The sequence below is a fragment of the Neoarius graeffei genome, chromosome 13 (assembly GCF_027579695.1).
Source record: "Neoarius graeffei isolate fNeoGra1 chromosome 13, fNeoGra1.pri, whole genome shotgun sequence".
In the NCBI taxonomy this organism is placed as follows: domain Eukaryota; kingdom Metazoa; phylum Chordata; class Actinopteri; order Siluriformes; family Ariidae; genus Neoarius; species Neoarius graeffei.
Genome location: NC_083581.1, coordinates 55,680,221 through 55,785,361, shown reverse-complemented (window position 1 = coordinate 55,785,361; position 105,141 = coordinate 55,680,221). Strand labels below are relative to the sequence as shown.

The window sequence follows — 105,141 nt, the reverse complement described above, 5'->3', positions numbered from 1 at the left end:
TTGAAGGTTTAAAGGTGTTATATTGTGTTTTTTCCCCATTTCCATATGGTACAGTATTTCCTGTAAAAAGAGAGAGAATTCATTTACAGTGTTAACCTAAAGAAGAAGAAGTATATTTAACTTAAGTGGTTTCCTGGAAAAGGAGGAACATTTTGTTTTGGAGATTTAGAAGAATATTCATATTTTTATTTAATTTTCTTATTGCATTAATCGTTTTTATTAAGTAAATAGTTGAAGTATTTTTCTAAAAACCTTGTGTTGTGTACTTTATTACTTGCCTGCAACTTATCTGAAAAGAGGAAATAATTTAATTCTGAAAGACACCTAGCCACATGGGTTAAAAATATTTATTAAAAATATAACTTAAAGGTGAATTCATAGGTGATTTAAAAACCGTCCATGTGTGTAGCGTACTTTAAAAACAAAATCCAAAATAATATTTAAAACTGAGTTAATCAGGGGGCAGCACGGTGGTGTAGTGGTTAGCACTGTCGCCTCACAGCAAGAAGGTCTGGGTTCGAGCCCCGTGGCCAGCGAGGGCCTTTCTGTGTGGAGTTTGCATGTTCTCCCCGTGTACGCGTGGGTTTCCTCTGGGTGCTCCGGTTTCCTCCACAGTCCAAAGACATGCAGGTTAGGTTAACTGGTGACTCTAAATTGACCGTAGGTGTGAGTGTGAATGGTTGTCTGTGTCTATGTGTCAGCCCTGTGATGACCTGGCGACTTGTCCAGGGTGTACCCCGCCTTTCGCCCGTAGTCAGCTGGGATAGGCTCCAGCTTGCCTGCGACCCTGTAGAACAGGATAAAGCGGCTAGAGATGATGAGATGAGATGAGTTAATCAGGGTTAAGACATTTGATAAGTTTTGGGGTTTTTTTTAAAAAAGAACCCAAAAGCCCTGCCCCCATCCATATAACTACTGAGGGGAGTGCTTCACCTGGAAGAAGAACCCCAAGAAACCCTTTCTTGCACAATGGATGGAGGTATGTTAAGATGGAGGTATGTTCAAGTATTAAAAAGCAAGCTGACCTCATTGCCCATTCTTGCCTATGCCAATTTTAAGAAGGCTTTTACCTTGGAAATTGATGAGTCATTATGGACTTGGTGCAGTTTTGTCACAAGAGCATGATTGTGTTAGGACTAGGACTGTTTTGGCCTCTAGAGGCCGCTGTTATTTCCTTTTCTTGTCGTGTTTATTTTGGCCTCTAGAGGCCGCCACTGTTCCTGTGTTTTGTGTTTGTGTTAATTGCCTAATTATCTTCACCTGTGTCCTTAATTAGTTTGTCTATTTATACCCCTGAGTTCAGTCCTCTTGTCACGGAGTCTTTGTGCTGTTATGTTTATCTCCAGTTTCCTTTGTACTGTGTTTTTTGATCTTCTTAGCTTTTGAATTTTTGCACTTTGCTTTTCTTTTGGATTATACTCTTTGGTTTTTTTTTGTCTTTTGTTTTGCCCTGTATATAGTGTATATAGTTTAAATAAACCTTTTGATTCTTTTTCTACTTCCGCCTCACGCCTCTGCATTTGAGTCATCCCCCTGGTGGCCTAGTGGGGGTTTGCTGGATTATCACACCAACGAACCAGGTTCGAATCCCAGCAAAACCCTAACAGAAAGACTCCGTCATGACCGACTCAGCAGAGGCTGCTTCAACTGTCTACCCGGCCAACCTTCAGGGAATTATGGCAGCTTTGACACGCTTCGGAGTGACCATGGACGCTCATGGACGTACGCTCACCAGCCAACGTGAGGCCCTCGCTCGCCACGAGGAACTGCTTCAGCAAATTGGGAAAACCCTGGCACAGCTGACATCTCTGCCTGCATCTCCTGCTCCTGATCCAGTTCCTGCTCCTGATCCAGCTCCCACTCCTGCTCCAGTGCCTCCTGCAATGCTGCCTTCTTCACCTCGCGAACCCAGCCTTCCTGCACCACAGAGGTATGACGGCAAGCACAGTGAGTGCCGAGAGTTCCTTACCCAGTGTCAACTCACCTTTGAGCTTCAGCCTACCACCTACACTACGGATCGCCGCAAGATTGCCTTTGTGATCACCTTATTAGCTGGTAAGGCGCGAGCCTGGGCTACTGCTATCTGGCAAAGACAGGGACCTGAGTGCTTTGATTTCCAGCTGTTTTCTGAAGAGATGCTTCGGGTCTTCGATCAGGCAGACATCAGTACCGACGCAGCCCGAAAGCTCATGTCCATCCGGCAAGGAGGAAGCGTCGCAGATTACGCCATCTCGTTCCGAACACTCGCAGCAGTAAGTGGATGGAACGAGACTGCCCTGGTGTCAGCCTTCCACCATGGTCTGTCTGACCCCATCAAGGACGGTCTGGCCTCTATTGGATGCCCAAGTGACCTCGAAACCCTCATCTCACATGCTATTCGTCTGGACAACAGGATGAGAGAACGCCACCAAGCCTTGAGCCCCCCCAGCCTCCCTACCTCTACCTGGAGACCGTCTACCTCCTTCAGTGACTGTCCAGAACCCATGCAAGTGGGTCGTACTCGCCTCTCCGCATCTGAGAGGGAGCGCAGAAGGAGGGACAAGTGCTGCATCTACTGTGGCAAGCCTGGTCACTTCCGAGCATCATGTCCCGAACTCTTGGGAAAAGGACCACCCCGTCCAGCCGAGGGAGGGTTGTGACGGGGCCTACCCTCTCTCCCGGACTCCCTGGCCAAGGAATCTACATCCCGGTCTCCATCTCCTGGGGTGAGTCTGTCCACTCTTGTCAAGCTTTGATAGACTCAGGGGCGGCTGGGAACTTTATGGATATTCACTTCGCCCAAAGCATCAATATTCCGACTGCACCTCTTGAAGTCCCACTGTCTGTGTCTGCCCTCGATGGCCAAGCGTTAGGTGATGGAAGAGTCACCCAAGTTACTTCTCCAGTTTTCCTCCAGTCTCAAGGTCACAAGGAAGAAATATCCCTGCACCTGATTCCTTCACCTGAGTTCCCAGTTATTCTAGGCCTTCCTTGGCTTACTCGCCACAACCCTCGCATAGACTGGGTAACAAGCCAGGTTGTGGAATGGGGCCCTGCATGCCATGCCTCTTGTCTGCTCTCTAGCTCTCCTGTGTCTCCTGCCGAGCCCCCTGATCTCACCGAGTTATCTCAAGTTCCCACAGAGTACTGGGATCTCAAGGAGGTATTCAGCAAGAGCAGGGCCGCCGTTCTTCCTCCGCACCGGGCCTACGACTGTGCCATCGACTTGCTCCCTGGGACTACCCCTCCTCGTGGCAGACTGTTTTCACTCTCTCAGCCAGAACGCAAGGCCATGGAGGAATACCTCAAAGATGCCCTGGTCTCTGGGTTTATTCGACCCTCCACTTCACCTGCTGGAGCCGGCTTCTTCTTTGTCGGCAAGAAGGATGGGGGGCTCCGACCATGTATTGATTACAGGGGCCTGAATAAGATCACTGTGCGCAACCGATATCCCCTTCCGCTGATGTCCACAGCTTTCGACCTGCTCCAAGGCGCCACCGTCTTCACCAAGTTGGACCTACGGAACGCATACCACCTCATCCGTATCCGACAGGGAGACGAGTGGAAGACTGCCTTTAACACCCCGTCTGGGCACTACGAATACCAGGTGATGCCCTTCGGACTCACCAACGCACCAGCTGTTTTTCAGGCCCTAATCAACGACGTCTTAAGGGACATGATTAACCTATACGTTTTTGTCTACCTCGACGACATCCTTATCTTTTCCAAGACCGTGCAGGAGCACCGCCACCATGTCCGCCAGGTTCTCCAGAGGCTGCTACAGAACAATCTGTTCGCCAAGGCCCAGAAATGCGAATTTCATGTTCCCGAGGTCTCCTTTCTGGGATTTATTGTACGGACAGGCCAACTCCAAATGGACCCTGCCAAGACCCTGGCCGTCCGGGACTGGCCTACTCCCAAGTCCGTTAAGGAGGTTCAGCGGTTCTTAGGATTCGCTAACTTCTACCGCAAGTTCATCAGGAACTTCAGTTCTGTGGCAGCACCCATGTCAGACCTCACCAAAGGGACAGGTGGATCTTATGGCTGGTCTCCTCAGGCAGAAAAGGCGTTCAAAGACCTCAAGGACCGCTTCTGCACGGCACCCATTCTGGTTCTCCCGGACACCTCCCAACCATTCATCGTGGAGGTGGACGCCTCGGACAGTGGTGTCGGCGCGGTGCTCTCTCAACGTTCGGAAGGAAAGCTGCACCCCTGCGCTTACTTCTCCCACCGCCTGAGTCCTGCTGAGTCCCGGTACGATGTGGGGGATCGAGAACTGCTAGCGGTCAAACTGGCCCTTGAGGAGTGGAGGCACTGGCTGGAGGGAGCACAACATCCATTCCTGGTTTGGACTGACCACAAGAACCTGGAGTACCTCCAGCAAGCCAAGAGACTGAACCCTCGACAGGCTAGGTGGGCCCTGTTTTTCAGTCGGTTTGACTTCACCCTCTCATACCGCCCCGGCTCCAAGAACACCAAACCTGACGCACTGTCCAGACTGTTCTCTGCCACTAACAGGGAGAATGAAGTCGGGCCTATTATCCCTGTGTCCCGGATTGTGGCCCCTGTCCGCTGGGGTATTGAGGAGGCTGTCCGACGAGCCCAACGCCAGGACCCCGGTCCTGGGACGGGGCCACCAGGCCTCTTGTACGTCCCACATCAAGCCCGGGCCAAGGTTCTCCAGTGGGGTCACTCTTCCCCTCTCACCCCCCACCCAGGAGCTCGGAGGACCCTGGACTTCCTGAAAAGACGCTTCTGGTGGCCTAACATGGAGAAGGAAGTAAGGTCATTTGTCCTGTCCTGTGAGGTTTGCACCAGAACCAAGAACCCACGACAGCGTCCCCAGGGTCTCCTGCATCCTCTGACCATTTCCCGGCGTCCCTGGTCCCACGTGGCAGTCGACTTTATCACGGGTCTCCCTGAGTCACAAGGTAACACGGTCATTTTGGTCTTAGTTGACAGATTCTCCAAGGCCTGCCGCTTCATACCACTGTGCAAACTCCCCTCTGCTCTTGAAACTGCGAAACTTTTGTTTAATCATGTCTTCCGAGTCTTTGGTCTTCCACAGGACATCGTCTCAGACCGAGGGCCCCAGTTCTCCTCCCGAGTGTGGCACGGGTTCTGCAAGGTCATCGGAGCCACTGCCAGCCTCTCCTCTGGGTTTCACCCACAGTCCAATGGTCAGACGGAGAGGCTCAACCAGGACCTGGAAACCACCCTGCGAGGCCTGGCTATGGATAACCCGACATCGTGGAGCACCTGGCTGCCATGGGCGGAGTACGCCCACAACACCCTGCAGTCATCGGCCACCAAGCTGTCGCCATTCCAGTGCCAATTCGGGTTCCAGCCACCTCTGTTCCCGGACCAGGAGGAGGTCGCGGGGGTGCCCTCGGTCAACCAATATGTGAGACAGTGTCGCAAGACCTGGAGCAAGGTCAGGAAGACCCTCATACAGACCTCCAGAACCAACCAGACTCAGGCCAACCGCCATAGAAGACCTGCACACGCTTTCCGCCCTGGGCAGCGTGTTTGGCTGTCCACTAAGGACCTTCCACTGCGGGTGGAGAACCGCAAGCTTGCTCCTCGCTACATTGGCCCCTTCAAGGTGGTGCGCAGGGTGAACCCTGTCTCCTACCGGCTCCAGTTGCCCCGGACTCTGAGGATCAACCCCACTTTCCATGTTTCCCTGTTACGGCCCGTACTGACATCTACGTATGCCCCTGCCCCTAGGAACCCCCCACCCCCCCGCATCTTCCAGGGGCAGACTGTGTTCACTGTGAATCGCCTGCTTGACTCCCGCCGGGTCTGCGGCGGGTTGCAATATCTGGTGGACTGGGAGGGCTATGGTCCTGAGGAGCGCTGCTGGGTTCCTGCTCGGGATGTCCTTGATAAAGAACTATGTCGGGACTTCCATTCGGCCCATCCGGATCGCCCTGGGAACGTCAGGAGACGCTCCTAGAGGGGGGGGTCCTGTTAGGACTAGGACTGTTTTGGCCTCTAGAGGCCGCTGTTATTTCCTTTTCTTGTCGTGTTTATTTTGGCCTCTAGAGGCCGCCACTGTTCCTGTGTTTTGTGTTTGTGTTAATTGCCTAATTATCTTCACCTGTGTCCTTAATTAGTTTGTCTATTTATACCCCTGAGTTCAGTCCTCTTGTCACGGAGTCTTTGTGCTGTTATGTTTATCTCCAGTTTCCTTTGTACTGTGTTTTTTGATCTTCTTAGCTTTTGAATTTTTGCACTTTGCTTTTCTTTTGGATTATACTCTTTGGTTTTTTTTTTTGTCTTTTGTTTTGCCCTGTATATAGTGTATATAGTTTAAATAAACCTTTTGATTCTTTTTCTACTTCCGCCTCACGCCTCTGCATTTGAGTCATCCCCCTGGTGGCCTAGTGGGGGTTTGCTGGATTATCACACCAACGAACCAGGTTCGAATCCCAGCAAAACCCTAACAGATTGTAAACTCAGATCAATTGCTTTTGCCATTTGGGTCCTAGAAAATCAAAACGCAACATACAACCCCAATTCCAAAAAAGTTGGGACAAAGTACAAATTGTAAATAAAAATGGAATGCAATAATATACAAATCTCAAAAACTGATATTGTATTCACAATAGAACATAGACAACATATCAAATGTCGAAAGTGAGACATTTTGAAATTTCATGCCAAATATTGGCTCATTTGAAATTTCATGACAGCAACACATCTCAAAAAAGTTGGGACAGGGGCAATAAGAGTCTGGAAAAGTTAAAGGTACAAAAAAGGAACAGCTGGAGGACCAAATTGCAACTCATTAGGTCAATTGGCAATAGGTCATTAACATGACTGGGTATAAAAAGAGCATCTTGGAGTGGCAGCGGCTCTCAGAAGTAAAGATGGGAAGAGGATCACCAATCCCCCAATTCTGTGCTGACAAATAGTGGAGCAATATCAGAAAGGAGTTCGACAGTGTAAAATTGCAAAGAGTTTGAACATATCATCATCTGCAGTGCATAATATCATCAAAAGATTCAGAGAATCTGGAAGAATCTCTGTGTGTAAGGGTCAAGGCCGGAAAACCATACTGGGTGCCCGTGATCTTCGGGCCCTTAGACGGCACTGCATCACATACAGGCATGCTTCTGTATTGGAAATCACAAAATGGGCTCAGGAATATTTCCAGAGAACATTATCTGTGAACACAATTCACCGTGCCATCCGCCGTTGCCAGCTAAAACTCTATAGTTCAAAGAAGAAGCCATATCTAAACATGATCCAGAAGCACAGACGTCTTCTCTGGGCCAAGGCTCATTTAAAATGGACTGTGGCAAAGTGGAAAACTGTTCTGTGGTCAGACGAATCAAAATTTGAAGTTCTTTATGGAAATCAGGGACGCCATGTCATTCGGACTAAAGAGGAGAAGGACGACCCAAGTTATTATCAGCGCTCAGTTCAGAAGCCTGCATCTCTGATGGTAAGGGGTTGCATTACTGTGTGTGGCATGGGCAGCTTACACATCTGGAAAGACACCATCAATGCTGAAAGGTATATCCAGGTTCTAGAGCAACATATGCTCCTATCCAGACGACGTCTCTTTCAGGGAAGACCTTGCAATTTCCAACATGACAATGCCAAACCACATACTGCATCAATTACAGCATCATGGCTGCGTAGAAGAAGGGTCCGGGTACTGAACTGGCCAGCCTGCAGTCCAGATCTTTCACCCATAGAAAACATTTGGCGCATCATAAAACGGAAGATACGACAAAAAAGACCTAAGACAGTTGAGCAACTAGAATCCTACATTAGACAAGAATGGGTTAACATTCCTATCCCTAAACTTGAGCAACTTGTCTCCTCAGTCCCCAAACGTTTACAGACTGTTGTAAAGAGAAAAGGGGATGTCTCACAGTGGTAAACATGGCCTTGTCCCAACTTTTTTGAGATGTGTTGTTGTCATGAAATTTAAAATCACCTAATTTGTCTCTTTAAATGATACATTTTCTCAGTTTAAACATTTGATATGTCATCTATGTTCTATTCTGAATAAAATATGGAATTTTGAAACTTCCACATCATTGCATTCCGTTTTTATTTACAATTTGTACTTTGTCCCAACTTTTTTGGAATTGGGGTTGTAGAAAAGTATAGTTCCATGAAGTTGGAATTATTGGCCTTGAAATGTGCAGTGGCTGACAAGTTGAGGGAATATCTGCTGGGCCATAGTTGTGTTGTTTTCACAGATAACAATCCATTGCCCAATTCTGCCATCTGTTAATGGTTCAAAGATTAATAAACTACCAAAGTTGGCATATAATATTAATCAGAGACACTATTATGTGCCTTCAGTGCAATGGTCAAACACTGAACTTTAATGGCTGCTACCTATTGAGGTTTCTGACACAATTTACACTGTATGATATAAATGACTACTATAAATGGCAAGAAAAACATGTCAATGTATGCAAGAAAAAGCAAAACTATGAATTATTCTTAACTCTCAAATGAGGTCTGAAACATGGTAAAGTGTAGTCATGTGATCCTGTTTAGGGTTGACTGACCTGAAATTGTACACCACTGCACATTTCCCTTATGAAAGTGTAACCCTGGCGGCACGGTGGTGTAGTGGTTAGCGCTGTCGCCTCACAGCAAGAAGGTCCAGGTTCGAGCCCCGTGGCCGGCGAGGGCCTTTCTGTGTGGAGTTTGCATGTTCTCCCCGTGTCCGCGTGGGTTTCCTCCGGGTGCTCCGGTTTCCCCCACAGTTCAAAGACATGCAGGTTAGGTTAACTGGTGACTCTAAATTGACCATAGGTGTGAATGTGAGTGTGAATGGTTGTCTGTGTCTATGTGTCAGCCCTGTGATGACCTGGCGACTTGTCCAGGGTGTATCCCGCCTTTCGCCCGTAGTCAGCTGGGATAGGCTCCAGCTTGCCTGTGACCCTGAAGAACAGGATAAAGCGGCTAGAGATAATGAGATGAGATGAAGTGTAACCCTCATGAAATTAGGGCTACTAACCTCAGGAGTAGTAAAAGTTATTGCCTAAAGAGGGCACACTATGCGTTCCGTTCAAGGGAACTCCCCCCGAATAAGAAATTTTTTTCTTCCCCCCAAGATTTTCCCATGAAACGTGTTGAGATAGAAGCTCCCAGATTCTGGTATGAAATAACATAAAACACTAAATATTATTATAGTTACATGCAATTATACTAATAAAGTTATTTTCCAACTAGATGTTCAACTTGGGCAGCACGGTGGTGTAGTGGTTAGCGCTGTTGCCTCACAGCAAGAAGGTCCTGGGTTTGAGCCCCGGGCCCGGCGAGGGCCTTTCTGTGTGGAGTTTGCATGTTCTCCCCGTGTCCGCGTGGGTTTCCTCCGGGTGCTCCGGTTTCCCCCACAGTCCAAAGACATGCAGGTTAGGTTACCTGGTGACTCTAAATTGACCATAGGTGTGAATGTGAGTGTGAATGGTTGTCTGTGTCTATGTGTCAGCCCTGTGATGACCTGGCGACTTGTCCAGGGTGTACCCCGCCTTTCGCCCGTAGTCAGCTGGGATAGGCTCCAGCTTGCCTGCGACCCTGTAGAAGGATAAAGCGGCTAGAGATAATGAGATGAGATGAGATGTTCAACTTGAGAGTTCAACTGAAGTCATTTCCATCAAATAATCCGATACTAGAAACTCCGTTGAGTGAACACGTTTTGGCTAGTCAATACTAGAATTATGCTAGCGAATTTAAGAAAGAACTAATACTGCTTTTAAGTTGCTGTTTGAAAGATTACCTCTTTAAAACCAATCGGAGTAATAACATAGCAATTCTCACTGTTCCAACAAACTTTAGTAACCTGTTATCATAGTTAATACCATGTTTAATGTCAGACAGAAAGAGTAAATGTTAACCCCACGCTGGTGATTATCGTTGAGGTGACGTTGAGAGACAGCTAACGTCTTGACTGACTGGCGCAGCCTGCAAGTTGAGTCAGCGTTGCGAGTTGGAATGTTATAAGATGCGTGGCACTATGTTGTTTACGGTTCAGCCACGCAGCTTACGTTAGTAGCAATGGTTTACTATGCACACGCATTGCGGATGCATAGAATCCGAATAGCCAATGCATATCTTGAATAAAGTTAAAGTGTAAACACTAGATTATTTTTATGTTCAAGTAAAGTACATTGACTTGATATAGTAAGGAGTTGTCACATAACATATTACTGAAAAAGATATGTGGAAACATATGAGTACGGAGTGCAGAATTATTAGGCAAGTTGTATTTTTGAGGATTAGTTTTATTATTGAACAACAACTATGTTCTCAATCAAACAAAAAGACTCATAAATATCAAAGCTGAATATGTATGGAAGTTAGAGTGGGGTGTTTTTAGTTTTGTCCATTTTAGGAGAATATGTATGTGTTCAGGTAACTTTCACTGTGCAGAATTATTAGGCAACTTAATAAAAACCAAATGTGTAGCCATTTCACTTATTTATTTTCACCAGGTACACTGATATGACAACTTCAGATTTGCAAATAAACATATCTGACATTCAAACACAAAACAAAAACAAAATCAGTGACCAATATAGCCACCCTTCTTCATGAGGACACTCAAAAGCCTTCCATCCATAGATTCTGTCAATTTCTTTATCTGTTCACGACCAACATTGTGTGCAGCAGCAACCACGGCCTCCCAGACGCTGTTCAGAGAGGTGTACTGTTTTCCCTCTTTGTAGACCTCACGTTTTATAATGGACCACAGGTTCTCTATGGGGTTTAGGTCAGGTGAACAAGGGGGCCATGTCATTATTTTTTTCACCTTTCAGACCTTTACTGGCTAGCCACGCGGTGGAGTATTTGGACGCATGAGATGGAGCGTTATCCTGCATGAAAATCATGTTCTTCTTGAAAGATGCTGACTTTTTCCTATACCACTGCTTGAAGGTTTCTTCCAGGAACTGGCAGTAGGTCTGGGAGTTGAGTTTGAGTCCATCCTCAACTCGAAAAGGTCCAACAAGCTCGTCTTTGATGATACCAGCCCATAGCAGTACTCCACCTCCACCTTGGTGGCGTCCGAGTCGGAGTGGAGCCCTGTGCCCATTACTGATCCAGCCACAGGCCCATTCATCTGGCCCATCAAGAGTCACTCTCATCTCATCAGACCACAGCACCTTAGAAAAATCAGTCTTAAGATATTTCTTGGCCCAGTCTTGACATTTTATCTTGTGTGCCTTACTCAGTGGTGGTCGTTTTTCAGCCTTCCTTACCTTGGCCATGTCCCTCAGTATTGCACACCTTGTACTCTTTGACACTCCAGGAATGTTGCAACTCTGGAATATGGCAGAACTGGATGCTAATGGCTGCTTGTTAGCTTCACGCTTGATTTTCCGCAGATCATGTGCAGTTATTTTGCGCCTTTTTTTTCCCCACACGCTTCTTTCGACCCTGTTGACTATTTGCAATGAAACGCTTGATTGTTCGGTGATCACGTTTCAACATCTTCGCAATTTCAAGAGTGCTGCATCCGTCTGCAAGACATCTCACAATTTTATACTTTTCAAAGTCTGTCAGATCTCTCTTCTGACCCATTTTGCCAGAGGAAAAGAGGTTGCCTAATAATTATGCACACCTGATATAGGGTGTTGATGTCATTAGACCACACCCCCTCTCATTACACAGATGCACAGCACCTGATATACTTAATTGGTAGTAGGCTTTCAAGCCTAAACAGCTTGGAGTGGGACAACATGCATTAAAAGGATGTTGTGGTCAAAATACTCACTTGCCTAATAATTCTGCACTCAGTGTACTTTGCTTAGTAATGTGAAATACTTTATTTTTATTTGTACATTATTATTTTGTGAAGCACCTTGAAAATACAGGCTTCTAAGCAAGTGAAGTTCTAATGTTATACTAGTGATTACGGTGATGTTGTTCTATTGCCTCAATGTAATCTGAGTGCATCCAGGTAATGGTTACACATATAGAAAAGAAGTTGATGAGATCTCATGTAAGAAGTAGAATTAGGAAACAGACACTGATTATTCTGCACTTTGTGTATATTGGTTTTTATGCATATAGAAGAATCTGAATCCTGTGAATCTGAATGCTGAGATGGCGAACCAAACCCAGGTTGTGGATGTGGTGTGGCTAACCGTATGATCCAGACTGAACCTGATTCATTTATCAAGAAAACATCAGATCCAGGTCCTGTCTGTCAGATAGACAGGTAGTAAGGTAGTTAGAGGTATAGTACACATAAAGATCCGGACCAGAACGGAACTCGTGGAACCTGCACGCACACACTGTGCATGGACTGAACGAACTATATCCTGGGAACTGTACACATATATACACACACACACACAGAAAGGACTGAGTTCTTTAACAAGGATTTGACAATTGCCAAACAATCTAATTTTTTTATTTTATACTGTTTCGTATTGTAGTTGTTGCATGACCGATTGTGAAACAATAAACTGGTCATTTGTTCAACTTGTTCTTTTTCCTTAGGCCTACCTCTCCTTCGAATCTAGTAGATGTTTAGTGCTTTTTCCTAGTACTGGCCCCAGATTAGCACTACAAAAGCCTGAGGTGTAGTACTTCTTGGCAAAGAGCCAGTGACAATAACTGACAATCATTTATTTCATGTTCAGCTGAAGAACAGAAGAAGCATTACAATTGATACCACCTCATTGTAATATTGCACAGATGTAAACAAAGCAAAGTTTATTGGTTCTTCAAATCCATGCCTTTTGTTCAGTCATGCCCAGCGCTGCTGTAGCTGCCAGGCTTTTTCACTAATCCAGTCCCGAGTTTTCCAGAATGTGGTGCGTTCTTCACACAGTACACTGCAAAGCAGTTTCAGTTTAAGCTCATTTCTCTTTAGATATTGCTGAGTGTCCACCTGAAGTTGCTTCAGAGCACCAGGCCTGCTTTCATCCAGTGAGACCTCAGCACTCAACATTGGGTTAAAGCGAAAATACACATTTGGCTCCAGGAGATCCGCCAGCAGCGTGTGCACACCTGAAATAGGACATTTCATTTAGTAGAATATTAATAAGGACACCTTCATGATATCTGATATTTGACTGATACTGATTGATTACCTTCTAATGTAAAGTAGTTTTGGATTAAATTTATAATTTTTATTAATACAAACACTCTAATGTTTTGTCATTTCTATAGTAACAGCTAATCCATAAGGACTATGGTGCCAGCACTTTGTAATGGTCAGTAAGTTTTCTGCTATGGGAATGTCTTCAGGACAGAGGAATTTGCACTTTCTGGTTTCTCAGTAACATGAAAAGCTGCTTTTGATCTTAGAAAAAGCAGAGGCTGGTGAATGAATAACTGTTTCTAGCTTATGTTATAATGTAAGTAATAAAGGACACTAACTCTCAATTATAAAATGGCTAAAAAAGAATTACATTTGTCATTAATAAAATTTTAAATTGTTGGCAAATTGCTGTGGGATAAGAGGGATAAAACATTTTATGACATGAATATAGGAAAATAATTACATTGCATTGACTTTGCATCACACCACCCTATCACCGATTATCATCCCATAACAGCAAAAACTTGTCTTATTACTTTCATATTATATATGCATATGCATTGATTAATCAAAGCAGCCATTTTGCAAAATTAATTATTTGCAAGCTGACCCTCAGTGTCTGTGGCACTGCTAATCAAGTTGCTGATTTTGGCTCTGAGACTAGTGGATGTGGCAGGGCCCCTTATGGCATTGTCATAACGACCAGTTCCAAGAGACAGCACACACTGGAAGGGCTGATTAGGCCAGAGAAGCCGGCTTTCGTGGACAGCAAGAGCACAAGGATTGTTCAGAATGATACCTCCATCCTAGACCAGAGGAGAAAACACTACTGAGAATAGTTAAAAGAGCACAGTACACGTTAACTGTATGTAAAACTATACAGTGTTAACTGTATGTGTTCCAATGTGCCTGTTTAACCAGTCTGACCTGATGTATGTCATTATATAGGGGAAACTCCTGGAAATATCCTGGAGCAGCAGAAGAAGCTCGAACTGCCTGCCAAAGCTGGTACCCAGATCCACCTGCGTAACGACTCAGGCGTCCTGGAGGATGATTGTAGTTTCTAAAGATGAAGGGTTTGGGACTGGTACCCCAATTCACTACTACACTCACTGCAGACACCTGCAGTGTTTAACAGAGTTATTAAGGCAGTGGTTATTGGCATCTCTGGACAACATAACTGCTTCAGAATCTCTCAGTCAGTATAGAACACAATCTTAGGATTTACCTTAGGACTTTGCTCATCTCTGGCTGTTCTAACAAGGAGCTGGTCACCTATTTTCTCCCTTGGAGGCAGATAAGTGTTTAAGTGAAGTGTTCAATGCCAAAGATTCAATGCCTACTTGTGTTAGAAAAACAAGAACTTGTTTCTACTAAAAATAATTTACTTCAGGATCGTCTCCCATGTCTCTGTGTTGTAGTATGAGTGAGTCCAGCCCATTTTCACAGTGCCTACCAGAGGATTCTGTCTGAAAACATCTGACCCAAGACATCTGTACATTTCCTCACACTCCTCTATCGAGAAATGAGCCAAAGTCAACATGAAGGCCAATACGGCTCCTGATGAAATGACCAGGAACACAGAGACAGAGACTTCCATTTACAAAATCATTGTAGAGTTAACTGTCAAGGTATCTGAAAGGACAGGTCAAAGGAATTCTCTTTGTGTCACAATGTTTACAGAAACCAAGTTCAATTCATATGAAGAACAGTTTAGCCTGATGTACAGTAGGTTACCTGTGCTCACTCCACACACATAGTCAAAGAGCTGATAAACCCGTTTTCCTGTCTGAGCCTCCAGCTGTTTTAGTACCTGCAGTGGAACTACCCCTCTGTAGAAGAATCAATCGCAAGATCAGAAACAGTTTCTGCCCATTATTCTTACCATTAGCCATACGTGTTCAAGATTTTCTAAGGACTTTTCAGTAATGCAGTGTTTCCCCCGACCATTATATTGGGGGACACTGCCCCCACAAAAGTCCCCCCCCCCACACACACACACACATTTTAAGGTCCGAAAAAAAACAGGAGTGCAGTTCTACTGTAAAAATTGTTCAAATTATTGTTCTAAATTAAATGTGAAGACTTAAATATGACTCCTTTAACTGTTTGTTCAGGTCCAAATACTCCGTAAGAGAGCCGTGGAGAGAGGTCCTGCAGGTGACCATCTTCATCCAACCCCCCACCCACCACCACCACCAGTAAACTTAGGGGAAACACTGTAATGTAAATATAAACAACTTAAAACTGTTGCATTAATCACAAAAATCTACATCACAGTTCCCACTGTTTTTGAGGATTGTCTGTACCTGGTGCCACCACCATCGATGGACAGCACTCGTATTCCCCAACCTTTGAGTGGATCTACATAGCCAATCAGGGCTAGAGTTTCTCTAATGGCAGCTTGAAGTCTCTTATCCCTCCAAAATAGCCGTCGATGCTTCAGTATATGCATTGCTGATTTTTCCTAAAGACAGTCAAATTCCAGTAACCAACCTCTATCAATGAAGGAATCAGGGAAGTAACTACTGCAGAAACTCGTGTCAAATACAGGGGCTTGAAAAGCTCAGAAAATTAAGTGAAGATTTGTACCTGCCACACAACACTCTTGCATGCTGGGTTGAGAATTAGGTGAGTGTTCAACTCCTCTATACAGGAGCTAATAGATGAACATCCCCTTGCTTTCTCCAGCTTGCCCAGTAAAATCAGAGTCTTGTCCTCTGCCAACTGTCTTCTTCTTGCCTATAGAGCAGTTTTACTGTCACAAATCTATCTGTATTTTCATTTAAATTATAGAACACTCCATTAACTGCAAAGTGAAGGCAGGTGTTTATTGAAGACACTGTCAGTATAGAGGATGTGCAGTCACGTGACCCGTGCGTGTTTACTCCACCATATTGGACGGCTTCAGGATTGTTTACCTTGCGCAAGCGTAATGGATCCGGGGAGTAATCCCCAAGAAAATTCGGAAAATACCCCATCTACATCGTGCGATAACTTGTCTAAGTTTGTTCAGCATCTTGAAGGTGATGTGAGGCAGCGTTACGTGGAAAAGTGTTCCAGGTTGGGGATTGCAGATCCATACAACTTGCCGCAATCCTTGTTCAGGGAAATTCGGAGCTGCGGTGCCGGCGATTTTCCTGATCTGGCCTACCACGACATTTACAATTTTCTTGTTAATCGTGAATCGTGTTACACTGGCAAAGCCCTCAAAGCTTACAAGAGCCTGGAAGCTTATAAATATTTTGTTGTGGGATGGGTATCCCAACTATACCTCTGGAAGGTTCCGAAGAAGAATGTCTACTTGATAACCTCAAGGGTAAGTGGCATTAAGCCGTTTATCATAAAGAGACTATGCAGGACGTTTTATCGTAAGAATGTTCGAAATCTAAACTCAGTTCCAGATAATGACAGGGTTGTAAATATGTATGTTTTTGTCTGAAAAAAAAATCACAAATCACCGCTATCTTTATCTGTGCAGAATTATTATTCAATATCAGATATAAATGTATTAGAAGATTACACCTATCTGATATGAAGTGTTCACTACAAATTCGGCTGGTAGAACTGGGGTACCAGTTTTCTCTTCGCACAGCGGACACCCATTTTGCGCGTCTCTCCTCGTCTGTGGGGAATCTATAAAATGACAGGCCCTCCTTTTGGCCCTGTCTATTGGTACAACCAAATGCTGAACAAGATATAACCATTCTCGAAAGATCTACTCCCACACACTTGATAATTAGAACGGGTTCGTCTAAGTTCTATGCGCAGCCATGCCGTCCAAGATGGCAGATAAACAAATATCATGTGACCTCGTGACGTCACGTGCACGCTCTCTATAGCCACCAGTGGCATGGTACATTACTGCCATTCAATACACAAGCAAATTAATTAAATTATTTAGAAATTGCTAATTATGCATGCATGATATGGGAGCAATTGCTGGAGCATGACTTACCACTCTGTCCAGGGCAGGGTCTACAGTAGTAGAACTGGTAGAATCCCTTCTCAGATAGCTCCCCAAAAGGCTTTGAATGCCGAAGGGGTTTAAAAGACCCTCGAAAAAGGATGCATGTTTCTCCAAAGTACTTCCAGATTGTCCACTGTATGGATCTCTCTCCATTTCCTCATCTGCAGAGCTTTTGAAATAGCGATTGATATGAGTAGCCATATAGGCATAGTTTTCCCCAAAGCGTGTGGTGAAGTTGCTCATATGGAAAAGGGATTTAGGACGGAGGGGAAGAATGTCCTGTGATGCTGCGCAACTTTTCTGATGGTCCACAGAGTATGTAAGCCCTGAGGCCTTGTCTTGCTGATGTGGTGATTCCTTAACAGTATCTGTCACTTTTGCACCAAAATATCGGTTGATATGACAAGCAAAATGAAGATACCCTTCCTCCAAGGAGCTACAAACATCAGTGTTGTTACCATCTACTGTGGCTGCATTAAAGTGAGCAGAACCAGTTTCTGGAGACACACTTTCTTTGATACTGGTACTCTGATTTTTGTCAACTCTTCTAGATTTTGTCCTGGTTATTCCAAGCATGTCTTCGCATGACGGCGGCTCCATACAGGCTTGTTTCGAGAACACAGAGTTTATGTGATTGGCTACATAGCTATAGCTCTCCCCAAATCTGGTCACCAGAGAACTCACATGAAACAGTTGTAGTCCTGGATATCCTGAGGTCAAAGATGATTCCTCAGACTGGTTAATAGATGGATACTGCACCTGTTTAAGCTCTCTAGCCTGCTCACCCTCAAAGGCATTTTGGGCCTGTGCTTGTTTCTGCACTCCAATAATAGGCTTCTGCACTACAGGCTCAAATTCAGCCTGATGAGAACCACAAGATGAAATAATCTTTTTCTGCTTAAAATACATATTGTGTTGAGACAAGTGTTTGAAAAAGTCTCTGAATCTTATTTGCATCTGAAAATTAGTCTTTCTGTCAGTGTAAACCCTAACTTGGTTCTCTGGTTTAAAGGCCTCCCTTTTGGAAGTGGAATACATGAAAGAAGCTTGGGTATTGCACAGTTTAGCTTCATGTTTCAGACCTGTATATGTGGTTCTCAGCGGTCTCTCCTTTGACCTCCTGAGGGAAATTCTCCAGGCAAAATTACAGTGGCAATTCAAGTATGACCTATGGGGCCTAATGGGACAAGGAGTCCCAGCAAGGTGAGACAAAGCTCTGATACTAGTGAGCAGGTTCCTTATCCTACATAGTAACTGCAACCTCTGTGGCCCAAAGTTTATGCCCAGATTTGTGCTGATGTACCGCCCCATCAGTCACATACACACAGTGAGAAAGAAAATGGATCCCTGAAGTGAAAAATGTAAGCTTGGGTCAAAGATTCTGAAGTTCTCAGGTCCTAAAAAATAACAGAGAAGACCAAAGCTATTTCTGTATTTAGTGAAATATGTATCCCTAGTTATTCTGTCCAAACTCAAATGACATTTCCATACATTTTATTCTATTTATTTATTCAGTTTTCCAATTATGAAAACATTAAGTGACACTAAAACATGACTTGTGTTGAAACAGCAAGTATTGTGCTAGGGTGTCCCCTCCTGGTTAATTTTGTATTAGCATCAGCTCTTACTTCTGTGGGGTTTTAGATCACCATTTACTAGAATTTTTAACTGTACTTTTCAGATGTTTGATATTAAACCAATTCTGTAATTTCAGGCTCACCTTTGCCATATATTTTTCTTTCAGTACACAACTGAGTTGCATGTACTGTCTACACATGCCATTTATAAATAAAAAGCAGCAACCATGAGCATACTTCCCTCAGTATATCAAAGCCCAGAAGGTCAAGAAACTTCCCTTTAAAAGACTTTTCATTTTAAGGCATATTTATAGAAGCCTGTTATACCAGGCCACATGGCAAATACGGGGCCTTCCTCTGACCTTGTTTATTGGAAATGCTGGCTTGTTGCCCTTGACATTGTGTACAAACTGTTCACTCATGTGGAAACAAATCAATCTTCTATAAATGCCCAGAGACCGTTAACAAAGGAACATAACCACCAGTCCAAAACATTTTTCCTGTTACAATTCAAATACATAAGACAGGTTTGCTGCTGCTAAAGTACTGTGACCCAAATAAACACAGAATAAGCAGAATGACACACAAATCAAGTAACTTTTGATGGAACTACAGGCAAAAATTCACAATAGGATGTTTAGCTATTCTTTATAACCATATTTAAATGAAAAAGAGAAAAACTACAAATTTCAATTAACCTAAAATGCACCGTTTTAAGCCACAATGTTCCCTAAACAACCAACATACTGTATAAAATCCTTCAGGTTATTTGAGGATCTTAAAATTTTTTTGTAAGATGTAACAAAGAAAAATGCAAAAAGAAAAAAAATACAGAAATGTGCAATTCAGTTAATTACATAGCACACTGTAAATAAAATACAAGTTATATTATTGAGATTACTTTCCTTTAACCTTGATGGCCATGCTATAATGTTGATAAACAGAGCTTTATTTTACCTGTCTTTACTCCTCCCCAGTCAGAGTTAACAATTTCCACCACCATATGTTGTACAGTACTCTACATGAAGTCTCAAGATTCTTTTTGCTGGATTTACATTGAGCACTGTTATAGCCAAGTCAAAACTGTAAATCACACTGTAGCAATACCAGCTGAATCCTGTTGGTGGGTTGGCTGGTGGAGTAAGTCTCATGAACCTCCCTTGGACAAATCCTCTTTCTTCCTTTTGAAATTAACATGACCCTAGCTCTTCATGCTTATGAAGTTTCTATATTTAGGAATGCCCCCCAGTATAAACACCTAACAGGTTCTTACAGCATATGGAGCAAAACTGCAATAAAGCAAATTACCTGGACAAGTTTGAATGAAGGACATTGAATCAAGGAATTAGCCAGAAATGCTACTTGCACTACAAAGAAAACATGAATTGTGCTGGCACTTCCAACCATTGTTGATAGCAAATAATTCATCACTGTGCCGGTCAGTGAAGTGACCTAAAAAAAACATTTGAAAGTGTTTTCACTGAAAAAAATATCATAGAAGTCGCTTGCATGTAAACAATTAGAATTTTTTTTTAGGTAGGCATTTAAGCAGATGTTCTTACCCACAGCAACATGAGTACACGCACGTACCCAGTGCCTGGGGAACAATAGGAGGTTAGGTGTTTTGCTGAAGGCCACTTCAGCCATGGATTTTTCCTATTGGTCCAGGGAATTGAACCAATGACCTTTTTGGGCCCGAGGCCACTTTTCTAACCTTTAAGCCATGGAACCTCAATTACTTTTTTTTGTTGTTGTTACGGAAAAACCACACTTCCTCAACTTCATGTAAAGATGCATTATTCAACGGTTAATTATCATCCACTAATTTGGCTGGCCAAGTTATTCCAAGAATGAATAACAGCAGTGGTATATTTAACTATCAACCCTGCTTATGTGTTTGCTATGGCAATGGTCGGTATGGCAATATGCAACACTGTCCACCTGTGGCATAATCATGTGGAACTATTTCTGTTGACTGACAAAAATAAAATATTTGGTCATTTTGCTTCTGAAATGTCAGTTAATTGATTTCAACTGTTGAATAGAATTATCATATAAACACTATCACATTTACAATCATGCCCTTGTAACTGGGCAATTCTCCAGCAGAGATGCCACAATTATGAAAATTGCCTTAACTTCTCAGCTCCGTGATATTGCTAAAGAATGGAATCCAAGGTAAAATGTCTAAAAGCCATATTAAAAAAAAAAAAAAAAAAAAAATCACCCCAATTATACGTCACTTCAGAGAAATCTTGGTTTGACTTTTAAGAAATGAAAGTTGTTTTCTCTGACATAATTCCATTACTGACTTTTCTTTCCTTATAAAAAAGGTTTTGTGTTCAGAATTAAACAGCCAATTTTTCTATGCTTTTTTTTTTAGGGTCAAAAGATACCCCATACAGTCTGAAATTTTGATTTAATATCTTGAGTACTGGATCTAAAAGTTACTACATTTTGCTGTGAATGTAATTCTGTTACTGAAGAACTACCCAAGTATCAGCCTGGCTGTGATTACCCATGGCTGAATTACAGCCATGCCATTATTTAGTACAATAGCAGTCTTGGTTGTGTGATCTTACATTTAGTTCTAGTTCAGTTAACTGTTCAGTTGAACCACCTACTTTGAAGACAACCTGGGTAGGGCAGCACTTGATCAGTTGATGGAAGTTCTTGGCAACCTTTGTTTTTTTTATTGATAAATAAAATGCTATTTTATTCCATTAAAAAAAAAACCCAAACCTTATTCAATACTGTTCACACAAAGTTAACTAATGTTATTCCTAAACATTAGTTTAGAATTTTTAACTAATGTTTAGAAATAAACATTTAGTTAGAAATAACTAAGGTGGGGTTTACATTAGACCGTATCAGCGGATCATCAGATTAACGTTTTTAAAACGATTAGCGTGCACACAGCAACGCCAATACACAGATACGCTCGGCTCCGCAGGCATCCTGCGCTCCAAATCACTCCGCCCTGAACAGCGAGTGCCCTCTGGAGGGTGCGCACTCCGGCCCTGCGCAGCTCACAGAGCGCGCGAGTGAAGCACACGAGCAGTGATTCGGGACTGAGCCGCTGTGTGTGTGATCCCAGTGCATATCGGGCATGCGCGTCACTTACCACTTGCAAGTGGAAGGATGGCAAGCCTAAAGACAATCATAACTACACAATGGGCAGTATTTGCATCAGTATTTGCAGTATTTTCATACTTTTATACTCTTTAATGAAAGGTGATACAAGGCGGAAGTCCGCGCCGTTTTTCAGCAGTCACGTCACATGACCAACGCCAGCGAATCAGGAAGGTGGATGTCACAGTGACGTTGTCCAATGACGACGCCAGCTAGAGCTCAGCACAGCATATCCGCGTATTCTCAATGTTTACACAGCACCGGACCAGACACGATCTGGATTGAATACGTGGACCCTGGCGGATTCCCGTTTCCCGGCGTTTTAATGTAAACGGACAGTGCATCCGTGAAGAAAACGAGAAAGATACGATCTAATGTAAACTTGGCCTAAGCATCCCTTTTTTTTTTTTTTTTTTTAAATTGTGTGTTTAACTGTACTGCTCTTTGTGCCTTTAAATTGCCCCTAGGGGACAAACAGTGTTTTGAATTGAATTTCTAATAAGTGCCTCGTGGTCCCATTATCAAAATATAATAATAAACCAGACAATAGCCATCAAGCCACAACTTTATTTCTCTTGGGTATAAATTGTACAAATAGTGTAGATTAATTCAGCAACATTCCATTCTGCCCTGTTCTGATATCCACCTACATCGTCAATTCCTGTGAGGAAAGAGAAGATGGGGAATAGGTTTATTAAACCATGTGTATGAAGCATATAGAAGCAAACAGAACTAAGAAAAGTTGACACAAAACTCTTCTCAGAACAGATATTTGGCTTCAGCAGACTCAGAAGAACGAAAGTCATACTGTTGAATCATCACAGAAGTATTTCTGTACACTGGAGATGATTTAATTGTCTAAACTCACCATAATGGCATTGACAATGTCGTTATTATTATTCTTCAGTGCGCGAACAGCCTTTGCTCGTGATACATTGGCTTGAGACATAACCAGCTCGATGTCCTTAACCTCTACTCCAGTCTCATCAACCTTGAAATAAAACAGATTTGACTTAATGTGTATCCTACAGAACAAAAAACAGGCACCCTTTAAATAACAAATATTGGTATTTTAATTAGACTGAGTACATCTATGAAATGAAAATATCCTGACCTCTTCCTCTTCGCTTTCCTCGTGTACTGTAGGCGTCTGTGTGCTTTCTTGGATGTTTGATGCTGCTTCCCCCTGGACCTTGAACTTCTCTGCAGCAGCCAGCTGAGCTTGCTGGGATAAGTCCTCGATCTAAGAAGCACAATAATAGTATAAATCAAATCTTGCAAAATTTTTTTGCTTTTAATTCCAATGCAGAAAAACACTGAAAATCTCTTTTCAGAACAGAAAGTTTGGCTTCATCAGTCTCAGAAGAACGAAAGTCAAACTGTTTAAATCATCACAAAGAGGAGAGAAATAGACGGAAAAGCTTCAGCTTCTACCGTGATGTACAAACATCTGAGTATTATGCATTACATAAACAATCCTAGACGTACGTACTTTAGCCTCTCCGAAGACAATGTAGGTGTCTGAAGCAGGGCTTTTGTAGACGTCTGGTTTGGTGATGACAAACAGAATGTTCTTAGACTTGCGAATGGTTACCCTGGTAACTCCCGTCACTTGTCTGAGACCCAGTTTGGACATTGCCTGGAAAAATAAGTAATATGAAAAGCTTAGCTTTGGATAACAAAACCAAAGCACAACTATGAGAAAATGCATCATTCCCACCTTTCTTGCTTTCTTTTCACTCCTGCTTTGTTTGGCTTTACTAACAGGCTCCTCATCAATTTCAGCAGCAGCAGCAAGCTGTGAAAGAGATAAAAACAGCTTTCACTACAATTATCTTTGTCAGAATTCTTGATTTCCCCCTTCCCATAAGATATTTCTCTCTCTCACACAAAAAAAACACACATATACACAAAAATATGAACACCACCACTACATTCCCTATTTTATGGAAGTGTTACACATGTATAGGTGTGATCCTACCTGTGCCTGCTGTGTCTGTGTCTGTGCAGAATCCTGCTCCTCCAGTTCAGGAACAGACTCATCACTGTCTGATTCAGTGCCGGACCCTTTAAGATAAAACCCAACAGCGACTTAAAGATTTATAATTTAAATAAATAAATAAATAAATAAATAAATAAAATATTCTACTTGTAAACGATTAATGGGAAGTACATGTACAAAGGCCAGTTAAGGCAACAGACTGTATTGCTAAAGTAACACTATGTCTGCTTCACTAATAATCTAAAGCACACACACAAGGTTAAACTAAAGCTTAGACTAAAATTCGGATTTGTTTCAAAGGAGGAGTGGAGTGTAACTTTATACTTCCTTGGTGAGGAAATTATTACATAATAGTATCATAATTTTACATCATCTCAATCATCTGTATATGGCCCAACATACCTAGCTATTGTTAAGAAACACAAACAGGAGTGGGTTTCTCAAAAGCCTCTTAACACTAAGAGCATCTTAACTAGGAGAGAAGGTGTTCATTGTGCTGCTCGCTCTACCATTTAACAATGATCTTTGTGCTACGACACTTTTGGGACACTCAGGCCCAGACCAGTAGCTAACAAAGGATGTTAGGTTTTTGCAAAATTACATCAAACTTTGCAGGGAGAAAAAAAAAAAAAAGTGGACAAAAAAAAAATTTAATATGCTGAATACTTGGACTAAATGAGATGTAAAAGTGATGTGCTTTGTGTCTGTGATGTAGAACCAGAACACTTTTTCCAAGCATCAGCAATAATGTCAATATTAATCTGCCAAAGTAAACAAAATTACTATTGAGCAAAAAAAAAAAAAAAAAAAGTGCACATGCCTTATTTTTTCCCTGCGAACACAGGCCAAAATCCAACTTACTACTTATGTGCATTACCTAAGGTATAACACTGGTATATTCTACACCCTGCATAATGCACCATGAGACTGAACCACAGAGGGGAGAAGAAAAAAAAAAAAAAAAAAAAAAAACGGCAGAAGTATGTTTCTCATTTACATTTGTCATATTTGCATCGATGACCTTACATCATACTTTTTTTCAACTGAATAGCTAATAGGCTGTTTGCTTGTATGTAGGCACATCTTTAAAGCCACTCAGTTTGTTGCAGCTCTCCACAATGTGTTCACTGGGAAAATTTACTGTTTGTGAATCATGCAGCCATCATGACCACACTGAAAAAGTAGTAATTCAAACCCACAGTCTAGGACAAAAGGTATAGAGACAGATGGACAGAGAGAAATACCCTTGTCATTCTTGATCACTGGTTCCGGTTTAGATGGGGCTTTAACTGGTACAGGGTCAGGCTGAGATTTAGCAGGTGTTACACTGGCTTTGGGACCAGCTGGTGGCACAAGACCTTTAACTACAGGCTCTACTTTAGGTGGCGCTTCAGCCACAGATTGGAAAACAGGCATTGTGGCTGGCTTCTCTGGTGGAATAAGTGGAGGGAGGTCATCCTCCTCCTCCAGAGGTGAAATGGAAGATTGAGGAGTTGGTGCCAGGACAGGAGCAACATTTGGCTTCTTTTTGGGGGCCTCTGCATTTCCTTTAGAAGGAACAGCTGGAGCTGACTTTTCTTTTTGCACTGGAGATAAGGCAGGTACAGGCTGAGCCTTTGGAGATTCAGCAGCAGCAGGAGCTTTGGGCATTTCAGCACTCTTAGGGGTTTCTGGAACAACTGCAGTAGTCTTGAGGACTTCTGACACCTTAGATGCTACTGGGGCCTCATGAACCACCTTTGGAATTTCTGGTACTTTGGGTGGGCTACATGCCACAGCCTCAGAGTATGATTTGGGTGTGTGGGTAGCTGACTTTGAAACTACTTTAAAAGGCTCAGGAGCTTTAGGAGATACTGGAGTAAGTGCTACACCCTCTAATGGTTTTGCCTCCACTGGAGCTGGGACAACATCTTTAGCCGGGACTGGTGCAGGGCCCTTCACCTGCATCACATCAACTGGAGATGGGACTGGAGCAGCTGCTTCACCCTTCACCAATTTTGCCTCCACTGGAGCAACATCTTTAGCCGGGACTGGTGCAGGACCCTTCACCTGCATCACATCAACTGGAGATGGGACTGGAGCAGCTGCTTCACCCTTCACCAATTTTGCCTCCACTGGAGCAACATCTTTAGCCGGGACTGGTGCAGGACCCTTCACCTGCATCACATCAACTGGAGATGGGACTGGAGCAGCTGCTTCACCCTTCACCAATTTTGCCTCCACTGGAGCTGGAACAACATCTTTAGCCGGGACTGGTGCAGGTACAGCACCCTTCACCTGCTTCACATCCACTCGAGTTGGGGCTAATGCTGCACCCGTCACTGGTTTTGCCTCCACTGGAGCGAGGACATCATCTTTAGCCGGGACTGGTGCAGGTACAGCACCCTTCACATCCACTCGAGTTGGGGCTAATGCTGCACCTGTCACTGGTTTTGCCTCCACTGGAGCTAGGACATCTTTAGCCGAGACTGGTGCAGGTACAGCACCCTTCACATCCACTCGAGTTGGGGCTAATGCTGCACCCGTTACTGGTTTTGCCTCCACTGGAGCTAGGACAACATCTTTAGCCGGGACTGGTGCAGGTATAGCACCCTTCACATCCACTCGAGTTGGGGCTAATGCTGCACCCGTCACTGGTTTTGCCTCCACTGGAGCTAGGACAACATCTTTTGCACAGGCTGGTTCTTCAGCTTTCACTGGAGAAGCTGCAGCACCCTTCTCCTGTTTTGCCTTCCCTGATGCAGCAACAATACCTTCAGGAGAGGCTGTTGTAGGGCCTGCACCTTTTGTTGGTTTTACCTCCACTGAAGCTGAGGTAGTTGCTTCAACTTTCTCTGGTTTTGTCACCACTGGAGCTGGGACATCTTCAATAGGAGTGGAAACAAGTGCTTCAGCTTTCATTGGAGCAGCTGCTGCACCCTTCTTTTTTGCCTTCACTGGATTAGCAGTGGTACACTGAGGAGATGCAGCTTCAGGACCTGGACCTTTTACTATTTCTGCCGCTACTGGAGTTACGCCAGCAGCTTTAGGGCACACAGAGGCAGTAGTTGCACCCTCTACTGGTGGGGTGGCCACCTTGGGAGATGTTGGGGAAGACCCCAGTGTTGTTTTAGCCTCTGAGGGTACAGCAGAAGGTAGAGTTACCTGCTGAGGTTCAGCAAGTTTAAAATCTGCTTTCTTGGGTTTTGCCTGTTTACTAGCCTTAACAACCTTAGGAACAGTTGTCTCAGGTTTCCCTGCACCTGGGGAATGAGCTGAAGGAGATGCTAGTGGAGAGCAAGGTGGGGTGGCTCGAGGGCCAGAGGCTGATTTGGGTGATGTGGGAGAAGAAGAAGAAGCAGAAAGCGAGGAGCGCTTCCGGCGACCCAAAGGAACAGCCTTGGGGGCAGAGGTGTGTGGAGATGAGCTAGCCTTAGTCCCTTTAGTCTTTGGCTGAGAGCCAGCAGGAACTGAAGCAGCAGCAGCAGCTGAGGAGAAAATGGGCTCAAGTTGACTTCAGAAATGCCACAAGCGCATGGACAGAAATCCATATCCATGCGGGTTAGGGGAAGAGAGACCTCTTCACACACCTCACTCAGTGTTAAAACATGCACAGGATTTCAAACTGATTTAATCAACCCAAAGGCCATTAAGACAGCTCAGACATCACACCGCTTGTTAGGATCTGTGGCAGCTTAACACTTACGGTGTTGCAGTGCTGTAGGACTACCACTTGTGTCACACACTCAAAGCAACTAGTAATTTATAAAATCTTATAGATTCTTAGGCAAAAAGATGATCACCAGCTTTATTCCGTCTCCTTCACTGCAGTGCCACTTAAAATGTCTGCTGTGGCAATGGCACCTATACTGCTCTTCTAATGTATTAGTACAGCTGGGTGAGTTATACATCAAACCCTATGAACCCCAAGCTATTTTCACAATAATTTCACTACCTTTACTTTTAAGCTCTTAGCTTGATCATATTAAGGGCTAGCCATACATACTCCCAGAACAGTCTTCCACAGATCTTCCATCATTTGATAATACTTACTTTTTTTTTAAATATATTAACCTTTAGATCAAGGGGGGGGGAAAAAAAAATTGTGGTTATGAAATTATGGTTTTTGCATGTATCTCGCTGTAAAATGCTGCCAGTAGTAGTGGTGTTCATAATTGTGCATGTCTGGAATCTGGCAATCTCCCAATCTCAAACCACGATGGTGGAAGTAATTTGCAGAGATATGTGCTAAATGCCTAACAAAAATAAAGGTCAGTCATTTTGGTGTGAATTCAAAACCTGATAAATCTTTGTTACACAGAACAATTAGTATTGTTGGAAAGGGTAATTTCTGCTGTTAATTTCTGCTGAGCTCAGATATCAATGCGCTGCCGAAGCGCGCAGAAGGTGTTAGTACGCCTGTCATTATAGTGCGGACTTTCCATAGCATAGAAAATCGCTACGTTTCAATTTGTGTAACTGAACTTGTTTCATATCACTGGTCATATAAACCTATGTAAACAGGAAAAATGCGGAAGAGTTTGGTCGCATCTAACTACAGCCCCAAAAAATACCGTTGGCCATACTGAGCCTAGCTACATTGCTAACAGGAGTGACAGCGCGTCTGACTGACTGGGAGGTCGCACAAAGCTCGGATAGGTACGGAGCAGCTCGTCTCAATTCAGATAGGAGCATATTTCATTATGGAAATACGGTGGACTGTTCCTTTAAAGTAATGATTGACTGCCATTTCTGTTTACTTAGTTGAGCAGTTCTTGACATAGTATAGATTACTACAGTTGTGGAATAGCACCAGTTACTGTATTTTTATTACTTACTATTTACTGTTTGTCTCAAACACATTAAGAAAGCAAGAAATTGCACTAATTAACTTTTGGCGAGGCAACCTGTTAATTGAAAACCATTCCAGGTTACTACCTCATGAAGGTAGTTAAGATAAAGCCAATAGTGTGCAAACTTGTTTAGGTAAACAGTGGCTACTTTGAAGTAGTAATTAATAATTCATGAATAATTCAAAGAAGAGTAATGGGTGTGGAGATGGATGCAGAGCTGTATGTAGATTGTGTCTATGATTAAATTGGATGGAAATTCATTTTGAATTTCACCCCAACACCGTCATAGACAAGCAACTAGCATTGTTGGAAAAGTTGTGGAGTTTTATGCGAGATGTGATCCACCTTACTGCAAGGGATACTTTGTGAGCAATTCAACTGAGAAGGGATGTGAATATGGGCACAATGTATGTCATGTCAGTTGGGCTCGAAGGGTTAAAGCATTAAGAGGATAGTAAAAAAGTATTAAAAAAAAAAAAGCTTCAAACAGAATTGGTCCTAAAGCCCCACATACAATCCTCCTGTTACAACCATTGCTGCACACATCAGTTTTCATCATGCAGTACAGCCATACATAACTAGTGAACAAGCTTTTGCGCACAAACAGTGTTACCTGGAGCAGCATACTCAGGTTCACTGGCTAAAAATGTGAATGGTGGCTCAGCTCAATCAGGACAAGTAAGGACCGAGTATATATGGACTAGGGATGCAATGGTACATGGTATGTTATCAAACTATTCGGTATGTCCCATATGGTTCAATATGCACCCGTGAACCACAGTATTACAAATATGCCCGTCAGTCATTTTCCTAACCTTGCATGTTGTGCATTCAGATCCATAGACAATCTCTGGAGCTTATCAGCACCCTGTATTCAAATAAAAGCTGGAGGAACTCATCAGCGCTCTGTATGCTGGAGAAGGGAGGGGAACGCATTTGCCTGGACCCCATCAGTACTCTGTATGCAAATATAAGTTAGAGAAGCCCATCAGTGCTCTACCAAATACAAGTTGGAAAAGAAAGGGGAAGCAATATAAAATTAGGTACTACCTAATAGTGGAGCTTCCATTCAAATGAAAAACAAACGTGCAACAGATCATGTACTTTGACGTGTTTCAATTTCATCATGAGAAGATAAATTTCTCCAAACTCACATGTATATTATTCTTTTTATTACTATAAACTACAGTGTGCTTTAGGGATTTATAGCAAAATGTTTTGAAAACAAAAAGATACACGATTCATGAAAACACTGACTGGATTCAGGTCAACTTGTCAGATCCCGAAGAATTTGGTAGTGATTTCAAAATCAACATCACTATTTAGGATTAAATTCCTACAACTCATCATTTCTATTAATTCATTTTTTATACGTTTTCTCTCTCTTTCAGCTTGTCGCGTTTCCTGTGAAAGATTTATTCACCTTTCTCTAGCTCTTTCACGGCTTCTTTCCTTTTCTTCTTGTCAAAACTCTCTCTTCCCGGTTTTGACTTCATCTTTCTCTCCTTGGTTAACTTGTTCTGACATCTTTTTAAAGTTTGTAAAAATGATTATTTTGTTGCGCTGTTTGAGTTGTTCTCGGTGGAAAAACCCGATAAATATGAAATTATCTGTAGACAAAAATAAGTTATGTAGGCACGCTCGCGCTTCTAGTTCCTGCCAAAATCAAACAGCCAATCAGAATTGCGAGGGGCACGGACGGACGGACATACATGGCTGGGATCTGTGTGTCCATGCAAAATCAACTCGATGAGTTACCATATTTTCATAAGTATGGAGCTCTGCTCACACTGGCCAAAGGCCCGTGCGAAAGCTCCGCTAAAAACAAACATTCTATCCTCCAATGTGACAATGGCGAGTGCTAGCAAGACAGAGAGATGCAAATTTGAAGAGGCATGGTTGTCTTTCAAATCCATGATTTGGGGAACATTTTGGATTCAGTGTTCAGAACGATGACGAGGGTAAGAAAACTAAAAAACAGAAAACACAGTCTGCAAGCATTGCTTTGCCACTGTCGGCTACTCAAGTGGAAACACTAACGATGTCTCATTTATGTCCCCATCACCTGGCTGTACCCCTTGCAGGTGGAGCATGGAGAGTCCACTTGTTAGTGAAAATCTCTTGCTGCTGTCTTCCAAAAGCAACCTGCTACAAATTCAGAAAAACAAAGAAATAACAAAAGCAGTGAGAGTATTCATAGCCAAAGATTTGCTGCCCTATTTGGTGGCTGCTGACTCAGGATTTCATCATCATCTGATTTTTTTTTTTTTTGGGGGGGGGGGGGGGGGAATAAATAAAAGTGAACCATGTTACAATGTCCCCTCCCACACATATTTCCGCAGCAAAGTAATTCCCAAACTATGAAACATCAAGGCGAGAAACTGAAAATGAATCAGACACCTGAGAGCGCACGCTCGCTCTCGCTCTCTACGGACAGTTGGACTTCCAGAGCACTCTCACTGTAACAGTTCTTATGTTCTCCATTTTCACTTTTATTTTTAAATTCTTAAAGACGCAAACTGTACCATTACTGTGGTCCAAAAACCATGATGCATACAGAATCGTGGGCCAACTGTACCACTGCATCCTCAATATGGAAAAACAATTCGAAGCATGAAGTTTAACAAAATCACTAGAAGAAGCATTTCTTCAGGATCAGTAAGTAATGTCTGGGTGAAAGCATTCAGTAAGGGGAAAGGATCCAAGTGACTTTGAAAGAGAGTTCACTAGTGGGGCACGAATAGCAGGAGGTTCAGTCAGAAAGACAGGTCAATTGGCTGTACTTAAATAGGAAAAGTAATAGGTGAATTTAGATTTATGGGATTAGAAATTATAGTCAACAGTAGAAATTCAATGACAGTGACGCAGGGTATTATCTAGAAATTGACAGAAGGGTGTCTGATGGCAAAGCGAAGAACTGGTAGGGGGCATGCTTCCCTGGGAAATTTTAAAATATTAAAGCAAATTTGGGGCCCTCTGGTGCAATTTTAGCATGAAAAAGCAGTTGGGAGAAGCTCTTAAAATAAGGTGTTTTAGGTAGTTTATTTCTGAAAAAGGAAATCAATCAACTTAAATAATTTTAAGTCTTTATTTTATGCCATTTTATTGCACATGTAGCTTTTGTGACCAATTTTGCAATGTTCAATCCTGATTAGCGTGGTGTGGTAAACTGGTAATGGCTGTTCCAACCACAGAAGCTAACCTTTACATATACATATTGAGCATGTGTAAACATTAGACAGGGTTCTCCAGAAAATCTGCAGTAGCCAGCTTTTAAAAAAAGTAAATAAATAAAATTAAATAGTGGGCGGCTAATGCTGGGGGGGGGGGGGGGGGCGCCCCCCCAAAATTTTGAAATTTACATGCCTTCTGGTGCGCACTCCGCTAATAAATTACTAACCATTTCCCTATAAAATACTTGTAAAACACATACGAAGTTTCTCCTCCAGGTGTGTGCATGTGCTTGGCTTTCTCAATTACCCTCTGTAGTATGTTGCCTGGCTCTGTAGCATAACTACATATGCTACAGCATGGCATTAATATTAAAGAAAATTGAGTTAGCAATCAGTCACGTTATTTGAAGCAGGAATTTTTACATCATAATAATGTTAAATTAGACAATGCACAGGCAAATTTAGTGAAATCCTCACAGCTGTGGTTTTGACTGGTCTTAAAATAAAATCTGGAGCCCTATATATCCAAGACAAGGAAGGAAAAGAAAAAAAAAAAGTGGTCGATTCCGAGATGAGACCATCAAAGAGTAGTCCTGAAACAGATCTTGAGACCAAGACCAGCCTCAAGTACTACAACACTAGCTGAATGTGATCAGTCGCTCAGCATGAATACAGTCAGGGAGAAATATGATAGGGTTGCAGTTCACAAAACTGTCATTACAAAAACAAACACGAGGGTGGGAGGGGGATGACACTGTTCTACAAAGATGTGGATTGCATCGCAAAAGTCAAAATTGTTTGTCCTTCACAGCATTCTAGACAAGTGGTCAAGTACGTGTGGTTTACACCAAGAGAACAATACAAGCTTAAATGCTCAAACCTGACAGTGAAAGGGATGGCTCAGTTATGCATGGCTTAAATCAGAAGTGCCCAAATTCTTTTCTGTGAAGAGCCAAAAACTAATCTGGATGGAGGGCCTTGGGCCACAAATAAAGACTGTGTGAAACACGTTGCATTAAAATGTAATAAATTTTATAGAAAATTAACATTAAGGTCACTTGCGGTCTCCTTTTGTTTCTCGTTGCTGTACATTGAAAAAACAAGGGAATGTTTCATTTCATTGCAATGGCATACATTCACAACACCCACGCTGTCTGCACATGTGACAAACTGCATTCAAATTTATTTCTGTAAAGAAAATCTTGCCAATTTTTTCTAAAAATTTTCTTTTCAGTGCATTACTGTTGCAATTGCTCCATCTTGGCTGGCTGACTCAAAGCCAGTGACATAAAACATATGCAGAGCCCATGTGCATTTCTTTAAAAATATTAAAATACCCTGTATTTAAAAAAAATTAAATTCCAATTTTACAATCATCAATCCTTTCTATTGTTGTGTAAAAGTTACACCAAATCAACCACAACATTAAAATCACCTGCCAAAAATTGTCTCTCCCCCCCATACAGATCTGGGAAATTTGGAGGCCTGGAACACTGTCAAATTCCTCAAACTATCCCTGAACAGTTTTTGCAGTGTGCATTATCCTGCTGAAAGAGACCACTGTCATGAAGGGGTGTATACTTGGTCTGCACCAATGTTCATATAGGTGGTATGTGTCAAAGTAAAATCCACACGAATGCCAGGACTCAAGGTTCCTAGCATTACACTGCCTGTGCCAGCTTGTCTTCTTCCCATAGTGCATCCGGGTGCCATCTTGCCCAGGTAAGTGATGCACACACACCTGGCTGTCCAAATGATGTAAAAGAAAACATGAGTCATCAGGCCAGGCCACCTTTTTCCATTCCATTTCAATTTAGCCCTCATCAAAGTCACTCAGATACTTGCGCCTTCCCATTTTTCCTGCTTCCAGCACATTAGCTTCAAGAACTGACTGTTCACTTGCTGCCTAATGCATCCCCACCCCTTGACAGGTTACAGTGTCACAAAATGATCATTGTTATTCATGTCACCTCTCAGTGGTTTTAATGTCATGGCTGATTAGCGTATACAACAAAATATTAAAGCTGAAACAAAGGAGAGAGAGATAGATAGATAGATAGAGAGAGAGAGAGAGAATACCATAACTCTGTAGATAAGACACATGTAATTTAATAGGGAAGCTTAAAAGTACTGAGCTGTGCACTGCCGTAAAACTGAGATGTACTTCTTAGCTGCACAAAATGTATGTTTCATCGTAATTACGGTTAGGATTTCACAGCACTTTCCAGAAAGAGAGAGAATAAGCATGAGCTTATCAAACAGCAGGCCAAAACAAAGGAAGGGCAGGCTACAAATTGGGCAGCCCTAGTTTAAGTTCACTGGTCCCTTCAAAAGGCCACTGTAAATTCAAGTTATTATGAATCCTGACTCTGCAAAGGCACACTGAAGCAGCTGTAGTGATTTGCAGTCAAACACCACACCAAGACACTTCTTAGCCTTCAGCCTAAAGGCCTCTGCATGCTCTTGCGACAAGGCTTTCGCAGATAGCTTTTCGCAGACAGTTGTAATTTATCGTTGAGCGGGGAGTAATAGGCGTGCGCGATGTTATTCACCGCCACAACGCAAGGGGGTGCGAAGTCACGAAATCGCTAGGAGTAGTTGGTGGGTGTGGTTAGTGGAGTGTTTATCCTCCGGTTACTTATAATGACTAGAACAGGAGTCGTATAGATGTATGTACTTCCTCACTTCCTCGATCAACCGCTCTTCGTGCTGCTCCATCTTTGCTTGTGTTTTTAAAAATGGTGGTCGTGAAACCAAACCAAACCGGGAAAGTAGGGAAGCGGAAGTGCGTGTACAGCGGATGTAGAGTGGACCAATCAGAGCCCTCTTGTCTGCGAGGCTGTCTGCAGGGGTGATAGCGTTCCGGCGCCGCGCCGGATTTCCGGCGTACCGTGGCTGGGGAAAAAAAAAAAAATCTAGTTCGCCTATTGTCCTGTGTCATTCTGAGATGCGCAGATAGACAGTAAAGGGAATTCGCATGATCTGGAACTAGTGGGGAAAAAAGTGCCGTCACGGCACTTTTTTCCCACTAGTTCCATATCATGCGAATTCCCTTTACTGTCTATCTGCGCATCTCAGAATGACACAGGACAATGGGCGAACTAGATTTTTTTTTTTTTCCCCAGCCACGGTACGCCGGAAATCCGGCGCGGCGCCGGAACGCTATCACCCTTGTGTCTGCGGTGGTCACAATTTTTGGGAGGTGCGCGCAGAGCGTCTGCGAAGGGGGGGGGGGGGGGGGGGGGGGGGGCTTCGCAGACGCCATCTGCGAGGACTGGGTTGTCAGCATAAATTGGCCTTAAGCCAAGCTTTCTGCACTTCTTCACTCTGTATGGTAGGCTTTAGTCTCCCCATACCACACCTTTCTACTGGCCACTTTCAAAAGGCTGCAGATATCCCAAACAGCATAAGATATAAATTACATGGTTTGGAATTCAGCAGCGATACTCAGGATAAGTTTTGTACTGACAAGTTGTTGCTGCCGCCAAAAGGATCACTCAAACCCCGCACTGCAGTGTTTTAGCTATTAAATAGGAAGTTTCCACTTCTGATTGATTCCGCTTTAATACTTTTCACACATGTATTATACAATACACTCAAGTCATTTTACCAACCCAGCGCATATGTAACTTTATGATAAATTAATGCATGTTCCTTTGTAATATTTACTAAACTTTAACAGAGTTTACTGCAACATCTTACCAGTTTCTTTAGCCAAGTTATGCGGTCAACTTAATATTAAAAAAAAAAAAGTGTGCATGTTGTGTACACCAGACAAACACTAGATGAGCATTATGCATGCTTGTACTGTACATGTCCCAGGCAATTAAAACACATGCTTTTAAGGTTTTTTTTTTTTTTAAATCCTACACAACCTCATGCAAATCAAAAGACAGCATAACTACTAATGCCCCTTTTCCACCAAAGCAGTTCCAGGGCTGGTTTGGGGCCAGTGCTTAGTTTGGAACCGGGTTTTCTGTTTCCACTGACAAAGAACTGGCTCTGGGGCCAGAAAAAACAGTTCCAGGCTAGCACCAACTCTCTGCTGGGCCAGAGGAAAGAACTGCTTACGTCAGCGGGGGGGGGGGGGGGGGGGGGGGGGGGGGGGGGGGGGTTGTTGTTAAGACCAACAACAATAACAAGGCCGCGAAAGATCACCATTTTTAAGCGACGAGAAGCAGCAGCTGTACAAACGCGAAGTCATCCATTATTATTGTTGTTGCTGCTGCTTCCGTGTTGTTTTTGCTTCGATATTCACGCCAAGGTTTATGCAAACATAGCGACGTAACTGATGTGGCTCCCCTTAGCACCACAAGCTATGGAAAAGCAAAGTGGTTCTCAGCTGGCTCGCAAGTTGAACGAGTTGTGAACCAGCACCGGCCCCGAACCAGCCCTGGAACTGATTTGGTGGAAAAGGGGTATTAGTGACTTTCTAAGAATGGAGGTCCTGGATCACCTTTTTTTTTTTTAAGCATAAAACTCTGAACCTGAATTTGCAAGGTATTTTATACAACAGAACTTTATCCCAAACAGAAAGACCCCTCCGTGTTGTATGGCAGACACAACAGCTGGCCACTGGGGGGTTGGAGTGTCAGAAGCAGGTGGTAATACCAGCAAAACCAAATATTTGGCTTTCCTTTCTTTAGTTCACATTTTACACCAATTCAAAATAAGAGCTCCAGGACCTCTTTATCAGCGTTTAGTGTTAAATATAATTTTTACAAACCCGTCTCCACTTGAGGCTGCTGCATCTCCTGCTCCGTCACTGGGACAGTTTCTGTGGCTTCACTTGGCATTGTTGGCTACAAAAATAAATAAAATTAATAAATTAGATACAGGATCACAGTGTCTGAAAATGGAGTGCGCCCCCTTACTGAAATGCCGATTGAACCCCAAGTCACACTAAGGCCATGCACTTACATGCTACTGCACAACATGCAACCTTTCTCAAAACGATCTTTTCTCCGTGCAACAGCACTACGTGACAATGTGTCTGATCATCAAATACGTTATAATTACTCCAAAAATATTCCAATCATAGTAGATACACCGCCAGACAGTGCAAAAACAATCTGAATTGGCGTTTTCCAGACTGAGGCGCCATGTTGTTTACTTGTCGCAGCTGCTCTCGCGAAATTTGACATGGGTTACATACAAGGTCAGCTGACTTGTAGAACGAGATTTCTCGAGACCGAATGACCTTTCACCCACCGGCGTGGGAGTTTTTGACAGAAGTAGTTCGCGAGTTGTTTTTGTTGACACTTGGGCATTTAAAGATGTCATCCCGCGGCACGAAACAGAAGAAAGCCAAAGACTGTCCGGGGCAGAAGATTATTACTTTTCTTTTTCAAATGTTGACAATTTGTTACAATTTCCCTGTCAGATAGCCTCAGAATGTCCCATTGTAGCCTCAATTTTTCAAAGGCTTCGCACAGCGGAGGGGGGGACGGACAACCGGCACCATCCCCCCGGTCGCTTCGCTCCCTCGCCATGGTGAGTGCCCTCATACTAAATTTTTCTAGAAAAACCCCTGCCAAGTTTTTTCAGAGGCGGACCAATTCGCCTCAAATGGCTTGATTAACAGGATTTTTCCTGGTATTGTGCAAGGTAAAAAAAATTGCACAAAATGTGACCGATATTTGACGAAAGTTTAATATAAAATAGGAGAATTACATTGATCTTGCTCCTGAATTTACCCGTGATATGCACTTTAAGGATTCTCAGCAAAATTAATATTTTAATTCTAACTTTCATAGCCTAGATTTCTGGTTTGAGGGAAAAAAAGGTTTCTAAGGTTACATTAATTAATAAGATGATTCCACATTGACATGAACAAATTATATATTTATTTATATTATTATTTTTTTAAATGATCCAAGACAATGAAATGGCCAAGACTGGATACTCCTTATTTTCTGGATTAAAAAACAGAAAGAGATCCTGTCTCAGTATTTGTAATATCTTCCTAAAGGCATTTATAAACCAGCTAACACTAGTCAATCAGCCTCGCTTTCAGCTCCAGAAAATTTGAAGGAACTACGTACCGAAACAAACAGTTCAGACTAAATAAAACAATTAGCTAATACAAAGAAAGGGGGAAAAAAAAGACACTGAAGCCGTGATCCTAGAGAAACACTAGCTGCTACTTGTACTTTTAGCTGGACAGTTAGAAACTGTAGCCCGTGTAGTGCACGGCTCAGGCTACAGTTACAGCTCAGCCGGCGTTAGCTCGCCTCCAGCACTGCGGCTGAAATGCCCGTGTCGCGCTTTAGCTCGTTAACCCTGTTCAGCTTCTGAGTGTCCACTGGCAGACACACATTTACAGAAATACAACAGAAAACAAAAGAAAAAAATACACTCATAGCTTTAATTTGTAAAACAACAACCTAAGGAGCAAACATGAGTCAGGCCACTACTACAGCTCGCCCATTTTGAACTATCTGTCTGTCGATTACATTAACAAGAGATTTAACAACATCGCAAAATTATTTTTTGAAAATATTTACCGTTAATGACAGAAGACTTCTAAAGCAACAACAAGATTAACGTTTGAACGAACAAACCCGTCTATAAATACTGGATGTCAGAGGATTAAACACAGAATCACTTACTAAGTTCGAGCTCAGGATCCAAGATGGCCGAGAGAGAGAGCTCTTGACCTTTGCGTCACACTGACATCGAGGTTGTATTTCCGGTTCACAGCGAACCTTAACAGGAAGTCATTGATACTTGTTAGCAAAAGCTTGTTCACTTGAAAGAGTAAATAAGTTTAAATATCTTGGAATCTTCATGGATGAAAGAATGATATGGAAACATTAGATTAGATTAGATTAGATTAGATTAGATTAGATTAGATTAGATTAGATTAGATTAGATTAGATTAGATTAAACTTTATTGATCCCTTTGGGAGGGTTCCCTCAGGGAAATCCAGCAGCATCATTACAGATAAACAGAGAAAAGAAATAGAGAAAACTTTAGATAAATTAAAATAAATTAAGTATTTACATATACAAATATAAAAGAATAAGATATGAGGAAGGGAGGGGGGAAAAGGGGGAGAGAAGTGGGGTTAGGGTGAGTGGGAGTGGAGTGGAGTGGAGTGGAGTGGGGGGGGGAGCAGGAAAGATATTGCACTTTATATTGCACATTGTCCAGTATTGCTTATTGTTAGGCTAGGCTAGGCTACTGCTCCTTCCCGTCCTCTGTCCTCCTGTTACCCCTCCTTCCCCCCAGAGAGGAGTTGTACAGTCTGATGGCGTGAGGGACAAAGGAGTTTTTGAATCTGTTCATCCTGCACTTGGGAAGGAGCATTCTGTCACTGAACAGGCTCCTCTGGTTGCTGATGACGGTGTGCAGAGGGTGACTGGCATCGTCCATGATGTTCAATAGTTTGTCCATAGACCTCTTCTCTGCCACCATCACCAGAGAGTCCAGCTTCATGCCGACCACAGAGCCGGCCCGTCTCATCATATAGCACATGTAGAAACTAAGTGTAAAAAAGTATTGACTCTTATGAGGATGATTTCTGGGCAGTACTGGGGTGCAGACAAACAATCACTGATGAATATTTATAAAGCATTAATCAGATCAACTATATATTATGGTTGCATAGTGTATAGTTCTGCATGTGAAACATCTCTCAGGAAACTTGATAGAGTTCAGTTTAAAGGTTTAAGGATTGCTATAGGAGCTATCAAAACAACTCCTACCTGTGCACTGGGTGAGACTTAAAGGGAGCATAAATAGTCTTGCTGTATCAGTTCTAAATGAGTGTTGGGAATACCATTCAAAGAGTTCTGGTTTTGGATGGCATATTAACAACACGGGTGGAATATGGAATTAAATATTTTAACTTAAGCCCTGCACTTGTGTTGAGTACAGTTCCTCCATGGGTGCTGCCTGTTCCATCCATTGATTTAGAACTGCTGAATGAAAAAGCAGAGCAACCTAATGAACAAAGCCTTGCAGAACGCAGCGAAAGACATCTTATATCTAAATATTATGGTTTTATTAAAATATTTACAGATGGGTCAAAAAATCCACAAGATGGGCATTGTGGAATCAGGATATATATTCCCAAATTCAACAAAAAGTATGGATACAGGCTTAGCAACTTTTTGTCAATATATTCTATAGAATTAGCGGGAATAATAACTGCTCTGAGAGGGATTGAAGAAGTCAAACCACTAAGATCTGTCATATGTACTGATTCATTGGCAGTTTTACTCAGCTTTGAAACAGGAAACTCAATAAGACAGGATTTGGTAATAAAGGCAAGACATGTTTTATTGAATCTTAAGAATCTTGGATTATTAGTTCAGTTTTGTTGGGTTCCAGCCCATGTTGGGATTAAAGGAAATGAAGTGGCTGACAAAATTGCTAAGAAAATGCTGGAAAAAGAACATATAGGAATTAATATTTCAATGGGGAAGGGAGAAGCTAAATCTAAAATAAAAACAGAAGTTCTACTTAAATGGCAAAATGAATGGAAGGTAGAATTCAATGCAAGGCATTATCATGAGATCCAGGAAAATGTTTGGGGGAAAAGGATAATATCAGGTCTCAATAGAAGAGAAGAGGTGTAGACTAAGACTGGGTCACACAGGTCTTAATGGCACTCTACGGTTAATAGGGAAGAGTAATGGTTTATGTAGTGAATGTCAAGTTCCAGAAGATGTAGTTCATGTTTTATTTAATTGCAATAAATACACAGAACACAGACAGCAATGGAGAGAAAGAGAGGCTGATAATAGAAAACATCCTTAAGGAAGAAGGAATGCAGAGAGATAGGATCAAAACCCTATTTATTTTTCTTAATGATACATGTTTAATTAAAAGGATCTTGGATCTTTTTTTTTCTCTCTTAAACTTCAGATAGCCATGACAGTCTGCTAAGTCCCTTTACACACTCCTGTACAGTAGGTGGCGGTATGCACCAAAGAGACGTGATCCGCCAATAAACCGAAGAAGAAGAAGAAGAAGAAGAAGCAAAAGCTTAATAGTTAGCTCGCTGTCTGAAAAAGAGTTATATTTTGAGAAGGTATGTTTTATTATATGCATTGTGTTAAATGTTACTTATTAATTGCTAAGCGGTATGTTGTAGCATGTTAGCTAAATTAAGCGACTTATCTCATAAGCTTAGTTAGCTTATTAGTTGTGCTAATTTATTCAATAAAAGCGTTATGGCATTGTTGTGGCTAGCTAATATTACATTACTCTTGCCTCGTTGTCATTTCTGCCCTGTTATAACCAGTTTTGAGCCAAGTATAGTTAATTTCTGCACAACGCAACTATTCGTTCTTACCTTGTGTGTATATATATATATATATATATATATATATATATATATATATAGAGTGATTCCACGCTTATGGGTACTGAAATGGGGACATGAACTTATTTTTAAAAATTCACCTAAAACCATTCCTTTTTTTATGATGAATGATATGTTAAAAGATAACTTTAATTTTCTGAGATGTAATAAAAACATATTTAATATATGCCAAAGTCAGAACGTAACAGAAGTGTTGTGGACATATATATTCTCAATTTTAACAATGTAGAATTACTTTTTCAAACATAGGAAGGTGATGTTTTAGCAAATATAATTAATAAACGTGTAGTAGAATAAACATACACATTCTTTCAATAAGATTAACATGGTATATAGCTAGATTGTAATTAATTTGTAACAGACGCGAGATGGACAATCGTAACAGAAGTAATGTAACAGACATCATTTTGGAACTCATAGGCTTGACTTTGGCATATAAATATGTTTTTATTACATCTCAGAAAATTAAAGTTATCTTTTAACATATCATTCATTAAAGATTACATGTTTTGTGACCTGATGGTAAAAAAAGAAATGGTTTTAGGTGAATTTTTAAAAATAAGTTCATGTCCCCATTTCAGTACCCATAAGCGTGGAATCACTCATATATAATTTTAGTGGCGTATGGAATTATATGGTAAACAAAAAAGTGTTAGGAAAAAAGTTTCATATTTTAGATTCTTCAAAGTAGTCACCGTTTATCTTGACTCAGTTGATTTAACAGGTGTACCTTGTCAAATTTAATTACTGCAATTTATTGCCTTCTTAATGTGTTTGAGATCAAATAGTAAATAATAAAAATGCAGTAAATAGCCCTATTCCACAACTGTAGAAATCCATATTATGTCAGGAACCACTGACTTAAAGTAATGATGGATGCTGTTCCTCTTTCCTTACTTGAGTAAGGAAAGAGGAACAGCATCCATCATTACTTTAAGACATGAAGTGTCTTTAATTAATAAAAATAAAGAAAACCCACTGAATTAGTTGTGCACAAACTTTTGACTGATCCTGTATATATTATGTAATGTATAAAGGTCCAAGATTTCAGCTATATTGTTTCATTTCGACAGAATTATGTCTATGTCCCATCTGTATGGGCGTAGGGGAGATGAGGAGGAGGAGGAGGATGGGGTTGAAATTGAGAAGTTTGAGATTTCTGAATGGGACTTGGCCAATGAGTTTAATCCAGACAGACGTCGACACAGGCAGACCAAAGAAGAGGCTACATATGGTGTATGGGCTGAACATGATTCAGATGATGAGAGACCAAGCTTTGGAGGCAAGAGGTATCTGCACTGCTGTTTTGCAACTGATCATTTTATTACACAGAAGAGCCGATTGCACTGCTCCCTCCCCCCCCGACTTACACTATTTACCAGTACTGAACTTGTTTTGGCGTAGTACAACCCCGATTCCAAAAAAGTTGGGACAAAGTACAAATTGTAAATAAAAACGGAATGCAATGATGTGGAAGTTTCAAAATTCCATATTTTATTCAGAATAGAACATAGATGACATATCAAATGTTTAAACTGAGAAAATGTATCATTTAAAGAGACAAATTAGGTGATTTTAAATTTCATGACAACAACACATCTCAAAGTTAGGACAAGGCCATGTTTACTACTGTGAGACATCCCCTTTTCTCTTTACAACAGTCTGTAAACGTCTGGGGACTGAGGAGACAAGTTGCTCAAGTTTAGGGATAGGAATGTTAACCCATTCTTGTCTAATGTAGGATTCTAGTTGCTCAACTGTCTTAGGTCTTTTTTGTCGTATCTTCCGTTTTATGATGCGCCAAATGTTTTCTATGGGTGAAAAACCTGGACTGCAGGTTGGCCAGTTCAGTACCCGGACCCTTCTTCTACGCAGCCATGATGCTGTAATTGATGCAGTATGTGGTTTGGCATCGTCATGTTGGAAAATGCAAGGCCTTCCCTGAAAGAGACGTCATCTGGATGGAAGCATATTTTGCTCTAGAACCTGGATATACTTTTCAGCATTGATGGTGTCTTTCCAGATGTGTAAGCTGCCCATGCCACACACACTAATGCAACCCCATACCATCAGAGATGCAGGCTTCTGAACTGAGCGCTGATAACAACTTGGGCCATCCTTCTCCTCTTTAGTCCGAATGACACGGCATCCCTGATTTCCATAAAGAACTTCAAATTTTGATTCGTCTGACCACAGAACAGTTTTCCACTTTGCCACAGTCCATTTTAAATGAGCCTTGGCCCAGAGAAGACGTCTGCGCTTCTGGATCATGTTTAGATACGGCTTCTTCTTTGAACTATAGAGTTTTAGCTGGCAACAGCGGATGGCACAGTGAATTGTGTTCACAGATAATGTTCTCTGGAAATATTCCTGAGCCGATTTTGTAATTTCCAATACAGAAGCATGCCTGTATGTGATACAGTGCTGTCTAAGGGCCCGAAGATCACGGGCACCCAGTATGGTTTTCCGGCCTTGACCCTTACACACAGAGATTCTTCCAGATTCTTTGAATCTTTTGATGATATTATGCACTGTAGATGATGATATGTTCAAACTCTGCAATTTTACACTGTCGAACTCCTTTCTGATATTGCTCCACTATTTGTCGGCGCAGAATTAGGGGGATTGGTGATCCTCTTCCCAGCTTTACTTCTGAGAGCCGCTGCCACTCCAAGATGCTCTTTTTATACCCAGTCATGTTAATGACCTATTGCCAATTGACCAAATGAGTTGCAATTTGGTCCTCCAGCTGTTCCTTTTTTGTACCTTTAACTTTTCCAGCCTCTTATTGCCCCTGTCCCAACTTTTTTGAGATGTGTTGCTGTCATGAAATTTCAAATGAGCCAATATTTGGCATGAAATTTCAAAATGTCTCACTTTCGACATTTGATATGTTGTCTATGTTCTATTGTGAATACAATATCAGTTTTTGAGATTTGTAAATTATTGCATTCCATTTTTATTTACAATTTGTACTTTGTCCCAACTTTTCTGGAATCGGGGTTGTACAACATCTAGTACTTTGTATGGCCTCCATGATTTTTAATGACAGCACGAAGTCTTCTAGGCATGGAATGAACAAGTCGGCGACATTTTGCAACATCAGTCTTGGCCCAGAGAAGACGTCTGTGCTTCTGGATCATGTTTAGATACGGCTTCTTCTGTGAACTATAGAGTTTTAGCTGGCAACGGTGGATGGCACGGTGAATTGTGTTCACAGATGATGTTCTCTGGAAATATTCCTGAGCCCATTTTGTGATTTCCAATACAGAAGCATGCCTGTATGTGATGCAGTGCCGTCTAAGGGCCCTGTGGAACTCCTTTCTGATATTGCTCCACTATTTGTCGGCGCAGAATTAGGGGGATTCTAAAAAAGAAAAGAGGCGCGCTGAGAGGAAATGGTGCAGAACGAAATTGCACAGCGACTTACTGGATTTTAAGGCTAAGAAAAACCTCGCAACACGTGTTATCAAGAGAGCACGCTCAATTTACTACACTGACCTCATACAAGAAAATAGTAATGACTCGCGTAAGCTATTTAGGTCTGCAAAGTCATTGTTTAATCAAGAAATTGATCTGTCCTTTCCGGGCTACAATGATAACACAAAACTGGCCAATGATATCGGGAAGTTTTTTGTACAGAAGATAGAGCGTATTAGATCTGCACTTGATACAGCAGCTGCTTTACAATCTAGTCCAGCAACGCTAATACAACCATCTAGCACTTGTCCCGTTCAACTGGCGTCCTTTACTGCGCTCAGCGAGGAAGATGTTAAGAGGCTAATTGGGAGATCGAGCAAGAAGACCTGCAGTCTGGATCCCATGCCCACGTCTTTGGTAGTTGAATGCCTGGATGTACTCTGACCAGTTATTACTAGAATGATAAATCTTTCTCTTGATAATGGGAACTTTCCCGATGCCTGGAAATTAGCCGATGTTCAGCCTAGACTAAAGAAGACCTCTGCTGAAGCACTTTTCACCAACTTACGGCCAATTAGCAATCTTTCATTTGCTTCGAAACTTACAGAGAGGGCAGTATTTTGTGAAACCCACCATCATCTTACCACAAACAATCTGTACCCAAAAGCACAATCTGCATATCGTGAACACCACAGTACAGAAACTGCCCTGTTGAGGGTGCAAAACGATATCTTATTCAACATGAACCAACAACGTGTCACCTTGCTCATGCTTCTCGATCTTAGTGCGGCGTTCAATACCGTAGATCACACAATACTACTTGATCGTTTGTCTTCTGACTTTGGCATATCTGGAATTGCTTACTCTTGGTTTGCATCATATCTTTATAACAGATCACAGTCCATCTCCATCAATTGCAAGACATCGATGAAGTTCCAGTTGAAGTATGGCGTCCCACAGGGATCCTGTCTTGGGCCCCTACTTTTTGTTCTTTATGCAAGTAGACTGTTCAAGATCATCGAACGTCACCTACCTGATGTACATACATACGCGGACGATACACAATTGTATATCTCATTTAACGCGAATTCAGATTCTGACCAATCAGCAGCAGTAAAGGCTATGCAAAACTGCATTTCAGACATCAGGAAATGGATGCTTCAAGACAGATTAAAGTTAAACGATGACAAGACTGAGTTCATCATCATTGGCACCAGACAACAACTTGCCAAAGTCAGTATAGACTCCTTGCAGGTTGGGGAGTGTACTACTACACCGTCTAACAAAGTGAAAAACCTGGGCTGCTGGTTTGACAGTCAGTTTAAGATGGATACTCACATTAACAATATCTGTAAATCGGCATTTTTTTATCTTTACAATATAAGAAGGATAAGAAAATACTTAGATTATGACTCAACACAGATATTAGTTAATGCTTTTGTCACTAGTAGACTAGATTTTTGTAATAGCCTACTTTATGGGTTGCCTAGTAACCAACTGCAAAAGCTCCAGCGGGTTCAAAATGCCGCCGCTCGTGTCATCCGGAAAATTAGCCGCTATGATCACATTACTCCTTTTTTATTTAGACTTCACTGGCTTCCGATTAGTTATCGCATCCAGTTTAAGATTTTACTACTAGTTTACAAAATTGTGAATGGTCTTTCTCCTTTGTATTTATCTGAACTTATAGAATTTAAGACAATTACTAGATATAATTTGAGATCTACTTCAGATACGCTTCTGTTAAAGCAACCTAGTTTTAAAAGTCTGAAAACTCTAGGTGACCGCACATTTATAATTGCGGCACCAAAACTTTGGAACACTCTTCCAATAGAAATAAGAGCTACAGACAATTTAAATACATTTAAATGCCTCCTGAAAACCCATTTATTTAAAGAGGCGTATAACTGCTAAGCGATAGAATATTATAGAGCTTTTGTCTTTATTTAGGTTTTTAAATTATAATTAGTTATTTTTCGTTTTATTATCAAATATAGTGATTTTGTAATTTATTATCAGTTAGTTATTGTTCACTAATGCCGCTTTTCCACTACAAACGCGGCTGAGCCGTGCCGTGCTGAGTCGTGCTGAGCGGGGCTGTTGGAGTTGCATTTCGACTACAACCGCGCTGAACCGTGCTGGCTGGAAGTGGGTGGACACATTGGGTGGAGTTAGCGAAAGTGGGTGGACGTCACGTGATGTCGTTAAGCAGCGCAAACAGTGACATCATTGACAGTGGCGGAACAAGTCAGAGCCGGGCCTGGGGCGGGGCAAATGACCGGGCCCTTTATTAAAGCTTATCATAACATCATTTTAGGCTACAAAATGTCCGCAACTGCGGTGTTTACCAATTTCAACACTACCGGGTGCAACTAGGTTATTTAGTACATCAAGTCCTTCAAACGAACATGTAACTCAGAAACAAAAAACATTAGGATACTGTACATGGCTCATAATAAAACATCAATAGCCTATACTGCGCACATTATTTGAAGGGCATACGAATGAGCGCTCAGAGGTTGCAACGGTGACAGGAAGAGTCAGAAATAAAAGGAGGGCGGTGCAAACCTCACTGAATGCACTGTGTTTACCAATTTCAACACTACGGGGTGCAACTATGTTATTTAGTACATTAAGTCCTTCAAACGAACATGTAACTCAGAAACAAAAAAACATTAGGCGACATACTGTACATGGCTCATAATAAAACATCAATAGCCTACTGCGCGCATTATTTGAAGGGCATACGACGAGCCTTGCGCTCCGCGAACTCGTCCACGATGCTCTGTATGTCACTGATTCAGTGAGCTTTTAAGCGGTAGTCTCACGACCCGAATAGTAAACAATAAACATGGAGGACATGGAGTCGTTAGTGTTGCTGGTCTTGGTGCTGTGGCTTGTTGTCACCGACAACGCCAACAGATACTGGCAAGAGCGTATAGATGAGGCGAGGCGCATAAGGCTTCAGAAATTCTCGTAATTCTTCTTCTTCCGGGTTTACAGTGTTTACAGATCCCAGCGTGCTCGCGGGGCGTGTGTGGGCATGTGAGGACACTCCTCCTCACCAATCAGTGCACAGGGGAGTGTCTGCTCACGCCCCCAGCCTCACTCGGCACGGTTTGGCTCGCTTCAGCCCCACTCCAAAACCGTGCGAGTTTTAGGGGCTAAGCAGGGCTGAAGCGAGCTGAGTCGTGCTGGTTTTTGGTAGTCGAAACGCGAGCCGTGTCGGGCTGAAGTGAGCTGAAGCGAGCTGAAGTGAGCTGAAAAAGGGTAGTGGAAAAGGGCCATATGAATGTAAGATTTATAAATATTCATAGAATGTAATTAGATTTTCATACTTGACATTTTTCCGATATTGTAATGCGCCTGTGAGCATTTTTTATGTAACAGGCGCAATATAAGTAGTTAAATTATTATATAATTATGATTGGTGATCCTCTTCCCATCTTTACTTCTGAGAGCCGCTGCCACTCCAAGATGCTCTTTTTATACCCAGTCATGTTAATGACCTATTGCCAATTGACCTAATGAGTTGCAATTTGGTCCTCCAGCTGTTCCTTTTTTGTACCTTTAACTTTTCCAGCCTCTTATTGCCCCTGTCCCAACTCTTTTGAGATGTGTTGCTGTCATGAAATTTCAAATGAGCCAATATTTGGCATGAAATTTCAAAATGTCTCACTTTCGACATTTGATATGTTGTCTATGCTCTATTGTGAATACAATATCAGTTTGAGATTTGTAAATTATTGCATTCCATTTTTATTTACAATTTGTACTTTGTCCCAACTTTTTTGGAATCGGGGTTGTAATATGAGTGACACTGTTAGAAATGTATCAGCTGCAGAAGTAGTCCTGGGATTTTTAAACACCTCAGCGTAACTGTGGACTTGTGAATATACAGCATGTCCTAAAGGTCTCCATACATAAGGGAAATTAATATTTTTTGGCTAAAATGTCTTCCAAAATGTTTCATAATTAGTTTATATTTTTCAGATGACCTTGAAAAACGCTGTTGACAAAGGAAGAACTTGTTGAAATAATTACAACACAAAGATATTTAAAGGAACATATTTGAAAATTACAGTGCAGTTACACAACACTAGATGTGTTAACACGAGTTCATCATGAGTGGTAGAGATGACTGTGTGTGTGTGTGTGTGTGTGTGTACACAAAGTAATGGCAATCATGTAGAGGATGTTTTGTGAATAAAGTTACATTTTGATAAAAAGTCTTAGTTTCTCTTATGTATGGAGACTTTTGGGACACCCTTTATATGTTCTGAAATCACAGACTTGATGCTCATATAACAGAAATGGACTGTCAAGAAAAACTTTCAAACACTGTGGTCTTCGGTTCAAATAACACAAAGTCAAGCTGCTGTAACTACTGTGCGTCCACCTTTCTCCATAACTAATGGAACAAAGAGCCCGATATCTATGTCAGTATAAAAACGCATGATGGGCCAGGCATTTTCTGCTAACATCTTTACTAAGAAAGCTGTTGGCTCGGGGGTGGGATTTGCTGAGTTTTATGTGTTGCCTCATTTATATTTTCATCAATGGGCTGTCTCCATAATGCTAAGTGTGATGCACTTGTGCACCATCCACAAAATTACTACTACATTGTCAGTGTCACTGCTGTGCTGAGAATGATCCACCACCAGTTAATAGTTATGATTGATGGACCAGGTAAAGTAAGCCCATATGGTATGTATAGCTTATAAAATGACCATTGACTGTAGCCACAGGATAGGTGTTACCTTATTAACTGCCTACACGGTGTATATATACACGAGGCACAACCTTCTCTAACTCTGTAGTTATCTTTGAGCAAAATAAATGGAGTCACTGTCATTATTGTAACACTTTGTTCCAGTCAGGACTGGGCTGATGCTGAGTTTTTGTCTGTGTGCTTAAAACTGAATAGAACAAAAGACTACACAGCCCCTGTGAACTTTATAAGTGCCGGTTTGAGGAAGACTGCAGCTGAGGAGAAAAGGGATCAGCTTGACTCGGATGACTCTGATGAGGATGGAGAAGCACCTCCACCACCCCGTACTACTGCACCCAGAAAGCTGCAAACAGTATGCTGAATTAAGACATCTTCTTTGTCGATGTTTGTTTGTTTCTTGCCCTTTTTTTTTTTTTTTTTTTTTTAAACTTGCGTTTGCCAGTAACATTAAAACTCATGTTATTGGCTACTTCCAGGTTATTGATGTGCCAGCACAATTATTTCAGTAAATGTTTTCTTGGATAAATAATTTGTATAATATTATACACTTCTTTTGCTTATGTTGTGACTAGGCCAAAGGGAAGGAGTTATTTTATTTATTATTATTATTATTATTATTATTATTATAACCACATTTAAAATGAATAGCAAATGGCATTTCAGGTGAAAACAGATAGCAGTAAAAGATGCAAATTTATATGAACTTTGCTAAAACTGTTATCAGGCCCTTGACTGATTTTCTAAGTGTTAAAGAACATGTAGGATCTTTGACTATAAATGAAAGTCTCGCATGTTGAACATTTCCTACAGATACAAGGATGGCCTTTAATAAATTGATGTAATAAGCAAGTTATTAAAAATACTGACTCCGTTGTCGTTTAAGTGTTGCCTCTGAAGGTTTGGGTTTAAATGAATAGTTGGGTAGTGTAGCACATTTCAGTCTTTTTTTTTTTTTTCAAAACTTTGTACAGGGTGGGAATTTCAAAACTTCCCAGAAGACGTTTGCAGGTAACATCCGTCCAGGGCAGGACATTGGTGGCTGGGAGAAACACACACGAGGCATTGGCCAGAAGCTCCTTCAGAAGATGGGCTACATCCCAGGCAAAGGCCTTGGAAAAAATGCACAGGGTAGAGTGTCTTTCTGTTACAGTGCAACTCCTTTTACTAAATGTATTTTAATCTGTGATTTTAGTTTGTGTCCTGATTTTATGGATGCTTTTACAGGTATTATAAACCCAATTGAGGCTAAAGTACGTAAGGGAAAAGGAGCAGTGGGGGCTTATGGCAATGAGAGGACTCCACAGTCAATTCAGGACTTTCCAGTGGTGGACTCGGAGGAGGAAGAGGAGAAGGTAAGTTGATTCTGGATAGAGCTTTTGGTTTAATCACTATGCCGGTTTTCAGGAATGAAACACTTATTCTCGTACTTGACTCTTTTTAACGTGAACTATGCCACCTCTTTAAATATTGTCTAGGAGCAATTTCTATTTCCCTTTCTTTCTCTTTGCCTGCAGGAATTTCAGAGGGAGTTGGGGCAATGGCGGAAAGAGCCTGGAGCAGGAAAGAAAAAGCCTAAATACTCCTTCAAAACTGTGGAGGAACTGAAAGCTCATGGAAAACTCTCCAACAAGAGCATGAGCCAACCAGCTGGAGAACTTGCACAAGTCAAGGTGAAATAGTAATAGACTGCTAACAACATTTAAAATGCACCTTGATCTCAAAGATTAAAATGATTACTGGCCATTAGGAATACATGTCTTTAGCATGATTTCATCTCCATTTTCATACAATACTTTCTTTTTTTTTAAGGTGATAGATATGACAGGCCGGGAACAGAAGGTCTACTACAGCTACAGTCAGATGAGCCAAAAGCACAGCATTCCTGAGGAGGATCCTATGAGTGCAAGTGCACGAGAGCAAAAGAGCTCTGGTTTTGCTCTGCCTGAACTTGAACACAACCTCAAACTGCTCATTGAGCTCACTGAGCAGGACATTTTACAGGTGGACTTTCAGATTCCTCAAAAATTCACTATAAGGGCAAAATTGTTAATTTCCTTTTTTTTTATTATTATATAAAGTTTAAGCATTAAAACCTACATTTTAATTTGCAAAAAAGATTTGGTTCATTTAAACATACTTTTTTTTATATTTACAAAGGTAAATCTCATGCTGTCTTTGCAGTTTATTAGGTGCATTTACATACCTTACTTTAACATAAACATCTTTGTCTATATGCATTGTCTGTTTTTGAGTGCGTGTCATTAGTCCCACTCACTATGCAGTAGGGTGTTTTTAATCTTTCTATTTTGGTAATAATTTGACACTGTAACTGCATTTCCTCTATAGTCTCTGCCCAATACAAACATTTTCCATGTTTGTTTGCTAAATACCTGAACACAGTTATGATTGAAATCATTCGAATTACATGTTCTGTATCTTAATGGGACCTAAATAACGACATCACTACCGCTGGTGGTTCTTTGTGCAGAGCTCTCGGCGTTTGCAGCATGAAAGGGATACAGTGGTGTCTCTGAGGCATGAGAGCACGGCCCTGCAGGCACGGTTAAGTGAGGAGAGTGAAGCAGTGGAGCGACTCGAACAGGTGCTGGAGCTGGTGGAACGGCTGGAGACAGCTGGGGAAGGAGGCGGCCCTCCACTCTCCCTTGAAGAGTGTGTCCAAGCCTTCCAGCAGATGCAGACGCACTTCTACCACGAGTACAAGAGCATGGGGCTTGCCGATCTCGCTGTATCTGTGGTGCATCCACTACTGAATGAGAAACTTAGAAACTGGGACCCGCTGAAGGTGAAAATTTCATCCAGGAAACAGTTACAGGGGGAAAAAAAAGCTTCCTGTGTCCCTTTTTGATTTGTATCTAATGTTATGTTTCCCTCTGTGTAGGACTGTTCATATGGTTTAGAGGAGGTAGGTCAGTGGAGGGCCATTCTAGAAGGTACACAGCTTCAACATAGTATACCTGACTCCAACCACATGGACCCCTACCACAGGTGAAACTTACTACAGTTACTTTTTTTATTTCTTTTTTTGGTATCAGTTCTAAATAATGTACTACTTAAGAATTATCTTCAACAACGAAATGCTCTATTGAAAAGATAATCACAGCCAATGTAATATTATTTTTCCCACAGAAGGTTGGTCATAATTAATAAAAAAAAAAAATTAAACCAGAACCAAGAAAATCCAGAGAGATTTCTGTATTACTCAGATAAATTTGCGTATTTTTGACAGTGATTATTGCATGAGTATTTAAGGATTTAATGTAAATAACATCCGTTCAAGATTTAACAAATTGGGTGTCTGTGTGCAGGTTGATATGGGAGGTCTGGGTTCCAGTGATAAGGAATTGCATGGCACAGTGGCAGCCTAGAAATGTTGGTCCTATGGTGGACCTTGTGGACTGCTGGGCCCCTGTGCTACCTCTCTGGATCCTTGATTACGTGCTAGAGCAGCTCATCTTCCCACGGCTTCAGAAAGAGGTCACTTACATTTAATCTTGATTTTATTTTCAGAACACGTGACTGCATAATAATGAATAAAATGCTGAATCATTTTGTTTTGCAGTTCTTTCAAATAGAAGTATTTGAATCATATAAGGCTGCTGTATTAATTGGGCACGTCTTAATGTTCAGCAAACCTAAATACTAATTGTGCAATACCCTGGCTACCTCTGGTTCTTCAGGTTGATAACTGGAACCCACTAACAGATACAGTGCCCATCCACTCATGGATCCATCCATGGTTGCCTCAGATGCAGATGCGCTTAGAGCCACTGTACCCACCTATACGCAGCAAGCTGGCAAATGCCCTGCAGCGGTGGCACCCCAGCGATGCTTCAGCCCGACTCATCCTGCAGCCTTGGAAAGACGTCTTCACCCCTGGAGCCTGGGAAGCCTTCATGGTCAAAAACATTGTTCCTAAGCTAGGTGTGTGTTTGCAGGCTAATCCAAATATTTCTTTAGGAAAAAAACACTTCCTACCCAGCTGTAGACTGAGAAATCTATTCTTCAGAAGCATGTTTGCAAATAGGTGTTGGAGTAACTTGCATTTTAACGTATGCATGGGGTGGTGTATTGCAGCCGTGTGTCTAGGGGAGCTGGTGGTGAACCCACATCAGCAGGTGATCGACCCATTCAACTGGGTGATGGACTGGGAGGGCATGTTGTCTCTCTCCAGTATGGTGGGATTACTTGACAAGCACTTTTTTAACAAATGGCTACAGGTGGGTCTCGGTATTTTACAGTGCTCAGCGTAAATGAGTACACCCCCTTTGAAAAGTAACATTTTTAAACACTATCTCAATGAACACAATTTCCAAAATGTTGGTAAGACAAAGTTTAATATAACATCTGTTTAACTTAACATGAAAGTAAGGTTAATAATATAACTTGGATTACACATTTTTCAGTTTTACTCAAATTAGGGTGGTGCAAAAATGAGTACACCCCACTGAAAGTCTCTGGAGCAAAGCTACATTGTAGACTACAAATGTCTAATTAGTCATTACACAGGTGTCCAGCAGACAGTTGACTATAAAAGGGTGTTACTTAAAGAAAACCCCTCCCCATTTCATGCAGTCAGTAATGGCACCACATGGAAGAGAAATGAGACAAGACCTGAGAAAAATTTCTTTACACCACAAAGGTGAAGGCTACAAGATGATCAGCAAAGCTTTACTTATCAGTCAGAATACTGTAGCAAAAGTGGTACAAAAATTTAAGAAAGATGGAACTGCAACCATCTCACAGAGAAGTCGAGGTCGTCTACGGAAGTTAACACCTCGACAGGAGCGTCTTCTGATGAGAAGGGTTGAAGAAAATCGGCATGCAAGTTCACTGCAGTTATCTAAAGAAGTAGAAAGCCAAACTGGGGTGACTATTTCCTGTGACACAATACAGCGTACACTGCAGAGGAATGGCATGCATGGACGCCGTCCACGAAAGAAGCCTCTCCTAAAGCCCAGGCACAAAAAAAGCTCACCTAGAGTTTGCCAGGGCCCATGCTGACAAAGATGAAGACTACTGGGACTCTATACTCTGGAGTGATGAGACCAAGATAAATGTTTTTGGAACTGACTGCTTCAAAACTGTATGGCGTCGCAAAGGTGAGGAATACAAAGAAAAATGCATGGTGCCTATAGTGAAACATGGTGGTAGCAGTGTCCTTATGTGGGGCTGCATGAGTGCTGCTGGTGTCAGGGGGCTGCATTTCATTGATATACATCTGTGAATTCATGATGCTTGCTCTATACTGAAAGAGATGCTACCATCACTCCGTGCCCTTGGTCGTCGTGCACTTTTCCAACATGACAATGATCCTAAACACAAATCTAAGGCCACTGTTGGATTTCTGAAGAACAGGGTGAAAGTGATTCAGTGGCCAAGTATGTCTCCTGATCTGAACCCAATCGAACACCTATGGGGAATTCTGAAGAGACAAGTTGAGCATCACTCTCCATCCAGTATCCAGTCACTAAAAGAGGTCATTGTTGAAGAATGGAAAAAGATTGATGTTGCAAAATGTCGCCAACTTGTTCATTCCATGCCTAGAAGACTTGGTGCTGTCATTAAAAATCATGGAGGCCATACACAGTACTAGATGTAGTAGTTTTTGTTGTGGGTTGTACTCATTTTTGCACCACCCTAATTTGAGTAAAACTGAAAAATGTGTAATCCAAGTTATATTATTAACCTTACTTCCACGTTATAAGTTAAACATTTGTTATATTAAACTTTAAAGGTCTTGTCAACATTTTGGAAATTGTGTTCATTGAGAGAGTTTAAAATGTTACTTTTCAAAGGGGGTGTACTCATTTACGCTGAGCACTGTATTTCTTAAAATGCAAAGCTTCATTAGTTACTTGTTTTTTCTATATTATGCCCATTACATTAAATTTTCCATTATGAATTAAATTTACCTCATCCTACAAAAAAATTAGTGTTAATAATACCAGAAAGAGGACCATAATAATTCCATCAATACCATGTAAAATGTTGTCATGGAAATTGTTGGTATGATCTGAATATATTGTTATATATGGATTTCTTGCAACTGTATTTGTTGTTGCAGGTGTTGTGCTCATGGCTGAGTAACAATCCTAACTATGAGGAGATCACTAAGTGGTATCTGGGTTGGAAGGCAATGCTGTCAGAGCAACTGCTCAGTCACCCTCTCATTAAAGAGAAGTTAAACGAGGCCCTAGACATAATGAACAGAGCTGTAGCCTCTGGACTAGGTCAGTGTCTCTCTCTCTCACACACACACACACACACTTGCTTAAAGCTAAAGGTGAGTTTTATATCTGACTGCCCACTCTTCAGTGCATGAAACTAAAACCACCTATTCCTGCGACTTTTTGTTGGGCCCTGTGGCATGCCAGTCCAAATATCCTATACAGTGGCTATTCAATTCATGGTTCTAATAAGCCAGTTAAACTGGTGGGGGGACAGGCCAACATTGTTAGTCCCCTACTCTATGTTAAAGGCTAAAAGTAATTTTGCTATTTTTTAGCTACTTCACTTGTTGTGAAAGTTTGTATTCTACTTGGAAAAAGAAAACAAAACACCAAACAACTAGGAAACAAAGAGACAAGGGGAATGGAGTTCCTTGCATCAGAAACCTGATTGTCTGTCTGTAAAGCTGTATTCATTCTAGTTATTTTAATCAGTTTGGATAAAATGCTGCAAGTACAAGACAAGTTAGGACAGAAAAAGTTATATGCTCGAGATGCCCCCATATCATCTTTTAAATACAGTGGAGGAACTAATTATTTTATCCCTTGCTGATTTTGTAAGTTTGCCCACTGGCAAGGATATGAACAGTCTCTAATTTTAAGGGTAGGTTTAACAGTGAGAATATCAAAAAGAAAATCACATTTTATAAAATAAATTGATTTGCATTTCATTGAGTGAAAAGTATTTGATCCCCTACCAACCATTAAGAGTTCTGGCTCCCACAGACCAGTTAGAGACACTCCTAATCAACTCGTTACCTGCATTAAAGACAGCTGTCTTAAATTGACATCTGTATAAAAGACACCTGTCCACAGAATCAATCAGACTCCAACATGGGCAAGACCAAAGACGTGTCTAAGGATGTCAGGGACAAGATTGTAGAGCTGCACAAGGCTGGACTGGGCTACAAAACCATAAGCAAGAAGCTGGGTGAGGAGGAGACAACTGTTGGTGCAATAGTTTGAAAATGGAAGAAATACAAAATGACCAGTCGACCTCAGTCTGGAGCCCCATGCAAGATCTCACCTCGTGGGGTATCAAGGATCATGAGAAAGGTGAAAGATCAGCCTAGAACTACACGGGAGGAGCTTGTGAATGATCTTAAGGCAACTGGGACCACAGTCACCAAGAAAACCATTGGTAACATATTACACCGTAATAGATTAAAATCCTGCAGTGCCCGCAAGGTCCCCCTGCTCAAGAAGGCACATGCAGGCCTGTCTGAAGTTTTGCCAATGAACACTTGAATGATTGAGAGTGATTGGGAGAAGGTGCTGTGGTCAGATGAGACCAAAATCGAGCTCTTTGGCATTAACTCAACTCACCGTGTTTGGAGGAAAAAAAATGCTATGACCTGAAGAACACTGTCCCCACTGTCAAGCATGGAGGTGGAAATATTATGCTTTGGGGGTGTTTCTCTGCTAAGGGCACACGACTACTTCACCGCATCAACGGAAGAATGGACGCGGCCATGTACCGTAAAATCCTGAGTGACAACCTCCTTCCCTCTGCCACTGAAAATGGGTCGTGGCTGGGTCTTCCAGTATGCCAGCGACCCAAAACATACAGTGGTGCTTGAAAGTTTGTGAACCCTTTAGAATTTTCTATATTTCTGCATAAATGACCTAAAACAGTGGTTCTCAACCGGGGGGGCGCGCCCCCCTGGTGGGGCGCGGAGGTACTCCAGGGGGGTCGCGAGTAGGCTTCATGTATGGAGGAAAAAAAAAATCTGGGGCTAACAGGCTATAGTAGCTAAGCAGATGCAACACATTTACCCATGTCAAAATGCAGGACATTGGACGATTACATACAAATCAATACTATTATAAAATCTATCATCAATCTATCATAAAATCTTGTGTGTAGGCAAACCGCACACTGATGCCGAGAAATTCGTTTTGCCAGCTGTGCAGGACATGTGCAGAATATTCTTCGGGGATAGTGCAGCAGCCAAATTAGGCACCGTGCCACATTCAAATGACACAGTTGCTCGGAGAATTGCTGATATGTCCAATGATATCAGAGAGCAATTAATACAGTTTATTAAAAATAGTCCATATTATGCCTTGCAGTTGGATGAGTCTACCGATATTGCTGGACAGGCACAGCTTCTTACATATGTCAGGGATAAATTAATTGAGGAGGATGTCCTTTTTTGCCGCCCTCTTCAGTCACACACAACTGGAGAGGCCATCTTCAATGTCCTTGATTCATTTATTCGCGAGAATGGGTTGGCGTGGGACCGATGCGTTGGCTTGTGCACGGATGGCGCATGAGCAATGACGGGCCGTGAGCAAGGTCTAGCTGCTCGCGTTAAGCAGGTAGCTCCACTTGTAAAATGGACCCATTGCATGGTTCATCGCGAAGCACTCGCTGCAAAAAAAATGCCGTCTCTGTTGGAATCCGTGCTGAACCAATCAGTAAAAATGATCAACCTCATCAAGTCACGGCCGCTAAACTCTCGCTTGTTTGAGGTCCTCTGTCAGGAGATGGGGTCAGAGCACGAACAGCTGCTTCTGCACACTGAGGTTCGCTGGCTGTCCAGGGGGCGGGTGTTACAACGTTTGTATGAGCTGCGAGATGAGGTGAAGCGGTTTTTGACACAAATCAATTCAGACCTGGCGAAAAATCTGGATGACCCTTTGTGGCTGGCGTGTCTCTCCTATTTGGTCGATATATTTGACCGCTTGAATGGCTTGAACCTGTCTTTGCAAGGCCGAGAAACTCACATTTTGCTTCTCGCAGAGAAAGTGGATGCCTTCAAGCAAAAACTTGACCTCTGGTGTGGCCGCATCAGTCGGGGGAACTGTGATATGTTCCCAAGCCTTGCAGACTTTATCAGTAATGCAGGCACTTCCCACGATTTCTCATCTGTCTTTCAAGCAGCGTCAGAGCACCTGTCGGTAATGAGAAAACAGTTTGCGGCATACTTCACAGAGGATTATCGCTCTTTTGCGTGGGTTCGAGATCCATTTGTGTGTACTGCTGACGAACTTCCAGTTGACATGCAGGAACAGCTTATTGAGTTGAAGAGTGACAGTAGACTTAAGGCAGTCTTCACCTCATGCCCTCTTTCGACATTCTGGGCAGCATTGATGCAGGAGTACCCGCAACTGTGTGACGTAGCCTTGAAACTGCTCATCCCATTCGCATCGACCTACTTGTGTGAGGCAGGATTTTCAAAAATGACTGCGCTCAAAACGAAATATCGCAATCGTGCGCAAATTGAGGATGACTTGAGACTGTGCTTGTCAAACATTTCGCCAAGAATCGAGGATCTTTGTAAGGCAAAGCAGGCTCAGGTCTCGCATTAACGCAAATGCAGATCACAAAGGCACAGTAAAAAGTAAAACCTAAATTCACGCCTGGTCCCAATTCCCAATGATATCAATAGCCAGCTAATGATAAGCCTAATAAAATACCTAATAAAAACACTAATAATAATAATAATAATATCAACAACCAACAACAGCAATAATAATAATAATAGGCCTAATAATAATAATAATGCCTGAAAGAACATAAGTCTTGTACTACTGCCAACAGCTTAGTAATGATAATAGGCCATAATAATTATTATTATAATAATTATAATTATAATAATGCCCGAAAGCAGATTAGAAATGTGGTGCTACTGCCAATTATAACAATAGCCTAATAATGATAATAGGCCTATGTATTTCTATGGAATGGATAATGCTACTACTGCTGCTACTGCTACTACTACTACTACTACTAATAATAATAATAATCTAGCCCAGGGCTGGCTATCTATCTATCTATCTATCTATCTATCTATCTATCGGTCGATATAAGGTGCTGTAGGTCGGGTGGCGTCACTGCAGGTGAGTGTGTTTGGGGGGGGATGGGGGCGGGGCGAGAAGAGGGGCCCCCAACTGCAATGAACCAGCTTTGGTGGGGCCCAGGTTGCAAAAGGTTGAGAACCCCTGACCTAAAACATCATCAGATTTTCACACAAGTCCTAAAAGTAGATAAAGAGAACCCAGTTAAACAAATGAGACAAAAATATTATACTTGGTCATTTATTTATTGAGAAATGATCCAATATTACATATCTGTGAGTGGCAAAAGTATGTGAACCTTTGCTTTCAGTATCTGGTGTGACCCCCTTGTGCAGCAATAACTGCAACTAAACGTTTCCAGTAGCTGTTGATCAGTCCTGCACACCGGCTTGGAGGAATTTTAGCCCATTCCTCCATACAGAACAGCTTCAACTCTGGGATGTTGGTGGGTTTCCTCACATGAACTGCTCGCTTCAGGTCCTTCCACAACATTTCGACTGGATTAAGGTCAGGACTTTGACTTGGCCATTCCAGAACATTAACTTTATTCTTCTTTAACCATTTTTTGGTAGAATGGTTTGTGTGCTTAGGGTCATTGTCTTGCTGCATGACCCACCTTCTCTTGAAATTCGGTTCATGGACAGATGTCCTGACATTTTCCTTTAGAATTCGCTGGTATAATTCAGAATTCATTGTTCCATCAATGATGGCAAGCCATCCTGGCCCAGATGCAGCAAAACAGGCCCAAACCATGATACTCTGACCACCATGTTTCACAGATGGGATAAGGTTCTTATGCTGGAATGCAGCGTTTTCCTTTCTCCAAACATAACGCTTCTCATTTAAACCAAAAAGTTCTATTTTGGTCTCATCTGTCCACAAAATATTTTTCCAATAGCCTTCTGGCTTGTCCACGTGATCTTTAGCAAACTACAGACGAGCAGCAATGTTCTTTTTGGAGAGCAGTGGCTAGCTCCTTGCAACCCTACCATGCACTCCATTGTTGTTCAGTGTTCTCCTGATGGTGGACTCATGAACATTAGCCAATGTGAGAGAGGCCTTCAGTTGCTTAGAAGTTACCCTGGGGTCCTTTGTGACCTCACTGACTATTACACGCCTTGCTCTTGGAGTGATCTTTGTTGACTGACCACTCCTGGGGAGGATAAAAATGGTCTTGAATTTCCTCTATTTGTACACAATCTGTCTGACTGTGGACTGGTGGAGTCCAAACTCTTTAGAGATGGTTTTGTAACCTTTTCCAGCCTGATGAGCATCAACAAGGCTTTTTCTGAGGCCCTCAGAAATCTCCTTTGTTCATGCCATGATACACTTCCACAAACATGTGTTGTGAAGATCAGACTTTGATAGATCCCTGTTCTTTAAATAAAACAGGGTGCCCACTCACACCTGATTGTCATCCCATTGATTGAAAACACCTGACTCTAATTTCGCCTTCAAATTAACTGCTAAATCCTAGAGGTTCACATACTTTTGCCACTCACAGATATGTAATATTGGATCATTTTCCTCAATAAATAAATAACCAAGTATGCTATTTTTGTCTCATTTGTTTAACTGGGTTTTCTTTATCTACTTTTAGGACTTGTGTGAAAATTTGATGTTTTAGGTCATATTTATGCAGAAATATAGAAAATTCTAAAGGGTTCACAAACTTTCAAGCACCACTGTACAGCCAAGGCAACAAAGGAGTGGCTCAAGAAGAAGCACATTAAGGTCATGGAGTGGCCTAGCCAGTCTCCAGACCTTAATCCTATAGAAAACCTATGGAGGGAGCTGAAGCTCCGAGTTGCAAAGCAACAGCCTCAAAACCTTAATGATCTAGAGATGATCTGCAAAGAGGAGTGGACCAGAATTCCTCCTGACATGTACACAAACCTGGTCATCACCTACAAGAAACGTCTGACTGCTGTGCTTGCCAACAAGGGTTTTGCCACCAAATACTAAGTCTTGTTTGCTAGAGGGTTCAAATACTTATTTCACCCAAAGAAATGCAAATTAGTTTATCTTTTTATATGAAGTTATTTTCTGGATTTTTTGTTTCGTCTCTCACAGTTAAAATAAACCTACCATTAAAATTTATAGAATGTTCATTTCTTTGTCAGTAGACAAACTTACAAAATCAGCAAGGGATCAAATAATTATTTCCTCCACTGTACTTACGTTTGTCTCAATCTTTTCTCAGTAGAATGTATTTTGGACATATCCATAGGTAGTGCACATGTTCGGTCATCTGCCAAGTATAGAAATGTGATTTTTTTTTTTTAAGGTTCTCTCTTTCCAAAACACAAAACTGACAGTGGATTGAAACCTCACTGATCTGTACACTCCAAACTCACAGCTTATGTTGTATTTCTCTGTCCCATAGGTGGATACATGCAGCCTGGAGCAAAGGAAAACATTGCATATCTGACCCAAACAGAGAGGAGGAAAGATTTCCAGTATGAGCCACCAGCACCACCACAGCGTGAGGTAGAGAGCAGTGTTCCACGCCTGCCTATCACTGGCCCTGGCACAGCCTCCATACCCACCAACTTCAAAGACCTGATCCAGGCCAAAGCAGAGGAGAACGGCATTGTCTTCATGCCTCTAGTGGGCAAGCGGCATATGGGCAAGCAACTGTACACATTTGGCAGGATCATTATCTACGTGGAGAGGGGTGTTGTGTTTGTCCAGGGGAAAAAGACCTGGGTCCCTACATCACTACAGAGTCTCATTGATATGGCCAAATAAGGGACTGAGCTAAGAGGGACTCAGAGACCCCCTAACCAGTCAAGGAATATGATTTGAAGGTGTTTTGAAAACTTTCTGTTTCACCTGAAAATGTGGTTTGTCCATCCAACTGATTTGAGGTATTTTTGTCATTTGTTTTGTTAATTTGTTTTATACATTTGTAAAATGTTCAGTCCAAGAGTGACAACCGTGGAAATAAATTTCTGAAAGGTCATTATGAATTTAATATTGAATTCTATTTGCATTTCCTCCATATGTGCAAGCAAATTATATACAATACTTTCCATTTTTCCTGGTTTAAAAAATTCTAACAGACCAGAAGGGCATTTCTACTGTAGAGAAAAGCTGTTCAGTGTGATAAAACTCAGAAAATGAAAGGTGTCCTTCTGTTTTCAGATCATTAATTGTGTGTGTGATGATAACTGTAGAATTAAGTCAAACATTCAAGAATCCAGGTAAGGGAAACAGCCAACTATTTCAATTTTTGTTCTGTTGGAGAAAAACAATCCAGTAAGTTCCCATTTCTTGCTTGACCTTCCACAGTTGTCTTGGACCATCAGTGACTGACTCATTAAAATTCTTTCTGGAGATCTGCCAAAAAAAAAAAAAAAAGTCACGGTCAGGTCATAAACCTAACTAACAATAGGGCTGGATTTTTATCCAAAGTATTACACCCTACAGAAAAAGCTGTATTTCAGGAACATACCACTTTTCTTTAGCATCTCTCCTTTTCTGGAACGAGCCATAGCATCCAGAAATTGATCAAAGAGCTTCACATACTTTGCCAGACTAGTCTGCTTGTAATCTGAAACAATATTTAAAAATAGATTTGTAGACACAATTTTATATACACAGACATGAATGTCATGGTAATATCGGGCTTTCAGTGATTTCTTTGAAGTGGACTAAAATATGTGGACTGTACTCTAAGTCAAGTCCATGCCAAGAGAGAGAGAGACACATTTAACTGAACTCTACCAATTCTGCCAGAGGCTTGTAGGTAAATTAAAATAAATCAACTTGCACACCAAATTCTTGTTTCCCCCTAATAAAAGTTGTATAATTATTCTTCCTTAGCAAAAAAAAAAACAGTTCAAAGAAAGTCAAAGCCCAATATTACCATCACATTCATGTCTGTGTATGCAAACTGCAGATTTAAACCCATATGCATGTGAGACAGTGAAATCTACATGAATATGCAAATGTTAAATATTAGCGCTCAACATTAAGACTTGGTACATGGATGTGCCTACCTCTGATTTTACACCGTTCCCCAGGTTCCGTTTCATTTTCTTTATCTTTCTCCTCCTCAGCAGCTAGGGGTTTGTCCAGCTCTTCACAGATAAGGCTGTACACATTGAGAGTACGTAGTCAGATCAGCAATGGTCTTTGTCGTATTAGGCCTTTGTTCTCATTCCAGTTTAATTCAGTACTAAAACAAAAAGGACCATATGCTGCTTTTCTATATGCAATTTTAAAAACTAATAAAATAAGCATGTAAATTTGATGCTTAATTTACTCAAGTTTTGAAATAATGACACTCCTTTGGATTAGGTTTTTTTTTTTTAAATCTTAAAAGGAACAGTCCACCGTACTTCCATAATGAAATATGCTCTTATCTGAATTGAGACGAGCTGCTCCGTACCTCTCCGAGCTTTGCGCGACCTCCCAGTCAGTCAGACGCGCTGTCACTCCTGTTAGCAATGTAGCTAGGCTCAGCATGGCCAATGGTATTTTTTGGGGGTGTAGTTAGATGCGACCAAACTCTTCCGCGTTTTTCCTGTTTACATAGGTTTATATGACCAGTGACATGAAACAAGTTCAGTTACACAAATTGAAACGTGGCGATTTTCTATGCTATGGAAAGTCCGCACTATAATGACAGGCGTACTAACACCTTCTGCGTGCTTCGACAGCGCATTGATACGGAGCTCAGATATCAATGCGCTGCCGAAGCGTGCAGAAGGTGTTAGTACGCCTGTCATTATAGTGCGGACTTTCCATAGCATAGAAAATCGCTACGTTTCAATTTGTGTAACTGAACTTGTTTCATGTCACTGGTCATATAAACCTATGTAAACAGGAAAAACGCGGAAGAGTTTGGTCGCATCTAACTACAGCCCCAAAAAATACCATTGGCCATACTGAGCCTAGCTACATTGCTAACAGGAGTGACAGCGCGTCTGACTGACTGGGAGGTCGTGCAAAGCTCGGAGAGGTACGGAGCAGCTCGTCTCAATTCAGATAAGAGCATATTTCATTATGGACGTACGGTGGACTGTTCCTTTAAAATAAGCATTTCAAAATGATTTTGTAAATAGAGATGCAAATACCTACCTGATTGTAGGAACCTCGAAAGGGTCAAATTTGTCCAGGTTTTTCAAATCAATTGGTACAGAGATTCGACCTGAAGCATGTACGCGCACACAGTGTTAAAGAAATATCAGCATCATTCAAATACTCAATACAGAAATGTTTCTGAATTCCTCACTAGATTGGCATCAGCACCGTGTTCATATAGAACCCAACAAACAAGTTAATGGAGTAGGCAGTTTTTACTTTGTCAAGGAGTATGATTATATAGATATGAAGCGGTGTTGCAGTGGATTAAATTACAAATTGGTTTATTTTTTGAGAAAGAGAACCAACAAAGAAAACAAAGCACACACGTACAAACAAAAATAACTGCTGGAGCAGACAAGAATTCAGAACAGTCCCCCCACACCTTTACTCCTCATACAGAGTCAAGATTCTCTCACCTGTTTTAGGATGGACACTAAATGGACTTTTCAGTAAATGGTTGACTCCTTTGCTGACATTAACATCCAGGCGTGGGTAACAGTACTGCAGCATGATCTCCTTATCAAAGTACTGAGCTCCCTTCTTACTGGTCATCTGTTCCACAAAAACACACCTACATTTAGGACTGCAATCTTTCTACAAGATAGATACTGTATGTTACACTATAATAAATTAGACTTACAGGGCATTTCACCACAAAATGAGTCCAGTTGGTCAAAAAAAAAAAAAGTAAAGCTGTTTTATTGGATATTCCAAATCTAAGAGTTAATTATCTTTAAAATAAGGGGTCATTTGTTAAATTTGGTGCAGCCAAGCCCGAGAAATTAGTGAAAATGTTTAAGATATCACCATCTTAACAGAAAATCAAGCTTGGAGAAAATCAACTGATGTGTAAATTGAAGTTAACATAGCACACATTTATTTGGTCGACAATGTTGTATTTATAGGTTGTTATACAGTATAATATTTTGGTGACAGATACAATATAGATGAAGGAATGCATTTATGGCAAAATTAGAAAAGGTATTACAATATATTGCAAATGAATATGCGTATTACTGTCCTATAACAAAGCTTTCGTGAAATTCCTCCAAAAATTGTGAGAGGAGTTGATTTCAGAAGGTGAGGACCCTTTCTGGGACGGACGGACAGACAGACTTTGCCACAACATAATCCCCCTTCAGGCCTTTCAGCCAACGGGGGATAATGATGAGTGCGTCAAAAAAATGACCCACTCGTTTCAAATTGCTACATCTCAGAGTGAACTTTTGCTAAACTGGACTCATTTGGTGGTGACACGCTCCAAAAAGCAAATCAGAAACCAATCCTAACCACTGAGAAAATTTAAACTTCATAAATTACCATAAAAAGGGGTACTAATTAGTAGGTTTCATCAATTTATGTATCAAGTAAACCAAATGCAAAGGGACTTTCCCCTCTCTGATGTACCCTTTTCTGGTGCACTGCAGTCCTTAGTTGTTCCCAGCGCTTCATTGGATTCTTCTCAGTTTGGTAAGTGTTTAATAGCTCCTTCCTGACATGTGCATCCAACGTTAAAGAAACAGCACCACTATATCCTGGCCTAGTTTCACTTAAGCAACATATAGAGTTGAGACAGACAAAATTCTGATAAAGGATATCTTCAGGTAACAGGCTAAGCACTTTGTCAACACTTGCTTTACTGCCCAACAGGTCCTGTCCAATGATTGCGTACTGAGGGAAGTAGTGCTCTGCTACAAAAAGAGACTGGCTGTAAAACAGAACAGCTGAAGGATTAGATATTATGTATTGATACAGGGGGCTGCATCTAATAGTTTACTGAATAACAATCATTATGAGGGGTGCAAAAATGTAATATATTTACTGGTTTCCTTAACGATGGGTGTGTTTGGTACGTCACCTGATAAAAGGGTGAATGGGATCTGATAGCACAACTTTCTTCACAGTCGCCTCACCACCCTAAATACACACATACATAAGGAGGTTTTGGAACAAAGCTCAATTTAATGTAGTGAAAAGGGGCAACAAGGCATGAAGGGGTATTTTTGGATGCTACGATTATTTTAACAGAAAATTGTGTATCTTGGTTATTCAACGACTCTGAAAAATATTACGAAAGATCCTTATACGAGGTTGATAAGGTGCTTATTTTGTCAAAAATCTATGGGAATCCATAATCTGAGTGAGTGAATTCGATTGTTTTGGGGGTTTACATTACGAGTTAGTCATCTTATGCATAAATTTACACACTGTAGCATGAGTAGGATACACGTTTTTCTGAAATTATGGGATTTTCATGAATACCAAATTTCTTGTGGAAATGCTCATACATACGATTTACGAATAAATCAGATTGATTGGCTGCTTTATTCCAAACAGTAAAGAAAAAAAAAATTTTTTTAAATGCAATAATCAAAACAGTCATGAACAAACGGGATAGCATAGCCACAAGGCAATAATGTTCAGAAAGGATTAGGAAGAAGTAAATAACTTATCAAATCCTAACCCTCTATACCACCGCTAATCAAACATCACTTTCCACCATAATAAAAATATATATAAAAGAAAACAAAAGCAACAACAAAAATAAATTATATATACACACACACATCACACACGTGTGTGTGTGTGTGTGTGTGTGTGTGTGTGTGTGTGTGTGTGTGTGTGTATATATATATATATATATATATATATATATATATAAAAAAATCTCCTTCTCACCCCCGGCGGGGGGGTGGTATCCATGTCATCCTCAAGCTCGGGTCCTCTACCAGAGGCCTGGGAGTTTGAGGGTTCTGCGCAGTATCTTCGATGTTCCTAGGACTGCGCTCTTCTGGACTGAGGCTTCAGATGTTGTTCCTGGGATTTGCTGGAGCCACTCTCCCAGTTTGGGGGTTACTGCCCCAAGTGCCCCCACTACCACGGGGACCACGCAACCCTTGACCTTCCACATCCGTTCCAGCTGCTCTTTCAACCCTTGATACTTCTCAAGTTTCTCATGTTCCTTCTTCCTGATGTTGGCGTCAGCTGGGATCGCCACATCTATCACCACCACCCTCTTCTGCTCTTTGTCCACCACCATGTCCGGTTGGTTAGCCAGGATCTGTTTGTCAGTCTGGAAGCTGAAGTCCCACAGAATCTTGGCCCTGTTGTTCTCAGCCACCTTCTGTGGTATGGCCCATTGGGACTTGGGTATTTCTATTCCATACTGGTTGCAGATGTTCCTGTATACTATCCCAGCCACTTGGTTGTGCCTCTCCATGTACGCTGATCCAGCTAGCATCTTACACCCTGCTACTATGTGCTGGACTGTTTCAGGGGCTTCTTTGCACAGTCTGCATCTTGGGTCTGATCTACTCTGGTAGATCCTGGCCTCTATGGCTCTTGTGCTTATGGCCTGTTCTTGTGCTGCCATGATTAGTGCCTCTGTGCTGTCTGTCAGTCCTGCATTATCCAGCCACTGGTAGGATTTCTTGATATCAGCCACTTCCTCTATCTGACGGTGGTACATGCCATGTAGGGGTTTGTCTCTCCAGGTTGTCTGTTCCTCCTCCTCCTCTGCACTCTCATCAGGGTTCTGCTGCCTGAGACATTCACTTAGCAGTTCATCCTTTGGGGCCATCTTTCTGATGTATTCTCGGATTTTTGATGTTTCATCCTGGACCGTGGTCTTGACGCTCACTAGCCCTCGGCCTCCCTCTTTCCGCTTAGTGTATAGTCTCAGGGTGCTGGACTTGGGGTGGAACCCTCCATGCATGGTGAGGAGCTTTCTAGTCTTGATATCTGTGGCTTCTATCTCCTCCTTTGGCCAGTTTATGATACCAGCGGGGTATCTGATGACTGGTAGTGCGTACATGTTGATGGCTCGGACCTTGTTTTTACCATTCAGCTGACTTTTCAGGACCTGCCTTACTCTCTGGAGGTATTTGGCTGTGGTTGACTTCCTTGTGGCCTCTTCATGGTTTCCATTAGCCTGTGGGATGCCAAGGTACTTGTAGCTGTCTTGGATATCACCTATGTTGCCCTCTGGTAGGTCAATCCCTTCAGTCCGGATCATCTTGCCTCTCTTTGAGACCATCCGGCCACACTTGTCCAATCCGAATGACATCCCTATGTCATCGCTGTAGATCCGGGTGGTGTGGATCAGCGAGTCTATTTCTCGCTCGTTCCTGGCATACAGCTTGATGTCATCCATGTAGAGCAGGTGGCTGATTGTTGCCCCACTACGGAATCGGTACCCGTAGCCGCTCTTCGTGATGATCTGACTGAGGGGGTTCAGGCCTATGCAGAACAGCAGTGGTGATAGCGCATCTCCTTGGTATATGCCGCACTTGATGTTGACTTGGGCAATGGGTTTTGAGTTGGCCTCTAGGGTTGTCTTCCACATTTCCATTGAGTTCTGTATGAAGGTCCTTAGGTTCCTGTTGATCTTATACAGTTCCAGACATTCCAGTATCCATGTGTGTGGCATTGAGTCGTAGGCTTTCTTGTAGTCAATCCAGGCAGTGCACAGGTTGGTCTGTCTCTTCTTACAGTCTCGGGCGACTGTTCTATCGACCAGTAGCTGGTGCTTGGCTCCTCTGGTGTTACTGCCAATTCCTTTCTGTGCCTCGCTCATGTATTGAGCCACATGCTTACTCATTTTTGCCGCAATGATGCCTGACAGGGCCTTCCATGTTGTGCAGAGACAGGTAATTGGCCGGTAGTTGGATGGGATGGGTCCCTTCTGGGGGTCCTTCATGATTAGGACTGTCCTGCCTTGGGTTAGCCATTCTGGGTGGGTTCCATCCCTCAGCAGCTGGTTCATCTGTGCTGCTAGGCGTTCATGGAGTGCAGTTAGCTTCTTCAGCCAGTACGTATGGATCATATCGGGGCCTGGTGCTGTCCAGCTCTTCATCTTTGACACTCTTTCTTGGACGTCTGCCATTGAGATGGTTACTGGTTCTTGTTCTGGGAGGTTGCTGTGGTCAGCTCTTAGGTCCACTAACCATTGGGCATCGGTGTTGTGTGATGTTCTTTCCCATATGTCTTTCCAGTATTTTTCCACCTCAGCTCTTGGTGGGTCTGACCGGTTGTTGTTCCCCTGCCATTGAGAGTACACCTTGGCTGGTTCAGTGGAGAACAGCTTGTTTATTCTCCTGGCCTCTCCTTCCTTGGTGTATCTCCTCAACCGGGTGGCCAGAGCTGTTAGTCGCTATTTGGCAGTTTCGAGTGCCTCTGGTATGGAGAGCGAGTTGTACTTCCTGGGCGCCCCTTTATTCACCATGTTCCCTTTCTGTAGTTCAGCTAGCTGGCTAACTTCTCTCCTTGCTGCCTTTATCTTGGCCTCTAATCGTCTCTTCCATGGTGGATACTGTTTGTTATGTCCCGAGCCCACCTTGTGTCCAAGCATCTCCATGATTACTGTTGCTGTACTGTGTATCAGCTTGTTGGTCTCAGTGATGGTTCTTGTGGAGATTGTCTTCAGAGCAGCATTCACATCTACTAGTAGATCTTCTGAAGGTACTTGGCAACTCAGCTTCGGTATTCGTCGGGGGCTCCAGGTTTCCAGTTGGGTCACGATCTTCCTTCTCAGGCTTGGTACCCAATCTCTGGTTGTGGGGATGATGACATCCCCCTTGCTGTAGCATCGTTGTTGTATTTCATTAATCTCTAGTTGTGATAGTAGATTTCGATTATGGATGTTGGAACACTGGGCTAATAGCTGTTTCTTTGTTAGCCTTGATTGTGGGTTTCGAAGTATCCAATGGTCCCACATTCTCTGCATGTATCCCCTCTCTCTGGGATTGCTTGTATAGTAGCATTCCAGCAAATCCGTATTTTCTGTCCTCGTCCATCGATGTCTTGTTCCAGTAGCCCATTTCTCATCAGTTTGCCCTGGTTCCCTAGCAACTGACGCAGACCTTGTTGACCCGGGCGACGTCTGAGCCGGTATGACTCTAATGTTTTCACTCATTCCTGAGGTAGGCTGATATATCACGAGGGGTTTTGCCTAAGGACCCTTACTGGATGATGTTTTGCCCCGACCGGGATTCGAACCCCGATCTCCTGCGTCATAGTCAGTGAGCATTACCACTGTACTATCCAGCTGACATATCCAGCTGAATATATATATATATATATATATATATATATATATATATATATATATATATATATATATATATATATATATATATATATATACACACACACACCCCCCCCAAGACATACCAACATGGTATAATATAGACCAAATCAATCATATATACAGATCCTTAGTATGTTGTACATACAGTTATACACACAGTTATACACAAATACATGTAATATATGTGTAATATGAAACAGATCATATTCAGCTTAATAAACGGAACCCAGTATTAGTAGGAATAAATTATACAATCTTCTATACCAGGGGTTTTCAAAGTGTGGGAGAGTCAGCTCCCCCCTCAGAGAGCAAATAAACAACAGCGCCCCCCCTCACAATTTTTGTTGTTGCTATACTTAATGTTCCATTCGTATTTTTAAAAAAAATGGTTGTTGTACACTTTTTTCCTTTTACACATTTTAAACATCTGTGCTTTGTAAAACATTTTTTTTTTTTTACACATTTTAAACATAGCATCGTTAGCTAGCACCTCTTGGCAGACAACACACTGTGGCAGTGGAGCATCTTCAGATCCAGTCCATGAAAATCCAAACTTTAAATAATCGTGGTCATACTTCCTTCTTTTTTCAGTCCCCCCAGGATTTCGCGGGCCTTTTTTGTGATTGTTGCAGGCTAAAATGTCTGATGTTGCGGGGGGGGGGGGGGGGGGGGGTTTCCAAAAAATTGCGATGAAAGTTAGTGTTTAGGTTTTTGTTGCGATTACATTGCAGGAGGAAGTGAAAGTTACGAGAAATTGTTGCAATTTTCTCTTTTTGTGATTAAAGCTGAGTGATATATATGTTAAATATTAAGTTATTACCGAAAAACTATTGATTAAAAAAACAGACACTGAGAAATGGTCCTATAAACAACTTTAATATAAAAGATTACCAGGACTACAAAAATGCAGAAAAATAGGCTTTACTTATCCAAATGCATCTCATCTCATTATCTCTAACCGCTTTATCCTGTTCTACAGGGTCGCAGGCGAGCTGGAGCCTATCCCAGCTGACTACAGGCGAAAGGTGGGGTACACCCTGGACAAGTCGCCAGGTCATCACAGGGCTGACACATAGACACAGACAACCATTCACACTCTCATTCACACCTACGGTCAATTTAGAGTCACCAGTTAACCTAACAGTCTTTGGACTGTGGGGGAAACCGGAGCACCCGGAGGAAACCCACGCGGACACGGGGAGAACATGCAAACCCCACACAGAAAGGCCCTCGCCAGCCACGGGGCTCAAACCCGGACCTTCTTGCTGTGAGGTGACAGTGCTAACCACTACACCACCATGCCGCCCCTCCAAATGCACCTGTTGGTTCAAAAGTTAAAGTGCATAGAACCTCACAGCACAACATGAAGTTACCTTAAAATATAATATAAATGCCTCAGATTTCATGTAAGAAAAAAAAAAAAAACACTTAATACTAGTACTGTGTGCAGGCAGTCTCTCCTGAAGACTAAATTAAACAATAATAATTATAAACTAATAAAATAAATGGCTCAGGCTTCATAGAAGAAAAAAAAAATTTGAACAGAATCTCACAGTATGATGCTGAAGCTGCCTAAACAATGGAAAATAAAATACCATTCTGGCAAAAATGTTGGCATCCATTAATTTCTTGTATTAAGTTAAAAAAAAAAAAAGTCCACACAGTCCTTCACTGTAAACATAACACACTTTCAGTAACAGAATTTAAGCCTCTATAAACACTGACTCGCACATGCAGTGTTGCCAGATACTGCTGACGTTTTCCAGTCAAAAATATGTTCAAAACCCGCCAAATGCACTTAAAACCGCCCAATCTGGCAACACTGCGCGCATGCTGCTTCTCTTGAACGTACACACGGAAGTAAGGCGGAAGGTAGTTTGTCGACGTCACCTCAAGACAACGCCAACGATTGGTCAAATTTGCGGGAAGGTTGCGGTGATTGGATATAATTGCAACACCGCCCTGAACTCGCAGGGATTGGTTGAATTTGCAAATCGCAACATCGCGAAATCCTGGAGGGTCTGTTTTTTTTTTTTTTGCTTGGCCCAGACTCTGTCTCCTCACTCACTGTAGCTTTAGGTACTAGAAATCGATCCATTTTGTCTCTGGCAAAGGCTAGCTGAAGTTCGCTAAATGTCCGCAATAGTAACTTATTCTGGCTTATGTTTCCTCACGTTGCACCCCCCCTGAAGAACTCTGGCACCCCCCAGGGGAGGCGCGCCCCACACTTTTAAAAGCCCTGTTCTATACCATCATTTAATGGGTGTTTGTAATGTAGACGTGTCGGTGAATGTTGTGCTAAAAGGTCTACAGATACAGTATGTGGTGTGGCTGTAGGAGTCCAGTCTTCCTGTGATTGCTTGTCCTTGTTAAAGGACATGGGTTTACTAGTTTATGTGGTTGTTGAGTGATGCCCATTTAATGATTTTTGTCTTTGATCAAGCCAGATGTTTTTAACTGCCAATCAAATATGGTTTTCTTTCAGTCAGTGAGATTGATTGATGGTATTCTCTGATTTTCAATTTCTCAGAATAATGTTCATGACAACAGTTTCCCAAAATGATATAAATGGTACAGTCAAACTCGGCTGTCGAAGCGAGGCTTACCTTGACTAAGCTGAGGTACTCGGCCACGGCTGAACGAGCTGCGACTGACAGCTTCCTGGCGGCTTCGTCACAAACCCAGCAATGCACTCCTCTCCTGCCCGAGTAAACCCACAGCAGGTGCTGGAAGCCAAAGTCCTCTGTTCCACAACAACAAATAAGCGTCATGTGAAGCTGTTCTTCTGCTAGTCTGAGTCTAATCTTGTTTTTTTATTTAGCCCTTTAAAATTAACTCTCAGTGGGATTAAGAAGCAAGCTGACTTTTATTCTGATTTATACATTGTGAATATAGGCTTGTACTGTACAGTGTGAAACAAAACATACTTTCAATTGATTTAATGATAAGATCATGACATGCAATAGAAACTAATTTCTCTTCCTAAATTGCTTGAATAAGTTTTTTTTTTTTTTTTGGGGGGGGGGGGGGGGGGGGGGGGCACACAATGTGCTGTTATATAAAAAACAGAGTAAATAACCTCAACGTTGATTACTGTACAATAACAGTTCATCCTGAAGTGTTTTATTTATCTTATAATAACATCAATTTACCAACATAAACTTTTTTATTGATTAAAGAATTAAATGTCGTACATTATCAATTTATGGTTAGGTTTGATGTTGGGGAATGGCCACAAAAACAAGTGAGTTCCTGTTATCATTTACAGCTATAAACAGTTCCTTCACCAGCCTCTCTCTTAAAAAGTTGTAACTCTTACCTCTCAGTGCCCGATCCAGAATACGAATGGCAATGGTCATCAGAGTCCAGCACTTGGAGCAAATGTCTGCAGCACTGGGGGGAAAAGAAAAAAATAATTCAAGTACATTGTAACTATGGCAAATAAGTTCTTGGCTGGAAAACAGAAAGATCAGATAAATAAAACAAAACATCTCCACATACCTGCAGCAGCTTCTGACATCATCATAGTCAGTCATGTCAATATCAAACACCAGCTCCTTCTCCAGGGCCTGAAATGTTCCAGACTTCACCGTGTTGTGTTGGCTGGGCTGTCAGTCACAAAAACAGGCACAAAAAAGGTTTATATCCACACACTCCACGTCTCAAGAGTTCATATTTTGGCTATAAATGCATTACAACAGTATGTGCATGACAGCAGGTTGTGCTTTTTCTTTGGACAACTTTGTGCATAGACTCACCCTGTGGCTGTAAACTGCACCGATGTCAATCTTATACGGATTCATTTTCTGCATCTCCTTCTCCAGTTCACTCTGGGTGCTGAACGACTGGTACCGAACATAGATGTCATCTTTGAGAGTGAATGAGAACTCGCGGTTCTGGAAGTAGTTCTTGGACACTGGCAAGGATAACATTTATAAGAACACTTATCGTTATTGTCCAAGTACAACAAGATTCATTAAAAGTAGATGTAGATATGTTAGGAAGTAGATACTTGGGGGATAAATACTATTAACTAATACACTCAGTCCCATATCATGAAATGTTGCTCATGAAGCCTGCATGGCTATAGAAAGAAGAAGTGACATCAGCCTAATTGAACATGATGATTAATTAAAATCACAGGAAGTGGATGGTAAATTATACTGATGTGTGTACTAGGGCGCATCAGTTGCCCCCTAAAAATGAAAAGTTCCTCCGATCATGATGCATTTTTGTTTTTATGTTCCTTTTGGTAAGAAAACACACTGGGTGAAATATTTTGACAAAATTCAAAAGTTTAATGGTGGCACCAGGAGCTCAAAGTTATGGAAAAAGCTGCTATTTTATGACTTTTATGACAAAATTTCAATCACTTTTCATGAAACATTATGGCACCTTATAGAGTATACCAAATATCTTACGCTACGTTCACACTGCAAGGCTTAATGCTCAATTCCGATTTTTTTGTGAGGTCGTTCACATTAACAAATATATGCGACTTGTATGTGATCCTCAGTATGAACGAAAAGCGACCTAAAAGTGTTCCGCATACGCATTGCAGGATACGACGACGTCACACGCAGTGAGCATGGCCAGTGTTTACGGAAGTAAAACCGCCCGGTTGCGGTATGACCCATCCAATCTAGCTTGAATAGCTGCATCCCCCCAAATGGAAATCAGCTCCCTAACCTCTGCGTCCTTCCATTGAGAAGATTCAGAACCTTCACAGCCCGAAGCGTCCCTCGCATTGATGTCATGCGCAGGGGCGCAGATACGTTTTTTGAACTGGCGGGGACAAAGCTGCCAGCAAACCAACCCCAACCCCGATATGCCTGTCAAACTTGTTGTGGGTTACCATAGCAACCAAGCTCGAGCTCGCAACCTGTGCAGTCTGCGCAGCTCAACCAACCGAATATCAGTCTTTGTTTTGTTTTATGTGAGTTGTTGCAACTATATGTATACACTGCTGTGCACCTCAATAAACCGAATGGTAATTAGTCTTTTGATTTTTCCGTGAGGTTTGCCTTATGCAAAGAAAGACAGCATAGATGTTTTTTTCCTCCCTATAAGTGGGGGGGACCGAGCGAGGTGAATTTAAATCTGGGTGGGACGAGTCCCACCCTCTATCTGCACCCGTGATTATGCGCCATGTTGTTGTAACTTTTTTTTGAGAGACCCGCCGCCTACTTCAGCGCAGAATAGTGACGTTTGTGGCTTGTTGATGACGTGTAAGTCGGATGAATGCAACCTGGCGGTTCAGACTGAAGTCGCATATGAAAAGAGCGGATAGGAATCGGAATTAGGACCACATATCCAAACGGCCTGGGTCGGATTTGAAAAAATCGGATCTGTGTCATTCATATTGTCAATAAAAGATCGGATACAGGTCACATATGGGCGAAAAGATCAGATTTGAGTCACTTCAGCCTGCAGTGTGAACGTAGCCTTAGATACACATTTTTAGTATATATTCTAAATATATTATCAAGCACAGTTTGAGTTTTAGCTGTTCATTGAATCATTGTTCAACTACTTTTAAACAATACAAATGTATTATGAATCACATTAATGCTTCTCAATCCCTTGCAAAGGTTCTTAACATGATCTCTGGGCCACAAGAAATCAACAAATGGAGTCCAACATTGTGATTCAAACCTTACGCGAAAACATAAAATAAGCGTTTTTTGGCAAAAAATGAACCTCATGGTGCCACCATTAGACTTTTGAATATGGTCAAAAAATTTACAGGATGTCTTTATTGGTGAAAAGGAACACCCAAACAAAAATGCATCAGATTTTATGAAAGTGAGGGCAACTGATGCACCCTAATATGTAACCGTGTGTAACGCGAACACTGAGCAAGCGTACCTATTTAACTTCAAGTTATGTTCTTCACAGGTAGTGTTTCCAACTTATTGGCTTTGCCACTAGATCATTTGAAAAAAATCCTAGCCTTAAATCTAGCAACTTTTTGAACCAACTTTAACAACTGTCTCACACTTGATACAGTTCTCCTGCTCACATCACAGCTGCTGGTTATTAGAGTTGAGAAAGCAGCACACTTGCCAACTCTACCAATTCACGCGGTAGTCTACTGCTTTTTACAGGTGAATACTGCCAACTGCTTTTAGTTCTAAAAACCACCGGATTACAAAATAATCAGCGAACACTACTGGATATGCTCTTCTGACCTCGCTTCAGCTATTTTCAACACAGCGTATAAAAATGGGTGTCCGGTGATGGACAGGGTAAAGGACTGTATAAGAGGGACACTGGATCAGGTATACAGCGAGCTACCCAGGCTGTCCGGTTAGAACAGGAATTAATGGATGTCCACTCACGAGAAACCGTGTAAACCGTGGTTTTACTAGAAAACAGAATAAAATACAAATACAACAAGACATGAGCAATAATATACACACAAGCAATAATGTAAATAATGACAATGATATAAATACAAATACACATCGCATTAAATATATATTAACGCAAATGAATAATAATTATATACAATGTAATACAATGTAAAACACACAAATGAATACTATATAAGTAAAACAATGTAAAGCCCAATGAATGCTATTTACACCCCATAATAAATAACACAACACACTAGATACTGACTATATACACGATATGTACACAATATGTACAATGTGTACAACGTACACGGAGGATGAGGATAGCTGCCTACAGCAGCTATCATTACCAAGGTGCGTGGTGCAACTGCTTACAGCGAGTCACACCCGCATGAAGACACAGAGTGTGTCGGCTGAATGAAGGGGAGCATGGCTCCTTTAAGCGCTGCCCCGCGCTGTATTGCGCATAGAAGGTTAGAATATGTGGCGCGGTTATGAACTGTACATACCACCACTACACTCCCAACACGGCTAATAATGAAATGTGCTCCCTTAACAGACCGCGGTCGAGAAGACAAGCGCTATCATTACATGGCTACTGAACAGAACAGAACAAACACGTAAGAAATAGACAGACACAGGATGAGAGAAAAGGAGAAGAAATACTCGCTAGCCTTACCGCTACATGTAACAGTTACAGATAACGAGTACACACATAACACAGTAGCTACGCAACAATAAACAACTTACATTCAAGGACGCACGGAATGCTCACACGGCACAAATGATGGACGTTGGATCCTGACACGTCCGCGATAGAAAGACAGAAAGCAAGAAAGAAATGAAACCGAGAAAGAAAGAGAGAAACGGATCCAAATATTCACTGATGAGAAGCAGGTGTTGCATGGAGTCCCCGTCTGATGTGTGCTGTGTTTTCCTCGATGTTTGTGCGCATCTTATATAGTCCACGCAGCACAGTGTGATGGACAGTGGCGCCAGGGTGTCTGAAGTTGGCGTGTGATGGACAGTGGCGCCAGGGTGTCTGAAGTTGGCATGTTGTAACATGCCCTGACAACTAACGAGTTGGGAGCCACTATGTCTGACAAGGGTGCCTGTTTACTACTTTTAAAGGTCAAAATAATTAAGACCTGGCACCGCAATTCTGAACACAGCGGATACAAGTATATAGCGTCAAATCGTCATTAAGTGAATCCAAAAGCCAATGGAATGGCACGATAATTATGTTGAATCTTTAAAAAACACCTCTAATGATCATGAATAATGAATTCTCCAAAGGGGGGGGGGGGGGGGGGGGATTTGCTATGACACCAAGTTCAAGACAACGTGGTCATCAGCTCATCCAGCATCAAAGCAAGGTGAGAAGCGTGCATTTTGTCAAGTATGTCGGCTCAATTTCCAGATCAATTTTCTTCAAATATGGCACTCAGAATGCAGAAGAGTGCACAATTTTTTTTTTAATTTTCCAGGGGGACATGCCTCTGGACCCCCCTAGAAGGGCACAACTGTGTCACTCAATCTGATCTACTGCTTTTCATTCTCTTGGGGTTGGCACGTATGCAGCAGTGTTGCAGTCAAGTCATTAAACCTCAAGTCCAGTCTTGAGTCCCCAATGTTCAAGTCTGAGTCAAGTCCAAGTCATTAAAAAAAAAAATCGAGTCGAGTCCATTATTGATCCGAGTCGAGTCGGAGAACAAGACTTCAACCGCACCATTTGACAGTGGCTGTTTTAGCGCCATTAACATTAGTTTGTTCCTGAACATGATGTATAAACAGGTGAATGTGCATTGTCTTTATCAGGGAGTGTGAAGTAGGGGTGTGCAAAAATATCGATACGGCGATATATCGTGATACTTTGTCTTCCGATTCAATACCGATACTCAATTTGAATATCGATATTTTTTCAAATAATAAAATCATGTTTCAGACAGGTTGTAAATCCAGTACGACTTCCACACCTCCGCTCCGCGAGGTGTCGCTGTGCCGCTACCTCACTGCAAGGTACTCTTCATCTTCTCTTTTTTCCCCGGTGGTTGCAGTGAGGAAAAAAAAACAGGCAAGCATGGCTGTTAATGTAAACCTAGAGACGCCGCCGAACTTTAAGGCAGATGTTTGGAGGCACTTTGGATTCCAAAGGAAAGGAGGAAAAAAAAAAAAAGTCAGCTGGACAAAGAGAATGCACTTTGCAAAACCTGTTTCGCTCCAATTAAATTAAGATGCTCCAATTAAGATGCCCACTGCACTTTTCAATGTGTTTCAGACAGTGTGTTGTTCCTGCAAAATAAGCACAAGTTAAATGTTCTCAGGTACGTGTTCTCAAGTTTACAAAGAACAAATTGATATTAGTGTTAGCACTGAAATGTATGTGCAGTCTGCAGTGCAAGTTTTAAGTTTTCATAAAACAATTTGATTCTGCTTGTTAAGCAGCACTGATGTGTCCATGCTTACAGAAAAGTTGATAATACTAGCACAAAAATGGGAATTTTCTATAAGTTGTAGTGAAGCAACTCTTGGTTTTGCCAGCAGTAGAATAGAGACAAATATGTCTGGCAAGAGTGTGTAGTTATGTATGTGAAATGTAATTTTACAGTGGTCAATAAATTCTGATTTTCTTCAGTGACACAGATATTGTGATGTGGTTGAAATTTCTTGCAATATATTGATTATCGCAGAATCGCTGTACCGTGATATTATCGTTATCGTGGGCAAAATATCGCCATAGTATCGTATCGTGAGGTATCTGGTGATACCCAGCCCTAGTGTGAAGTATTCTGTCAGAGATGGTTGGGAGATGGATGTAAGTGCAGGTGTGTTTATTAATACAAGTGAAGACAGGTAAACAATCCAGAACGGCAGGCAAAATCATAAAACAGTGAAACAGGCAATAGGTCGAGTGAGGCACAAACAGGCTATCATAGACGAGGCAGAATCAAAGAAGAGAAACAGGAAATCAGGGATCAGGAAATCAAACAAGGAAATAAGGCTCTGTAATGTGTCAGCAACGCAACTCAATACTTTGCAAAGTAAGTGTGTTTTCACAGTCTTTATGTAAGCGCGTTAATTGCACCTTAATCCTGTGCAGATGCGAGTCGTTTATGGTGCGTGAGAGAGAGTCCCCTTGGCACGTGCGCTGTTCGGAGCGCGCCCGAGAGTCTGTCTGATGCACGTGCCAAGGCGCGCAGGTGTGACACTCTTGCACTAAATTAGTACAAAAATTAATGTAGATATAAATATCTTATGCCAAATTATTATAGCATGTTACAAAAAATAAAGAAAAAATACGAGTCCTCGTCTCCAATTTACGAGTCCAAACGCAGTTAATGCACGAGTCAGAGTCATCAGTGCTCAAGTTCAAGTCGAGTCACAAGTCCTTAAAGCATATACGCAGAGCCATGGCCTCACTTTCGTTTATAAATGTCTTGAGACCTCAAGAATGGCACATGAATAGTTTTAAGCGTTAACAAATCTAATATAGCAATTTTTACGATTAAAAAGTGATAGGTAGCGGTCTGAGTGAATGACCTTGACGTCCGTAACGTCACAGCAGGAAGTTTATCAGTCTCATCACCATTTCTGCTATACTAAAAAACAGAGCTGACTGCAACTCCGATCCTCCATTTTGAGCTAATTTATCGCCATGCCACGTCGATGTGTTTTTGGCCGGTGCAGCAACACGACAGAAGGTGGATTTACGTTGCATTCATGGTCCAAGAATGTTCAAACTGCAAAGACTTGGATGCGTTTTGCAAGAAGTTCACGGGCACATTGGGCAGCTATGAAGTGATCTCTCCTCTGCACATTTTACTGAAGACTTGTACGAGACCTCTGATCTGTTGAGGAGTATTGGCTATAAGCCTGCATTGAAAGAGGGTGCAGTACCAACAATTAAAGAAAAAGAAAACTACAAGAAAAGGAAAGTATTTTATTTTTTTAAAAGGAAAGCGAGTTTAGTTGCACCAGTCTTGCCAGAGTGAGCCGAGGGTTGTTGCTAAAACCCGGGACGGGACATATCGCTCAGGCAGTGACCTCCCCGCAGTTGCTAAAACCGGTGACATCCCGTTCCGTCCTGGGTTTTAGTAATTGCCTGAGCCCAGTAGTAATGGCGGACTACACATTATGAAGAAAAGTGAATGAGTGGAACAGCCGTCTGATTTCTAAACTGGATATTGTTGCCATCTCGCCCTTATGTGGAAGAAGTGAATGAACAGAGAACTGAACGAACAACTGAAAGTCAGACTGTTTCAAAAAACAATCAGCCACAAGATCAGCCTTCAAGAAGTGAGAACACAGACAGGTAAGCTCCGACTCTCATTTGGATTAAAAAAAAAAAAATTGTTTACCTGCATTTAGATTAATACATGTAACTTGTACTGTGTGCTTAAGTTACCGGTATAAAATTATTTAATTTGCTTTAGAATGTAATTGTCTCAGTTCATCTGATTATTTAATTAGCCTTTTACGTTTCATCAGTGAAAATGCATGCATGTACATTGCATAAGTTATAACACCCATCTTGTTTTAATGAGGGTCAACCCACAACCAATGAAGTCAAATCAGTCTTAGTTGAGCAAGTCGGTAACGGTATTTCTTACTTTCACCATAAATTTTTATTTATATGACTTTGATCTATAGCTGGTTAGGTTAACTGGTGACTCTAAATTAACTGTAGGTGTGAATGGTTGTCTGTGTCTATGTGTCAGCCCTGTGATGACCTGGCGACTTGTCCAGGGTGTACCCCGCCTTTCGCCCGTAGTCAGCTGGGATAGGCTCCAGCTTGCCTGCGACCCTGTAGAATAGGATAAAGCGGCGAGAGATAATGAGATGAGATGGTCTATAGCTGTCAAAGGCCTCGGCCTTAAAACCGGTTACTGCTGTGACGTTACGCACTCAGAGCTGGCTGGCTCAGCGGGGCAGCTCGAATGCCAACTTTGCGGTCGATTTTAACTCTCAAAAGTATATTTTTTTTTATTCCCATTTATGCAGCATACAAGAGTCAAAGATCCACTTAGATACTATCCACTCAAATTTATTTAAAAATAAAGGTTCTGCGTATCTCCTTTAAAATTAGGGCACGAGCCAGACTCGAGTACTACAAGCCTGGTATGCAGATTTGGTTGACTCTCCAACGCCGTGTAAAGCCTGACCAAGTTGTACCTGTGCAATGTTCCCAACGACCAAATCACTCTTCGCCACTGTTTTACAACAACCACTCACTGTTCACCACTGTCTCTTCTTGGCAATATTCACAGCTAATAATAAAAAGCGAGTTATTCCATCTCTTCCCATTTCCATTGTGTGTTTGTGTAGTTTGATGTTTGAGTGTTTTGTCCGCCGGTTGTGGTGTAGCTCCGGACCCAGTTTTGGGCATCGGTTCCCTCCAGGCCTTGGTTCGCCGTGGGCAATGCCTGCGCTCCCAGCTGTGGACAGCAGTGAGCTCGTTGCTCATTTTACATCATGGTTGTCCAGCGCTCTGCGCTTTAACGCTTGGCGTGATGTTCTGAGCGATGTTGTTCGGTGGTGTCGCGGCGGCTGTGCAGGCGGTTTGGGACACACCAGCGCTCTGCATGGCGGAGCTTCTCTGCTCGCTTTGTGGATCCACGGCATGGTGTTCAAGTGATGTTGCTGACGGCGTCATGGCGGCGGTGCTGGAGATGTGGGACTTGTTTTCGTGCGCCTTTTGGTGGGACTGTGGCTGCTACACCACAGGAATTACATCCTGACCCCTACTTGGTGGACTTTTTATTTTTTATTTATTTTTTATTATCTTTTTATTTATTTTTTTATTTCCTTGTCTATAATTGTAAAGCGTCCTTGGGTTTTTTGAAAGGCGCTATATAACATTATTATTATTATTATTATTACCCCACTAAATATACCCACAGTCAATAAAATATACGGTTTTGAATGGTAATGTTGGTTTTAATTTGAAATAAAATGATGAAAGAAATAATACAGATAAAACTAAATCTTTGATGTGAATACTCTTCAGAATTTGGCAAACACTGCAAATTTGTGGGAAAATGGTGGCTTGATCTGGGACATGATAAATGGTTGACTACATCGCATTCCCTTAAAAAGGTTGTAGTCCACTGAAAAGTCTACAGTTATCACTAATTGTATTTTAAGTTGTAACTTTATACACCCAAGGATGGGTGCGCTCACAAAATAATCATAACCGTAATAAAACATCATGCAAAATATTTGATCACCGTTTTAACTCCATTTTCCGCATACCCGAAACCAACACGATCGTGTGTTTTGACCTAAACGGAAAGCCTAAGGGTCAAGGTCACTACCTCACCAAAAGTAGTAACTTAAAATCACTACGCCATATAAAAATTTAGTTATAAATCTGCGATTTTGTTTTTTAAAACGAAAGCTGAAAGTTAGGTATGCGTAGAATGGAATTTTCCACTCAACAGTTAGAAGTTAATCGTGCTTCCATTTGTGGTCTTTCTGTTACACGAGTGATCTGTTCAGACGTCATCACTGAAAAGGTGAGTTTTGGCAGTTTTATTTTGTTTTAGTCTTGCAGTATAAGGCAATAGAATGTTTCTTTTTCATCTTACTTTCATATCTCGTAGTGTTTGCGTATTTTTGACCAATATTTTGCAACCATGGTCAATTTAGATCAAACTTTTGGACAGAATCTACGTCCAGTCATTTTGCCCCGCCCCCACCTTGCGCTCCGTCCGGTGCGGTAGCGATGTCCAGTTGCTCGCGCGCCGCAGCAGAGACCCGTGCGACCTTCAGCAGTGTTCTGTAAAGTTATCCTACCTCTTGGATTTGTCCTACCAAGCCTACTGCGCATGCGCAGAACACATGACGTCATATCTTGGAATTTGGACCGAGTTTTGTCCTACCGATCAGCTGGGCTGATAGAAAATCGGTGAGTATTTCACGCATTTGTAATGCGTAATGTAGGCATATTTGCAATTCAGAAACGTATAATACACAGTATTTATAAACAAACGAAATGATGCCCCGTCATAACTTTGACTGCACAGTGCCCACTGCGTGACAGAATTAGCAAGTTCTCATACAGACTGTTTTATTATTCAAAAAAAGTCATTACAAATTATTTGACTCGGCCAAAGACTCGACCAATACGCACAAACATAAAAATCGGCAAATGCGTGAAATACTCACCGATTTTCTATCAGCCCAGCTGATCGGTAGGACAAAACTCGGTCCAAATTCCAAGATATGACGTCATGTGTTCTGCGCATGTGCAGTAGGCTTGGTAAGACAAATCCAAGAGGTAGGATAACTTTACAGAACACCGGTACAGTCGCTGTTCTTTTACCACCGCCGTTATTCTCATCTTTCTGGTGTGTTCTTGATTTTTCCATTGTGTCCTATTTCACCATATCAAATACCCAAAATGTATCACGTTATTCATATTTAAGTGAATAATCAATTCAGTCATCATAACTTGGCATTTTTAACCCAAGCAATCACAAAGAGGAAATTTATTCAATATTTTCACTCATATGTGAAGGACGGGCTTTAATTCTTCATGATGTAGTTATTTTATATGTAAATCAATTTTACAAAAACATTTGAATTGTAATCAAAAAAATTTTTTTCCACAGTGGAGGCCAGATAAAGCAAGATGCTATCTTTATTCTTATTAAACATGACAAAAGAAACATTGAGTGTTAGGTAAATGCAAAAAAAAAAAAAGTTAAAATTCGAAAATTAATTTTTTGACCAAAATGTCCCAAATGAGAGACCAGTTTCTGAGACGGACCCATATGCAAATGATAATTATGATAAAACCGAATATGCAAATTAATATATGACGTCATCTGGCGACTTGTAGAGCCGTTCTGAGCATGTATTAGCTACTTTCCCCTGAAGAGTTGGCACCGCTGTTCACAGATAGCCAGTGACATTTAAGCAGTTCATGAGCAAGGAAAATAAATTCTATAGCTCTGTTTAGAAATCTGGCTGACTGGCTTGATTTAATGTCAGCCTTTAGTGTTATTTACAGAAGCTGTCTTCTTCTTCATTCTGAGAGCATTAAAAAGTCTGAGGAAGGTAATGTTTGCTAACAGACTCACCGCCGCCGTAGTTTAGCCACCGATAGTACTGTGAATATGGAAACAGTCGGCGGTAATAAAGTGGCAACAAATCCGGTAAACAAGCTGGGTCATAGTCAGAGGTCAGCATTGTTCAGCAATTAAACTACTGCAGCTCAGCGACAGCTGTATCAAACACAAGCGCGGGAAATATTAGGAAGTGACGACATGTGTATGAGTAAGTTGCAGGGCGGGGCGGTGGTGATGCGGTGCGCTGGTGCTCTCTGCTGCCCCCTAAAGCTTGGAGGATATGCAGAACCTGTCCTGATGGTTTGATGTCTGGATGGGCTGGTCTTCTTTTCAGAAGAAGCCTTTATGAAATTCATCCTTTCATCCATCTGAAGCAGTGAACACACACATGCACACACACAAGATTAGATTAGATTAGATTAGATTAGATTAGATTAGATTAGATTAGATTAGATTAGATTAGATTAGATAGAGCTTTATTGAGGCGGCACGGTGGTGTAGTGGTCAGCGCTGTCACCTCACAGCAGAGCATTTTTTAAGGATTTTTCACTAGGAGACCAACTGGTCTGGGCAATACAATCGCAGGCCCCAGAGTCCATGCGGCTGCACTGCTGCGGCATATTCTGTGATGCAAAATGGTTCACCAATCACCATACAGACAAACACACTACAGTGACTACACAGCTATCGAGAGCAATTACCAAGCACAAATGTTATGTCAAAGACACTCAAAGTTACACAGTAATGATATCGGATTCTGACATCAGCCATCTCAGTAACCAAATTTTAGTTTTGCTTTCCTTAACCAACATGATCTTGTGTGTGTATATCTTATAACATAGATCTTCATTTTCCTTGTTAAATGTATACTTACATGGTACTTGGTTAATTAATTGCAACTGATTGAACCAAATGATAAGACAAAACTTGGTTTAAAATTTGGTCTCCCAGTGAAGCTGGTTTGGCATTGACTAGGAGACCAAATCTGGCCACTGGGAGATCATTGGGTCTCCCAGTAACTACGTTAAAAAATGCTCTGCCTCACAGCAAGAAGGTCCGGGTTTGAGCCCCGTGGCTGGCGAGGGCCTTTCTGTGCAGAGTTTGCATGTTGTCCGTGTGGGTGTGCTCCAGTTTCCCCCACAGTCCAAAGACATGCAGGTTAGGTTAACTGGTGACTCTAAATTAAGAAACTTAATAAACTGGTCAGAAGGGCTGGCTCAGTCTTGGACTGTCCTCTGGACTCAGTTGAGGAGGTGGGTGAGAGGAGGATGTTAGCCAAGTTGACATCAATCATGGATAACCTCTCTCACCCCCTACATGAGGCTGTGGGGGCTTTAAGCAGCTCTTTTAGTAGTAGACCGCTACCCACGGTGTAAGAAGGAGAGATACTGCATTCATACCTACTGCTGTCAGACTGTATAACACCCACAACTTGTAATGTAGCACCAATAACCTGTTTGTCGGTTTTATTTGCACTACTTCATCACTACTACCTCTACCTCATCGATGCAATTATTATGTGCAATAATATAGGTCTTAAATGATTTTTTACATACTTTTATACATATATGTGTGTGTGTGTGTGTGTGTATATATATATATATATATATATATATATATATATATATATATATATATATATATATATATATTACACACAGAGTCTACCTGTAGTGTGCAATTTTTTTTCGAGCCTCTCAATAAGGCAATATTTCTATACTTTTCAAGGTAGATAATGCAAATAGCCCTCTGTATTTAATCTTTCGTTTGTCTAATGTTTATTTCAGTTTTTATTTGTTATCTATATGACTTTTTCTTGCTACTGTAACACGTGAATTTCCCTGATGTGGGATCAATAAAGTGAATCTAATCTAATCTAATCTAATCTAATCTAATCTAATCTAATCTAATCTAATCTAATCTAAATTGACTGTAAGTGTGAATGGTTGTCTGTGTCTATGTGTCAGCCCTGTGATGACCTGGCGACTTGTCCAGGGTGTACCCCGCCTTTCACCCGTAGTCAGCTGGGATAGGCTCCAGCTTGCCTGCGACCCTGTAGAACAGGATAAACGGCTAGAGATAATGAGATGAGAACTTTATTGATCCCTTTGGGAGGGTTCCCTCAGGGAAATTAAAATTCCAGCAGCATCATTACGGGATAAACAGAGAATAGAAAATAGAGAAAACTTCTAGATAAATTAAATTATTTACATATACAAATATAAAAAAGAATAAGATATGGGAAAGAAAGAAAGAAAGAAAGAAAGAAAGAAAGAAAGAAAGAAAGAAAGAAAGAAAGAAAGAAAGAGAAAAAAGTCCAGCAGGAGAGGTATTGCACATTTATATTGCACAAGTGATCAATGAGCACACACACATACCCAGAGCAGTGGGCAGATATGCTACAGCACCCAGGGAGCAGTTAGGGGTTAGGTGCCTTTCTCAAGGGCACTTCAGCCCAAGGTCCATGTTAACCTAACCCAGAGGAAACCCACGCAGACAACACTGTTCACACTTCTACCCTCAGGCCGGAGGTACAGAAGTATGAAATGTAAGGCTGTCAGACTAAAGAACTCTTTCTTTCCCTCCGCCATCAGACTCCTGAATAGCTGATAGGAGTCTATAACCATGGTCTACCTCCCTGTAAACTGTCCTTGACTGTTTACATCTGTTTACATTTGTTTGCACATTTGCACATTACTGCCCTTTTTGGTGCTACGTCCGATCATTGCCTTATTTTTGTATTACACTACCTATTTTGCACTACATTTACCTTTATTTTGTATTATACTGGGTGTTGTGGTTTTTTTTGTTTTTTTGCTTTTATTTTGCACTACCGTATATTGCCTTTACTTTGTATTATTTCTTCCACCTATTTATTTATTTGTAATTGGCATTCATGGTGAGCAGTAGCAAAACAGAATACATGTGCATCAATGAGAATGGGGATGAGAGTGTAGTGAAGATGCAAGGAGTAGACGTAAAGAAAGTTGGTGAATTCAAGTACCTGGGGTCAACTGTGCAGGAAAATGGGGGCTGCGATAGTGAGGTGAGAAAGCGAGTGCAGGCAGGGTGGAGCAGTTGGAAAAGGATTTCGGGAGTCATTTGTGATTGGAAAGTCCCAGCCAAAGTGAAAGGTAAGATGTATAAAAGACAGTAGTGAGACCAGCTGTGATGTATGGATTGGAGACCGTACCCTTAACGAAGAGACAGGAGGCAAAGTTGGAGGTGGCGGAGTTGAGCATGTTAAGGTTTGCAATGGGAATGACAAGGTTGGACAGGATAAGGAACAAGCACATCAGAGGGACAGTACATGTGGAGAACTTGGGAATTAAGCTAAGAGAGATGAGACTGAGATGGTATGGGCACATCCTGAGAAGAGATGCAGAGCATGTTGGAAGGATAATGTTGAGGATGGAGCTGCCAGGCACACGAAAACGAGGAAGGCCAAAGAGGAGATACGTGGATGTGGTGAGAGAGGACATGAAAGTGGCAGGTGTGGTAGAGAAGGATGTGGAAGACAGGGAGCAATGGAAACAAAAGATCCACTGTGGCGACCCCTAATTGGGAGCGGCCAAAAGAAAAAGAAGAATTGGCATTCAGGGTGGACAGCAAACTAAGAATTTCATTGTGCAAGAGGACATGTCCTTACTGTGCATATGACAATAAACACTTTGAACTTGAACTTTGAACATGCAAACTCCACACAGAAAGGCCCTCATTGGCCGCTGGGCTCGAAACCAGAATCGTCTTGCTGTGAGGCAACAGTGCTAACCACTACACCATCATGCTGCCCGCCCACCGTGCTGCCCAAATAATACTAAGGCTAGTCATACTGATACCGATACTTTAAAAAGTCTTCTTGTGTATACAAAAACAGAAAATCTTTGTGATTTCTATTATGAAAACTAAGAAGAAAAAGAAGCCGTTATTTGTCATATATGTACACAAGCACAGTGAAATTTCTCCTCTGCATTTAACCCATCTGAAGCAGTAAACACATGCATGCACACACAAGTGAGTAATGAGCACACACACACACATATATACAGTATACCCAGAGCAGTAGGAAGCTATGCTACAGCACCCAGGGAGCAGTTGGGGGTTCAGTGCCTTGCTCAAGGGCACCTCAGCCATGATACACAGGGAGGGGAAAGAGTTGTTCATTCACTCAAATCCCCTTATATTTTTTCCTGCTGGTCCTGGGAATCGAACCAGTGACCCTGTGAGCCCAAGGCTACTTCTCTAACCTTCAGGCCATGGCTGCCTCTAAAATTAGTAAATGCAGACATCAAAAGTTGTAATTGAAAGCTTTGGCACTATTATGAAAATCTATAATTTAGATGGCTGCACAGTGGTGTAGTGGTTAGCATGGTCGCCTCACATCAAGAAGGTTTTGGGTTCGAACCCAGCGGCCAGCGAGGGCCTTTCTGTGTGGAGTTTGCATGTTCTCCCCGTGTCTGCGTGGGTTTCCTCTGGGTGCTCCGGTTTCCCCCACAGTCCAAAGACATGCAGTTAGGTTAACATGGGGTGGCCTTGGGCTGAGGTCCCCTTGAGCAAGGTACCGAACCCCTGACTGCTCCACGGGCGCTCTGGTGTGGCTGCCCACTGCTCTGGGGGTGTGTGTGTGTGTGTGTTCACTGCTTCAGATGGGTTAAATGCAGAGGATGAATTTCACTGTGCTTGAAGTGTGCATGTGATGAATAAAGGTTTCTTCTAAAAGATCAGAGTCCTTTATTTTGTTTCATTTTTAACAATAGCAATAATAAAACAGAAGTTCAGTCAGCTTCAAGAATGTCCAACAGATGCTTATTTCTTTCAGTGTCCTTTTCAGGAGTTATTCTTCACATAAACAGGTTCAAGAATATTTAACAACACGGCTTTGTTTCCTTTCTGCCATTGTGCAGTTGACTAACTAGCAGAATCTGATTCTCTGCATGCCATACTACTGCCTTTGGAAGGAAGGTGGAAGGCAATAGGTGGAAGGTTCCTATCCAAAACAACAATAAAAAAAATAAATAAATGAATAAAATGACGTTAATAAAACCATTAGTTAAAGACAGGAACTGTTATTGATTTTTAAATATGAGGATCGATCCTCAAAACGGAACCGTCAGAATTCTACGTAGCGATACTTTGGTGTTGTCCGCCCATCCTTAGTTTGTTATCGTCGTTGTTGTTGGTGTTGTTGCTGCTACTGCTGCTGTTTTGTTTGTTTAACTTATGTACTTTATAACATTTAACAACGCATCACTGCATTAACACTCAGTGCCAAGGGGAAGCAGACAACAGTTAATACAATATAAGCACCAGATAAGTAAAAGAAATAACATTACAAACATTACTTTACATAAAAACACCAAGTTCAATGTAAACATCCCTAGATTTTTGTTTTGTTTTTGTTTGTTTATTTGTTTTTAGCTCTTGTTTTATGGATTGGGTGGATCTTTACCTCGCCCGCAACGGAGTAAGCAGGGCAAGGTACTGTAATCAGTGCTGTTTGTTTGTCTGTTAACAATCTAGCGTCTAGACGGTTGCACCGATTGACTTCAAATTTTCAGGGTAGGTGGGCAATGGTCTGTAGATTACCTGATTAAATTTTGGGGGTAATTGGGTCAAGGTGAAGGTCACTGGAAAGGTCAACCTTTCTGTCAAAATAACATATTTTCCATTATAACTCAAAAACGGTCACCGATAGACAAATGTTTACTATTATGAGCATATAGGAACTCCCATATGGCCTTTCATTTGGCACCATGATCTTTGACCTTGAGTGACCTTGAAAAGTCAAACTCAAGGTTACGGATTTTCAGAGGGCTGTAAGTTGAAAATGGCTGATGGTAGACAGATATTTACCATTATCAGCTTATAGGAAGCACAATATGGGCTTTCACTTGGCACCATGACCTTTGACCTTGAATGACTTTGAAATGTCAAACTCAAGGTCATGGATTTTCATAGGACTATAACTTGACAGTTGATGATTGGGAAATATTACCATTATCAACATATGGGTATAAAATAAGTGCTGCCAGGCAAGGTTTGTTTTGCCTGGCAACACTTGTTAATATATTGTTTGATATCTCTCTCAAAATAAGAAAATAAAGGCTTGATTTTTAAGAATGCACGCTTATGAATGTAACATTTTACCATTAGCATGAATAAAGTACACAGAAAATGTACACATTTGCTTTCTTTTTCAAAGGTAGTGAAATCACCTTAAAGTCTCTGTAAACAAAATTCACAATGAAACAAAAGACCTGCTGCCAAAGTTTCTGTCTGTCCTGATTTGTTTGTTCTTTTTTCTTGCCATGTATTGTCATCAATATGAGTCTCATGTACATACAGTAGAATGGATATTAAACTAGCCACAAGGAAAGTCGAAACACATGACTTATTTTTCACTGGATATGTACAGACTACTTTTTTTTTAACATTACCAATGTAAATGCATTACCAATTTCCAAAAATGTGTTAAAATGTGTTATCAGAAATTCTCACATCATTAACTCATTTGGTATCTGTGTGATCTATTTTACAGCACTATAACACTGAATAACTCTGCAGTGCTTCAGGGTGATAAGTGTACAGTCAGCTTCAGGTATATGAGGGCATTTGGATGAGTTAACTTAAAGCATTAACCTGCAGAATTTACTCTCTTTTTGGTATTAGGCAAAACCCAAAAGCACTTGTATGTTAAGCCCTTGCAATGGAACTGCTTGACAAAAATAACATGACTTAATTCATGTGACAACATATGAGAGGTTCTTAAAAATCATCAGCATTAAACAGGAAGCTGACCCCAAAAATCTTTAGGTAGGAGAAAATGATATGCTACTTTTCTCTCTCTCTCTCTCTCTCTCTCTCTCTCTCTCTCTATATATATATATATATATATATATGGTAATTATAATACATTATACTCCACATATATTTAATTTAATAATTTTCAAGATGTCCCAAATTACCAAACATGGTTCAGGATAATTGGGACAATCAGTACAATAAGTAGAGAGAAGAAAAGCACAAAAATTTAATTGATGTATGAAACGCCCCATAACTATGCTTAAATGATGCATCTAGTAGATTTTATATGCATTAAATTATATTTTTTGAAAAATCTTCAAAAGTTGGGAAATATAGTCTGTTACGTAGGTCTACTATTGTGTAAACAATGATTTTTACATAGTTTGCAATGTAAATATGATTTTAGAGATTGATGCTGATGTTTGTTTGGCTTTTTTAAATTCTATGTTGGTGTCGCTACTAAGAAAGACATTATAAAATGTAGCCAATGAGTGGTGTAAATTTTATGTTATCTGTTCATACTTACTTTTAGATGCAATTAGTTATGAATGTGGAAAAAAGAAAAGATTTTCAAAACCGTGTTATTGTTGTTATTGCTGTAAGAAATGAATTAACATATGTTGCTTAGGCCAACATTTTAACATATCATCAGTTTTCCTCAGTCTACTGTGTTCATACAATATTAGAAAATGGTGATGATGAAAGATGATTTATTGATGCCATGATGCATGCTACAAATAACCTTTTAAACATGGCATTGAGGATGAAAGTAAAGACATAAACCAATAAACCCAGTGGAAAAGGCCTAAATCATTAAAAATGTGTGTCACAAATTCCCAAGCATGCTGTCCCATATTAACAAATGCCATTAAAAATGGTTTTCAGTCAGTAAGGGGCAAGACATGTTGCTTTAGAATATGGTAGGCTATAAAGATTTTTCTGCATCAGGTAGATATGCAATATCTGGAGGATTTTAGAAATGTGGGTTACTGCATTTTTTTTTCCCTGCGAAAAGTAAAAAAGGCTGGTTTCAAAATTATCATCACCCCAGCAAAATAATTTGGTACTTGGTATTTTCCTTGGAGAGAATAATAGCACTCGGATTCTTCCTCCACCGTGAACATGGTTAGAGGCCACTTCTCCACACTGAATTATTCAAGCTTCTTTATGTACTTACATTTGTGCATATGGCTCCTCCTCAATTCAGATACACTGCTTGACATCTGTCTGTGAAGGTTCTCAGTCATCCAGGTCATCGTAAACTGTAGGTGCTGCAAGAAGACAACTGGACTTGTTTGAAATCCTTGAAGACGTTTCACCTCTCATCCGAAAGGCCTTACAGATGAGAAGTGAAATGTCTTCAAGGATTTCAAGCAAGTCCAGTTGCCTTCTTGCAGCACCTACAGTTTACTGCTTGACATCAGCAACCCAACCATTACTAAAGCCAGTCTTTCATTTACAAAACTAATATAAGCAAAAGACCAACAGATGGTATTTAGTCCATTTTTCCAGCATTAAGTTTTGTTTCAACTAAATAGCCTGAAACAGCCTCAAACTATGTAATCTTTGCTGTCAGAGAGGCCAATGACCTGAGAGACATGTGATTTGTATGTTAAAAGAGGGTTAAACTCAGTATATTTAGTGCCCGATTTGTTTGATCAACTGCTCTGAAAATAGCGTCACAACATCAGGCCACTAACAAAGTGCAAGACAAAGGTGAAGGACAGGAGCAAGAGTTATGTGACTGGCAGGGGCCAGTGTGACAGGGCTTCCACCCTGGAGCTCCCTCCACCTCCAACCCATGAGTCTCCATTGTTCAGCTTTCCTGTTTCTTCAGTTCCTCCATGTGGGGGCGGAACTGTCTCTTCCTTAAAGGGAAATCCCCAAGCTAGCCTTCCTTTTTTATATATAAGCCTTTCCATAGAATGACAGAATGAGCTTCCTTCAAACCAGGTGCTGGAACATGAACTCTTTAGGTTTTTACACACAACTGGCCAGAGAGCTTCAATGCAAACTCCCATTCAGATAAATGTTTTAGAGACCAGAACCCAGTGTAGTATGAGATTTTCAGGTTTGAGATTTTGCAGCTGGAAGACATTAAATTAGTATGTCAAATTTAATCCCATGTAAATTATAACAAAACAACAATATAACAAAAATTGATCAACAAATAGTATGAATGTGCAAGAGAGGTGGCTGGTATCAATAGGCTAGTATGGCGAAGACACGCTATCTTTAAAGATTAAAAGACATCGATATTTAATTTTATTTTTGGCATCTACATTAGCTTATTTACTGTTCACAAAAGTCTTAAAGCAATTAACCAGGAAATTTTGAAATTACGGGATTATGAGACCACGAGTTGGCCTAGTGGTTAGCATGTCCACCTCTCGACCGGGAGATTGCGAGTTCTACTTACAGTTGGGTCATACCAAAGACCGTCATAAAAATGGTACCTACTACTGTCTGGCATGGCACACTGCAATATAGATGTGAGTGGGGAAGTCAAACTCTTGCGGTTACCAGAGAACTAGCCTTCCACTGTAACCCTAACTGTATAGGTGAGAGGCTGAGGGCTATCGAAATGTAGATTGGCGCTGCACCCATACACCTAAAGAGTTGGTTAGTACTGGGACAGGAGACTGCCTGGGAAGACCAGATTCTGTGAGAGGGACTTTGACTTGACGGGGTTATGAAATGCCATGATTATACATTAATACAAGATGTTCTAGATGAAAAAAATTAAGCAAACTTTAGCTTTCAAACCATGTTAAAGTTGAAACATCAGTCTGTTGGGCCATTTCCTCGGGCGTGGCCGTACTGGATTAGCCAGATACATGGATGTATTAAGAGGCAAAAACGAGGGTGCTGCTGCATGACGTAGGATTCCACACATCTTCCTCATTCCATCTTCAAGACGTTTGGCTGAGTGGCTTCATCAAATAAAGCGAGAGAGAAAACTTTACTCCTGGAAAAAGCAGCAAATTGTGCAGTGAGCATTTTACAGAAGATTGTTTTGTGTGAAAAAATCACTGGGAAGAAGCGAGACGCAATCCCGACTTTGTTTCACCACAAAACACCGGCAGCACAACAGCATACCGTGTCATGCATCAAACGGATAGAAGATAAGCAGGTAAAAAAAAATTTAAATAAACAGGTGATAAACTAGCCACTACTTTATTTTGATTCCTTTTCTAATACTGCATTGCCATAATTTTTGTGGAGAAATGCAAACAAATTGACTGAGAAGTCACACTAGATCATATTATTATACTATAGTCTAGTATAGCATGCACTTATACACCTCCACTGTGCTTGCAAGGCAAGGCAAGGCAAGAGAGCGGGCCGAGAGGTTGCGCGGGAGCGAAGCTGCGCGAGAGCGGGCCGAGAGGTTGCGCGAGAGCGGGCCGAGAGGTTGCGCGGGAGCGAGGCTGCGCGAGAGCGGGCCGAGAGGTTGCGCGGGAGCGAAGCTGCGCGAGAGCGGGCCGAGAGGTTGCGCGAGAGCGGGCCGAGAGGTTGCGCGGGAGCGAGGCTGCGCGAGAGCGGGCCGAGAGGTTGCGCAGGAACGGGCCGCGTAATAACAAACGCAATGCCCCCGAAGAAAGCTCCTACGGTCGAGGAGATTGAGGATATTAAAAAATCCCTCGACTTTCTGGGGGAAGAAATCTCTGCTGTCAGGGTGCAGCAGAAGACCATCCTGGACCTGGTAGAAGAGGTCAAAGCTCTGAGGCTGCAGAATTCAGAGAAGGCAAAGAGGATCGCCATTCTCGAGAACCGAGTGGAGGAGCTGGAGCAGTACACCCGGATGAATGACATCATTGTGACCGGACTGCAGATTCAACCCCGCTCATATGCTGGAGCAGTGGCGAGAAGAGATGGAGAGGAACTGAACGAGGAGGATGCTAACTCTGTGGAGAAACAGGTGTTAGCATTCCTGCACTCCAAGGGGATTGAGGTAAAAAGCAATAACATCGAAGCATGTCACCCTCTCCCACGGAGAAGCAACACAGGTAAACCAGCTGTAATAATGAGATTTGCCAACAGAAAGCATAAGATGCAACTGTTAAAACAAGGGAAGAAACTGAAAGGCTCAGATGTGTTTTTAAATGAGCACTTAACAAAAAAAAATGCAGATATTGCAAAAAAGGCGAGACTACTAAGGAAACAGGGGAAAATCCAAAACACTTGGACACAAAACTGCAAGATTTTCATCAAGTTGAGGGGATCTCCAGAAGAGGCCAAGATCTTGGTCATCCGAGATATTGGGGAACTGGACAAATTCTGAGGGAGCCAAATAAAGCAATTTACAATCATGACACAAGGACTGGACACTGGACACTGGACACAAGAACTGGACACTTTCCATTATACTGAGCACAAAATACAAGATATGGAAAATAATATTGATCCGGAAAATAATCTTTTCAGCAACATCAATATCAGCTGCCGGTATTACACTGAATATCAATACAATGCAAAGATCAGAGACGGAAATAAGATATCAATTATTCATTTCAATATCAGAAGTCTGTATGCCAATTTCCATAAAATGAAGGAATATCTCAGGCAGTTCAATACTCCATTCAATATAATAGCCATATCAGAAACTTGGATCAACGATGAGATGGGAGTAGATTTTGAGCTGAACGGGTATGAATTAAATTATATCAATAGAAAGAACAAAAGAGGAGGGGGAGTGGCAATATATGTTGATAATAGTTTGGAATATAAAATTAATAATAAAATGACGGTAGCTGTTGATGATTGGATGGAGTGTATTACAATAGAAATATGCTGTGAAAAAATGAAAAATATAATGGTGAGCTGTATATACAGATCTCCTGGATCAAGCATAGAAGTTTTTATAGATTGGATGGAAAGTATGTTTATAAAATCAACTCAGAAGGTCATGTACATCTGTGGTGATTTTAACATCGACCTCTTAAATCATAAGAAACATAAAATGACAGAAGAGTTCATTAATTCAATGTTAAGTATGGGACTGTACCCAACTATTACCAGACCAAGCAGGATCACTTCTCACAGCACCACTTTAATAGATAATATATTTACTAATATCCTGGAAAATAATATAGAGAGCGGTCTACTATTAACAGACATCAGTGACCATCTACCTATTTTTAATGTATATTACTGTAATTATAGCAAGAAAAAGGATAATAAAAATTATAAATATATAAGAATGAAAACTGAAGAAACCATGATTGCACTAAAAAATGACTTAATAATACAGGACTGGAATGTAGTTTATAAAGAAAAAGATGTTGATAAAGCATATGAGGAATTTTTAATAATATTCAATGAACTATATAATAAAAATTGTCCTATAAAGAAATACAGTAATATACATAAATATACAAATAGTCCGTGGGTCACCAAGGGGCTACAAAATGCCTGCAAAAAGAAAAATATATTATACAGACAATTCTTAAAGCATCGAACTATAGAGGCAGAGGAAAAATATAAAAAATATAAAAATAAATTAACTAATATTATGAGGATATGTAAGAAAGACTATTATAATAAATTAGTGGAGAAAAATAAAAACAATATTAAAGGTATATGGACTGTATTGAATGGTATTGTGAGAAATGGATCCAAAACTACAAATTACCCAGAGTACTACACTGTAAATGATAAGACCATAAATAATATGGAGGATGTGGTGAATGGTTTTAATCAATTCTTTGTAAATGTGGGACCAGATTTAGCGGCAAAAATAAAGGAACCCGAAACAACACAATGTGGGGACATAGAAGATATGGGGGACAGAAATCCAAGTACAATTTTTCTAACTGCAACTGATGAGGAAGAAATTATCCAAATTGTAAGAAAATGTAAAAACAAAACTTCTGCAGACTGGAATGATATAGACATGTCAACAGTAAAGACAGTTATTGAGGGAATTGTGAAACCACTCACCCACATCTGCAATTTATCTTTTCAATCAGGTACATTTCCAGACAAAATGAAAATTGCAAAAGTGATACCATTGTTTAAAACCGGAGATAGACACCATTTCACAAACTACAGGCCTGTTTCTTTACTCCCCCAATTCTCCAAAATACTCGAAAAACTTTTTTCAGATAGACTGGACAAATTCATTGAAAAACACAACCTCCTTACAGACAGTCAATATGGATTCAGAACGGACAGATCAACATCGATGGCACTAATGGAACTAATAGAGGAAATCACAAAATGTATAGACAATAAAAAAATAGCAATTGGAGTATTTGTGGACCTAAAAAAAGCATTCGATACTATTGATCATAGTATATTATTAAGTAAACTAGAAAAGTGTGGTGTTAGGGGAGTTGGGTGGAGCTGGCTGTCGAGCTATCTAAGAAACAGGCAACAGTTTGTGCAGATAGGTGACCATAAATCTGATTTCATGAACATTACATGCGGGGTACCACAGGGGTCAATATTAGGTCCGAAATTATTCATAATATACATCAATGACATATGTACAATTTCGCAAGAATTGAAATTTGTTTTGTTTGCAGATGACACCAATATTTTTTGTTCCGGTGAGAATTTGCAGCAGACTTTAGAGATAATCACAACTGAAATAAATAAACTAAAACTATGGTTTGACAAAAATAAATTATCATTAAATCTAAGCAAAACAAAGATTATGTTGTTTGGGAGACATAAAATAGATTGTAATGTAGAATTGATAATAGACAATACTAAGATAGAAATGGTACAGGAAATTAAATTTCTTGGTGTGATTTTGGATCCTAAAGTCTGCTGGAAACCTCATGTAGGATACGTACGAGCAAAACTGGCAAAGTGCTCGGCAATTCTGTGGAAAACAAAATATATTCTTGATTGTAAATCTTTGCATACTATATATTACTCATTATTTTTGCCATATCTGACTTATTGTGTCGAAGTCTGGGGAAACACCTACAAAACCACTCTGCAGCCGATATGTACAATACAGAAAAGAGCAATAAGGACAATAAACAAAACAGGATACAGAGATCACACAAACCCACTATTCATAAAATCACACATGTTGAAATTTATGGATCTGGTCAAATTCAGAACAGCACAAATAATGTACAAAGCAAGAAATAATCTATTGCCAAAAAATATACAAGGAATGTTTAGTGAGAGAGAGGGGGGATATAATCTAAGGGGAGACCTAAATTTTAAAAAACCAAAGGTTCGAACAAATATGAAAAGCATGTGCGTATCGAGCTGTGGGGTGACTTTATGGAACAGACTGGAGACAGAAATAAAACAAAGTGCAAATATAATTCTGTTTAAAAAAAGGTACAAAAAAATATTTTTAAACAAGTATATTGCAGAGGAAATATGTTAATGGAGGATGATGAGGGATAAATAGAATAGGGTTGATTGTTATATTAGAACTAGCTTAGTATATGGTATATATTTATTTATGGGGATAGATATCTTCATATTTACAGGGATAAGTATGTAGTAGATATTTTTTTTTTTTTTTGTAATTATATATTTATATAGATAGTTATGTGTATATGTATATATATGTATATGGATATGGTATGTAGTATATATTTATTTTTGTAATTATATATTTATATGGATAATCATGAAGTGTATATGTGGTATATATTTTTATAAGTGTATTAATGTAGTTTGGATTTCGGGGTAGTTAAAAAGGGGTGGGAAATTAAAAAAAGTATTGTACTTCTTCCCACTCCTTTTTCGAACAATGTGCGGTGTATTGTAATGTATTAGCTCTTTATATTATTTTATTTATTCTTTTTTTTGTCACTTTTTTCATTTTCTTTCTTTTGTATGTATAAATAGTTACATACATTTTTATACATGTTCGAAATAAATAAATTCATTCATTCATTCATTCATTCATTCATTCATTCATTCATTCATTCATTCATTCATTCATTCAGTTTATTTATATAGCACATTTCATACACAGTGGCAGTTCAATGTGCTTTACAGAAGTAAAAGCAAAACAGTAAACAATAGAGAATAAAATTACATAAAATAAATGGGAAGAAATATAATAAGAATTAAACAATAGTAGAAATAAAATAATAAAATGAAGTAGAAGTTCAAATAGGGGAAAAAAACCAGCAGAATAAAATAGAATAAAAGTTAAGTAAAATTTGAAACATGCAGAGACTGTAAAAGTAAAGATTATAAAACATGTAAAGAAGACAATATTAATTATTTAACAGAAAGCATCTGAAAACAGCTTGGTCTTTAACCTAGATTTGAAGCTGCCAACAGCAGGAGCATTTTTAATGTCCTCTGGCAGTTGGTTCCATAGCTGTACTGCATAGTAACTAAAAGCTGCTTCACCATACTTTGTTTTAACAACAGGTTTTAATAGTAAATTTTTCTGCTGCGATCTGGTAGATCTGATTGGGTTAGGCCGCTGCAACATATCAGAGAGGTATAGAGATTTGTACATCAGCAGCAATGCTTTAAAGTCAATTCTGTAGCTTACTGGAAGCCAGTGAAGGGATCTTAGAATTGGAGTAATGTGCTCTGTTCTTTTTGTTCGTGTGAGAACCCTAGCCGCTGCATTTTGAACCAGCTGAAGTCGTTTGATGGTCTTTTTTGGCAGGCCTGTGAAAAGGCCATTGCAGTAATCAACCCTACTAGAGATGAAGGCATGTATCAGTTTTTCCAGATCATTTTTTGACATAAGTCCTCTTAGTTTGGAAATGTTTTTTAGGTGATAAAATGTCGTTTTAGTGATTGCTTTCATAGTCAAAGTTTAGCTCGCTGTCAATGAAAACACCAAGATTTTTAACCATTTCTTTAGTTTTAATCCCTTTTGTGTCAAGAATAGTGGTAATCCTGAGTCTTTCATCTTTTTTTCCAAATAGAATTACTTCTGTTTTATCTGTGTTCAGCTGAAGAAAATTTTGTGACATCCAGTTGTTGATTTGATCGATACACTGGTAGAGACATTCAAGGGGGGCATAATCATTAGGTGATAAAGCAAAATAAATTTGGGTGTCATCTGCATAGCAGTGATACAAAATTGAAATGTTATTGATAATTTGCCCAAGTGGGAGCAAATTGCGGAAAATGACATCACACATGATGGAGCTCTGGTGGACTCCATGACAAAAAAAATAGTCCCGTCTATTTTCATCACTGTAGTGGTTATATCTTTAAAAACAAATTCAACATACAGGGTTTTTTTTTAATAAAGGACAGACATCAAGACCGGCTTTTAGCTCAATTTGTTTATTTGTGAGATATTTTCTTTAAAGTGTATTATTATTAAATTTTGCGGAACCAAGCGCAACAGCACCACCAATGGTCATAAGAAAAACAATATACAGAATCTTCTGAAAAAGTGAGGCTGGGGCTGATTTCTTTCTAGCCCAGACTGTAGTGTAGACTACTCACTGACAATCATTTCAGGTGATTACAAAAAAATGGAATATGTGGTTAATTAGATTTAAGAGACCATGTTACACATGGTTTAGATAAAAAAATAATAAGATTCTCATCAAAACGTGATTTCATTGCATATAGTCAACTTAATTTAAACACATTTCTAATTACTAGAATTATATAGAGTGCAAGTGATCAATTCATGTAGCATTAACGTAAACTATGAAAGCTTGTGAGGATGTTGGCACTGATGTGAACTATAACTATAAAATTATAGCTATTAAGATACAACCCCGATTCCAAAAAAGTTGGGACAAAGTACAAATTGTAAATAAAAACAGAATGCAATAATTTACAAATCTCAAAAACTGATATTGTATTCACAATAGAACATAGACAACATATCAAATGTCGAAAGTGAGACATTTTGAAATTTCATGCCAAATATTGGCTCATTTGAAATTTCATCACAGCAACACATCTCAAAAAAGTTGGGACAGGGGCAATAAGAGGCTGGAAAAGTTAAAGGTACAAAAAAGGAACAGCTGGAGGACCAAATTGCAACTCATTAGGTCAATTGGCAATAGGTCATTAACATGACTGGATATAAAAAGAGCATCTTGGAGTGGCAGCGGCTCTCAGAAGTAAAGATGGGAAGAGGATCACCAATCCCCCTAATTCTGCGCCGACAAATAGTGGAGCAATATCAGAAAGGAGTTCGACAGTGTAAAATTGCAAAGAGTTTGAACATATCATCATCTCCAGTGCATAATATCATCAAAAGATTCAGAGAATCTGGAAGAATCTCTGTGCGTAAGGGCAGGGCCGTGCAAAGACCTTTGGAGGGGCAGGGGCTCAACATTCAAAAAAGGGCACTTGGAACAAATTTTTCACACGTTAACTTTATTCAAAACTAAATTTCAATTGCAACTGAACATTCTGTATGTCTTGATAGAATATGTTGTGGACGTCGTCATTCAGCCTTAAGTTTTCGAAGCTGCTAGAATATGTTATTAACGCCGTCGTTCAAACTAAAGTTTCCGAATCTGCCACGTTAATGAAATGGATGGAGCAAACGGTTTAAATATAGCCTAGGCGGCTTCATTAAATGATAAACAACCCTACACATTTACTGTTGTGTTCTAAGCTGCACAATATTGCATGTTCAGATAAGAAATGAAAGGAGACTTTCAGTGTGACCTTACCATGCCGTTCCTCGCACTGTCTCCCACTGTCAACCGCCTGCATGCGCTTTCTGCACAGAGGTTCACTGAATGCATGACGTCACGGATTGATGCCCGCATTTACATAGAAAAACATTATTTTATAAATCTATAATTTCATATATTATTGTCAAATTGTAGAGAATATTGATGTTGGAGCTAACTTATCTTTTACAAATATTAAAAAAAAAAACCAAAACAACAAAACAGTCCCTATGAAAAGGGCACTTTGGACAGCAAACAGAAAAGGGGCAGGGGCTAGAGCACCTGTAGCACCGGTTCATTGCACGTGGGTGCGTAAGGGTCAAGGCCGGAAAACCATACTGGGTGCCCGTGATCTTCGGGCCCTTAGACGGCACTGCATCACATACAGGCATGCTTCTGTATTGGAAATCACAAAATGGGCTCAGGAATATTTCCAGAGAACATTATCTGTGAACACAATTCACTGTGCCATCCGCCGTTGCCAGCTAAAACTATATAGTTCAAAGAAGAAGCCGTATCTAAACATGATCCAGAAACGCAGACATCTTCTCTAGGCCAAGGCTCATTTAAAATGGACTGTGGCAAAGTGGAAAACTGTTCCGTGGTCAGACGAATCAAAATTTGAAGATCTTTATGGAAATCAGGGACTAAATTCGGACTAAAGAGGAGAAGGACGACCCAAGTTGTTATCAGCGCTCAGTTCAGAAGCCCGCATCTCTGATGGCATGGGGTTGCATTAGTGCGTGTGGCATGGGCAGCTTACACATCTAGAAAGACACCATCAATGCTGAAAGGTATATCCAGGTTCTAGAGCAGAGGTGGGCAAACTACGGCCCGCGGGCCACATCCGGCCCGTTGGCGTTTTTAATCCGGCCCGCGGAAGACAATCATATAAACACGATTGAGCAGATCTATAAACTATAAGCGTCAGTGTTATCACATAGACAGGTGTTCTAGAGATCCGTCTTTCCAGTCAGTCGTATTCACGCGAGATTACATTTGCAGAGTGGTGCACCGCGTGCCATGGAAGTCATTCTGGCGCCCGTGCCACTGATGATCTCAAGAACACAGGATAAAACCTGACAATGAGTGGTCCTAAAAAAAGAAAAGTGGACAGTGAGTGCAGGGTGTTCAATAAAGAATGGACAACTAAATATTTTTTTGCTGAAGTCCGATCAAAGGCTGTATGCCTTATTTGCAAAGAAACCGTTGCAGTTTTAAAGGAATATAACATCAAACGGCACTTTTCCTCCAAGCATGCTAATTATGCTAACAACCAGTCAGCGCAAGCACGGACGAATACAGCTCAGCGGTTGCTGAGTGAATGTGAGTATTAACACTTTCTCTTTTTAAAACTATGTTTGAACTGTAATAAGATGGTAGTCACATGTTTACAGACATAATAATATAAAAAGTATAACTCTTAGTAATTTTGGTTGTCGTGGGTGGCTGCTGTAGTGCTGGTGTTTGTTTTTAAGTACCGTGTGCTTTTGGGTGTCTGCTCCGCCCCTCATTTATGTCCCTGTCTGCTATTATAGGTGTATTATGAGCAGCTGACCTTGCTTCTGCTTATATCTGTTCCTGGACTTTTGCCTGTGGAGGTTATTCTGATCTATGAGTGGCCTTTTGGAATCTGAAAACCTGTTTGGAACCTGTGTTTTGATTTTTTGAGGACTGGAAATATTTCAGTGAGTGACTTTGAACCTGAAAACCAGTTTGGAGTTTTTTTTTGCTTTCTTGAGCTGTTTTGTCTGATTTTGTGGGCTGGATGGATCCAGTGCCAAACCATTGAACTGCAAATATGTTGGCATGGTGTGGTACCCAAACTGTTGAACTGCAAACATTTTGGAATGGTGTGGTACCTCTCCTACTAATGGTGGTTGGTTGTACTGGCAGGCTGGAAGTGGATGGTTAAAAAAAAAACACTCGGGTGTAAATCTACGAGTTCAGTGAAATGTACAAAAATGATATGTACTGATATGTAATTTAGTTCAATTTAATGATATGCAATTTAGTTGTATGTATAAAATGATACAAATATACAAATACACTGGCATCCTACTCATCCTGGCAGCTCAAAGATGTAATTTAAGAATTAAGTGTGCTACTTTTCTTACTGTCGTGTGTGTGTGTGTGTGTGTGTGTGTGTGTGTGTGTGTGTGTGTGTGTGTATTACTTTTCTGGATGGATCCAGTGCCAATCTATTGAACTGCAAGCATTTTTCTGCTCTGCCTTTGTTGACTGAGAACTAAAATAAATGTCAATCTGATCTGCATTTGGGTCTCTGTCAGTGAAGGCCTTACAATAACACTAAAGCTTTTCCGGTTTATGTTCGATATGTATGAATTTGGTGTTGGCCCGGCCCGCCTGGCAAATTTCAAAAGTCAATGTGGCCCCTGAGCCAAAAAGTTTGCCCACCCCTGTTCTAGAGCAACATATGCTCCCATCCAGATGACGTCTCTTTCAGGGAAGACCTTGCATTTTCCAACATGACAATGCCAAACCACATACTGCATCAATTACAGCATCATGGCTGCTTAGAAGAAGGGTCTGGGTACTGAACTGGCCAGCCTGCAGTCCAGATCTTTCACCCATAGAAAACATTTGGCGCATCATAAAACGGAAGATACGGCAAAAAAGGCCTAAGACAGTTGAGCAACTAGAATCCTACATTAGACAAGAATGGGTTAACATTCCTATCCCTAAACTTGAGCAACTTGTCTCCTCAGTCCCCAGACGTTTACAGACTGTTGTAAAGAGAAAAGGGGATGTCTCACAGTGGTAAACATGGCCTTGTCCCAACTTTTTTGAGATGTGTTGTTGTCATGAAATTTAAAATCACCTAATTTTTCTCTTTAAATGATACATTTTCTCAGTTTAAACATT

The 105,141-nt window shown here is 41.1% G+C and overlaps 4 protein-coding genes and 2 non-coding genes across 13 annotated transcripts; 1 reads left to right on the top strand and 5 right to left on the bottom strand.

The window, feature by feature from the left end:
- Positions 1–12,384: 12,384 nt before the first annotated feature.
- Positions 12,385–19,661, bottom strand: LOC132896183 (calcium-independent phospholipase A2-gamma-like). 3 transcript variants are annotated; one of them, XM_060936899.1, is made up of 10 exons: positions 19,514–19,661; positions 16,968–17,689; positions 15,602–15,751; positions 15,319–15,476; positions 14,747–14,841; positions 14,398–14,569; positions 14,238–14,295; positions 13,937–14,131; positions 13,620–13,815; positions 12,385–12,975 (listed from the first exon to the last, which is right to left on the bottom strand). In XM_060936899.1, the coding sequence occupies exons 1-10, from the start codon at positions 19,557–19,559 to the stop codon at positions 12,713–12,715; spliced, it is 2,055 nt and encodes a 684-aa protein (XP_060792882.1). In that variant the 5' UTR covers positions 19,560–19,661; the 3' UTR covers positions 12,385–12,712. The 3 variants fall into 3 exon arrangements, with proteins under 3 accessions (XP_060792882.1, XP_060792881.1, XP_060792880.1); XM_060936898.1 differs by having other exon boundaries at positions 14,398–14,524; positions 16,968–18,376; positions 19,514–19,651; XM_060936897.1 differs by having other exon boundaries at positions 16,968–18,376; positions 19,514–19,650.
- A 2,576-nt stretch (positions 19,662–22,237) lies between these two features.
- Positions 22,238–38,387, bottom strand: naca (nascent polypeptide associated complex subunit alpha). Of its 4 annotated transcripts, none has more exons than XM_060938073.1 (8): positions 38,307–38,346; positions 36,422–36,497; positions 23,670–23,755; positions 23,409–23,486; positions 23,181–23,327; positions 22,803–22,931; positions 22,557–22,679; positions 22,238–22,349 (listed from the first exon to the last, which is right to left on the bottom strand). In XM_060938073.1, the coding sequence occupies exons 2-8, from the start codon at positions 36,489–36,491 to the stop codon at positions 22,335–22,337; spliced, it is 648 nt and encodes a 215-aa protein (XP_060794056.1). In that variant the 5' UTR covers positions 36,492–36,497; positions 38,307–38,346; the 3' UTR covers positions 22,238–22,334. The 4 variants fall into 4 exon arrangements, with proteins under 4 accessions (XP_060794056.1, XP_060794057.1, XP_060794055.1 ...); XM_060938074.1 differs by lacking the exon at positions 38,307–38,346 and adding an exon at positions 38,202–38,220; XM_060938072.1 differs by lacking the exons at positions 22,238–22,349; positions 22,557–22,679; positions 22,803–22,931; ... (2 more) ...; positions 23,670–23,755; positions 38,307–38,346 and adding exons at positions 24,654–27,157; positions 38,202–38,300.
- On the bottom strand, positions 22,443–22,516 carry LOC132897241 (small nucleolar RNA SNORD59). The gene has a single exon (XR_009656291.1). It is a non-coding gene; the product is annotated as a small nucleolar RNA SNORD59 (small nucleolar RNA).
- On the bottom strand, positions 23,014–23,088 carry LOC132897242 (small nucleolar RNA SNORD59). The gene has a single exon (XR_009656292.1). It is a non-coding gene; the product is annotated as a small nucleolar RNA SNORD59 (small nucleolar RNA).
- A 2,261-nt stretch (positions 38,388–40,648) lies between the features above and the next one.
- On the top strand, positions 40,649–62,211 carry tfip11 (tuftelin interacting protein 11). Its single transcript, XM_060938067.1, has 14 exons — positions 40,649–40,736; positions 42,104–42,319; positions 49,378–49,534; positions 50,154–50,310; positions 50,407–50,534; positions 50,697–50,852; positions 50,992–51,183; positions 51,671–51,985; positions 52,082–52,188; positions 52,509–52,677; positions 52,881–53,124; positions 53,278–53,420; positions 55,268–55,433; positions 61,621–62,211. The coding sequence occupies exons 2-14, from the start codon at positions 42,108–42,110 to the stop codon at positions 61,983–61,985; spliced, it is 2,511 nt and encodes an 836-aa protein (XP_060794050.1). The 5' UTR covers positions 40,649–40,736; positions 42,104–42,107; the 3' UTR covers positions 61,986–62,211.
- On the bottom strand, positions 62,186–85,052 carry prim1 (DNA primase subunit 1). Of its 3 annotated transcripts, none has more exons than XM_060938068.1 (13): positions 84,860–85,052; positions 74,175–74,332; positions 73,918–74,024; positions 73,736–73,809; positions 73,023–73,159; positions 66,187–66,245; positions 65,927–66,036; positions 65,736–65,827; positions 64,745–64,880; positions 64,323–64,392; positions 63,239–63,333; positions 62,692–62,790; positions 62,186–62,576 (listed from the first exon to the last, which is right to left on the bottom strand). In XM_060938068.1, the coding sequence occupies exons 1-13, from the start codon at positions 84,966–84,968 to the stop codon at positions 62,557–62,559; spliced, it is 1,266 nt and encodes a 421-aa protein (XP_060794051.1). In that variant the 5' UTR covers positions 84,969–85,052; the 3' UTR covers positions 62,186–62,556. The 3 variants fall into 3 exon arrangements, with proteins under 3 accessions (XP_060794051.1, XP_060794052.1, XP_060794053.1); XM_060938069.1 differs by lacking the exon at positions 84,860–85,052 and adding an exon at positions 83,943–84,017; XM_060938070.1 differs by lacking the exon at positions 84,860–85,052 and adding an exon at positions 77,526–77,781.
- Positions 85,053–105,141: the final 20,089 nt, after the last annotated feature.

Excerpts from the sequence above, each read along its gene's own strand:
- tfip11 (XM_060938067.1), top strand. The coding sequence starts at position 42,108 with ATGTCTATGTCCCATCTGTATGGGCGTAGGGGAGATGAGGAGGAGGAG. Across the intron at positions 50,535-50,696 it reads CGGAGGAGGAAGAGGAGAAG|GAATTTCAGAGGGAGTTGGG; the intron begins GTAAGTTGATTC and ends CTTTGCCTGCAG. Across the intron at positions 51,184-51,670 it reads CTGAGCAGGACATTTTACAG|AGCTCTCGGCGTTTGCAGCA; the intron begins GTGGACTTTCAG and ends TTCTTTGTGCAG.
- LOC132896183 (XM_060936897.1), bottom strand. The coding sequence starts at position 18,290 with ATGGGGCGGTACATCAGCACAAATCTGGGCATAAACTTTGGGCCACAG. Across the intron at positions 14,570-14,746 it reads TGTGTGTGGAGTGAGCACAG|GAGCCGTATTGGCCTTCATG; the intron begins GTAACCTACTGT and ends TCATTTCATCAG. Across the intron at positions 12,976-13,619 it reads CAGTGCCACAGACACTGAGG|GTGTGCACACGCTGCTGGCG; the intron begins GTCAGCTTGCAA and ends GTCCTATTTCAG.
- naca (XM_060938071.1), bottom strand. The coding sequence starts at position 36,491 with ATGCCAAGTGAAGCCACAGAAACTGTCCCAGTGACGGAGCAGGAGATG. Across the intron at positions 27,158-36,421 it reads GCAGCCTCAAGTGGAGACGG|CTGCTGCTGCTGCTTCAGTT; the intron begins GTTTGTAAAAAT and ends TTTTCTCCTCAG.
- prim1 (XM_060938068.1), bottom strand. The coding sequence starts at position 84,968 with ATGCTGACCTCTGACTATGACCCAGCTTGTTTACCGGATTTGTTGCCA. Across the intron at positions 66,246-73,022 it reads AGTACCTCAGCTTAGTCAAG|GGTGGTGAGGCGACTGTGAA; the intron begins GTAAGCCTCGCT and ends GTGTGTATTTAG. Across the intron at positions 64,393-64,744 it reads TAGTGTCCATCCTAAAACAG|GTCGAATCTCTGTACCAATT; the intron begins GTGAGAGAATCT and ends TACATGCTTCAG.